Source organism: Citrus sinensis, chromosome 7 (assembly GCF_022201045.2).
Source record: "Citrus sinensis cultivar Valencia sweet orange chromosome 7, DVS_A1.0, whole genome shotgun sequence".
Classification (NCBI taxonomy): Eukaryota; Viridiplantae; Streptophyta; class Magnoliopsida; order Sapindales; family Rutaceae; genus Citrus; species Citrus sinensis.
This window is the reverse complement of record NC_068562.1, coordinates 8,556,671-8,696,174: the sequence shown is the minus strand read 5'-3', so window position 1 is coordinate 8,696,174 and position 139,504 is coordinate 8,556,671. Positions and strand designations below refer to the sequence as shown.

General features: G+C 36.6%; 16 protein-coding genes and 2 non-coding genes across 30 annotated transcripts in view; 8 read left to right on the top strand and 10 right to left on the bottom strand.

Annotated features, from left to right (window-relative positions):
• LOC112498341 (protein FAR1-RELATED SEQUENCE 5-like) overlaps positions 1-1,136 on the bottom strand; it is a 3,452-nt gene extending 2,316 nt beyond the window's left edge. The window contains exons 1-2 of one of the 2 annotated variants that reach the window (XM_052431216.1): positions 900-1,136; positions 1-384 (exon numbers count right to left, since the gene is read on the bottom strand). The exon at positions 1-384 is cut by the window's left edge and continues 1,755 nt beyond it. In XM_052431216.1, coding sequence (XP_052287176.1) covers positions 1-378 — 378 coding nt within the window. In that variant the 5' untranslated portion in view covers positions 379-384; positions 900-1,136. The remainder of the gene's footprint in view (positions 385-899) is intronic. The other variant, XM_052431217.1, reaches the window with a different exon arrangement.
• Positions 1,137-2,564: 1,428 nt separating this feature from the next.
• Positions 2,565-4,125, top strand: LOC102609900 (histidine-containing phosphotransfer protein 4). The gene is made up of 6 exons (XM_052431619.1): positions 2,565-2,685; positions 3,051-3,181; positions 3,364-3,432; positions 3,606-3,677; positions 3,769-3,841; positions 3,980-4,125. Exons 1-6 carry the CDS (start codon positions 2,623-2,625, stop codon positions 4,025-4,027), a joined length of 456 nt encoding a protein of 151 aa, XP_052287579.1. The 5' UTR covers positions 2,565-2,622; the 3' UTR covers positions 4,028-4,125.
• Positions 4,126-10,050: 5,925 nt separating this feature from the next.
• LOC102610204 (protein PAF1 homolog) lies at positions 10,051-15,535 on the top strand. Of its 2 annotated transcripts, none has more exons than XM_025101435.2 (12): positions 10,051-11,642; positions 11,995-12,063; positions 12,557-12,664; positions 12,759-12,939; positions 13,028-13,104; positions 13,210-13,329; positions 13,820-13,925; positions 14,392-14,478; positions 14,598-14,666; positions 14,752-14,823; positions 14,910-15,053; positions 15,197-15,535. In XM_025101435.2, exons 1-12 carry the CDS (start codon positions 10,786-10,788, stop codon positions 15,320-15,322), a joined length of 2,016 nt encoding a protein of 671 aa, XP_024957203.2. In that variant the 5' UTR covers positions 10,051-10,785; the 3' UTR covers positions 15,323-15,535. The 2 variants fall into 2 exon arrangements, with proteins under 2 accessions (XP_024957203.2, XP_024957201.2); XM_025101433.2 differs by having other exon boundaries at positions 10,057-11,642; positions 15,179-15,535.
• Positions 15,536-16,096: 561 nt separating this feature from the next.
• On the bottom strand, positions 16,097-27,944 carry LOC102610725 (MMS19 nucleotide excision repair protein homolog). 4 transcript variants are annotated; one of them, XM_025098217.2, is made up of 20 exons: positions 27,754-27,944; positions 26,947-27,021; positions 26,726-26,780; positions 26,369-26,466; positions 26,043-26,201; positions 25,875-25,934; positions 25,306-25,488; positions 24,533-24,586; positions 24,194-24,280; positions 23,353-24,070; positions 22,402-22,781; positions 22,040-22,113; positions 21,129-21,234; positions 20,163-21,049; positions 19,202-19,277; positions 18,997-19,120; positions 17,214-17,290; positions 16,673-16,753; positions 16,405-16,484; positions 16,097-16,315 (listed from the first exon to the last, which is right to left on the bottom strand). In XM_025098217.2, exons 1-20 carry the CDS (start codon positions 27,823-27,825, stop codon positions 16,282-16,284), a joined length of 3,480 nt encoding a protein of 1,159 aa, XP_024953985.2. In that variant the 5' UTR covers positions 27,826-27,944; the 3' UTR covers positions 16,097-16,281. The 4 variants fall into 4 exon arrangements, with proteins under 4 accessions (XP_024953985.2, XP_052287421.1, XP_006465694.2 ...); XM_052431461.1 differs by having other exon boundaries at positions 17,214-17,291; positions 19,010-19,120; XM_006465631.4 differs by having other exon boundaries at positions 26,947-27,009; positions 27,754-27,940.
• A 671-nt stretch (positions 27,945-28,615) lies between these two features.
• Positions 28,616-31,439, bottom strand: LOC102611238 (uncharacterized). Of its 2 annotated transcripts, none has more exons than XM_006465633.4 (4): positions 31,004-31,439; positions 30,187-30,297; positions 29,139-30,087; positions 28,616-29,043 (listed from the first exon to the last, which is right to left on the bottom strand). In XM_006465633.4, the coding sequence occupies exons 1-4, from the start codon at positions 31,217-31,219 to the stop codon at positions 28,787-28,789; spliced, it is 1,533 nt and encodes a 510-aa protein (XP_006465696.2). In that variant the 5' UTR covers positions 31,220-31,439; the 3' UTR covers positions 28,616-28,786. The 2 variants fall into 2 exon arrangements, with proteins under 2 accessions (XP_006465696.2, XP_015387040.2); XM_015531554.3 differs by having other exon boundaries at positions 30,187-30,318; positions 31,004-31,143.
• Positions 31,440-31,675: 236 nt separating this feature from the next.
• Positions 31,676-34,010, top strand: LOC102611518 (clavaminate synthase-like protein At3g21360). Its single transcript, XM_006465634.4, has 3 exons — positions 31,676-32,451; positions 33,017-33,270; positions 33,547-34,010. The coding sequence occupies exons 1-3, from the start codon at positions 32,098-32,100 to the stop codon at positions 33,908-33,910; spliced, it is 972 nt and encodes a 323-aa protein (XP_006465697.2). The 5' UTR covers positions 31,676-32,097; the 3' UTR covers positions 33,911-34,010.
• A 774-nt stretch (positions 34,011-34,784) lies between these two features.
• Positions 34,785-37,350, top strand: LOC102611809 (clavaminate synthase-like protein At3g21360). Its single transcript, XM_006465635.4, has 3 exons — positions 34,785-35,328; positions 35,841-36,094; positions 36,587-37,350. The coding sequence occupies exons 1-3, from the start codon at positions 34,822-34,824 to the stop codon at positions 36,948-36,950; spliced, it is 1,125 nt and encodes a 374-aa protein (XP_006465698.3). The 5' UTR covers positions 34,785-34,821; the 3' UTR covers positions 36,951-37,350.
• A 1,779-nt stretch (positions 37,351-39,129) lies between these two features.
• On the bottom strand, positions 39,130-44,978 carry LOC102612098 (lysM domain receptor-like kinase 3). The gene is made up of 11 exons (XM_006465636.4): positions 43,839-44,978; positions 43,098-43,175; positions 42,392-42,691; positions 41,631-41,776; positions 41,452-41,541; positions 41,233-41,338; positions 40,689-40,840; positions 40,498-40,595; positions 40,267-40,414; positions 40,049-40,156; positions 39,130-39,620 (listed from the first exon to the last, which is right to left on the bottom strand). The coding sequence occupies exons 1-11, from the start codon at positions 44,437-44,439 to the stop codon at positions 39,456-39,458; spliced, it is 1,992 nt and encodes a 663-aa protein (XP_006465699.2). The 5' UTR covers positions 44,440-44,978; the 3' UTR covers positions 39,130-39,455.
• A 21,000-nt stretch (positions 44,979-65,978) lies between these two features.
• LOC102612399 (auxin-responsive protein IAA26-like) lies at positions 65,979-69,330 on the top strand. The gene is made up of 6 exons (XM_006465637.4): positions 65,979-66,663; positions 66,757-67,284; positions 67,693-67,973; positions 68,451-68,598; positions 68,890-68,963; positions 69,038-69,330. Exons 2-6 carry the CDS (start codon positions 66,845-66,847, stop codon positions 69,070-69,072), a joined length of 978 nt encoding a protein of 325 aa, XP_006465700.2. The 5' UTR covers positions 65,979-66,663; positions 66,757-66,844; the 3' UTR covers positions 69,073-69,330.
• An 8,361-nt stretch (positions 69,331-77,691) lies between these two features.
• On the bottom strand, positions 77,692-83,066 carry LOC102612701 (hexokinase-1-like). Its single transcript, XM_006465638.4, has 9 exons — positions 81,897-83,066; positions 80,584-80,734; positions 80,311-80,493; positions 79,840-79,914; positions 79,523-79,678; positions 79,265-79,363; positions 79,039-79,169; positions 78,646-78,727; positions 77,692-78,320 (listed from the first exon to the last, which is right to left on the bottom strand). The coding sequence occupies exons 1-9, from the start codon at positions 82,166-82,168 to the stop codon at positions 77,979-77,981; spliced, it is 1,491 nt and encodes a 496-aa protein (XP_006465701.2). The 5' UTR covers positions 82,169-83,066; the 3' UTR covers positions 77,692-77,978.
• A 140-nt stretch (positions 83,067-83,206) lies between these two features.
• On the bottom strand, positions 83,207-88,988 carry LOC102613009 (nuclear poly(A) polymerase 4-like). Of its 3 annotated transcripts, none has more exons than XM_015531403.3 (12): positions 88,385-88,987; positions 88,222-88,299; positions 87,430-87,537; positions 87,170-87,232; positions 86,921-87,082; positions 86,016-86,129; positions 85,821-85,883; positions 85,412-85,741; positions 85,173-85,337; positions 84,275-85,060; positions 83,932-84,011; positions 83,207-83,829 (listed from the first exon to the last, which is right to left on the bottom strand). In XM_015531403.3, exons 1-12 carry the CDS (start codon positions 88,502-88,504, stop codon positions 83,802-83,804), a joined length of 2,097 nt encoding a protein of 698 aa, XP_015386889.2. In that variant the 5' UTR covers positions 88,505-88,987; the 3' UTR covers positions 83,207-83,801. The 3 variants fall into 3 exon arrangements, with proteins under 3 accessions (XP_015386889.2, XP_006465702.2, XP_024957706.2); XM_006465639.4 differs by having other exon boundaries at positions 83,207-83,826; XM_025101938.2 differs by having other exon boundaries at positions 83,207-84,011; positions 88,385-88,988.
• Positions 88,989-93,132: 4,144 nt separating this feature from the next.
• On the top strand, positions 93,133-96,579 carry LOC102613306 (protein IQ-domain 26-like). Of its 3 annotated transcripts, none has more exons than XM_052444142.1 (4): positions 93,133-93,268; positions 94,188-94,633; positions 95,524-95,730; positions 95,807-96,579. In XM_052444142.1, the coding sequence occupies exons 2-4, from the start codon at positions 94,208-94,210 to the stop codon at positions 96,419-96,421; spliced, it is 1,248 nt and encodes a 415-aa protein (XP_052300102.1). In that variant the 5' UTR covers positions 93,133-93,268; positions 94,188-94,207; the 3' UTR covers positions 96,422-96,579. The 3 variants fall into 3 exon arrangements, with proteins under 3 accessions (XP_052300102.1, XP_024950817.2, XP_024950824.2); XM_025095049.2 differs by having other exon boundaries at positions 93,133-93,550; XM_025095056.2 differs by lacking the exon at positions 93,133-93,268 and adding an exon at positions 93,684-93,935.
• A 2,398-nt stretch (positions 96,580-98,977) lies between these two features.
• TRNAI-AAU (transfer RNA isoleucine (anticodon AAU)) lies at positions 98,978-99,051 on the top strand. The gene has a single exon. It is a non-coding gene; the product is annotated as a tRNA-Ile (tRNA).
• A 121-nt stretch (positions 99,052-99,172) lies between these two features.
• On the top strand, positions 99,173-102,078 carry LOC102613592 (uncharacterized). 2 transcript variants are annotated; one of them, XM_052431641.1, is made up of 3 exons: positions 99,173-99,546; positions 99,738-101,458; positions 101,778-102,078. In XM_052431641.1, the coding sequence occupies exons 1-3, from the start codon at positions 99,462-99,464 to the stop codon at positions 101,865-101,867; spliced, it is 1,896 nt and encodes a 631-aa protein (XP_052287601.1). In that variant the 5' UTR covers positions 99,173-99,461; the 3' UTR covers positions 101,868-102,078. The 2 variants fall into 2 exon arrangements, with proteins under 2 accessions (XP_052287601.1, XP_006465704.2); XM_006465641.4 differs by having other exon boundaries at positions 99,176-99,546; positions 99,732-101,458.
• Positions 102,079-103,211: 1,133 nt separating this feature from the next.
• Positions 103,212-104,214, bottom strand: LOC102613888 (hypothetical protein). The gene is made up of 2 exons (XM_006465642.4): positions 103,707-104,214; positions 103,212-103,582 (listed from the first exon to the last, which is right to left on the bottom strand). The coding sequence occupies exons 1-2, from the start codon at positions 104,003-104,005 to the stop codon at positions 103,291-103,293; spliced, it is 591 nt and encodes a 196-aa protein (XP_006465705.1). The 5' UTR covers positions 104,006-104,214; the 3' UTR covers positions 103,212-103,290.
• Positions 104,215-108,127: 3,913 nt separating this feature from the next.
• Positions 108,128-108,274, bottom strand: LOC112496463 (small nucleolar RNA snoR135). Its single transcript, XR_003063023.2, has one exon. It is a non-coding gene; the product is annotated as a small nucleolar RNA snoR135 (small nucleolar RNA).
• Positions 108,275-109,033: 759 nt separating this feature from the next.
• On the bottom strand, positions 109,034-111,712 carry LOC102614190 (profilin-3). Its single transcript, XM_006465643.3, has 3 exons — positions 111,338-111,712; positions 110,320-110,457; positions 109,034-109,474 (listed from the first exon to the last, which is right to left on the bottom strand). The coding sequence occupies exons 1-3, from the start codon at positions 111,458-111,460 to the stop codon at positions 109,340-109,342; spliced, it is 396 nt and encodes a 131-aa protein (XP_006465706.1). The 5' UTR covers positions 111,461-111,712; the 3' UTR covers positions 109,034-109,339.
• Positions 111,713-111,980: 268 nt separating this feature from the next.
• LOC102614475 (uncharacterized) lies at positions 111,981-120,064 on the bottom strand. Of its 2 annotated transcripts, none has more exons than XM_006465644.4 (9): positions 119,647-120,064; positions 114,745-114,841; positions 114,412-114,532; positions 114,022-114,147; positions 113,860-113,910; positions 113,599-113,645; positions 113,270-113,386; positions 112,417-112,471; positions 111,981-112,325 (listed from the first exon to the last, which is right to left on the bottom strand). In XM_006465644.4, the coding sequence occupies exons 2-9, from the start codon at positions 114,835-114,837 to the stop codon at positions 112,309-112,311; spliced, it is 627 nt and encodes a 208-aa protein (XP_006465707.2). In that variant the 5' UTR covers positions 114,838-114,841; positions 119,647-120,064; the 3' UTR covers positions 111,981-112,308. The 2 variants fall into 2 exon arrangements, with proteins under 2 accessions (XP_006465707.2, XP_052300479.1); XM_052444519.1 differs by lacking the exon at positions 119,647-120,064 and adding an exon at positions 114,953-115,017.
• Positions 120,065-139,504: the final 19,440 nt, after the last annotated feature.

Genomic DNA, 139,504 nt, shown 5'->3' with positions numbered 1-139,504 from the left:
TACCCATTTTCCGGTAACCAAATCCAAACGTCCTCCAAGTTTAGCATTGCATCCAATTTTTTGGTTTGGTTGAAGCCGCAAAACATTAGTGTCTTTGGCTTTTGACTTGCCGTTTCGCCCACAAGTAAATGTCACATATCTCAAACTCCCATCATCCCCTTTTCTACAAGATCTCCGCATAACTGGAAACCCCTCTTGTAGGCCATAACCCTTATAATATTCAAACATTTCATCAGGACTATCAAAAAACATCCCAACTGTTGGCTCAACAATTATTTCCGGCACCAATTCCTCATTATTTCCTTCCAAATCAACCCCCTGTAAATCCTCCAATTCTTCAACTTCATCAACCTCCTCCACTTGCTCCAAATTATCCATTAACTGCTGCAAATTTAAACAATGCAGTATATTATTATTTATTTATTGCAAATTCATTAAACAATTCAAGATTGTTGTAAAAGCATCGCAATTGGAAACTGAAATTATCAAATAACGGCAAGCCGCAAACATTAGCTAATAGAAGTCCGTAGTCATGATTCAAATTTAAACAATTCAAGCCTGTTGTAAAAGCATGCAATTGGAAATTGAAATTGTCAAATAACGGCAAGCCGCGAACTAGCTAATACAAGTCCGTAGGCATCCCTTTTGGTTACACATACACGGTTCTTTTGAGCAAAATTCATTGACTAGAGGGCATGTTATCGACTGTTCTTTTGAGCAAAATTTCATGACTTACCATAAAAGAAATTCGAATAGAAATTTTGTATTCGTAATCGAAACTGAAATTATTATATTCAAATATCTTCGTAATCGAAAATGTTACAGAAAATCGAAAAGAAAATTTAATACAAACTTGACAACAAAAATGAGAGCTTCAACAGGTGCTGAAAAATCTGTACCTTAGCTTGTGCAAATGCCGAAACTTGCTGTTCGTCTTCGTTGCTGTTCGTTCCTCACTTAACAATGGTGACTGAAAAATCGAATATGAAGACCTGTTTTCGTTGATGAAACTTTGATCTGTTCGTTTGTTGCTGCAACTTTGATCTGTTCGTTCGTTGCTGAAACTTTGATTTCGTTGTTGAAACTTTGATCTGTTCGTTCCTCACTTCCTCTGCCCTCCTCTTCGTTTAGTTTGTTTTGTTTTTACAAGCCAAAACGACGACGCTTCATGCAACCAAAAAGAAAAAAAAATTTGACCAAAACGACGCCGTTTTACTAATTCGGGGTTTGACCCGGGGTTTGACCCGGGGAATATAGCATTTTCCATGATCTTTTGGGTTAATCAATTCCTTTGTCTCACCGATGCCCATTAAACAATACGTGTTTGTCATGGCTTATGCTATTTTAATGGAACTTTACTTGTAAAAAATTATTAGTACTCCGAATCAGTATCTCAAGGAATTGTCATGTCATGCCAGCTGTCTGCGCTCAATTCATAAATTACACAAGACACTTTCTTTTTAGCTAACTTAAATTATAAATTTGTCTCTCTTAAATTAATTAAATATATGAAGTTTAGATTCAAAATATGTTTAAAAAAATTTATGCTCAATAATTTTAATTTTGAAAATCACACAAATATGTACACAATGACACACACATACTCACAGATACATAGTATGAGTTTTGCCAAGTCACATTATTCATAGCTTGTATCAATTCAAAATCAATTTTTTTGTATGACTTAATTATTACCTGTCGAACAATTAAGGGATCATAAAAGACTACTTTTAAGATAACTGTAAGTTACATTATCAATTGCCAAATAATAGTTTCTAAAATTTTATTACTTTATATATTTTCTTCCCTATTTATACTTTATGCCAGTTATAAATTTTATCCCCAACCTTTTGATCTTTTAGCTATATTACTGAATACTAAATATCCTCTATAATGAACGTTTGTTGTTTCTATGGTTTTTATCTTAAACGAGTTGTTAACGGTGCAAAATGATCACATCTAATTAATATCAGTAATAGTTTATAATCTGATTAAAGTGTCATTTCCAGTGAGGAGATAACTAGAAACAATTCCCAATGGGGGAGAAAAAAATGACGAAATTTTGGGGAAAAAATCATAGTAAGATTCACATATATGCTAATGAACCTTTTGATAATTTTAAATACTTATTAATTACTAATTAATTAACCTATCAGGTGATTGAGTACATAAAACGCTTACTAGGAATCTGCATTTTTCATCATTTTAGTTGAAGACATGATATAAATTCAGAAACAAATCTGCTTTTCTTTCTAACCCAAATACCGAATTAGAATCAGAATGCCAACCTAAGAAGCTACTCAAAATGGAAAAAAAAAAAGAAAAAAAACGAAAAAAAAAAAGCAGCTTTATAATAAGATATTGAAATCTCCCTTCTATCCTCCACAAAGTTGTCCTCATGTATTTGCATTTTAATCTTTCATCTACCTTTTGTCAATAAATATATATATTTAGATACTTCTTCATTAATAATATTATTTATATGTTCTTTCACTTCAGTTTCGGCTTTATAAATCCCTAATTGCTGCTGCATAATTTCACTCATCACATTAAATACATTTTCCTCTTGCAATTTGCAATTCCTTATTGCTTGCTCTCTGCAACATTTTAATTTTCTTTAAAATGGAGAGAAATCAGCAGCTTCGTAGACAACTTGCATCCATGAGGCAGTCCCTCTTTGATCAGGTTTTGTTTTTATTTTTTCTTCTTAACATCTTTTGTAAAACTTTCATCAATCATCACACATTCAACTCCAAAAAAAACTCAATTTTTAATTTTCTCCCTCCATGGAGTTGCATTTTTTGAATAAATTAATGTGTTCGTACAACTTAAACTTATTAACATACTGAAGATAAACATGGAATGGATAAATATATCGACATGTGTATGCACATGTCGTCAAGACATTAATACAAGTAATTGGTCACTTTAAAATTTTTTATTTTTATACTTTTACTTCATTTTGTGCATGTGTGTGTGTGTGTGTGTGTGTGTGTGTGTAGAAGATTTGAGATGGAAAATAAATTGGTTAAATTGGTGGGACATTTCAGGGACATCTTGATGAACAATTCATCCTGTTGGAGGAGCTCCAAGATGATGCTAACCCTAATTTTGTTGAAGAAGTTGTCACATTACACTACCGCGACTCAGCTAGACTAATCACTACTATAGAGCGTGCACTGTGAGTTGCTTCTTTTTTTTTCCATTTTTAAAGAAAATTTTATAAATTGCTATATATATATATTCATTTTTTTTGTAATCATAATAATTGAGGTAATCTCGATTGTCATAATGATTAAAATGCTTATTAATTCTAAGGAACATTAATCTTCTTATTATCACGTGCATGCATGGCTCTTGCAGGGAGAAGAGCCCTCTGGATTTCAATAAGTTGGATGGCTATATGCATCAATTCAAAGGAAGCAGCACAAGGTAATGATGATATTAATGATCACGTGCGACATCTTTTTATTTTTCATTTTTACCTACAAAAGTACTTAAATTTAAAGTTGTTATCATGTATATTCTATGTTGGCTTTCAACACAAGTATCTTTTTTTCTTTTTTTAAAACTTTTTAAATCTAATTATTTCATATTGGTTGCAGCATTGGAGCCAAAAAAGTGAAAGCTGAGAGCACACAGTTTAGAGAATATTGCGAGGCAGGAAATGGAGAAGGGTAAACTTCATTTGTTGAAATTAATGCACTCATTTCAAGTCAAGACTCTTAGTAAAAACAATAACAATTTAATTTGCATGAACCCAAGCAGATGCATGAAAACTTTCCAGCTACTGAAGAGAGATTATGCAACACTGAGAAGGAAGCTTGAAGCTTATTTTCAGGTGGGCAGGATCTCTCTATTGCTTTCTCATTTCAAATTAATATTAATTTATATATTACGCTATACAAATATATATATATATAAACCAGAAACGGTTTATTGACGTTGTGCTTTCTTTCGTTAATATCAACTGCATCAGCTGGCAAGGCAAGCTGGACCCAATGAGATTGCTTGTCGCCCCAAGTAATCAATCAATAAGAAATCAATATACATATATATGGTATTGGCAGAGGACAGTGATGGGCGCTGCAATGTGATCCATTGTGATCGATGAATCCTTGTACTGTGTTTGTGTGTGTGTGATTTTATCTTTCTCCTCTTTTGTTTGTTACTGATGTATTAGCGATTCCCTTTCATTTCTTAATGAGAATGTTTCGCAGGTTTTGCTGTGCATGGGTTGATTTGTTATTTATATATATATAATTAATTACAAATATTTACGTAAATGATTTTATCCAACAAGCGATGCCAGGGGCTTGATTAGCCCTCTTTATTTGTAAATGTCATGTCCCTTATTCTGCAAACAAATTATTGGATTTACACAAAAATATAGGCATTGTAAGGTTACGAAATTAAAGGAAAAACCCTTTTGAGATAACTGGTGTATATATATATATATACATACATACTTATAACATATATACATACATAGTAGTTTTCTGATCCATGATCTTAAAGTGCGGGAAAAGTCCGGAAAAGATTTAAACCGCGGGATTTCAAAGACTCGCAACTTAAAATGCTTAAACTGCACGGTTTATGCATTTTTCAGGACGTTCTCGTATTTTAAAATTCCGTATTAGAACATTTCTATATACATACATATGTACATACATACATACATACATACGTATGTATGTATATTATAAATATGTATCTTAGGTTATGTTCAGTAACAATATCCAAGTTTTGTATGACAAAGACAATCCACCTTTCAATTTATCCACAATTAACAATAAATTCAAAATAAACAACCAAGATAATAACCTTTCCTAGCTACTTAGCCTATCCCCCAAAAAAAGGAGCTAATTTTGGTACTAAAGTAAATATGTTTCAGTCGAAAAAACCATAATTTTGTTCTAAAAAGAGGAGGAAAAAAACCAGTCACTTATGAAACAAATCCAAAATTAAATTAAATTTAATGACGGACTGAGCTTTTGTTATTGGACCTCCAATAAAGAGCCATTTGGTCTGGTCACTTGAATGGCTTGGACCTTGGGCTTTCTTTTAAGTTATGGATCCTTTAGTTTAGGGCCATACATCTGTTGACATCCAGGAAATCCCATTTTTCAGGAGTAAGCTATATCTCCAAACTGGTAACAATTGTACCCTAATTATTATTTTAAGAATTGTGGTAATAGGTGAATTTTATATAATTATATTTGTGAACCGATGTATATATGTTTTTTCGTGTAAATGTATACTTTCTTTTGAGTATGCTGTTAAGAGGTTCAATGAATTTTCAATAGTTTGAAAAGAGATATTATGAACTCTCAAATACTCAAAAATTACTGACAGATAGATATCACGTGTAATGTTTACCTTTTATATAGTTTGAACTTTTTAAATATTAAATTTATATATTAATCAATGGCTTAAGTAATTTTCTTGAGTAACAGTGGTGTCGGATCTTAATTTTAAATGCGAAGATCAATGAAGTTAACATTGACTCATTTCAGTTCTTATGATTAGGGATGGCTAGAGTTATAAGAGTAAAATAATTTCTCTCGACTTTATCTTTTTATTTTTTCAATGTGTTTACCGACAATGGTATGAGAAATCTTTGATTTGTATAAGTATATTTTCTTATTTGAGAAAAAGATATGATATATAAACACTAAGATTAAGGAAGCTTAAAACCCTAACTCATTTCAATTTTTTTAAGACTGAGGGAGGTGAGACATAATAATCTTTATAACAATTATTCAATATATACTATTTGAACCTTATTTAGTTAGGGCTAAATTGTGAAGAAAAGGGGGTTTAATCCTTATTTATTTACCTTTTATATTTACTCTTTTTACACTAGTATAACTGTATAAACCTATAAACACCTAATTGTTAGGGAAAAAAAAAGCCTTATGTGTAGTGAAATATAGAAAGTACTATACAAATTTATTGAGTGTTGCCTCTAGTATTGTAGTGTAATGCTACACTTCTCAATTAATTCCAAGTGTTATTATGGCATGCTTATTGAATGGTAGAATAAAGTAATAAGTAATTTTATGAATTATGAAATTTATCTTCTATTAAATGAGTGCCACATTGCATATGGAATAATACTTGGGAATTCTGGTATTATTGTTTTATTGATCTTTATTTTTTTATTATCATATTTTTACTCAAAAATTTGATGTAAATTCTTGATAATTTCCTCTATTTAATAAAAACAAAGCACTTGGGGCCTATTTGGGATTGTTTTTTAGAAGTTCATAAGTGATTTTGGAAAGTTAAAAACTAATTTTAGTGTTTAGCAAAAGTTTTTAAAAAATCACCCTATCCTATAGTAAATTCTGAAAAAAGAAAAAGAAATAATAGCTTTCAAAAATCTAATTTTGAGAATCAGTTTTATATTTAATACAATTCCATACAAATTATTGATAGTCCAGACCTAACAATCAAGTAGATATTTTTCACTTTAGACATACGGCCCGTCACAGTTTTTGTTATTGGATTTTGCAACCCAAAACATGTCTATTTAGTTAGGAGAGTCTATGATTTATAAACTAGTTTAGAAATTCACTAGCTAGTAATGTGAGATATTATATATTTACCCCGTGAGGATCTCGTGTCCTCTGAGGGTCATTGGAAAGAGAACGAAACGAAATCACGTCATAATATGTCCATTCACACATTGGGTTACCGGTTGTCTTTATTACTAATTGTAATAGTCTGGACTCAACAACCAAATAGATATTATCTGCTTTAGGCACATAGTCCGTCCCGATTTTGCAAGCCACTGTGCATCTACTTAGTTAGTAGAGCCCATAAATTATAAATTAACTCAGGAAATCACTCGTTAACGATGTAGAATATTTCATATTCCTCTCTTTGAGGACCTTGCATCCCTGTGAGATTCATTAGAAACATAATGGAACAAAATCACATCATAACATATCCATCCACACATCGGGTCGGAGTCATCTCTAATATTAATTGTAATAGTCTAGACCCAACAATCAAGTAGATATTATTAGTTTTGGGGACATAACCCATCATAATTTTTGTTATTGATCTTTGTAATCTAAAATGCGTCTACTTCACTAATAAACTAATCTAAGAACTCACTCACTAGCATTGTGGAATATTACATATATCCTCACATATATTATAAAAATCTAAAATATCATTATTTAATTATGAAATAGAATTATTAAATTTAGAGAGATTATTATTATTACAGTTATATTAAGGTAAAAAAATAAAAAAAATAAAATTAACAAAATAAAAAAGTTTTTTTTAGTTAACAATCAGTAAAAAAGGATTATATATATGCATTTATAAATATGCAAAATAAATTTAATATTTTAGTCAACATATGTTCATTTCAATATTTGTACTCTTATAGTAATTTAACAGTAAGATTTACTAAATATATATGATTGATTTTAAAACTCACAACATTTTTAAAAAGAAATTTTACCAAACGTTTAACTGATTCTTTTCACAACTAATTATTTTTACAGTACAACTAACAATAATTATCTTAAGAGTTACAACATTATCAAACTAGCCCTTAAATTTAATACTTATTAGATCATTAAAAATTCACCTCTAAGTTTAGTATTAAAATCCAAATTTTGAATGACAAACACAATCCATCTTTCATTTTATCCACAATTAGCAATAAATTCAATATAACAACTAAGGTACACAATAACCTTTCCCACTTAGCCCTATCCCAAAAAAGCCTTCTAATTTTGGCACCGAAATTAAATATGTTTTAGTTGAAATTTGCTTGATAATTCATAATTATGTTCCAATATAAGAGGGGAATCAAATCCAAAATTAAATAAGAGAAACATTTAATTGATTCTCACAATGATCTAAAGATTTACAAAAAACATATGACTGTTTTTAAAACTCATAATATTTTTAAAAATAAATTTTATCAAATATTTAATTGATTCTCTTTACAGCTGAATATTTATACAGCACAACCAATAACAATTATTTTAAAACTTACAACATTATTAAACTAGCCCTTAATTTTAATACTTATTAGATCATTAAAATTTCACCTCTAAGTTTAGTATTAAAACCCAAGTTTTGTATGACAAACACAATCCCCCTTTCATTTTATCCACAATTAGCAAAAAATTCAATATAAACAACCAAGATACACAATAACCTTTCCCACTTACTCCTATTCCAGCCTTCTAATTTTGGCACTAAGATAAAATACGATAAATCAAAATTATGTTCCAACGTAGAAGGGGAATCAAATCCAAAATTAAATAAGAGAAACAGTCCATTTGGTGGGCTAAATTTTCATTATTGGGCCTCAAATAGAGGGTCAATTTGTCGGATCTTTAGACATGAATTCAAGTCATTTAGGATGTATATACTTTCTCCAAGCTTAGACAGTTGTACTCTAATTACACTATTATTATTATTATTATTATTTTAAGAATAGTGGTAATAGTTGGATTTTTATCTAAGTATATTTGTGAACTAATGTATGTATGTATGTATTATTTTATTATGTAATTAATAGGTTTAATGAATATTTAGGAGTCTAAAAAGAGATAGTGTGAACTGTTAAATATTTACAAATTAATGACTGATAGATATCACGTATAATGTTTACCTTCTATCTATTTTGAACTTTTTAAAGAAGCAAATTTATATCTCAATCAACGGCTCAGATGATTTTATCGAGTCACAATGGCCGTTAGATCGTAATATTTATACGCTAAGATCAAGGAAGCTAACCCTAAATCATTTCAGTTCTTAATATATTAGGGGCGGCGAGAGTTACAACAGTAGAATAATTTCTCTCAACTTTCCCTTCATTTCGGTGTGTTTATCGACAACAATATGAAAAATCACCGATCTGTGTAAGTCTATTTTCTTCCTTAAGAAAAAATACGATGTATTGACACTATTTTTTTTTTTTTTCAGTTCAAGTATTTTCATACTGAGTAAGATAATTATTATTTCTCTTCTTATTAATGTTTATATAAATCATTCTACATGTATGTTAAATATAAGGGTGGTAATATGGGTCATTACACATATATGACATGATTTTTTCGTATTCAAACTAACATGAATTGACATGATTAATAATTATGTCCTATCGTGTCAATCTATTTATAGATCGTGTTGTATTATTTTAACTGATTAAAAAAATTTGTTGTGATGTAATATTATAGAAATATTTTAGATAATTTTAAATTTAGATCTTTCTTAAATAAATAAATAAATAATATAAAGTAGAGATAATAATAATATCTTTTTTTTTCATTGATCTTCAGCCCCATATAACATTTTTTGATTTATCAACAGAAATAATGGTAAAACAAAAATTGTTATGGTTTGTGTGTATGGATATTGGATTGGGCTTTATTAAATGGATCGAGAATATGACCTTTTATTTATTTATTTATTTTTGTGTTGACTATTTTTCTGTTAAAATTGTTATAATTTTTTTAAGTATTATAAAGTCTTTAAGTAATTTAATATGTGACAAAAAGTAGGCTGATATATGGATCCAATTATGGTGCAACTGTGATATGGTACTACAGTTGCACCATAGTTTTATTCTTGATATATTTTGTGAAAATTAAAAAATATATAAATTTGTAGGGATGTTGTGTCAAAAAATTACAATCTATCAACAATATATTAAGAATCCTTGCATTTGAGTTCTAATTTAAATTCAATGTCATCTATCACCCATCTATTAAATGGTAAATTTAATAACTTATAAAATTACTTAATTATTTAATTATCATTCAATAAATAAATGTTAAATAAATTAATATTTAAATTAAAATTTAAATATTGTGATAACTAACATTGCTCTTCTATTAATCCTTATGTTCAATTTTTTTATGACATTTGAATCAAAATTGGACCTAAATTCTTAATAAGTTTCTCCCATTTATTTAATGCAAATTATGGAATCCTAATAATTCTTGTCATTAAAAACCCACCTCAAAAATTAGTAACAAAATCCGACTCTCGTATTTTTCCATAATTGGCGACAAAATATATATAAAACAACCCAGATAATAAATGTCAAAATACATTTCCCAATTAGCCCCCTCTGAAACCCGAATAACCGCCTAATTTCGGCCCTAAAAAATATGTTTCGGCCGAAATTTCCCGAAAAACCACTGTTATGTTCAAAAAAGAGAAAAATCCAGTGACCTGTAAAACAAATCCAAAATTGAACACACCACATTCAAAGTTGTCTGTTCCTACTCTTTAAGTAACTGAAACTCTCTCAATTTGTGCAAATTATTTGTCTCTATCTGTTCTTTTTTCATTATAAAATCTTTATCAAGCTTTAGAGAATCCAACGTTTTTGACTGATCAAATTTCATTTTTTTCTCTGGTTTGTTCTTATTTTGGGTCTGGTTTGATTTTCAAGGATTTAGAACTAGAATTAGAAGTAGAATTGTAATTTGAATGCTAGATTCATTTCGAGAAGTGGGGTTTCGATGAATTTCACTCAAGAATTCATCCCAGAATTCAAAATCTGATTTTGCCTCTAGCTTAGGCCAGTGGAATTTTCAAACCTCGGAGGGATTTTCATTCCCATTCTCTTTTTCTAGGGTTTTGTTTCGGTACTGTAATCCGAGAATCATAATTTAGAATCTAGCTTCTGAATTCTCTTCCGCTTGCAGCGTAGCGCTTTGTTTAAAAACTCTTGATTCCTTTTGAATCAAGGCTAGATTTTTTGCTTCTTTCTGAATCAAAGATTCAATTTTGATCAATATGGCCTCTTACAGGCCATTCCCACAACCACCGCAATCGTCATTCCCGCCACCACCTCCTCCAAACCAAAACCCTTCACAGCCACCGCCGCCACCTCAACAGCAACAACAACAACAAAGGCCAAACCCTTACTCTCAAAACTGGGGTGGTTATAGTAATACTGGTGGTGGTGCTCAGCAACATTATCACCAACCATACTCATATGCACAACCGCCACCACCCCCGCCACCGGAATCTTCATACCCACCTCCGCCTCCCCCTCCCCCTCCACCACCACCAACCCAACAACAGACACAACCTTCAATGTATTATTCAAGTAATCAGTATAATCAAAATTCAATGTATCCACCAATGCAGCCACCACTTCCACCTCCACCACCTTCGTCTCCGCCACCCAGCTCGTCAATCCCACCCCCGCCACCTCCTGGTTCTCCCCCGCCTCCTCCGCCGAAGGACGTTGAGGGGAGAGATACTGGAACGAGTGATCGCGATAAGAGGGCATCTAAGGAGGTTTCTAGGCATGATCCTGGTCATTCGAAGCAACACAGGCCACCAGTTCCACCACCTGGGGTGAAGAAGGTGAATGGGGGTTCAGGGAGGGTGGAGACAGAGGAGGAGAGGCGGATAAGGAAGAAGAGGGAGTATGAGAAGCATAGGCAGGAGGAAAAGCATAGGCTACAAATGAAGGAGTCTCAGAATGTGGTTATGCAGAAGAGTCAGATGGTGGCTTCTGGGAAAGGAGGGCATGGGTCAATGGTAGGGTCAAGGATGGGGGATAGAAGAGCTGCACCGCTTTTGAGTGGTGAGAGGACTGAGAATAGGTTGAAGAAGCCAACCACGTTCTTGTGCAAGTTGAAGTGAGTATGGTTTCTGAAGTGAAAAGATCAAAGATATTAAATCATTCAGAACCGTAGTGTAGCGGAAAGGATATGTGAAATACATACTTAAAAGAGAATCATCTCTATGAATTATGCCTAGCCTTGACATTGGTGTGATGTTTGCTTTCCTGTGGAATATTGTGCTTATATTTTGTTTCATAAAGGCATTTTAATATGACTTGTCAATGCTCTGATTTCAGCGATGTGAAACATTGGAAAAAAGATGATTTTTGGGTCTGCTATGTTGTTCTTGCAATATTTTCTCTGTCAGGTGGTTACACTATTAATTTCTAATGGTGAGATGCTATCTTAACCTTTGATCTCTTTGTAGATTTCGAAATGAACTTCCTGAGCCAAGTGCACAGCCAAAGCTTATGGCGCTGAAGAAAGATAAAGATCGGTATGAGATGTTACTTATTTTTCTTTTGTTAATTAGCTTATTATGTTGATGCATTTCGTGTGTGTGTATTTATGTATAACATTTTGAGGATAAGAAAAGATCCAGCCAGAGGTATATTGCTGCAATTCCCTTGTATTCTGGTTGACGAGGCTACTGTGGTGCGGTCTTGGTGGACTTAATTAGGACAACAATAAAGCTCATGGAGCAAGATGAGATGATGTATAATAAAGCAAAAGAAAAGACATATAAATTGATAATGCAGGTCATACCCTAAATAGATTATGTGGAAGACAAGAAATATGCTCATTAATTTGAAGGCAAATGCATAGATCTTATAAGGTGCATGGAAGTGTAGAAACTAGCTTTGGTCTGCTTGAGGTAGCAAAGAGAAAAGGAAGAAGTTTTAGTTTGTTTCCTTCACGCATCCAGATCTTATGATTTGACCTATTTTGGTTAAAATTTACCATGGTAATCTTTCAATGCTTTATTGCAGTTTTACAAGATACACATTCTCATCGTTGGAGAAAAATTACAAGCCCCAACTACATGTTGAGCCAGATCTCGGGATACCACTTGACCTACTTGACCTTAGTGTATACAAGTATCACCTCTGAACTGTTTTACCTATTTTAAAGAATTTTAGCAACTCTTTTTCATGGCTTTGCTGATTTTCTTTTGTCTACTTGCATAATTAGCCCTCCCAGTGTTAGACCACCTCTTGATCCAGAGGATGAGGAATTGTTGCGAGATGATGAAGTAGTTACCCCAGTGAAAAAAGATGGTATAAAAAGAAAAGAACGACCTACGGATAAAGGTGTTTCTTGGCTAGTCAAAACGCAGTATATATCTCCTCTTAGCATGGAATCAGCAAGACAGGTATTAGATAAGTCCAATATTGCTTGTGATATTGTATTGCAAACATTGCTGATGGCTATGTCATGACAATGTGCATTCGTTTTTGCAGTCTTTGACTGAAAAACAAGCAAAAGAACTGCGAGAAATGAAGGGGGGCCGTAGCATATTGGAAAACCTTAATGATAGGTTTGTTATAGTGAACCTGTCCTTTTGAATGCAGAAGCAGACCAGAAAACACTTGTGACATCATTTTCCATTTCTTTTTATTGAAATCATCAATGATCTTTTCAGGGAGAGACAAATTAAGGAAATTGAGGCTTCCTTTGAGGCATGCAAGTTGCGTCCTATTCACGCAACCAATAAAAATTTACAGCCTGTTGAGATTTTGCCTCTGTTACCTGATTTTGAGCGGTATGACTCCTTTTGTCTTTTACTGTTTTACTGTGGAGCAATATATTTTGGTCTAATCTTGATGCAGCTTGGGTTTGCCTCATGTGAGAGTGTCTCTTCTGTATGGGAAAGAAGATATATTTTAGCCATATTAAAATTTAAAACCAGAAATAGAACCTTTTATTGCTGAATTGATGAGAACCTCATCCTTGTTTGCACCTCATATCATTGATACTGAAGCACCGCATTTCAAGTAGCAAGTAAATAAAACAAGAAGTTGAGTCTGTTGTGAATTTTTTTGTAGCTTGCCTAGCTCTGGAAATATGAATGAATTAGCTGTTCTAATAAAGTGAAGAAATCCTCTACTTTAAATATTGTTTATGGACTGACAAACTATTTGTAATGGAGGAGTTGGTTGATGACTGATTGGACATGACCTTGACAATTTAGTCTCCGATGATAGTGTGCATCCCTTCGTGTTCATGATCATCTTGAGCTTTGTTTTTGCCAGATATGATGATCAATTTGTTGCAGCGACATTTGATGGTGCTCCCACAGCGGATTCTGAAATCTACAGCAAGATGGACAAATCTGTTCGAGATGCCCACGAATCACGGGTCAGTTATTTATAAATAAGTTTTGTTGCATAGATGTAATGAAAGGAATAAGTGTTGGTAAAAAAATCAAATCAATCATTAGAAAAGCTTAAAGCGTGGATGTTTACTCATAAGAAGTTTTAGCGCATTGAGAAAATGAATGAGACATTCTGGAATGTTGCTGAAACTACGTTGTTATCTCACCTTGTTGTTTTATATAATGTAAGGTCAGTTAACACTACTCAATGGCTGGATATACTTTACTGCGTGGAATGCAATTTAATGGGAAATTTTAATTGCTCACCCCTGTGCAACACACATACAATTGAAAAGAATGCATGCCGCAACCATTAATTGGATGTTTAACAGCTAAATATGTTATTGATTTGTTGAAGTTGGGGAAAACATATGAATATTTGCCTTTTACTTCTGTTTCCTATAGTGGCCGATGAAGCATATATTGATGTTCTCATCTCTTATATCACAGGCTATTATGAAAAGTTATGTGGCAACAGGCTCAGATTCTGCTAACCCAGAGAAATTCTTGGCGTATATGGTCCCTTCTGTAAATGAGGTAGACACTCTTCGATTTCCCATATTGTATCTTTGAACTGTTATTGTGGTTTAAATTTATTTATGATGTCTATCTATGCCAATCGATGGTTTATTAATGGTTCTTGTATATGGTGGCAGCTATCAAAGGATATGTATGATGAGAATGAAGACGTCTCATTTTCTTGGGTTCGCGAGTACCACTGGGATGTATGTACAATTACTGTTTAAACATTATTTTGCAAACTATTGTTTTGATTCTTTAGTTAACACAAGCCTTTTGTCAATTCAACAGGTGCGGGGTGATGATGCAGATGACCCAACCACATACCTTGTTTCGTTTGATGATGATGAAGCTCGCTACGTGGTATGCACTTAAATTGGATTTCTATTTTCAATGTACATGTTTTCTATTGATTTCTCTGTTACTCACACGTTCTCATCATGATGCAGCCTCTGCCCACAAAGCTTAATTTGAGGAAGAAGAGGGCAATAGAGGGAAGATCTAATGACGAAGTCGAACATTTTCCCATTCCTTCAAGTATTGCTGTAAGGCGAAGAGCGAATGTAACTGCAATAGAATTGAAGGAGCAAGGGGTATGTTAAGAACTATTTTATACAAGTATTTTATAGTGTTTTTTTTATCTGAAGTTCGAATAATCAGAGCATTCATATATTTATTTGTTTGTTTGCATGCATCTTTTATGTGCTGATACCTTCAGGCTTATTCAAATTCAAAGGGTAACAGTTCGAGTTCAAAGATGGGAAGGGTAGATTCCCAAGAGGATCTTGAAAGATCACATAATGGTTCACGGCAACAAGACCCCTATCAATCAAGTGGAGCAGAAGATGACATGTATGATTGATTGCCGTGATCCATTGGATAGAGATAAAATGAGTTGGTTTTAGGTTTTTACTTTGATAGCATGAGAGGCGGAAAATGACATTAGAAACTGTAAAAATGTTGGATATAGTAGGCATCCCTTCAACATGCAGTTGTAATGTTGTCTTTGAAACAATCAGATTGTTCAGTTATTAATACATACACATATATAGTCTTTCAGTTGTCTTTTGATCAACATTTTCTATTTTTTTATTTTTGGGTAAACCTTTATATTTAATTTAGTTCGTTTCAATGGTTCTGCACCTTTTACAACATTGTGGATCTATATTCTAACATCTAACAGACAGCAACTTGCATCGCATTTAGGCAAATCTTGAAAGACCGAGGATGACGATCATGTGTAATTAAGATTTACCTTAACACTAAAAGATGTAGAATTACATTACGATGGAGTCGATATGAAAGTGTTTGACACTTAGTTACCATACTTGAAAGTTAAAGATGATTTGATTCTATGAAAAATTATTTTAAAATTATTATATAAAAGTGTTTGCCACTTCCATAATTTCAAAATTAAGATGATTTAATTTCATGAAATGCTTCTAACATATTTATTATTTTTTAAAAATTATTATTTAAAAATTATAGTGATTATATATTATTAATTTCTATTTTATAGTTGCAAAGTTCGTAATTACTTCACCTAAAAGCAGGGTTACTCCCACTCACAATCAGGAAGTGATTGGACCAATGTATATTTTTTGCAAATTTAAACGAGATCCGTCGTCACACCAAATGAATACAACTGGAAATTTTGCATTATCAAAATAGGTAATGAAACATGAGAAAACCTTGCGAACAGCTTGAATATTTACATTATGCCTATGATAATTTAGAAATAAGTTTACACCAAAAAAATCACTGTGAAACATGATTAAAACAATCTCCAGATTCACCCTTCATGGATAAACTTTGCGACCTTCAGAAATAAAGACTTCTTGATGCAGTTGATGCCCTGTTTGATGATCAACAAAAATACAGGCCATGAGTAAAATCACAAGTGAAGAGTAAAACAACAGCATTAGATGGATCTAAAACACGGACCATGCTTGCCGGCATCTAACAGCTTCCTGACGAACAGCTCTCTTTGGATCATCAAGAGCTCTCGATATGGCTTGCAGTACCTAACATATACAAGGGGGTGATGATGTCAACTGATAAGAACAATGAGTTCTATAGGACTAATGGATTGACTATAGATATCTATGAAATGAAAATTTCTAGTTTTACTGCAACTGATTGCAGAGTAAATGGATACAAATAACTATAATATTTTACAGCTGCACTGTTGATTATTGGGATCTTAACTAACCTCTCTTCTCATGGGATAGATCCGTGCATGAGGAAGTTTAGACATGGCCACAAGACACTGAATTGCTGTCTCTCGAACAAGCTGAAAATGTTAAAAAGCATTCAGTAACTTAATTATCCCTGCTAGTCAATATTATCCAATTCACTGCAGGACAAAACCGCTCAGTATTTCTGCAGTATGGCTAGTTGGCTACTTTGTAAGTTTCATCTAATAATTTCTTTGAATACTACATAGTAGTTGAGTGCAGGTTAACAATATTTATGCATTGCATACTTTGGCTTGATTCTAGATGATAAAATGTAAAGCCACTAAAATACTATCCAGCATGCTTTCTTAAGTTTCTCTACATATAGCCTCATTTTATGAAATGAACAGTAACCATGAAGGAAACTTCCATGAGAAGCTGTTATTACAATCAAGAGGATAAGGATGCCATTAACATGGGAAGAAAAATAATCAAACCACCAGAATGCCATCAGTAGCAATGAAATCAAGGAAACGAGTCAGCATAACTAAAGTTATTTTCAGATAAATATCTCACCATCATATGAGGGTAAGAAATAAGTTTGATAATATGATCAATGATAATATGAGCACACTCTATGACTGCTTCTTGTCCTGCAACAATAAGTACAAAATTTGAACATGAAACACTTAGGCGAAGAGCCATTTGAAAATTGAAAATGATAGAATAGTGCATGCATAACTTGTCTAGGAAAAAAATGATAATTTTCATTCTTCAAAAAGGTATCAGCAGGTCAGGATAGCAAATGATAAACAAACAATGTCTCTATGACAAAATCAAATGGCTAATGACCAGATCCCTTGAGAAGCTTTGATAAAATGTTGCTCTTGCTGAAATCTCCCTCTCCTTTTTATGATAATCCACACTCCTGCATCGACCTAGAGGGGTGGGCAAAAACCCGCGGCCCTGACAAAGCCGTACAGTTCAGTTCGGTTCTAAATCTTAAAAATAACCTAAACCCCATTTTATTGGAAAAACAGTAATTCGAGTTCGGTTTTAGGTTCACTCTGCCGAACCGAATAACCAAACCAAAAAATGGAATATTTCAGTAATTTTGTATACAATAGACTTGAACACACCTAATTACTAGTATATATACATATCATTTGTCACCACTAAAATCAAATCACTTCACCGGCTCACCCTAACCACAACGACCAACCCCCCACCGAAAGCAAGAACAGATGCTTCTGCTAATCTGTTCTGTTCATCGGCCACCATTGCTGCTAATATGCTCTGCTCACTGGCCAATGCTCAACAGGAAACAGCTTCTGCCTTCCAGCTGCCGTTCGTGGTCGACTGCATGTGTGCCGTTGCTGTTCCGTTATCAGCACCGTACACCACCGACTGTGCTTGATAGTTTGGATGTTGCAATTTTGTTTCTTCAGTACTTTCCATTGGCGATTTATATTGATGCTTAACTATTATATTAACTCTTGTTGTAGAGATTTACAGTTTTAAAGTGAGTTTAATAGCATGTTTTTAGTATATTAAGTTTCCTCCTATTGAGGTTTATTCAAAATAAATATGAAATTTTGGATGCCACAAATAGTTTCACATATGATATTTACTGAGAAATTTTGGCATTAAATAATTGATATTGATAGTTGGGTTTTTTGGGCATGTTGGCTGTGATTTCTCTATGGCAGTTTATGTATAGGCTTTAATTGATATTATGATTGTCGTATATGTATAGGAAGGAAGACAATGATAATGATGTACAAGAGGTCAATCATGAAGTACAAGAGGAAAAGATCAATGGGGGCAGAAAAAGAAAAATTCTTTTGAGATTGTTTTTTAGAAACATTTTACGAAGCATCCTGGAGAACAACTCAACTAGGTTTACAAATTGAAAAAAGCATAAATATGCCCAATAGGCCTAGAACTGAATAAACCAAACCAAACCGAACTGTTCAGTTTTAATTCAATTCTTTTAGCTTCGGTTCATATTTGGGTTTTTGAGAGAAATAACCAATTTCAAACAGTTCAGCTCAATTCGGAACTGAACTGAACCGTGTCCACCCCTACCCACCAGGACCATGGATCCGCCCCACCCCGGCCCTAAAATGGGTAGTCAGTTGGGAACATCCAACCCTCTGACCCGTGAAATCTATCTTAAGAAACTTAAAAATGACTAAACTCTAAACTGGTCTTCTTCATACAAGAAATATCTAACATTTGTAATGGCAAAATGATTGGCGTAGTCCAGCTGTGGACCAATTACTAGGTATTATAGAAAGTCACAACTCCAATATGCTCTAGAAAAGAGAAATTTTGAATTCGGAAAATGAAAACATACCGATAGTCTTAACATTTTTATCTGTCAGTATCCCAGATAACACAAGCAGGAGACTGTACACAATATCTTTATCTGAAACATCATTACTTAATATGGATAAACCATCCATCAGTATTGGGATTACCTGCAAGAATAAATATACTGCTTGAGTACAATTAAGAACAGCACAACAACATAAGAAAGTCTAGGATATATCGGCTCTCACCGTTTTGGCATCATTCAAGACAACAATTAGGGGAGTATCCGATATAATATGTGCACAAGCTCGGCACAGAATTGATCTGCAATCAAAAACCACCTTCGGTAATAGATTAAATAGTTGAAATATGCCTTTGAATCAAAACTTGGGCAATAAACGTTTGTTCAAGATGCAGAAACTCACATCAGTTCCAATTAATACTACAGGTTAATTAATTATGTCATGAGGGAATTATGATTATTATCATGATGTGATCTAATGCCTTTGCATCAGTAAGTCCAAGGGTAGTGACAGGATGGTCAGTGAGAGCTCTCTGCTTGTATAAGAGATATATATATATATATAAAGGGATAGGATAACATGATGTTTGAGAATATGGAGCTGAAAAATCATGAGATAAAGATGCAATATTTCATGGCATTATTCTTTTTGCTTTTGTTCATTTGAGTTTCGTTGATTCTTGATTTGACCCTGTATTTATCAATGTATTTTCCCTTCAATTCCCAAATTAGGTGTGCATATGTACTAGAGTCAGACCAAAGCTTGAACAGATAGGCCAACAGCAACAGGCAAAACAAACCCAGACCTATAAATAGCAACTAATTCCAATACGCTCTAGATATGTCCTAGATGAGCAGCATTTTAATAAATAAACATACAATGGTATGAAATAAAACAGGGATCTCATCAAAGCTTAATATAATAGATAAGATACAACATTACGAAAAACAAACTCAAACCTATGCTATATGCATTCTGTTCTACATTTGTTCCATAGGAGGTCTATCAGCATCAAATCAGATACAGGTTCAACAATATGAATTATCAGTCTGTCTTGGTACAAAACATTCAACAAGCAATGCAATAGTGCAAAATGAACAGTTAGACGCAGACATAGATCAATCATATAGCTATAAAAAAAACAGGGTATCTTCTATTAAGAGAAAGCAGTAACAAAGGTATGTACCGTGAGAATGATGAATTAGATTTTATAATCAAAGACTGCAGAATGGGCATAATGGTTGAATAGAAACGTTGCTTATAAAGCGGCCGTATTGTTGCATGTAATTTTCGACTTAAGCAATCTTCAGAATCACCCATAAGAATTTTAAACGCATCTGCTGCATATTTAACAACAGACTCAGAACTGTTTTCTGAGTAATCCTGTTCCAGTGAAAAGGAACCCAGTTTGCTGTTGGACAATAAGCATTCTATAAAAGTCATAGTTATGTCTTTAACTTTTTCATGACCCCGCATAAGCAAACCTTTCCCAATCCATGCCAAGCCAGCAATTGCATGGACTTGAAGTGATCTAATATTTGTAGCACCGCGACATATATCAGTAAGACCAATGGAACTGCCATTCTCCAATCCACCGTTGCTCCTTAAAGTAACACTATCATTGAAACTCCATAACTTTGAGTCAAAAATTATATCCATTGCTTCTTCCAAGGTACAATTACCGTGCACCTCTGTTCCATTGGATTTTAAACCCAATTTGTTAACCATAGAGCCCAATGCCTGAGCTGCTGGAACATTACCCTTGAGTAAGGTTGTCATAAATAGACGTATTACCAGTCTCACATTCGGAATGTGTGTTTGAGGACATGCTGCTATAATTACCGATGCAAATAGTGAACATATCCATGCCTCTCTGCTGGAAGAAATGGATGTCTCTTGTGTAAGCTGAAATTCATTTAGTTGGATAGGAATGTTGGATGCTGCATCTTCCAATGGAAAATAAGTTCCTAATGAAAGGACAGTAAAGGCTTTCTGAAATACTATGTTTTGGCTTTCCACAGAACAACTCCCAACAGCAAGCTTCATTGCCTTCATTGTTGCATCAAGAAGCCCCTGCAGTAACATGAAGATATTAGCACCACATAATTCCTGAAGGCAGACAGAGACTGAAAATAAATAGAACAAGTCTCACCTTTTCATGGACCTGAGAACTGAAAGTCACAGATTTTTCAATCAGGTTCCAAATATTTACAGCAAACCGCAGTAAGACTTCCTCAAAACCTCCAATTTCATGTATCCTGGGACCATTCAAACAACCGTTTTATATTATAGGAGGAAATAATGTCAAATAACAACATCAAAAGAGAAAAAAAAAAAGATTTAACCCACCTTATCAGCTTTAAAATTTCTCAAAAAGCATTCACGAGAACCATATCTTGTTTATGAAGGACTCGGTTTATCTATTAGCTTACCAACAATTAGCTAGTTTCTAAATTGACTGATAAGGCACAGATGCAGGAAATGGTCTTTGACGACCCTGTATTGTTAGAAAAACATTGTACCACACACTGAAAAAAAACCAAGATTGTTGTAGAACTCATTATCCTAAACCAAAAAACTATAAAAAGCAATCATTAACACTTTGAATGTCTTTTTCTATATATTTACAACCAAATTTTGTTCTTTTTATACCCTGCTCCCCTTACTAAGTATCAGTTTCCAGCTGGGTTACTAATGAGAAGAACATGCAATTAAAATGGCTGTCAATTGTTTTTAATAAGATGATAGGACTTAGGGTTAAATTAGGGTTGATTTTTATTGATTGAATCAAAAGAAAGAACAATCTTGACCTACAATTCTCCCAAAACTTCTAATTATTCCTAACTCTAGACAAACTCAAAACATAAACCTTAAATGACTCCTTAATCTATTATTTATACCTGAGCCCTAATTAACAAATAAATACAATTACTAAACTGCCCCTGCCCCCAAAAATTACTAAACTGTCCCTGCCCCTTTATATTTGCGCCTAACATAAGTTTTATTGGTCTAACATAAGACCAGTCAAATCAAATGAACTGAAAAGAAGGAAAGCTTATGTACCTTGGCAGCACCTTATTGGAGTAGCATTCCAAAAGCTGAACTACAACTTCTGCTGACTTAGGATTCCCATGGACCTATGGAAAAAGAATACAAAGAATTAATAATAATTATTTGCCATACAATATTAAAAGCAGCCCATGAAACATCCTCTGTGAGATTTTGGTGAAATCACAACCTTGACAAACTTCAAGGATACTGCTTGTCGCATTTGAAACATAGGCATATCCACTTATTAAAAGCAAAAAGCAGACACATGGCAGAAAGATGCAGAAAAAGCATCTTCTAGGAGTGAGAACATTTCATGACATTGTAAGAAAAGCTTTTCCAGTATAAAGAATAGAGAATTTAGTAGATGTACGTACCAAAACCTCATATAAATTGGCACAAACTGCCTCTTCTAGTCCTTGAACAATTTTCAGCAAATAATTTCGTCCAGTTGCACCTATTTCTGAGATTGCCTCCAGTTTGAGTGGAAATGGCATACTAAAATCATGGGACGATGCCAGTGAAACAATTTTTTCGATGACAACATCCATATAACTCAGTGCTTTCTCTGACTCGTTAAATCTATCAATGAACGAACCAATATGCACCAGTGCCTTCAGTGCCAGCTTCCACAACAAAGTATTTTCAAATTCCGAGATGATGATTGATGTGAAAGTCAACAAAATATTCTCAAATATGGAATTTGATATGATTAAGGAGCCTCCGCTGAATGTACCCAGAATCAGCAAACCCTTCACTGTATATTTGATTCGGGAAAAAGAAAATGTTAGAAAGACTTACTAATAACGTAAAAGGGCATTTAGTGACATCCAAAAAAATATAATAACTAGCCAGAAAACTTCATCAAATCTGCAATTGCAAAATGCAGCAATGTCCATGCAAGAATTTTCTCCTTCCACCAACAGAAGTTTCCTTGCTTTCCTTCACCTAATTGCTATAGAAATATAACCGGAGGTTAAATTTCTGAAAACAAGTACGGATGGACACCCCACACAGATACACATCAATCCCAAGAGGCAGGGATGACCTTTTTAAATCATGGAGCACACGATTTTGAGGACCAGAAACATAAAAAATCTAGGTCCACTTCTGACCAACAGGGGTATCCAAATTCATGCAACGTACACCTCAGATCCTCCCGAATCATCATGGAGAGATTTATTAAGTGAGTGACAAAAGAGTAAACAGTATGCAACTGAAATAAGATGCTTATATTCACACATACAGGTAAAGAAGTGGTTGCCCGACCAAGCAGCAATAATATACGAGTTAAAAAAAGAAAGAAATAAGAATGAACATGTTTTTACCTCCAAAATATACATTTGTCTCATAAGAATCTTCATTGGCACTTGTTTCCAAGGTAGATCTCAAGGCCTTGGCTAGTGAAGCAGAATAGCTCTGGAGCAAGCAGTACCATCTCTCATTTGCAGGAGCAGCCACTGATTTGAATTCCTCAGAACTTGCCATTAACTCTCGGCATGCTGTCATAAGCTCGATGCAGAGATAAAGAGCCCCATGATTAAGCTTTCCCCTAAGTACATTACCATCATTTGGAAAGCAATCCTGAGTTGAATTTCCAACTGAAAGCCCCAAAGGATGCATCAAGCAGGGGAAGAAACTTTCCATAACACTATTGCAAGCGGCTGGGGAAGCCTTTGCAGATACAGATAGGATAGAGCCGACCGCATGTAATTTCTGCTTGCTTTGCAGGGAAATTTCTTTGTAAGTCTTAAAACTAGAGATGGACTTGAATATCAAGTTTATGTCTTCATCGCCAATAATCCAACTTAAAAACAGACCACTATTTTGCTTGAAAACCGTATCCAGAAGATTTAAAGATTCTGTTAAAATAACATTGTCCCGAAAGCCAACACCATCCAGTGATTCTGAAGCAAAGGACAAAGTAGGTTCATGTGAACTATATATTGCATCTTTTATAGAAGACCACATTGCTTTGGCATGTTTTTCAATCCTGTCTGCTCCATATTTCACTGTGCAATGGCTAAGGTATTTCAAGGAATCAACCTGCAAGCATATAAAGACAGTAACTCAGATTCAACATGCCGAAGACACATTGATAAGGCAAATAAGCAAATATTGACGAATTAAAATCAGTCACAACTTTATAAAATTAATATTAATACCAACCTTAGCTGATTGGAGCGAAGAAGAAAGTTTTTCAAGGAGCAATGGGATGGCAAAGGGCTCAAAAAGAGAAGTGGAAGAAAATGCTGCCTGCATAATGTGAGAGAGAGAGAGATTTGGAAACTGTCAAATTAAGCATTTTCAACTGTGGTCATAGTCATAAATTTTAAGTTTCCAGCATCAGACGTGCCGACTACAAAAATCACCCAAAGTTCCATATTGTAGTCAAAATTTATAGCAAGGTTGTAAGAACAGACCATTTTGGCACAAATAAGAGTAAACAAATAATTACCGACAGAACCTCCCAAAAAGCTGAATAATCTACAGCAAAACATCACATACCATTAATGCCCTTGAAAGATCATCCCTTTTCACATCAAAGTCCTCAGCTTTAGACTGTAATAAACAAAAAAATCACACAGGCCAGATCAACAAAGTGAAAATAATGTGAAACAGTAACCCTCAGAAGAAAAAAAGAGATCAAATAAATGCACCCCAAATCAATAACATAAGGCCATATTTACAGTTAATATTGCTTATGCAAGTTAGTATATGACATAGAAGGAAAAAGTAACCACGTAGAACTAATTATATATAAGTTATTGTCATGAACTTATGCTTGCACCAATATGACCCTGAATAAATTGATCAAGAAAATTTGTACGAATTTAATTCAACAGTCAGGGGACAAAAAGAAAAAGTGAATAGATATAGAAAGATACATAGAACCGCACATCTCTCCATAGTAGCTGAACTTGCATATCAAGTGCATGATTGCAGATAACATAAAGAGCAACATTTGCATCAAAGCAGATTTTGAAAAATAGCATACATCCTAAAATTTAAAAGGTAAGTTGAAATCGTAAAAGATGCATGAAATATCAAGTTCAAAACACAAATAATCTCAGAAGCATGTGCAAACAAAGGGAAGGCTTGGGAACAAAATGGTATATAAAGTGAACATTCTCCCACATAAAAACTAAGTGTGGTTAACCCAATAAAACTCTCTCCTTGTGGTATTTAAACTGTTTGAAATAGCATATGCCAATTCCAAAATCAAACACAATTCTATCAAAAGATAAAATAGAATATGGCTGATATAAAATTACGCTTACGTGTGTGAAATGAATAGGGAAGTAACAGCCCAAAATTTCAAAAAGGTCACCGGCAAAATTAGCAAGTAGATCATCTGAAAATAGCTCTGCCGCAACCTCGACAATATGAAATGTTAGCATTAAGCAGTGAGGATCCTTCTCCCCGTCAACAGCTTCACAGATTGCATAAAGAAGATCTTCCCCCTAGACCACATACAGGCAATCTGATGTTACTTAAAACAGAAGAGTATGAAATAAGCTAAGAAATTCAGCAGACAAATGAGACAAACTGAAACGAAGAGAAATATGTTTCTGGGAGGAAGTGAATGTCTCCAGCAGGGGCGTCTGCAAGCACAAACATGAATATGTTGTACGTGTGCATGCTCATGTGAGTGAGAGAGAGAACATTATAACCATAGATCAAAGAGTTTCCACTGTTTCTAATTGTCATTCAGAACTTGGAAAATTGCAATTAAACAACAGAAGATGCCACCACTGGAGGTTTCAGATTTCTTTTATGTTATGGTATTCAAAAGATGTTATTCACTCATAAGGTATAAACTGAAGAAGGGTGAGACCACAAAAAATACCAGTGAAACAACAGCATCAGGGTAACGTTGCAATAGGCACTCCAAAAGTTCGAAGCAAAGCTGCGAAAGAGTCATCAAAATGTGAAGCAACATCAAAAAATTCAACAAGAACTTTTTTAATAGGTTTCTTCAGTAATATATAGGGGAATGCAGGGCCAATTGTCTTACCTTCCTGTCATGCTGCGCCAATGACTGCACCTGGAGGTTTTGTATGTAAGACTGGGCAACTGCTTTTGCATCATTTGTAGTGATCACACCACCGCTACTTTTCCTCCTTAGTAGTGCCAAGCAACCAACAAGTGCACCGCGTAAAGCTTTCCAATCTGCCTGACAAAAGTATAATATCATTTATTCAATTTTGAAACTAAAATCCAAACAACCATTGTATAAACAGAAAATATAGAAGGGTTCATTTTAGTTAAAATGACAGCTTGTAAATAAATGCAATTAAATCTTGGGTAGATAATGCTGCAGAAGAAAAATGCCAGACTGACCAGTCTATCTGTGAAGAATGCTAGCATGCTGTGGATGGTAGCATCATCTAAAGGCTTTGATGCAAGATGTGTAAGCAGTTCTCCAAGGAGAAGAATACCTGAAGAAAGAGAAAGTGTTCAAATATTTTCCAGCATCAACTTCAGATTCATTTAAAACAGATAATAAAATTTAAATGACCATCTAGAATAGTAAAACTTTGTAGTGCTGATTAGATGATTAAATTTAAATGACCATCCAGTTATTTCTACAGAAATTATCTAAAAGGAACAGAAAAATTGTATGCTAATCATCCAAGCCAACACCGATTAATTACTATCTATAAACCTCAATATCCACACAACATACTGAAAGATTACCTCTTGCGCGAATCACATCATCTGTAGTAGTCAAATACATACCCATCTCTCTAACCTGCATACATAATTCATATTACAAAACAGAAAACTACAGAGAAAAGACCAGAAGGGACGAAACCCCACTTTCACACTTCAATACAAAATAAAGATAATTATAAATAAGAAGAAACAATGGAACTAAGCATAACAGATATGATTGTTTGTGATAACGTGAAACATACCAGTGTTTCTATAGTTAACACATTTTTCTTCAATAAAGAAGCAATCACATCCAAGCTTGCAGCCTGCAGTTGACTCTGATTGATAAGTAATATATTACACATGAATTCACGTGAATTAACAATAAATACATAATTTCAGGTTTAATATCTGGTCCTTTACATGCATGTGCAAAATGATAACTCTAATTACACAATTTCAGTGCATCTGAGAGTGCTAGTCTAGAAAGCACTTTCAGGTGTGACTTTTTGCAGAAGCACTCGAAAGCATTTTCTGAACAAGCACCTTTCAGGTACTATCCAAATGCTCTTCAAGTGCCTCTCACCCAAATTGTTTTCTCAAGGCACCTATCAAACTGCTTCTCATAAGAATCAACCTAAGCGCTTTTCTCTATCTGAACCAAAGACAATAAACAGTGCCAGAGGAACTTTTGGCAATTTGAAAGCACTTCCGACGGTGCCATCCCCATTGCAACAAGTTAAAAATTTGAAAAAAAAAAAAAGATCAAGGACTCGATCAATCAATTAATAATTCACTTAATAAACAATTTAGTAATGCCGGTTCATGTTCGGCTCTTCCGTACAAATTTTTAAAACATCTCTCAGAACAGAAACAGAAACTTAACCCCCAAAACAGAGCCGGGTGTGCTGGAAATTAACAAAAATTTACAAAATTTTGGTCCAAGTTCTGATTTTTTAATGCCGCAATACCTTCTCAACGAAACTAATGCAAAATCAAGTTGCAAGAATTGAAAAGTAAATGAAAATAATAAAAGCAGAGTAATTGATTAAGAAGTAACGAACTAGAACCTGGTGAGTCGGGGAGCTAGACAAGTTAACGAACGACTCAATGTGCTGAATCAGCTGACTCGCTTCTGCCATTGCCTTGGGAACAGAGAAAGAGGGAGGGTTTTGGGGAGTTTTAAGGGAGAGACCGAGGAGGAGTGAGCGTAAAATGATTTTGGGAAGGAAGTTATATAAATTGTGAATTGACCCCAAGCATATTTGTTATTTCTCATACGCTACATAATTCTTGTCATTGGTTCTTCTTGCACCTTGATTACTGATTAATGATTTTGGGTTTTGGTTTCTAGTGGTGGTTGAAATATTGGAATTGCGATATTTAATCTATCAAAAATAAAATAAAAATATAAAAAGAGGTGAGACATCTAAGATTCAAACTGAGTGTGTGTTAGACTTAATCTTAAAAAATGTTGAGAAGAAAGTTATAATTTCTCATAGTTTTCTTTATTTCTGTGCTTAGTTTCTCATATTTTTCTTTGATTTTTGTGTTTCAAATTTTCTGCGGTTTGGTTATGAATTTTGGTTTCCAATACCTGGTTAAAACTTAAAACAAAATGATAAACATTCATTTAGAAAATTAAATTAATTTAATGCTTCAGTAATCCCGTGAAAAAGATTAAAAAGAAAATATTAGAGTAAAAAAAAAAGTACCCAAGTATTTCGTCGAACACAATTGATTTGTTCATTAAAGAGAGTTTTGCAAAGAGTTTGACCAATGTTTATTTAGAAAGTTTATCAACCATTCTGAATCAAAGATCATAACTACCACAACAGCATCAACAGCAAAAGATCTCTTTCAGAATTTTAATTCATAATAAAAACAGATTAGTGAAGAAATAAAAAGGAAGAAAAGGGCAGAGGCAAAAGCAGCAAGCTAGATTATTAAGATTGGACATTTCAATTTAAAGCTCCACGATGTGTATGTTTTAGTGGGTTACTATTGCAATGTGGTAGAATGACAAGAGACATTTTCCGAGACTACTTCAAAATCATACAACAAAAACCCGCATTTACAGAACATCGAAGAGAGAAACATTTGTCATCTCAAACCATCAAGCACCGAATTTTCTTCATCACAAGAAGCCTCTTCTAGCATGTCGAGAAATCCTTTACGAGTGGTCCTTTCAACTGCAGAGGCATTATAATGAACCCCAAAAGTAGATGCTGCCTCAAACCTTGTCCACAATTCCTTCTTTAGAGTGTTCTCACCAGGACGTTTGCCCGTCCTGAATGTGCTCTCGGGTTCCTTCCACAGCGGAGTACTTTCTATAAGTGCTGAATTGCCTCCAAAAGGTTCTGTGCAGAAAGAGAAATGTTTGAATAAATTCATGTTTCGTATGACACCTGAGTATAATGAAACTAGATCTAAAAGAATAAAACAGAAACAATACCTGGGAGGTGAGATTTATTTGTCTGGTGACAGCCACTTTGAACATCATTTTCAGTTTCTTTTGATGGTGATGGGTTCAGTTGCAATTTTGCTCCAGAATCAACTGGCAAGGTATCATCAGCAGCAGCTTTTTCAGTTGATATCTCATCAGTTGGCTCCAACAAAACACAACTTTTTGGAGGTGAGAATTTCCAAAGTGGGGATGCTTCCAAGTCTTTCCAAACAATTCCAGATTTACAAGCTTGTCGTATCCCTAAAAGCTCTGGATACTTAAAAGCCAGACCATCAGAATCCTCACTACTGGAGGAGTCAGAAGATTGTGAACCTTTTTGAAGTCCAACAGGAAAGGGGGTGCACCTACGGTCTCTGGCATTGGGTTTACAACAGGACTCAGAAATGGGCTCAAGCATTACACAAGATTTAGGAGGGGACATTTTTAAACATGGAGTCATAACAAACATCGACTGGTCTCTTTTTGAAAACATTGATAAAGAATCAAAACTAGATTCTATTACGTTTCCCCTCATAGCAACTGTAGAATCAGCAGGTTTGCTTGGAGTTGGCTTTATCTCCACACCTTCAAGCAAATCATCATTTGCATCTCCAGGAATAGTTAACGGAGGAGGTATCTCAACAGTACTTTTGGAAGTTATCCTTTCAAAGCGTGATTTCGATGGGTCCTGGCATTTAGATGACAGTGTTTTTGACATAGGAAGAGGTGTGAGCAAAAACAGTTGTCTACCTCTCTCAATAGTGCAATTGGCACGCCAGGACACAAGGGGAGAAGGAGAGATTAATGTGTCCTCATTGTTTACTTCTTCTGGACTCCCAAATTCACAAACATTCTCGTCAATAGTTGTAGAAACAGTTTTACTGATCAAAGACTCTCCCAACTGCTTCTCAGACTCAATAGGACTGCAGAGCACCTTCTGAAATCTGGGGACCCATGGCTGTGATTGTAGAACATGATATTACAGGTCATTCTGCTATAAGATCTATGGAACCAAAAAACATATAGGCCGAAGAAACAGGAAAATTAGAAAATTAACCTTCAAAGTAGAAAGCATTTCTGATAAGACACTTGTGAAAGCTTCAACTTCTTTTCTCCCCTGCTTGCTCATTGTTTTCACTTTAAGCGCTTGCACAACAAGCTCATCAATCTGCAACTCAATGCATCAATTCTGCACAATCAGCCACAGCTAACAGTAAACCATGTTTATAATATAGATCATGAGAGTGAAAATGAAATTATTGTGATAAAACGAGGTCTATCTAAACCATGTCCAACGTCAAACACAACAATCTATGGTGTCTGAGCACACCCGTGCTTGGAAGCAAATTCTTAATTGCTCCAGTCAAAATCATAACAACCAGATTGAGTGTGAGATAAATGCATCGATAAAAGCCAACAAGATCTTACTAGTTACCGCCTTTGTTATAGAACAAACACATAAGGAGAGATAGGAATTTGAAATTTTTTTTCTTAATGGGGAGGAAGAAAAAGAATGCTTCTCTGCCAATGATCCCCCTTAGATCTTTTAACCATTCACCATTTCAGTTTATGCACATATGAGCTCATCTAATGAAATCACATGAGAATTAAGACCAACACATGACAATTAAGAACAACTTAAAAAATTCTAGAACCTAACACAGTCACCGCAGGATTAAGCTCAAATTTGCAGCCTAATGAACTTCAATTCCACTTCCAAATACCTAAAACAAAATAACATGCTATCAGGCATGGCAAATAAAAGTTAAAGGGAATTTCATTCCTAGCAACCAAACGCGGCCTTAGCGTAAATAGACATAATAAACACAAGCAACGGCAAAAAAATTTGTAGAATATGATTAATATAAATATACCTGTTGAAGAAGGGACGACAGATCGGACTGAACGAGCAAGAGCCGGTCTAGGGTACTGTCATCATCCAGTGCCTCGTCTTCGATTTGTCTATCGCTGCGCGATTTCTTCTTCAAATTCGCCGATTTCGAAAGCCTTCCCCCTCCATTATTGTTGTTCGGGAGATCCCGAAGCGGTTTCCTTACTGATTTTGGTTTCACTTCAGTTCTCGGCGGCATCGCGCTCCCCGATCTGGGAACCGGAAATTCGAAATGCGTGTGCTTTGATTTGAATTTTCCCAAGTTTTTGAGGCGGGACTTCTTCTTTTCTTTTTTCAAGTATTTTTTTAAAGAAAGAGACTGGGCCAGTGGGCTAGAGGCCCGGCCCACTGTTACTTTTTAAATAACAAATAAAAAGGAAAAATGCTATGCTCGTTAAAAAGAAACAAAAAAAAAAAAAACTTGAGAAAGTTTGAAACGAAAATCAACATTCACGGGCACGGGCATGTGCTTGGTGGATAAAATGGAGAGCACGATTAGCCGTTCCTTCACACAAATCATGCCCCCTCGATATTAAATATGGGAAGCAGCGAGAAACCGGGAAGTTTTTTCAAAGTTGGTCCACCTTGATCAGAAGTGAGCGTTTAGAGAGACTTAAATTAAGTCCATTTAAAGATTTGATCGAAGTGGATTTTCCTTCTTTTCTCTCTATCTCCGAACTCTCGCACTAAAAAAGCAAATGTTGAGAGTTCAATCTCTTTCCTCTCTCTTTCATTTTCTTTCTTTCTTTCTTTCTTTCTTCCGGTTCGTTCCATTTATTAAGCCTTTCAATTAAATGAATTATAATCAAGGCTCAGTTATATAACACACGTTTTTTCAAGTGAACCCAAAAAATTGACTTTAGTGTCTGAGGATTAACACCATAAAAATCTCCAACATCCCCCCTAATCCTTATCTGTGAACCCAGATATTTTCTGGGAAAGTGACCGTGGTTGTTTGTGTTTGCTCGAGAAAAAAGCTGCTGGTCGAAAATCGTCTCCCCCCATTATTACAAATTTAGGTGTTGGCGTCAGCATCTGGTCGCTCCTCAAACACGACTGGATTTCAGCAGCAACAGCATGGCCGATCATTTCGCTGAAATAAAACTTGCAGAACAAAAAAGCTACAACTCCATTCCCTTCCCTTGGGTTCTGACACCAAACTCTACAACAAATCTGTCTTTTCTGACGGAAACAATCAGAACCCAGAAGCCATTTCTCGAATCTTTATTGCTCAAAGCAGGGGCCGTGCTTCTCAGAGGGTTCGATGTCAAGACAGCCAATGACTTCAACGACGTCGTTGAGGCTTTTGGCTACGAGGAGTTGCCCTACGTCGGCGGTGCTGCTCCCAGAAGCCACGTTGTTGGTCGAGTTTTTACTGCCAATGAATCTTCACTTGATCGTAACATTCCTTTTCACCAGGAAATGGCTTTGGTAATGTTTTTGGTTTCTGGCTTTGAGCAGTTACAAATTTGACCCAAAAACTAAACCTGCTTTTATTGTTGCCTCTATTAGTAATCATTTACAACAAAATAACCTCTATCTCTTTCACAAATTTAACCTTTGATGTATCCTTTATTATAATTTTACCCCAATTAGTGAATTAGATTTTCGAAAACAAAATGCCCTCACAGTGAAGAAACAAGCAAATGGACATATGTTTGGCAATTGGCAGCGATGCTGGTGTCGTTGAAAGCACATTTAAATTGTCAAAATTTGTGTTTTTACTTATTTTATATCAGTATTTGAAGGAAACAAAAGGATGTGCTTTTTCTAGAAGTCATTTTTGGGTTAGAAAATCAAATTGATCTTGTAATGTAAGTATGCAACAAGAAGCTTTATTTCGAATTCCTTTGCACAGGCTTGAGCGTTACATGCTGGTTAGTAGATTCCACATGCGAGCTAAGTCACCAACTATGTTATTTGATACAGAATTTACTGTTGGTACTTTGCTTTGTCTTTGTATTGGACTCACAATTACTGTGCTTTTTCTGCTCAGCTTCCTCAGTTCCCGTCAAAGTTGTTCTTCTTCTGTGAAGTAGAGCCAGTAAGTGGAGGAGACACTCCTCTAGTCCTTAGCCACATTGTCTACGAGAGGATGAAAGAGAGTTACCCTGAATTTGTTCAACAACTAGAGCAGGATGGATTGATTTATACCAGAATATATCAAGAAAAGGATGATCTTTCATCTCCGACCGGCCGCGGCTGGAAATCCATTTTCTTGACTGAAGACAAGAGCCTCGCCGAGGAAAGGTTTGTGTTAACTTGATCATGTTATTAGTACTTGAGAACTTCAGATTATTGAAATTCATATCAATTGGTATATGCGTGCCCTTTATCTTTAGATCAATAATACATGAGCAACAAGTTTCTATTGCATCAAAGCCTAAAAGCCAATTGGGCTAAGGTGCTAGCTTTTAATCCACGTTATTTGACAGTTACAATGTTCACGTCAATACTCTTTTGAGCATTATAAACTTCTATTCAATTAGCGATGATATAATATGGTTCTATCAAATCTTTCAACAGGGCTGCTAATTTGGGCTTGAAATTGGAGTGGATGGAAGACGGTGGAGTGAAGACAGTGTTGGGTCCAATCCCAGCTGTTACGTATGATAAAATCAGGCAACGGAAGATTTGGTTCAATAGCATAGTAATGGCTTATACATGCTGGAAAGACACACAAAATGATCCTGTTAAGGCAGTCACTTTTGGGAATGGTAGTCCATATCCAGAGGATATCGTCTACAACTTAATGAAAATCCTTGAAGAGGAATGTGTTGCCATCCCTTGGCAGAATGGCGACGTTCTGCTGATAGATAACTTGGCTGTGCTTCATGCCCGTAGATCATCCAGTCGTCCTCGCCATATATTGGCTTCTCTTTGCAAGTAGAAAATAAACTCTATTCTTGTGATTTTTATTTTTTTTTTTTGATACACTATTCTTGTGAATTTAATTTCATGCTACTGGTATGCCTGCATTCTTGATTTCACGTTGGACTCCACCTTCCATGATTTGGGTTGATGCGTTTGTGTTCGTCTCATGTTTTATTCACGTCATTTTGAATTTGAGGTAAATATAATGGTACGGGTTCAGGTATCCGAATCGAATGGACTGATCTGAAACGCTTTTGGGTCTCACATTCTAGAGTTAGACTATTGGCACCCCTCTAATCTCCTCATAAGACCTAATTTTTAGTTATATTCATTTTATTTCTGAAAATGTCCCTTTTTTAAGATATACTTTTCTAAGGTCTCAATTTTTATTTGATTTGTTCTATTGTTAAAACTCAAAGTATTATTGTGCTATTTTTTTCATTATTTTTTATTTTATTATTATCCTACACAAATTAAAAAGTTATATGGTTGATAAGTTTTTTATTGTTAATCATTGGCTGAAATAATATCAATTTGAAATTATAATTTCAATGTAATTTTAAGTATAAAAATATTTAATTAATAAGGAATCAAAATAGAATAATAGATTATTCTAAATTTATATAATTTATTTTAGTTAGATAGGAAGTAACATATAAATTTTTTTTTTAAGGATTGATTATGAATTAAGTAATTTGTTGGAAAAAAATTTATATGTGTTTAATTTTCAATTGTCCTTAACTGTAAGTCTATTGTAGGGGGGTTTTGTAAGAAAAATGCAGGGGTGCCAATAGCTCGACTCCACATTCTAATATCTATAGTCCTGGGCCCAATTAGGGTCCAGTTCAGAATCTCGTATCAAAATGAATCTAGACGCGGATACCGTCCAGATGAAATCCCACAGATACCCTTAAAATAAAAATCTCTATGTTACTAAATACGTCACAAAAACTCTACAAAACAGCACGACATCAACAAGAAACGGCAGCGTCAGCACCAACTCTTGTCTCTTTGATCACCTTGAAACTCCGCAGCACTGCAAACAAAAAAACCATCGGCATGGCAGATCATTTCATAGAAATCAAAATCCCACAACAAAGAAACTACAACAACATCAACAATTCCTGTCCTTTCCCTTCAGTTCTCTCTCCAAACCCAGCAACAACGGCAACAGTTTCTCGTTTGGCTGAAAAAGTCAGAACCCAGAAGCCGTTTCTCGACTCTTTGTTGCTGAAAGCAGGATCAGTTCTTTTCAGGGGATTTGATGATGTGAAGACAGCCAAAGAATTCAACGACGTCGTTGAGGCTTTTGGTTACGAGGAGCTGCCTTATGTGGGCGGTGCGGCTCCCAGAACCAACATTGTTGGTAGGGTTTTTACGGCCAATGAGTCCCCGCCTGATCAGAAGATTCCTTTTCACCATGAAATGGCTCAGGTCTGCGGGTTTATTTATTTGTTTATTTTGGTGGTAAACTCTGTCTTTTGAGCATTTATTTGACTTTGAGTGTGATTTAATTTGATCAGAGCGGAGTTGTATGTTTGGAGTACTGTTGAATTGATCCGTTAAAAGCACTTTTGAATTGTCAAAAGTTTTCTTCTTTTAAATTTTTTTTGGAAGGGACAAAATTCGCTTAGCAAAGCAATTGATGAATGATTAGCGTTTCTCTTTTTAGAACTCAGAAAGTGCTTTTGTAAGATGCTGTTTATTTAACACAGTAGCTAGAGTGCAATCTACCCACTTGACAGCAAGAGCACCTCAATTCTGAACATAAATATTCTGAGTTGCCTAAAGCTGTTTAAGCTTGACTTTCATTTAATCTATTTAGCTTCACATGTTTGTTAGTAGTTTGATCAACTAAAGTGTTATCTGATGCAAAGTTCATAGCCTTATCTATTGCTTTTAGTTGGTTTCATCTATGTTTTGGACTCACAGTGCTTATTCGACAGGTTCCTGAGTTCCCATCAAAATTATTCTTCTTTTGTGAAGTGGAGCCAGGAAGTGGGGGAGAAACTCCAATTGTCCTAAGTCACATTGTCTATGAGAGAATGAAGCATAAATACCCTGACTTCGTTGAACAATTAGAACAGCATGGGTTGATTTATACACGTGTGTTAGGAGAAAAGGATGATCCTTCATCTCCAATTGGCCGTGGCTGGAAATCCACTTTCTTGACTGAAGACAAGAGTATTGCTGAAGAAAGGTTTGTGATTTGATCACTAACTAATAGTTGAAATGATTAAGATTCATATAATTTGGTATGCGTAATGTTGTTTGCTTTTTGCATCAATAAATGCATCAGAAACTTCCAGCATTTAGATGATATATTCACACTTCAAATGATGGACAATTAGAGCATTTCTATGCCTAAGAACAGAGACTGAGGGCTCATTTGAAATTAATTAACGTAGCTTTTTCTTTTCTCATGGCTGGTGTAAAATGAAATCACTAGCCGTTGAGTATAAAAAGGCAGACAATTCTTTTTTTATCAAACACTTTAGCTGCTAAACTGTCAAATTAAGTAGAAGCATTGAAAATATAAACTGTAAAATGATGCAAGTAACAGTATTTAGGCCAATATGCTAGTGCTGGAAGATTCGACTGTTAGAATGTTCTTGATTATACTCTGTTTAGCTTAGATTCTTTTCTTAACCTCGAGATAATATTGATGTAGCTCTATTGAATCTTTCAACAGGGCAGCTAGGCTGGGAATGAAGTTGGAATGGATGGAGGATGGTGGAGTGAAGACGATAATGGGGCCAATTCCAGCTATAAAGTATGACGAATCTAGGCAACGAAAAATTTGGTTCAACAGCATGGTAGCTGCTTATACAGGATGGAAAGATGATCGAAATGATCCTGTCAAGGCAGTCACTTTTGGGAATGGTAAGCCGTTGCCAGCTGATATTGTGCATGACTGTCTGAATATTCTTGAAGAGGAAAGTGTTGCGATCCCTTGGCAGAAAGGTGATGTTTTGCTGATAGATAACTGGGCCGTGCTACATGCCCGAAGATCGTTTAATCCTCCTCGCCGTATATTAGCTTCACTTTGCAAGTAAGAAAATGCGCTTCCCTTGTGCGTGATTTCTCATGATCATATGGCTGCTGCTTGTACACTGTGGCTGTCATCTGATATGTGCAAATTATGCATGCATGCAATATGTTCGTGGGTGGCCAAAGCGGCGTTGATGATGAAGCAGAGAAAGTCACATTTGTTGAGATGGTCAACTCAGTAGACTTAGTCAACCTAATTAGGTAGTTGGATAAATAAGCTGCTTAACTTAAGCATAAGTGGTAGCATGGTAGCATGTTTGTTTCCTATTATTTTGGCTTGCTGTTGCAGTTGTTTTGCTACATTATTTGTCACATTTGTAAGGCTATAAATAGCTAAAAGCATCTGAATAATGGAGGACAGATTTTCAGCAACAAAGAACTCTTCCTTTCTCTCTTTTTCCTTAACTTCTTCGACTTCTTCTTCTTCTTCTTTTCTAAGTTCATTCTTATCATCATCTTGTCTGTCAACGTGGACATTTTAGGCTGACTTGGTGGTGAAGAAATATAGAACATGTGAACGTACAAATAAACGTAGAGCATGTTTTCGAGATGATGTTTTGATTCTGATCAGTAAGCCATTGAATTCACATATTTATCAATTGTTGTTGCTGTCTGGTTTCTTATTGGTGCGCAATTGCAAACGGTTTCAAGCCCATTCCAGAATGAAGCCTTTAGTAGTTGCCATTAATTGTAAAATCATACAATTGATACTAGGCTTGAAACTCTTAAAAAGTTTTCATGCACCGTCATTTTAAGTAATCTTCATTTCATGCCTCCGTTAAACGCTTCTTCATCTAATGCGCTGCCCAGAGCCTCCCAACACTTGGCTGCAATGCTGCCCTGATTGGTTTGGTTGGACACTTTTCAAGCATAAATTGCATTTATTCGAGGGATTACATATCGAATAAATAAATTGGATATCCAATGCCAATACAACGATGACAAACGCTTGATTTAAAGCATGAAAGAGTAAGAGACCTTTGTAACTCTCTTGTGTTCATGACATCTAGTTCATTGTTGATTTTTGCTTTTTGGTGTATTTTATGCTTTCTTGTATTTCTCTTGAACTTAGAAATTTTAGTTTATATCTCCCTTCATATTTCTTTACTATTTGATGATCTATATTACAAAAAAGAGTCCAGCTTAACTGTCTCTTTTGAAGGAAATATGTGTGTGTATGTATATGAAAGAAAGTTTTTTGGGCTTGTATTAGTGACTTATATTTAGAGATGATTGTTTTTTAACTTAATGACTTAAAGTAACTTAATTAATTAAGTTAAATAAAGGTGTTTGTTTTTATAATGACAATTTTTACTTAATAAAATAAGTTAATTTTTCTAACCTTTTATTGAATAGAGAAATTTGAGTCAGCCAATTAATTTATAATGTCAAAAATATCTCTATTTTGTAATTTATTTTTCATACATATCCCAAAGCCTACCCATACACGTTTATCTACTAATAATCTCATTTTTATTTTTTTTCAACCGCTATGGAATCCCTCCTCACTTTTCTTCTCTTATCAAGTTCTGGAATCTCCCATTATCGGTAATCAAAGAATGTATTATTCTTAAACTTTTTATGTAATTAAATAATTTATTTTTATTAACAAAGAAATTATATATTATAATTTCAAAATCATTATGTACTTACTTGAATATGATTTTGCTTATATATGATAAAATATTATGGTAATTATGTTCTTTGAGATATATATTATTTATTTAACATTCAAATTTGATAAAGATATTATGGTAATTATGTTCTTTGAAATATATATTATTTATTTAACATTCAAATTTAATAAAGATAAAAATGTAAAAATACATATATTTAGTCGTTAAAGTTAGAAAAAAAATAATTTGACACTTATTTTCAAAGATTCAGATTAAAAAAAATATATATTATTCAGATTCAGATATTCAAGTTTATCTATACTTCAAATCAATTTAGTTCTATTCAAATTTTTTATAAAAAAAAAAATGCTACCTTAATCGAGTGGTGAGATGTGTAAGTTCCAACTCGAGTCTATTAAGGGAACTCACTTAAGTGAATTCTCACATATTTTCTAAAATACAATTTGGGTGAAAGTACACATTTTCCCATTTATCTCCAGCTGGTATGATCTCTTAAAAAAATAAAATAAACACTGACTTTTGAACAGAATAAATTAAAAAAGAAAGAGAAAGAAGAACCATTACCCAAGCCAAGAATTAAACTTGGGGCTTGCGTGCATTACAAAAGCAATTGAACCTTTCCTCAGGTACATTATCCCATTTTATATTGGATCAAAATTTTCTCACAAATGAAATTTTGAAATGATGAAGAAACTAAATCGACACAATACAAAGGGGGAAAAAAATGGACGAATAACCTATAAACACTACTATAAGCACTTTAGAGAAAAATAGTGCTAATATACACACATAACTAAGGAAGATGAATAGGAAAAAGTGGGGTAGAGAAGAAGTAAGGACGTCAAAAGTGGGAAAGAGAACCCATTGCTGCTGTTATCTTCCTTGGACAAGGCCACTAAATACTTGGCTATTCCCGGCAAGAGTTGCCTCCCACTCTACAGATGACAAAAGGATCTGTGACAGGGAAATAACCACTTGCTTCATGTCGGGCCGCAGGATGGGATCCTCATCTACACATTGCTTTGCGAGCATGGCCATCTAGACAAATAAATATTCCAGCAAGAAGAAGTAATGAGGTGAGTTTCTATTTTGTATTGGCGCAATAGAAGTGTCTATTTCTTGACTTCTAAGAGAAAGCTGAGTTCTTTAAAGCCACTAACTTCGATATGCAAAGCTGGGTTCCCTACAAAACCTTAGGGGGAGCATAGACAAAAATGGACTGTTTCTCTGTTACAATTGCTTTTTCAGATCATAACACTCAGTCATATTATTCTTTATAGGTTATGTCACTTCTTTCTCTACATTATGTCTTTGATCGTTATAGTACAAGGGCATTTTTTACTATACGGATGAAAGTATTGTTGAAGAGTGATGGAATTTGTCTACACTGCACCAGGCAATGTGTATTAGCTGAGGTTTTCCCAGAAAAAATATACCAAGAGAGATCAGGAGAAGGTTAAATTTACCTTGAATAAGCAATCATGGGGATATAAATCCATCATATTAGGATCAATATAATCTTTCAAGCTTGACATGCTCATTGAGTCGGGTGAGTTCCTAAGCGCTGCCAACATCTGTAATGTAACAAAGACAACAGATGTAACAAAGACAAAGGGAATTAGTGAGAAAATAACATATCTATCTATTGCATCATTTCTTAGAATTATGCAGTAGCAGAACATACAAAAGATGCCAGTGAACGTCTTTCTTGATTTTTTGACACCATCCCTTCAGTTCTTATGATAGCCTCCTTCCCTGATATGATCTCAAAAAGAACAACACCAAATGCATACACATCACTTTTGGCAGTAGCCAGGCCATCAGTCAAGTATCTGCAGACACAAGTAACAAAACAGATTAAAAGCTGAAAATTTTGTCAAGGATGCACAGTACCAACAAAAATATCATTACATACTCTGGTGCCAAATAACCAAAGGTACCAACAACTTTGGTTGCTGTAGCTTCTCCATCACTTGTTTTTCCAACAAGTTTTGCCAACCCAAAATCTGAAATCTACAAAGAGGGAATAGTAATAGCATCAGTGAGAATATTTATATACTAACAATTCATAAATGAAAAATATAACAAGATTTAAAATGCAAAAACCTTTGCTCGAAAAGCACTGTCAAGTAAAATGTTGCTTGACTTGATATCACGATGGACATAGTGAGTTTTAGTATGTTCATGGATATATTCCAGACCTCTGGCAGCATCAAGTGCAATCTGCACCCTCATGATCCAAGATAATGAGGTTTGACCTTCAAGCAAGTTAAACATTTCCCACTGTAAGTACATGAAACATATTGTGGCAGCAAAGAAGACATGTTGGTAACTAATATTCTTATTGAGAAAACTGTTAAGTAGATGTTGGTAACTAATATTCAACAGAGTGTCTTTAATCCAACTGAGATTCTTGACCACGGGCATTAAACCTCAGGACAAGAACAATAGCATCTCCAGTATTTGAAAAGTTATGACATCTACCTAAGCTAGAGTAAATAAGATTTTAGCTTATCATAATTGGTATATCGGTATTTTGAAAACTCAATATGATAGTCAGGTAAAATCACCACCCCCCCCCCCCCCCCCCCAAAAAAAAAAAACAGAGAGAGAGTAATATGTCATAAAGAAAGCTTTAGCAAAATCTTACCCCTGTTCTGAGGATCATGTAAATGGCTTTTAAGCGAACCCTTTTGGGCATATTCATATATAAGGAAGAGCTCATCCTCTGTAGCAGCATAGCCAATCAATTCTACCTTGACAAGGTTTAAAACCAAGATAGGAGTCAAAGATATGAACAGCTGAAAGCAACATGCATGCTTCACAACTTATAATAATTGGTAATCATTCAAACTGCTAAGAGTATTACCAGGTTAGAATGATGAACTTTGCACAGGATTTTCATCTCTGCCATGAATTCTTTAGTTTTTGTAGCAGTCATCCTTTTGATAGCAACTTCCTAAATGGATGCAAATCCATTAACTTATGTCGACATGATGAATAAGAAAGGTAATTCGAAAATTATGTACACTACTGCAAAGTGCAAACCTGGTTTCGAATGTTGCCATAATACACAGAACCATATGTTCCATGGCCAAGAAGACTTGAATCAGAGAATCCTTCAGTTGCAAAAAGAATTTCATCATATGTGAAAACTACTGGCTTCTCCATGTCAAATACATCAGTCCCAAGAGCTGAAAAGAGAAAACAATATTATCAACTGAAGCACACCAAGCTCAAAATTTTAAAAGTAAAAGATCATTTAGTTGGAGAAGGGACACAAAACACTAAATCTGCAATTGAGAACAGTTGCAACACCCTAAACTTATATTCACTTTAACCACACAATATTATTATTTGGCATCCATTGAAGTTTGTCTTTGTAGATGAACTTACACATAAACAAATAAGTCAGCTGAATTCATTATATGATACTTGGAAATGTATATACGTCTAGAAGAAGTAAGGTGATACTTTGACTGATAGGCAACCAATCCAGAAAGATTCTACCAGCCATTCATACCCAAGAAAAAGGCATTTACCTATTTAAATCCTATACAATTCCCTCTGATAATGTCATTTATATTACATCAAGAATAGAAGCTTCCTCTCAGCTTTCTCTCAGCATCTACAATTTCAGGATACCGATGAAAAAGAATCACGTAACATGCAATTATTTACATGTTATGACTCAAAGAAACTTAGGAGCCTTTAGGCAACAATTCTAGATGATTATATCTTTAAAAATAAAAAAATAATTCGAAAATCTAGGAAAACTGCATTGATCAATAGTTTGAACATTACATTACCCTTGGGAATGGTGATGGGAGGGTTGCTAACTTCACCAGTGGTCTGTATATAATCACCAGACTTGCAGCAAATGTGCCTACCAGAACCACAACAAAAACTTGGCTTCTGAAGGATATGAAACTTATGAGAACTCCTGCCACCAGGATCCTTAGCACTGTTTCCTCGGGCCTCTTTAAAGCAGCTTGATGACCTCAACCAAATACAAACAGCTATGCTCAATATTATAAGACCAAGCCCAACCACTAAACCTCCTATGATCCATCCATATGACATTCGAGCCTTGCGATCCACTTGATTTCCTGAAAATAAAAATGTAGTTGGTCATTATGATCATGCTAGTTGGGGAAATTTAGAAAAATCAAGGAAGAAAAAGCAGGTATGATGAGATCTCTGTTTTTGTGTCTATTCAACTTGAGTGCAAGGGATTTTCGAAGGCTCAAAGATAAGCAATGCAAACTTGACTACATATATCTCAGTAACATTTTAGATTAATGATGTTTTATATACCATTAGACCACACTGTTATTGGTCCAAATAAGTTCTATCTACTTGACATTTAACTTCCATCAAGTCCAGTCAATAACAGCACCATTACTTATCCCAAAAGGGGGAAAAAAAGCACCATTAAACTTGAAAAAAAAAAAAATAACACAATGAATTTGACGAAACAGTTAAATATTTAATGAAAATTTGTGCTATCCATACCTGCAAAATCCTCAACAGAAGGCGCAGGAGCAGGAGGAGGAAGAGTGTCATTCTCCACAGGATAAGGCTCACCAGGAACTATAATAAAGCATATATTGTTAACTTGATAAATAAAAAAGAAACTGCTAGAAAAGAGGAAAATCCTTAAAAAATAAGTTTGGGAAAATGATAAATCGAACTAGTACAGCCGACAACAAGAACAATATAAACAAGAATTGAAGAAAAAAATCAACCTAATCCGAAGAGGAAATCAGTAAAAGAACACCACGAAACCAATTATGCTATTTTTCTATTTCTTTTCTTTCCCCATTGCAGCCTATGCAGAGACCGAGATGTGCCAGCTGTTAATGCTTAATCTCCATTTTCTTAGCATAAATTACAACTGATAATTTTTCCATTTTTTTCTCAAGAAAGTTCAGTCATTTATATTACAATGGAATGCTTACAAAAGCTAGCGAGCTCAAGTTAACAGAACTTATTCCAAGAGCTTTTGTTTCATCTTCGATGCCTGAATTTCCTATTGTTGCCTATAGGATTCTCCAAAGTTGTGGCAAATCGACAATGTGTAACAATGTATTATGCATAGCAAACATACATAATTCCCATCAATAACAACACAAAATATGCCAATCCTCCACATTTGGATACAAAATTCAAACCAATCTCTAAATACAAAATTACTGAACTACCTCAAGCAACCCAAAAGATAAATAGAAAAGGAAGGATAAGATTACTACCAACCTGAATTCAGTGGAATGTAGAACAGATCACCGGCAGTGACATTATTAGGATTCACAATTCCATTCACTTGCTCAATACTATCCATACTAACACCAAACCTGCTAGCCAAGGATTGCACCGTATCCCCGTCTTTCATCACATAACTCATCAAGTAATTCCACAGTCCACTCGAACAACCACAAAACAGCCCCAATGACACAACTGCCCCAGCTCTCGCCATTCTTGTACTATTATCCAAGATAGCAAGCCCATCATAAGCATTCACAACCACATCATACACATACCCACCACTAGATTTCACTGTAAATGTGGTGTTACTCACATAATTCCTAGTTGTTGACAGACAAGAACAGTTTTTCTTAATAAAGATGTAATTTTTCTCATTCCCTTCCACAGTCACATCTTTTGGTAACACATCAAACATGCTTTGGATCACCGACAGTGTCTGGTTTGGTTGCATTTCATAAGCCAAAAACGTTGTGCATAGCCTGGTTGTGTCCGTACAGTTCATGGGCTGTCTGTATGAATTTAAAGATTCAATTCTTGAAACAAAAACAAGAACACATAGCCAAATCAACAAATGTAACCTTCCAAAATCCATTCTTTGATTTTCAGCTATCAGTACTTAGCTGAGACACTAAAGTATAGCTCAACAAGAATGGAGAAAATGATCTTAGAAACTTTAAAAAAAAAAAAAGATAAATTTTTATTCTCAATAATAGATTTGGAATTGATATAAAACCAAAAAAGTAAGATGGGTATCCTGAAAAAAAAATGAGAGAAATGGGATTTTTTTGGTTTTCTTGGAGGAAGTTAAAATGATTAAGGAGGTTTGAAGGACAATAGAAAAAAGGAATGAAGGGGGGAGTGTGAAGAAAGAAACAGCATGTTTTTTGCCAAATTTATGTTTTGTTTTGTTTGGTTTGGTTTGGTTTGGTTTTTGCAGAGTAAGCTGGTAACTGCTTACAGCCTTGCGCTGTGAAAAGAGAAAGCGACTTTCGGACAAGCAGTCTGCAAAAAGAGAGATGAGGATTAGATGAGTTACAATTACAAACAGAGAAGTTACAGAACCACCCACCTGCAGATTTTTGGGTACATTTTTTTATTGTACCAAACTGGCCCTTTTTTATTTAAAAATGGTGGAAAATTCACAAATCTCAAAAAATTTATTATTGTTGATGTTGTTTTTTTTTCTTTAGAGGTTTTATTTTGGACTTCTATTCTATGAACATTATTAGAATTTACTGCAGCCAGCATTGATTTTTGTTTTTATATTTTTTTGGTAAAGGAGATGAAAAAATAAATTTGATACTTTATGACTACCATCTAACTAGTTAATACGTTTTTTTCCCTTTTATTATGGAACTTGGATCTCACTTTTAATAAAAATTACTTATAATGAATACATTATAATCTGAAACAATACATAATGATTACATACATTATAATTTGGAACAATACATAACAATTAGACACTAATAATATATTAACAGTTTATTATTGAAACACTTTTTCTTTTAACGAAAAACTTTTGTTTAGGAAATCTCTTTAATGAGTATAGTACGTAAGTCAAGTCAATAATGAATAAATCATACATATACTAAATAAATAGCTCATAAGATTAACTTTAATATCATGATGAATACATCACAAAAAAGATAAGATAAAATTACAAAGAAATGGGATAAGATTTCTTATACGCATATATAAAAGAGATTAAAGAGAAAAAAAGTACAATGAAGTTGTTTAAAAAATTCTAAAAAAATAGAGTATTCACAATTTTTTTCTTGTTGAATAATAAGTAAAAAAATGCGATATCTTAACGTAATAAAAAGATTAATTTTAATATTAGGATTTATCTCACACCATGTGACCCATCTAAAAAATTAGTATTATATTTATATAGGCACGTTTTATATTCTCTAAAATAAGAATAACAGTAAACTTTTTGGGCAAAAAAAAAAAAAGAGAATGGGACTATGGGAGGAAATTATTTTTGTTTCTTAGAAAAGGAAAAAGAAAAAAAAAGGAAATGAATTTCCAAAAAGAGTAAGGGTAAAATTGGAAAATGAATTCACGAGATAATAGTAATGAAGGCTAGATACGGGGAAAAGAATGGCACAAGTTGCGAAGAGCTGGAAATTGATATTGACACTTCTGGTGGGTCCCAACGTGTCCAGCAATATCTCCAATTAGAGTCAACCTACCATGCAGCGCTGTATCTCATACAGCACATGCATGCAACCGGTACAACCGGTTTTTAACCGGATAATATAATGAAAATTATATTTTTATTTGTTTTTAATGTGAAAAAATTATGAAAAAATTTGGAAAAAAAAGAGTAAAATTTTAATTAAATAAGGAAAAAGATTGTAATAATTTAAAATTTAAAAATAGTACAAAAAATATAAACATATCACAAAATGGTTACATTCCTACTTATTTTGTCACATTCCAATATTTATAATGCATATTTCAAGTTTACTTTTCAAATTCCTATTTCTAGTAATGATTTATCTAAATTTTTGTAAGTTGTTTCAACTCATTTTCCCACTAGCTTTTGGTTCTATATTTCCACTCTTTTCATCAACTTCCATATTTTTTGATAGATATTTCAAGTTTATTTTCATATCTCTACAATTTGTTAAACTTTATCTAGTTTTTGGTAAATTATTTCGATTTATTTTTCCACCACTTTTTTGTTCTATATTCCTACTCGTTTTATTAAATTCCAACATTTTGTTTAGAAATTTCAAGTTCAATTTTTAGATCTCTATTTTCTGTTAAAATTTATCAAATTCTTGTTAAGTTATTTCAACTTTTGGGTTAACTTCTTCTACTCTTGTTTCCACTACTTTTTGGTTCTTTATTCCAATTCTTTTAATTGATTTCTAATATTTTGGTTAAATATTTCAAGTTCATTTTATAGATCTCAACTTATTGTTAAACTTTATCATATTCTTGTTAAGTTCTTCGAACTTTTAGGTTATGCTCCCCAACTCTTGTTTCCACCATTTTTTTTGTTTTATATTTCTACTCTTTTCATTGAATTTAAGTATTTTTCGTGAATGTTTCAAGTTTATTTTTTGATCCCTAATTATTGTTGGATTTATCATATTCTTGGTAACTCTTTCCGAATTTTAGGTTAACCTCTTCAACTCTTTTTTCCACCACTTTTTGGTTTTATATTCCTACTCTTTTTATTGAATTCCAACATTTTATTTGGAAATTTCAAGTTAAATTTCTAAATTCCCACTTTCAATTAAAATTTATCAAATTCTTAGTAAGTTGTTTCAATTTATTTTTCCACCGGTTATTCGTTCTATATTTCCACTCTTCTTATTGAATTCCAAATTTTTAGGTTGATTTTTCAAGTTTATTTTTTATATCTCTATATCCTGTTAGACTTTATCTAGTTATCGTTAAGTTGTTCCAACTTATTTTTCCAGCACTTTGTGGTTCAATATTTCTGCTCTTTTTATTGAATTTCAAATTTTGGGTAAATATGTCAAATTTACTTTTTAGATCCCTACTTTGCGTTAGAATTTATCAAATCTTTGTTAAGTTATTTCAACTTTTGGGTAACTTCTTCCACTCTTGTTCCCACTACTTTTTGTATTTGTATTCCAATTCTTTTAATTAATTTCTAATATTTTGGTTAAATATTTCAAGTTCATTTTATAGATCTCAACTTATTGTTAAACTTTATCATATTTTTCTTAAGTTCTTCGAACTTTTAAGTTATGCTCCTCAACTCTTGTTTTCACCATTTTTTTTGTTCTATATTTCTACTCTTTTCATTTAATTTAAGTATTTTTCGTGAATGTTTCAAGTTTATTTTTTGATCCCTAATTATTGTTGGATTTATCATATTCTTGGTAACTCTTTCCAAATTTTAGGTTAACCTCTTCAACTCTTTTTTCCACCACTTTTTGGTTTTATATTCCTACTCTTTTTATTGAATTCCCACTTTTTGTTTGGAAATTTCAAGTTTAATTTTTAGATCCCCACTTTCCATTAAAATTTATCAAATTCTTGGTAAGTTGTTTCAATTCATTTTTCCACCAGTTATTTGTTCTATATTTCCACTCTTCTTATTAAATTTCAAATTTTTAGGTTAACATTTCAAGTTTATTTTTTATATCTCTATATCCTGTTAGACTTTATCTAGTTATCGCTAAGTTATTCCAACTTATCTTTTCACAACTTTTTTGTTCAATATTTCTACTCTTTTCATTGAATTTCAAATTTTGGGTAAATATGTCAAATTTACTTTTCAGATCCCTATTTCGTGTTTGAATTTATCAAATTCATGATAAGTTATTTCAACTTTTAGGTTAACTTCTTCTACTCTTGTTCCCACAACTTTTTGGTTCTGTATTCCAACTCTTTTTATTGATTTCTAACATTTTACTTAGATATTTCAAGTTTATTTTCTAGTTCTCGACTTATTATTAAACTTTATCATATTTTTGTTAAGTTCTTCAAACTTTTAAGTTATGCTCCTCAACTCTTGTTAAACTCTAATAATGGTTTTATGTTCCTATTATTTTTATTATATTCCAACACTACCAGTACATGTTTCAGGTTCTTTTTTTTTACTAATAATAAATTACTTGTTGAAAATAACAATAATATCAATAAGGCAAATTATGGTTGACCCCTTACTATTTTAACAAATATCAATTTACCACATAATACTAAGAATTTTTTTATTGCAACCCTTCATCATTTTCAACATTTTGAGTCCATAATCTAAGTCCTTTTTTTTTTCATCTTCATTACTTCATGCAATCTTTTGAGTTTGATTGTATGTATACTTGAGCTTTTAACTTTTATACATATCTATTCTCATTGTAATCATTTTAATTAATAGCGTTTAATTATATTAAAAATAAATCTATGCATTTATTTTCATCTTTCTCTTTACTTTTCAAATTAATTGCTTTAGTTTTTCATAACGTCAACGGTAAATAAATAAATAACAAGTAAGAAGGATTGCAATTGCTATGCTTCTAAAGCTATGATGATATAAGTTAAGTTACAAAAATACTTTAATTTACAAGATTAAAGTTTAGTTAATCTATTTTAGTTGAGCATCTCTATTTTTTTTTCTGTGTGCTTGTTGGATATTACTACAGTTATTATTATTAATATCATATCCTGTGGGATTTATAATTAAATATAATAAGAATGTACATATGTCCTACGCTATTTTTGCACTCGATGGATATCATTAACATTTTGATTATGCAATTGATTTTTGCAAGTTACAAAAGAGTGATGATGTATGACAAAACTTCCACGGATAAATTTGTTGTGACCATTCAAAATCTAAAAATTCATTTTTGTAATTTGTAAATAATATTTTCATTGAGGCGGTAGTTTTACTTGCCAAAATTTTTCTATGTATAAATTTTACATAAAAAAGATATATTTTAAACTTTTGTGCTAATATAAAATTAATTTTCTACAAATATATTGATAATTTAATATAGATGAGATATATTACTTTGTAAGTATATTAATAATCACGTTGTGGGTACTAATTAATGCAGTTGTAAATCATTTGAATTAAAAACAAAATAGTTGATGTTTGAATCCATGGGAGTAAATTTAGTTGTTATTAAGCTAAATTAGCCACTTAGGCTTTAGCCCAGTGGTGAACCATTGACCTTATGGTGCGTTTACGTCATAGAATGAGAATGTGGTAGAATAGGAATGGGCTGGGAATGAGAATGAGTTGGAATGAGAATGCGATTTTAATGTTTACTCGGCAAAAATAAATGGGAATGAGAATGTGCTGAAATGTCATTGATGTATTTACTTGACAAAATAAATGGGAATGAGGAATGTGAATGAAAATCAATTTACCAAAATACTTATAGTATTAATAATTAATAAAAATAATTAATTTATCATTATTAACAATATTATCATTATTGTTGTTTTTATTATTACTATTATTATTAACATTTATTATTATTAAATTTTATTGACTTTATTATTTTAGTTATTATTAATTATTGTTATTATTATTTTTATTAATATTATCATTATTAACATTTATTATTATTATTATTAAATTTTATTAACTTTATTATTTTAATTATTATTAATTATTGTTAATATTATTTTTATTAATATTATTATTAACATTTATTATTATTTTTAATTAATATCATTTTTATATCTAGATAATGAAAATTAGATTATTATTACTATTAAATTTTATTAACTTTATTATTTTAGTTATTATTAATTATTTTTATTATTATTTTTATTATTAATAATAAAAATAATGATAAATTAATTATTTTTATTATTTATTATTTTTATAATTATTTTTATTGTTAATAATGATATTATTAATAATAAAAATAAAAATAATTAATAATAACTAAAATAATAAAGTTAATAAAATTTGATAATAATAATAATTATCATTAATGACATTTAAAATAATAATAAATTTTTGATAAATTAAAATAATAAAATTAATTGTGATTTGAATGAGGGTAATTTAGAAAATATGAAAAAATTAGAGGAATACAAAAGTAAACATATATTTCATTCACATTCCCAACCCCCGGGAATGAGATTCCCATTCCTTATTCCCAAATTGTGTGGGACCCACACATTTTATTCTCATTCCCAAATTACATTTTGCCAAGTAAATATATGTTTCATTTTTATTCCTTCATTCTCATTCCTCATTCCATGAAGTAAACACACCATTAAAGTAAAACATGACTATGAGGGCAATAATTCGAGTCCTCATAGACTCAAACTCCCTTAATTAAACATAATTATATGGAGATTATTTGTAAAATTTTTCTCCCTTACGAAATACAAGTGGAGTGGAGACACTCCTCCTCCGTGAGGGTTATTTGTCTGGGCACTTACTTCATAGAATTTAAAATGTAATAATATAAGTCTCAGTTTGTATATCTAATTGTAAATATCAGTGTAATAATCTGCTGTTATAACAGTTGTAAATATCTGTGTAATACAGTAACATGATGCTTAATCAGTTAAAAAAAACTAAATTGAAAAAATTATATTCAAATTCAATTTCTTTTACCACTAGAATAAAAGTATATAAATTAAATTTAGCGAGAATTACAGTGAAAACATATTTCATGTGGCAAAGATTATAACAAGCTTAAGACGTATAAATAAAAATGAATTTAAAAGACTATATTTCTCCCCAATGGCATAAAATGTTTTAAAAGTAAATTTAGTAAAACATACTGCTTACTATGAAAATGAATTTATATTTTTCATATTTTTAAATAATTTAATTTTTTTTGGTTGTGATATAAATTAACTTAATTTCAAAAAAATATAGATATAAATTTAAGATTGAACATATTTTATAATACTTGCACATCATTTAGTAGACAAATCATGTACCCATATAGTGAGTGCAATGTTACTCAAATAATTTAATTTAATTTAGAAATATAACTGTCATGCTTAAATTATATAACTATAAGTATAACATAATACAACATTATTCAATATTAGTTGCATTCAAATTGTAATTATCCATGTTATGTACCATTATGAATTTGATTAATGTTTAACAAAAAAATTATTATAGCAAAAAGGATTAAATAAAATAATTAATCTCACTTAAGATAGTATGAATTAATTTGCACAAGAGATTGATTATGAGTTTTATTTAAAAATATCAAATATTAGATGCTTTATATTTTTGTAATATATGAATATTTGTTTTAGAGGGTATACATAAAACATACTAATATTGGCCACTAATAATAACAACAACAACATTTGAGGGGTAATTACGATGTTTGGAATGATAATTATTTGATAGTTGGATAAATATTGTCCTCATTTTAGTAGGTAGGGATTTAAGTCCTTGAATGTGAATCGTGAGATCCTGGAATTGATTTCTTCTAAATATCTGGAAATAAATCGATTTCGTTATATGTTTAGATACTCGGATTCTAATGTAATTAAAAGTTGATAAAATTATTTTGATAGTTTTGTAAGCAAAATATCATTATATTTATTACATAATATTAAAAATAGTGCAATTAATAAATTAAATTTTTTAATTAATATATAATTATTTCCATTTATTATATTTAAATAGTATTCTCATTAGTACATAAGTTACATTTTTTAAGGCAAAATATCATTAAATTTATAATGTAATATTAAGAAAAATAATATAATTATTTTTATTTAAATATATTAGTCCAATTAATTTTATTTAATTATGTTTCTTTTAGGATATAAGTTAAATATATTAACTATATTTTCCATGAATCAAAAGAAAAAGGAAGTATTTTTTTGGTGTAAAGTTGAGGGGGTCTTTGATAATTTACTAGTTTTGAATTGATTATCTTAATATTTCCTAAAATGAGGGAGTTCTATGATAGTTTCTTTTAACATTTGCCGCTTTAAGCGATTAAAAGGAGCGAATCGGTGGCCGGTTACATCCGCATTATTAAAAAAATAATAAAGGCAGCTGCATGACATGCAGCACTGCATTACAGCCCGACCCCTCCAATTAATCGCCGTGTAAATTTCATAGCTTGCATGTCAAACGGTAGCTTGACTCAATTCTCGTCTGACTTTTTGTCTTTTCAAATTAACAACCCCTTTGTTACCGACACTGAGAAAGCGATCTGCTACTTCTGCATCCACGAGATTGGAAACTGCCAAGTTGAATCGGAGCCGTTTGATTTTAGATTGTTTCAATGCATGATTCATCTGATGATTAAGGCCATGAGATTGACGGTTCCCGTGTGTGTAAATAACTAGGGTGGCAACTTGTGTCTTAATTTATTAACACAAACAAACGCAATATGATATTAACTAGAGAAAACATTTCGTTGAGCTGGAGCCATTCGATTGGAGATCATGGCGAATACAGTGGTGCAAGAAGCAGGGAATAGCAGCCCGAAAGCTTGCGTGGGGGGTAATAAGTCGGATCGGGGACGGGCGATTTGACCGGGTAGGGCCACACGTGGACAGGAGACAACTGTAAGAAAATAATAGCCTAATTGAAACGGAGGACAAAAGCCGAAAGATACCAAACAAGCCCCCACATCGAGACCGATATCATTAAAACTTCGTCTTAAAACATTGTACAACCTACAAAACTATTCCCCATAGATTTTTTTTTTTTAAAAAAAAAGTATACAAAATTATTCCCTAAAAAATTAATCTAGTAATCATTTTTCTCATTTAATTTTTATAATAACGAAAACTTGATAATTTAGACTTATCATTTTTTTTCAGTATTACACTTTAATGTATGAAAAAAAAATTATAGTCTACCCATACTCCAATGGTACATTTACTTCTTGGCTTGGAAAATTAGAATCCGAAATTAAATCATAGACAACATTTACTTTACAAATAAGGGTGAGAATTAAAATTGGAATCAGAAAGATAGGACCCATCTCAACTTGAGAATGGAGAATGGGAGACTAATTTCTATGGAGTGGGAATCAGTCTCACGTTATCGGGAGTACCAATTTTACCACCATAATAATTTATATATTTCAAAAATACCCTCCTTAAAATTAAAAAAATATTAAGAGAACCAACAAGCAAAGCCTCATCATCTCCATCGAACCCTCACAAACAGGCCACTGCAGCCAAAACATTTATGGCCTTCATCGTAGCATTGGGATTAGGCACATCGTCAATAGTCACCGCATCATAACACTGGAATCACATCATCGCTAGTCATCATCTAATTCTAGCTCATTTCGATTTTCTTTTAGTAAATGCATTGTTAATTATATTTTGAAATTTTTATATGGGCATGTCAACAGCCTAGTATTGTGATTGCATCATAAATTTTTGAGTTTACAACAAGCTGAGTCTATATTATTATATGTGGCTTCCTAAACTAAAATGTATGTGAAAATAATAGTCAAAATGATCTGATTTTCTGTCTAAAATAACATGAAATTTCGAGGGGAAGAAAAAGTATTGGGTTGAACAAAAAATTCTTATCCCTTTTTTCTTTTTTATAAAGAACGTGAATTTAAAAAAGTTCTAAATGGATCTCGGAGTTGAGATTATTATTATTTTTTTTTTTTTGAGAAGGAGTTGACATTATTTTAAACTAGATATTGTAGTTTATTTTTGACTAACCGATTTTGGGTGATGTCAACATCGTATTAATTTATTAAACATATCTGTAATTGGACACAACATGGTTGACAAACTTGGTTTCCTTATTTTCACAACCCGAAGTTAATTTATAGCCTTTGAAAACCACTTTTTCGGGATCCTTAAAAAAGAAAAAAAAAAAAAAAAGATGATAGATGATGAAGTGACAGTAAACAAAAAGTTCAAAGAAACAATCATTGTGTTGAATTTTAAATCTCAAGCATTGTTCATCACGAAAGAAAAAATAAATAAAATTAAAAATAAAATCTTAATCAATGAATTTCTGGTTAAATGATAAAATGTCTCACTCCTCCAATGCCCTGAAATATAATTGCCCCTAATTGTGCTGAATTGTTGATTGTTGCATAAACAATCCTTTTAAAACAAAAAAGAGGAAGAAGAAGAAGGAAGAAAATGGAAGATTTTTTATTATATCTTCACCTGCTAACTTGCAATAAATTATTATTATTTTTTATTATTTTTCGAAAGAGGTATTATGGGGCCTATATATGCAAGCAATGGCACAATAAGAATGAGACGTGTAGGCACGAATTAATTAGTTGGTTGAATATCTTTTGGTCCATATGATTTATTTTTATTATTTTATATTTTCATTCAACTAATGAATTAATGACACATCAATTTGTACAAGATAAATTTATACAAGAGTTTGTACATGTATTGTCGCTCTTAAATTAATTGGGGTTGCCTGCCAAAATGGGAACCTAATCAAAGACTCATTTTCGAAACTAAGAAACAAAAAAGCATTAGGAGGAAAGTGGACCCAATTGTCCACATCATCTGCATGTGGGCTTGTGGCTGGAAAAATTATCGACCGTGCATGTGACATTAGATAATGTTAAAACTTTCCCACACAGCTCTAATTATCTAATGCCACTGTTTATGTTTAGTAAACCTTAGTTGTCATATGATAAGAAACCTTTATAATTAATTAATTAATTAAACAAATCAGTATTTGGTCAAATGTCACTTTAATATACGTAACACAACGCACGCACGTTACTAGAATTCACGACATTGAGGATTTTCAAGATAGAATTGATCGTATATGATGTATTGTTATCACTTTGAAATTATTATTTTTTTCCCCCGTGTCATTAACCTAATTGTTACTTAAAATTCTTTAACGATGTTGTTCAATTTATTTAAGTTTTGTTTGATATAGCCCTTCACATATAGCTTTGGCTATTAAAGATTTTAGAAATAGAGTTTTTACCCTAAAAAAGAACTAGTTATTTAGTTGTCGATGAGAGTTTTTATTAAAAAGTTACAAAACTATTTTAATATGTAGGTTTTTATAAAGTTACGTTGCGAAATGAATGGAATAAATAAATAATATTTCAGACATTTTAACATTTAAAAAAAATCAATTTTTACTTGCAAAATTTCAAAATTTAATTTTTTGTTCAAAATTTAAAAAAAAAAAGTTAAAGAACAAAAAATTTATATAATTACTATTAAAAAAATCATATCAAATAAACATTTAGTGTCTTTTTGTACAAGTAATGTGAAGCAAATTAATCATATCGTGTGGATCTATAGTAACAAAATATGCAATGAAGTGCACTTTCGTGGGGTCACAAATACATCAATTTTAGGCCCCCACAAACTTTGGATCTTGTTCTAGCTAGTGCTTTACAATCGGATTAAGGCTGTTCAATTATCAACCGTAATAAATTCAGTGTTTAGTTTATTTGTTTTCTTTAGATAAGAAAATTGACCTTTTTATTTTTAATGATGGCACATGCTTAAGACTTCATTGTTGTCAGAAGATCCCCAAAAGCATATGCACTCTTTTATGAGAAAATTACCAGCTGTTTGTATACATGAAAAGTCCTTATGAACTTGGGAGTGATCTATAAAGAATTATTTTTGTAAATGTTTTACATTATTTCTTAAATTATTTTTTTTTTGACACTTTTGACGTGTAAAATCTTTGTAATCACGTATTAAGCTGTCATTATCCTGCACTGCAAAATTGATTAAGATTGGCATTAATTTCTTAAGATTTTGTGAGCGAACTTAACGTGCATGGCACGGGATACCAATATTGTTAATTTAATGCAGAAACAAGAAGCAACCCATGTGAAATTAGGTTATTGATTTGACGTATACATGTTTAGTTTAGTTCATTACACGACACAGCTAGAGCTAAGTGGAAGATCCTGCAGCAAAAAGGAAAAGCCAAAAAACACACTTCCGTAGCTGTAAGTTTTGTAATTACTCATTTTAGATTGGGTGGCATTATTTTTAATAATAAAATCTTTCTGAAAGAAAATTGTATATATATATGTAAAGATGACAAGTCGTGAGTGAAAGCAATAATGGCTGAAAGTGACCCGGCCCAAAAATTTTGCCATCGCTGGCTGGGTTTAGTTGAGTAAATGCAGAGCGAGAGAGTGTTTTCATTAACCTGCATTTTTCTGAGGCATCTGAACTTGATAATGTACTTTGGTCTTGGAATTTTCTGAATCAAGAAGGCACGAGTTTTTGAGTTCAGTTCATGGGACCCTTAAAACATTTCTTCTTCTGCAGATGTTAGTGGGATTGAGATTGACAGACCTCTTGAGTTATTTGTAGGGATAGATTTTCAAGTTGGTTTCGATAGACCTCTGAGTTAAACTACAAATTTAAGAACTTAAATTTCCAATAAACTTGACATTGTGGATTGCAACCCATCTACAGTTGTGCATAATTTTAGCATGGCATTGCCTAAGTAAAGCCCTATTATTACATGCTTCTTTATGAACTACCCGGTCATTGATAGGAACAAAGGTGGTTAATGGGCCGAGAAGAACAAAAAATCTTGACTGATGATGGGCTTTCTTTTTAGCATAATCTAGGTCCATGCTTAAACTATTAGGCCTCTTCGTTTTGAACCCAAAACAGCAAGTTTTGCCAGGGTTCAGTGCTTCAAAACTCTGCTATGAATTATTACTAACATTTTATCTATATGATTGAGGTCAATGGTGTAATGTTCTTTCTCTTTTTATTCTTATTTTGTACTAACAACGCCATCTTTTTTATGTATGATCAAAATCATCAAGAACCCCTTTTGATAAACAGGCTTAGCTTTACTTTTTGCAAAGAGGGCCCTCAATCAAACAACTTTTATTTTTATTATCATTATTTTTTTTCAAGTCTTTAAAAGAAGAAAATGTCCTATTGTGTATAGTGGGAATGTAGGGAACTCACTGACCTTTGCACTTTAGAATTTGGGTTGTTGAGGCTTCAACTTGAGATAATGTTATTTTATTTTTCTTGGACTTGATCCTTTCTTCTTTTTTTTTTTAAGATCTTCATAAATTGTGCCATAATAGCTTTCTCTCACGTCCAATTTAAAAATTCCACGTTTTATTAGTTAACAATTTCTGGGGGACCCTTTAAATCATCCATCCCTTTCTTTTGTGTATTTAAATCTAGCAATTGATTGCCAAAAATTTCTCAAGTAAATGTCAATGTTATACCAACTTTTAGTAATTTAATTAATAACCAAAATATATAAGATTTCATCGTTGGCGTTTTCTGGAATTAGTTTATTTAAAAACCATTTTTGTAGATTAAAAAAACTAAAATTGAATTCCAAAGTTCAAAATGTTTAATATAGGGGAAACTTGTGGTGCAACTGTGAGTCTGTGATACCGTGCCACAGTTGCATCTGCACCTAGCCGTTGGATGCCAGTGGACCCCACCAATTCAATTGCATCTAACGACTAGATGCAACTGTGGTACGGTACCACAGTTGTACCATAGCCTGATCCTACTATGTATCGAAAGAGTGAAAAATGAATAATTCTACACGTTTTAAAAATCATTTTAACAAAATAAATGTATAAAAAAACAGTGGCAATTTTGAACAATGAATTTTTTGTTTTTCAAATCTCGTTTTCGAGCCATTGGGCTCGTAGTCCAATTAAAACACATGCTCTCAAAAAAACATGTGCGCTCAAAGTGTCATCAACTTTAATGGTATAATTCGAGTCACAATTTTTGTTTTGGGGGGCTTCTAATTTTGTGGATTGTGTTATAATAGACGTGATCTAAGAATAGTCTTAGTAGATTTTTTACTGTGGTATATATGAGAGTGTTAAAAAAAAATTATTTTAACAAATAATAAATACAATTTAATTCATACAACAAACTAACAAAGAGTCAATAAATTTGATAATTTTTACCCAATAATTCATATATATTCCTTGTTTAGTGCAGAAAAGAAAAAGGTGAGAGGGTGAAATAGAGCATTTTTCTGTTGTATGGAAAAGAACAAAACTGCTTTTTGGATTTTATTTTTAAATTGGCCTAATTAATTATTTGTCATGTATAAGAAAAAAAAATCCCCTGTGATAGACTAGACACTAGGTGAATGAACAATAATTTTAGTGACGGCACATAAAGGGTTCACACTAGCCATTCCTGGCATAATGGCTTTTTCTTCATTTCATATAAAGGGCAAATGGGATAGATACGACTTGATAAGAAAGCACTTTTTTTTTTCTTTTTTTTTTTCATTCAAATTTTAATGTTCCTCATTTTTTGGCAAAATGCTACTATGATCAAGAAAGCACTTTCTATTTTTACCTAGTCATAATATGTGGAGAAGAGAGAGCACACTTTTCTCTCACGTGCCCCAAAAAAAAAAAAAAAAAATTGTAGATCATAGATATATTTATTCGCATTGATAGACTCGATAGTTTGTGTTCTTTTCATGAAGAAGATTTTGCCTCTTTTTTTTTGGTAATTTATTGAATAAAATGAATTAGCTTTCTTTTTTTAAAAAAGGGTACTTTAATTTAATTCAATTGATCAATATCATCTAACCGGACCAACGTTAATTTGTTTGAATTCATGATTATTACACGAAACGAATAAATTCCTTCAAGTGGATCAATTTAGATTTAGTAATTCGCATGTGAAAATTAGGAGAAACTTTCTCACTTAATAAATTCAGAATGAATCTTGATTTATTAATATTAATTTTTAAATTATATTTAATAGACTATTAGACTATATTATCATTGTCTGAATTTAGACTCATGTAAACTCTTAATTGAACATGTTAGAAATAATATAGTTTAATAGAATATATTATCATTGTCTGAATTTAGACTCATGTAAACTCTTAATAAAAAAAAAAAAGAGTATATATACAGAGTATTTTGGATTTCAATTTAGTTCTTTCGAAGTTAAAAAAAGAAAAGAAAAGAAAAATAAAAAATAAAACTAGTCAGATTTGACATCACTACTCATTTGAAAAAACTAACTTAATCTGGTTATATTTTAGATTTGTTTAAAACTTCGAGATTTTTATCCAAGTGTCAACCAATAATCACACACCATTTGCTTGCTCATAACTCGTTCAATGGTCATATTTTTTCGACTTCAACTTTGCTTTGTTGCGCATGCGTTTCGGGAGCTAAATTAAGACATTTGTAAAGGGTCTTCATTTGCTTTTAATGTAATCTTGACTTAATCAACTAATCAAGCAATCATGTAAACCCATAAGCAAGTCATCATCAAATTCAAAGCAAGTAGACTCCTAAAACCCTATAAATATTATAATTTTAAAGAGGATGAATGATTGACTAAAATAATAACATTTAGGCTATATAAAAATATATAATTTTTTTTTTTCCTTTCTGTTCGTGCGGTAGAAGAACCTTCTTTATGCCCTGTATCACGGACACAAATTATTCGAGCCACATCTCAACCAATAACTATCAAACTAAAGAGAACTTTTCATTGAAATGGTTGTTATCAATATCCTGCCCCTTAGCAAGAAACCCTAATGCTTCTAATTATCACAATCACAACCCAATACCCTCTTGCTTCGAAAGAACATTGCTTTCTCTTCGTAACCTCACTCTTGTTTTCATTTTTTTTTTCTTTCCCTAATTAATTTGTAGTAAACTTAGAAACCCTTTAGCACTTCACCCTTCAAAAGACTATCGTAAACATTATATATTTACATATCATACGTAAATTAGAATATTAAAATGCTTATCTCATAATTTTCCTCGCTTCTCACGTCTTTTTATTAGTCACTCGATCAATATGGTGTGCCAGTGATTTCAACATTTGATATTAGAGCAATTATGAAGTTAATACAATCAAATTAGAAGAATGAAAAATCCCTGTAATGGGTCCTCTCCTCGCTGCTTATCATCATACATGATCTTTATGCTTGGTGCAATGACGGCGCATGCATGGCACAGTGATGAATATATGAAAGTGAAAGGGAAGAAGCAAGTAAAAAAAGGACGTAACAACAAAAAACTATCAAAAAGAAAAGTGATGGAGCAATTGATTGAAATGAAGAAAAATTACGAGTTAATGGACGAAGCCGCGGAAGGGGGGGAATGTATCATCAAAGTGAATGAAGTGATTGCGATCATGATGAAGATCATCATCATCATTATTATTATTATTATTTTCTCTGGATGATGATATAAAGTAGTTGGTGGGGTCTGCCCATAAAAGGATATGGATCAATGTTATATGGCTCTTGTTTACGGTTGGTCTTGTTGCAACTTTGATGTTTCGAAACGAGCCTGAAAAATTAAAAATAAATAAAATAAAATAAAAGAAAAAGATTAAAAAACAAAAAAGGATTTGTAAGTTGTAACAAATGCGGGCAATCAGACTCTTTGTAGAACGCACGCTCTGCCCTTTTCTTGCTAATTTCACAAATGCCCAACGCATGAGTAAGAACGAAATGAGACAAGTGTTCGACGTGGAGAAATGAAAATATAGATGCTGATGCGCATTCAAAATTACTATTGCTAGATATCAAAAAGCTTTATTCAAAATTAGTAATTATTTTTAGGTGCGAACGTTCTCATTTTTTTATTCAGATGCGCTACTAAACTATACAATTTAATATAATTCTATTAAATAATATGGTTTAATAGTGAAATGAAAATTCACTCTAGGAAACTATATGATTTAATAGAGTGTTCGTATAAAAAAAAAATGAGAGTGTCCGCATTAAAGAAGACAACCCGCAAACAAATTAGCACTCATCCAAACAGAACCTCAGCACGCTGCGTGATCATGCTTTTGATCCTCATTCCACCAAGTCAACACAGTCAATGGCCGTGTAAACATCATAAATCGGACGGTGGAGATCATCTCATCAGGCCGACAACCCCGCGAAAAGACTGGGGCACCTTTAAGTGCGCCATGTGTCTGTCTTCCAATAAACTTATCCCTTCATCTAAGGAACAGTCCCCCTGGCCCTGACCCCTCTCGCAAAACAAATAATGCTCCCACTGTTTGACGTGACTAATACTTCACGAGGCGTTTTACTTTTCCCCCACTTTAATTGTGCTGTTGCATTGATCACCACTGTTGGTTTTGGAATTAAAATGGGCCGGGGGAATGGAAATCAACTTCAGGTGGCTGGATTAAAAGATTGGGATACAGATCAAGAGGATGTATACGTGCACTTTGTTGAGGGATGAGGAGATGGTGATGGCGATGGTGATGGGCGGAGTTGATAATTTAGGAACACTGAATACTGTTAAGTACGCGGTGTATTGGATTGAAACCTAACTAAAGGGCGGAAAAGATTCGAGATTCCACTTCCACGCGACCTAAGTAGCAATTGTCACTAGGCAAGGGGAGATGCTCCAAGGTTAAATCATAGGCTCCTCTTTTTACTATTGTGTAGGCAGTCCGTCGTCATCTTTTATTCTTCGTACTTCGCGACCGCAGTTGATTTGTCTCATAACCAGTTAAGTTTGGTCCGTATATTTGTTTTAAGGGTTGTGCGATTAAATGTGGCTGGTGTTAAACTGTTTATTGGTCGAGTTGCGGGCCCCACAACACAGCTGTATTCAATAAGAAATTGCCGCACGCACTTGCGTCTTATAAGCTGCACTGTTACACGCGCTCATTGAAATTTTGGATTTTAGTCATAAAACGGTGATCGGGTGTTGAGATTCTAAATAGGAGTTGTGCCATTAGTTAGAATCTTAACTGAGCGCGCCTGATCTCTTGTAGTAATTATGCTTAGAATTTTAATGGGTGAAACTTTATTTTTAAACTGTGGACTGACTTGATCGAATTATTTTTAAACAATTTTTTAAGCTGATTATTTAAATTTCAAGAAATATAAAATTAAAAAAATTAATTTAAACTTCATTTACTCCTTTAATTTTTTTAATTTATTTAAAATTGACTAGCCTAACTTGTCTTTGTATTTAAATTCAGGTGGACAGATAAATAAAGATAAATGAAAATCATTAAAAAAAACACACACACTAGCGTCATAAATGATAGAAATGTGTGCATTGCTGACATCATTAGAACACTCGCCGGACGCGCTAAATTCGCGAGTAGGGAGAGCTCCCCGAAAAATACATACGGAAGTAACGGAAGTCGTTGTATCGTATTTGTACGTAAAAATTACCGCCGACTCGCAAAGAAGATGGGGCGTTAAAGCTCGAACGTGTGGGTCGGTCGGAGGCTAAAAAGTGAAAATCGAAAACGAGCCAGTCGCATTCACGACCGCGAACTCATCGGTGGTCCCCACACCAACAGAGGAAAAGCCACTACTTCCGTCAATCGACACGTATCCAACTCAGTCATTTTATCAAAGGGCTACGTAGGTGAAAGCCGAGGCCTGAGAGCCTAAGGGCCTGAGGTTTCGTCTCTCAGTATCCAAAACCCAGGCACCAATTAGCCGACCAAGCCAGACCAAACCAGACCCTCGGGTCAGTTGTTTCGAGGTCTAAGCTAACCATGTGGCCTGGTTTAGGTTAACCCTTGTTTGTGGTCAAGGTTAAGGTTGTTTGTCTCCTCTCGTCATCATGATTGAAGTCACAAGGCGTAGCATATGTTATTCTTTTCGGACAAAGAATGATGGGTGGCTGTTTTTTGTTTACTAGGAAAATGTGTAATGCTCATTGCTTTTATTTTAATTATATCTTACTTTTTTTTTTTTTACATGCCAAGATTTTACCCCCTGGCATTTCTTTAATATATAATAACATGCTATAGCTGTATTTACACATTGATTAAACTTAAGAAATTAGAACACACAATATGGTATATGAATCGATTTTATATGAAGTAATATATATATAATTATACTAAAATAATAAATAATTACTATGTTTTAAGCCACATGACAACATAATAATTTTTCTTTTAAATAAAGATAAATTAATCTTACACTTATAAATATTTATACGAGAAGAAGAAGTCTCCATGAAAAATTAAACTATTTCTCTCCATTTTATCATTCAACCAATGACTTAATAAGTGACAATAATTGAATTAGGTTAAATATCTTCACTTAATACCCTTTTTTTTTTTAAAAAAAAAGCATCAATAGACAATATCAATTATTGAAAGCGTATAAATACGATAATTAAATATAAAAACGAGCTCATCATTTTTTTAAAAAAATTATTTTCTGTCTTGACCAATGACCAATAGCAATATTAATGTTAGGCAGTCACCGCGTGGTTATTTGTAGAAGACACATTTTTTTTTTCGCCGACCAAATCTTGATACTATAAATCTTTGAATCGTAACCCTATCATATTAAACAAAAATGCCATTGGTCCCTGTCTACGAGAACAAGAGACTGTTGCTTTCTGAAAATAACTCATTTGAATGGAATTTTTTTCCTTCTACATTCAAACTACACATACAGAAGCATCATTTTCAAATATATATTGTTACGAATATGACTGTCACATATGAGATAATGTATATAATATATATAATATGTGCCCACGGTATTTTGCTCGGAATTTTTACCAAATTTGATGCTCGCGATACAATTCATGTTGCGGAAATACTTTTATTGATCGACAACAATTCAACATCCATCTTATTTGAAAGTAACGCATTTCGATTTTTTTTTTAATTTATTAACATCCCCGCACGTGGGGTGAGAGAAATTTGTCAAAAATAGGTTTGACATTTTAATTTCAAAGTATTTAAATAAACTATAATTTTTAAAAAATTAAATTAAATTAGGTAAGTTGCTTGCCGGTCCAATTAAGTGTTACTTTCTTTCAATGTTCTTAATAATAAAACCTAACCAAATTAAAACTCGATTCAACTTGTTTAGATTAATAAAGTAAACCAAATTGACGTAAATATACCAATTAAGTCAGTTTATAAAAATCAAACGGATTAGTATTGAGTGATGCGTAATTTATTATTTAGTATTATGCAGACCGTTTAATTTTTATAAATATAATTAGAAAATTAAAATGGAGGGGAAAAAATAACAAAAAAAATACAAGAGAGTCATTAAAAAGATCACGCAAGGACAAAATGGTCATGAAAGTTCGGTTTGTTTGGTGAGCCGCTGAAAAGAATAATATTACACAACACGTATATCATCAATTCCCGTAAACATTTGGCGATTATCAGACGATTCCCTTTTTCCTGATTTATTAAACAAAGTTGACTAGCGTACGGACGGGACCATAGGTTTTACGATACCACACACCCGAAAGCAGCAAAGAAAGAATATAAGAGCCCTTCCTTTTAACCTTTAAGCTGCAGAGATCAGATCGGCGGAATCGTGTCAGATCCTGTCCACGTGACACATATCCCCAGATGATGAAACAATCAGACGGTCAGAAATCATCGCGGACGCTTGATATGATGGACAGGACCTCTTGAGATACTTGCTTTTGTGGCACGGGAGAGAGGGCCGGACAACGATATCATAGGATCTGCATGCTTTAACTGCACGAGCCCTGCAATTATGGATCCGATCCTGCAAATAATCTCTACATGTATTCAAAAAATACATACATACATTAAAAAAAAAAAAAAAAAAATTCCAAAGCCATTACCCATACGTCCATCACTTTCTTGACCAGAAAGAAAGCAACCCCATGTAATTTTTTAAATTTACTTTAAGCCTCCCTCAGGGCGTCAATTATGTCCTGCTTATCCAAATTAATTATAACATAATTAGCAGAAAAAGTCACGACTTAAGTTTCTTTGACGTGTAGGCAACACTCATTTGCGTAGATGTGTTAATACATAATACGAACAATTTGTCTACTAATGGTTCTCACTCAAGAAGGGCATTTTTGTCAATTAATATTGGGATGAAGTGGATTGACAAGATATGAGACACGATGTGTAAGAAAATTAAGCATGCAGCCCAACTAAAAGTTGGTGCTAAATTTAGGACTCTAATTTTAGGGAGAGGTAGTAGAATTATTTTAAAAAGAAATTTAAAAAAAAAAAATAGTTCCTCATGTGATTGGCCACGTTTCTTCCTACAGATCTTTAATCTTAAGTTTGACCATTTATGGAATTATAAAACAGCTTCTTAATGAATGTCAAAATAAATAGGATTTTTCTGGTTTCTTATCCCGGTATTTTGAAGAAATTTTCTTTGATGTTTGACTGAAATTTAGATGAACCCATCATCTTAAAGGTTTGTAACAAACCACACTTAAGAACGAACTAATTACTCTAATGTCATAATTAGATAGTAAAAAAATCTTCTATGTTACGAAGATATCGAGTTGATAATAAGATCTAATAATCTCTTGTTACAGTGACACTTTCACTCATTCATAATAATGTGAAAAATTATTAGCTGAAGATACAAATAAATTATTAGTTACATTCAATCAAATTACATTTCACCTACAATTATGACTAAATAATTGTATGATCAAATCACGAATCTCCATTGTAATTGATTCATACCTAATAAAAGTACTTATGTTTCACCTAAGACTCTGTTAGAGAAAATATCTTGGTTCTTATAGGCCAATAAAAGCTTAAAAGCACTCTTGTCACAAAAGTTTAACTAAATTACCTTTAATTAACAAGAACAAGCGACTATTTAATTATCATATAACCACCCTCACTCTAATCCATAATCTTTCTTAATTATCTTGTCACTTTCACTCCCTCGCTCTCTCTCTCTCTCTCTCTCTCTCTCTCTCTCTCTCGGACAAAACTCTAATAAAGGGGGGATGTTTGGGGCAGTGTGCTCATAAGTCTATCGAGCAAAGCTGGTCTTGTTTCACTGTCTTTCTTTGTATGCAAATCAAAGGAAAAGAGAAAAAGAAAAATGAGAGAGTCAGCAGGTCAGCAACAGGCAAACAACAACAGCACGCTTTGCTTCCTGAACTAAGCAACCTAACGTTGTTGTTATTCAGACACACCCCTTCTCTCCCTCCTCTTTGGTTGCGTGTGTGTTATGATCTTTTAATAGCTTCCTGTTCTTGTGTTTGTGCAAGAGAATCTCTATCTTTCTCTCTTTTTTCATTTTTTTTAATGTCTTTTCTCTGATATTCACCTATTCCTCTTGTATAACAGCAAGCCCCTAAAAGCAAAGAATCCCACTAGTCTTGCAGCAGCATAACAAGCTAGCTATACCCCTACTCTTATTATCATTGTACTAGCTTCTCTTTCTCTCTATATTATTTTTGGCTCTTCTTTTGTTGCTAACTCTTCTTTCTGGGTTCTATTTCGTTGAAGGTTTGAGTTTTCATCTGCGTTCTTGCTCGTATAGTGAAGATCTTTAGTGTTCTCTCACGTTTTCCAATCTGGATTCTTTGTTTTGAGTGTTAAAGGTCTTGTTTTTGATGATACCAGGATGTGGGTTGTCTTGTTTTTGAGCTCAGGTTAAGCATTTGCTAAGGTAAATGCATGTTTTAGAAAGTTGAGTTGACGAGTTCTTTTTATCTTTGAATGTTCAAGTGGCTAACTTTTTGTCGCTTCTTGTGTCTTTCAGGTTTCTTGATAAACGTTTCTGTCTTGAAAGTGGAATAAAAATTTTTGATCTTTAATCAGTTATTGGAGTTACTTCTGTATCTGTTTCTATGGAGGGTTGTTCAAAAACTGGTGAGCAGGCTTGTCCCCAACTGCTGGATTTGATGGCTAAAGAAAGAAGAAAGTGGCTTGTGATGAGAGATGGAGAAGCGTCATCCTCAGAGGAGAAGAAGCTTGAGCTGAGGCTTGGACCACCAGGTGGTGAAGATAAGCGTTGGTCTCTCAAAGATTCCACCAACAGAGAAAGAGATGATCATCATCATCAGTATCTTCTTTCTCTTGGATACTTCTCTTCCACTAACAATAGCAACAACAATGGCTTTTCATTTCTTCATCATCATTCCTCACGAAGCTTGCCTGTTATGGCAAAGGAATCCTCACAGCCCTGTTGCACTAAAGTTGCAGACTTGCAGTCTGCTGCCGAAAAGAAAGCATTTCCATCTTCAGCTCCTGCAAAAAATACAGCTGTTCCCAACAGCTCTCAGAAAAGGTACCTCAGCTTTTCACCTCTCTCTTTCTCTCTCTCTCTCTTTATTAGACAGGATATTCAGTCTTCAGAGTCACATTGTTATGTGTTTGTTTGTGTGTGGTCCTTGGATTTTTTGTTTTGTTCCTCTATTTTTTTTCTTTATTATGTCTTTTCAGTCTATAAAACTTTTTTTAAAATCCATGTTTTCGAAATTTCACCAATCACCTATATTCTCAGCTTCCTTGTTTAAGGCAATTACTTACTGTTTCGCTTATCTCCTGCCCCCTTTTTTTCAGTGAATTCTTGACCTCTGTTATTATAGTCTAAATGTTATCTCCTATGCTATTTGCCATTTATTAGAGTTATTTATCTTTTGGGGGTTAATTTTTGGTGTCTAATTCTTTTTTATGGCTCAATAATTAAAAACAGGACTGCTCCTGCTCCAGTGGTGGGCTGGCCTCCAATTCGTTCATTTAGGAAGAATCTTGCTGGCGCAAGTGCTTCTAAATTACCAGCTTCTGAGTCTCCTAACGATGTCCCAAGCAAGACTGTTGATGAAAAACCGGCTCATGAGCCTGGCAGGAAAAACCCTTTTGTGAAGATTAACATGGATGGTGTCCCTATTGGAAGGAAAGTTGACCTCAATGCTTATGATAGCTATGAAAAACTCTCAGCTGCTGTTGATGAACTCTTCAGAGGCCTCCTTGCAGGTTTTTTTTTTTTAACTTCAATTAACTAATTATACCCTCGTGGTCAAATTTAATTTTACTGCTTATAATTGAGAGGATATTGAACAATAATTGGTCTTCTAGTTTTGGCAGTAAAGTGCACATGCTGTAGATTGCTTTGATTTGATAGTTGTTATCATTGTTACAAGTTTATTTACAATTCTTTCATATATTGTAGATAAGTCATTAGCACACAACCTGAATTCGAGACTTGCCTATGATTAACAACCCACTAATAATAGTGTGTGGATTTTGTAATGTGTCTAGACGTCATATGGTCAATCGAATATCTAAATTAAGGGCAATCCTTATTCAAATTGCGAATATAATTAAGAACAGAGCTCTGGGCTATTAAGATTTGTCTTTTAGCTTAGTTTAAAGTTTTTAAATTGTTAAACATACATGTTAATGACTTTTGTACAGAGATGTGATTATCTTATTTCATTTGTCGTTTTTCAGCTCAAAGAGATTCCTCTGCTGGTGGATTAGTGAACAAGCAAGAGGAAGAGAAAGCAATTACTGGTGTTTTGGATGGAAGTGGGGAATATACCCTTGTTTATGAGGATAACGAAGGTGACAGGATGCTGGTTGGGGATGTCCCGTGGCAGTAAGCATCTCTATCACCATGGATCTGATGCATTTTCAAAATTATTCTAGTTTATATTATATTCCCACTCAGTGATTTTAGCCTATAACATAACAGTATTTTGTTGTTTAATTTGTTCTGAAAAACAGCATTAGGTTCCAAATCTAATAATACTGATTCCCTCTTATTACTCTCATATTCTGTTTCTCATGTATGCATTCCCGAAAACCTATGCTATAACTCAAGCGCTTTGTGCAACTTTGCTGGTGTTGTCACTCGTGATTGACTGCTTATATAATATGGAATTTGCAGCATGTTTGTATCAACAGTGACGAGGCTGCGCGTGTTGAAGAGCTCTGAAGTTTCTGCCTTAAGCCGTGAGAAGTGTACGTACAGATTTGAAGCTTTTATTAATTAGTAAACAGGTTTTCCGATATCTGATAACATTGCTATTTTGCAGTTGGAAACAGCAGGCAGGACAAGATACTGGCTTGACTGACCCATGCATTGAGATGAAGAAAAATGATAGCTCTATAAGTTTGAAGGAAGAGTCTTGAATTGTGTTATCATTTTGAGATTTTGTTTCTCTGTTTTGTATGAACTTGTTTGCACTTACCGTAAATATAATATTATGTAGCCTTTGTGTAACTTTTAACCTGTTCCCTTGATTTTATGCTTTTGATGCTTCTTCATCAATGCAACTTTGGGACAAAGCTTTAATATCAAATATATATTGTGTCATTTCTTTTTCAATCTCTATTTTTGTATTGGCATTGTTAAGTTGTCTTTCTCAAGCTCTGCTCTGTATCTGCCGCACATCATAAATTACAAAAAATATGGAGAGTATGTTGATGGTACTTAAATATTTGTGACGATTGTTGCAACATACAACGGTACGGTTGGTTATAAAGCAGTACAACAAGTTGATGGTTGTGCAGTGGTGGGCGGCTCTCAGGCTCTGTGATTGTGGGCTTGTAGCTTCCTTTTCCCGGTAAAATGAACCGTTGATTTTGAGTGCCGGGTCATGTTTACAAAATGTTCAGAGCCCTTTTGAGCTGTGTAGTTTCCAGAGGATGATGGGTTGTAAAGCTCTTGCTCTGGTTCTTTTTTAGATTCCATGAAACTTGTTGCTGTTTGCTAAGTACAGTATTCAGAGGGTTCCTTTCGGCGTTGGGTGGAGAGAAAATAGAGAAAAAAAGTTATGCCCTTTTTGTTCAAAGGATCGGTTCATCCACCACAGCAGCAGTCTCCTGTTATTAATATCAATAAAGTAGGGGTGCGTTTGGAATTGAGATTGGACAGCTGTAGTTTTAAAAGTACAGTATTAAAATATTTGGTAAACACTAACTATTGTAGTTTAGAAGATATGTTAATATGATTTTTCAATTGTATCATAGAAAATCTTTTATATATTTAATAATTTTATTAAAATTATTATTTAAAATTTATATTTATTACATATTATTAATTTTTGTTTCATAATTACAGTTTATTTTTTCTACAGTAACTGTAACTTAAAAGTTATAGCACTTCAATTCCAAACACACCCTAGGATTCGACACTTCTTTCCTCCCAAAAAAATCTCACTGATTTTGTATGATATATGAGAATTAAAGGGGCTACGGTTAATGTTACGAGAATTTATAACGTTAAATTTGTAAATCTCCGTATTATAAGCTGAATTTTGTAGTGTGAACTTGTTTGGATTTTGGGGTGCATGATAGGAGTGAGAGAGTAGTGGAAATTTTGGATAAGAGTTGAAACACAGAGAAATGGGGAGAATTGAAGGGCTTTTATCATGGGGAGCTGCCTAACTTTGGGAAGAAAAATAAGACCAGTCTTCTTTTCATTAAGCAGTTGTGTTTTCAGCAGTTTTGGGAAAGACCATTCACATTAAAAACTAATTAGCTAGGAGGATGTTACTGGCTTCGAGAAAATTAAGCTTATTTGAGTTGTTTGACACCCCGTTTCGAGAAAATTAAGTTTATTTGAATTGTTTGACACTTCCTTCCCTTAAATGTAAGGTTGATTTTTTTATGGTAGACTTCAATAGTTGGCCAGCTCATGTGGACCTAAAGAATAGTGCATCATCCAACACTAACTACATCAGTGAATCAAATATGTCTAAGACTTCAAATCATCCTAAACACATCTCTCAGAGAAGTGATAATGCAGACGATTTTCCTAATTGAAACGCCACTTTGATGCTATCTCCTCATTCGACGTCCAAGCATCCATCTGAAGACACGTAACACGGTGATGCTACCCATCTTGGTTGTTCGCTGTGTATATTCTCATTATACTCTCAAAAAAGAGAAGTGCACTGGCTCGTCATTGTCTCACACCATGTAAATTGGAGGGGTCGGAGCCTTGATACAACAATCTGGTGGGTTTGCAGGGCCCCCGATGGGATCTTATTGTAACTACGTATGGCAACGGGGCGGTTATTATGCAGGAATGCCAATACTTGTACTCGTAACCGTTTGATAGTGGACATTCTCGTCACCAATCCTTACCTATTGTGGGTTTGAATGTGTACGTGTTGGGGATTTTCTGTTAAAAAATATAGATATCCATCCCCTTCCCCTATCCCCTTTTAATTTAATGATTATTAAATTCAATTTTAATTAATCTATTATTAAATAGAAATGCTAATTCTATTTAAATAAAAAAATATAAAAATTGCAAAAATAGTTGGAACAATAATGTGACGAGATGGCTAATACAGTTTGGAATACAAAATCCTATTAGATTGTACGTAGAATACTTCTCAAATACATGACTAAATCGGGGGGGGGGGGGGGAAACTATAGGTTCCCAACAATATATCAGCTTCAGAACAATGAATTGATTGGAGAAGTAGCACTGGAAAAATAAAAAACCACAAACAAAGAATAAGAAGGAAATTTTCAATATTTATATGGAGAAATACCTGATGAAATATTTGATGATTGATGCCTGCCGATTGATGAATAATGTTAAGAATTTCAATTGATTTTTTCCCTTAAACTATAAAAATATGGACATCCAAGATGGAGGTTATTTTATTGATTTTGGAAAGAAATTCAGTCATAGTAATCAGACCATCTTTAGCTATTTTTCGGGTCAATATTGTAATGATCAGAAACGGCATCTTGAATTAAATCTTCTAAAGATAGTCTTTAAAATATCGAATTTGGGTACTCCTTAGGGTTTCAAAAACATTCACAATTAAAGACATTTTGGAAGTGGGGTTTTACTTTTGCTGCAAATTTCAGTACTGCCATTTTGCTGCTTTTGATTTGGTTTTTTGTTTTGCACTTAATTAGAAGATTTGGTTTATTTATATGGGTTGGAGAGTATTTAGCGCAACAATTTTATCACCAATTCACTCTTTTTTTGGAAATGTACTTTGGGTATAGTTGAACTTTAAAAGGAGTTCAGTTGTTCCACTTATTGTTGCATTTAGGGACTCTACAAAAAACACTGCTATGCTTTTGTTAAAACATACCACGTCCCTAAGTCTCAATAAAAAATTTTTATCCACGGAATTGGTTCAGAATTGTTGATAGGGAACACACGCGCGCGCACACACACACACACACATTGCTACTATTATACATCTTTACGCGAATCTATCCATGCAATTAAAAGAAGATTTCAACGTTGAAGTAATCAAAAACTATTAGTATTCTCATTGATTCTGGATAACTTTGAATTAAATGATGTACATGCTTGAGTTTGTACTATGCATCGAGTCAGCTCAAAACCTAATTTCTAAATGAATTACAATTGTTATTGTGATCTAAATCCTAGGAGGGAGATTGTGATGGTTCATATTGCTAGCTTGAGACAAATTATAATTTTGATTTTTTTTTAAACTAAGAAGATGCGTGTTTAATGAAAAATACTCGCGTGGAGTTTAATAGCAAATCCGTCAAAGATTTGTTATTAAATGTGAACTGTATACCATCTAAAAGATACAATGTTTGAGATGATTAGCATTACTTTAACTCGATATATATAAGAAAAAGAATAAAAAATTAAATTATACACCAAAATACAAAGGTCTTGCAACACTTTTTTGGGATGAACAAGAACTTTATACACATCAAAATGGGAAAATGGTTTGAATGCTTCACCTTTGAAAATGGGCGTACCAATAAATTGCTTAGTACTCCATCAACTACTCAAACAAGCTACTTCTTATATTTCAAAGCAAACCAAACGACGCTTAAATAGATTACCTTGATATTTTGAAGGGTGTGATCACCGGATCAAATATGCGAGTTGCATTTACTTGATAATAAGATCAAACTAAATGCCATTAACGAATTTATTACAAATAATGCAAAATAACAGTTTTATCCAACACCATAAAATGCTCCAAAAACCACAACTATATATATAAAAAATATCATCTTTCACTAAAAAAAAATTACAAACATAAATATGCATATAAATATACCCAAATAGGTCTCAAGCATCCTACAATGATTACAAATATTCTTTCATATAAATGATTTCCTTATGAAGACACCAAAATCTCAAAACAATATTAATTAGAATTTAATTAATGATAAAACTGAGACAAGCTTCTAATTAATGCAAAAACACAAAGTAGCTTAGCTCAACATACCCCTTTATCTTTTTGATCGGCTGCCTGGCAAAATCCTGTATGCCGTATATATATATATATAAAGTACACAAATACGTCAACGAATGGGTAGCCAAGCACGGCGGTGGCGCCTCCGGACTCGGTAGAGTTTTGGGATGAAAGAGGCAGCGTGAACGACCATTGAGTTAGAGCAAATTTGCATATATGTATATATGTCTTTGTATCATATCACTTTGTGAGAGTATGTTACTGTGCGCGATGCTTGTTGCTCGTATATCATGAAGCCATTATAAGGCATTTTGTAAGTGGGTTTGGTTTTGTAAGTGGGGTTTTGCTTCTACAACAATTTCACTTCTGCCATTTTAAATTTAATTATATTCGGTTTACGGTTTTTGCGAGATATTCTAAAATACATCCCAAGTGCTATACCTCAATTAATGTATATAAATCATGTATGCATTTATTTTAGAAAAATCACCGTATAGTTAATAGTTATATTTTAACTTAATTACATATAACATGCATACATTAATTAAGAGTAATACCTCTAGATACCCTAAAATTTCTAAAGTTTTGCATAGATTAATTAATTAGACCAACAAAAACATCTTTTTTTTCTCCTCTAATTGTAGAATCATTTAAATTCTTTTTATGTAGCCATTTAAACTTAAATTAAAGAAAAACATTCCGCAATCAAGCCAGCTGACATTTTATGCTGCGTATCAGCAAAATTTCATTTGTGTCCCTTTAGCTTTATAATTATTCATATAATAATAACATTTTTATTTTATTTTCAAGTATGTCCTGAGTTCTTATTAAAAAAAAGTATGTCTTGAATTCAACTACTACTACTTCTTCTTCTTTTTCAATTATAATTTAGAGACTTATTTTATAAAATAATTAAATTATATATTTATTGAATAAATTGAAATCATTATGGGGCCAAGATGTTATTATTGCTTTAACTTATTATAAAAAATATTATGGTTTGATCTAATTAAATTAACAATATGTCAACATATAATAATATCACTAATTTTAGAAATACAAAATGACATAGTAACAATTAACAATATTTCATAGTTTGTTTCTTTCATAATCATGTATACTTGTTCTTTTTTTTTCATTAAATCAAATTATTCAAGTATTTCACTTTTTCTGTCACTAAAGTAAAAATGAATTTATAGATAATCTTTTTAATGTACAATTTTAATGATTTATATTATAAAATTTTTGTTGCATTGTTATAGTTCTATTATTAGATATATGTGTTAAGAGTTTTGATGCTGCGTTACTTTACACACACACGTGCGCGCGACATCCACTCAAATATTTACAATAAATTTATAAATTAGTCCAGGGTAATAAATAGTTATAAGTCTGTCCTTGGTCTGCGTGTTTGTTTTATCATTATGTTGGCAAAACGGTTACTTGCCAAGTCGTTTAGATCTTTATGTTGATATAAATCTTGTGTGATGTATTTGTAAATATTTTAGGTAAACCACCTAATACAGTTGGATTAAAAAGTTATAAAAAAAAAAAAAAAGGTTGAAGATCTTCTTTAGAGAATATAGTGTTTTTCTATGAAAGAATATAACCTTAATATCATTCTTCATCAAATGAAGAAGTAGAAGAAAAAAGAAAGGACGGGGACGAAAATGGATAATATATCTTAATTTTGAATTTCAGACGATGCTCGATATACACACACTCAAGCATAATCACGTTGTGGCGGAATATATACAATAATGATGATAACTACAATGTAATTTTTGGGTACAAAAGGGGTCTTTTTTAAAGCAGATTTTTGTATAATTTTTTTAAATACATGCGTCATATTCCCAACTACTGGCTGTGGTAGCGACGGGGGAACTTTTTTTCTCAAATTTTCAACTGAGATTTCATTGAACTTTGAAAGAGCACTCTCCATGGCCTCCCCCCCACTAGTGTATGCATATAATTCTAATAGGGAACCCTCCTTTGGTCAATGTAACAATGAATAATATGTCAAGGTCAAGCGTCTCCCCTTGTGCATATCTCTTTCTTTAAATTAAAGTGTAAGCGGTATTCTACTTGTGTCTTCATTCTTCAAATACAAAATCATTTCAAGTGTTTTGCTTCTCAATTGAACTGCAGATTTTCATTTTGCACTGACCAGTCTGCGCCAAATAGATTTATAATATATTTACTCTGTACATTGTCAAAGTTTAAAGCTGTTGTGATTACTGAAGTCGCACAAAAAAGAATTATTCCAAAATAAAGAAAGCAAATGCAAAAAAACATGGAAAGTGAAATTAATTTGAAATTTTTTTTTGCATTGTACTGATTTTCATCATAGGAATAAGTAATTAATTTGAGCTGGAAAGAGCAATTGTAAACCAAAGCATAGACTTAAATAACAATATTCTCTTGTTATATGAGCTTAGCAATAAAATCACCAAATTCCGCTATCCTTCTACATTGAAAACACAAGAAGATAACACTTTCCATTTATCTAGCGCAGCTGTTATCTTTTTCGATATCAAATCTCCAAGGCCATCAATCTTCTTCCTCAAACATAAACATTTATAATTAAGTCGAATTAAACTCTTCTTCTTTGGTAATCATCTCTGAAGGTTCTTAAGCCTTTGATTGTCCGAATTCCAACTATTAGAGAAGAAACAAATAGTGAATTGCACCTGTTTGCCTTGTAAGTTCTAAAGTTGACCCATTACTCTTGACGATTTTTACAAATTGGATTTGAACGTGTAATTACAAAAGGTATTCTGACGCTCGAGTTGGTATTTATGTTGGGAGAATATTTGGATTTAGATTTCTCTTGACTTTTTTGTGAATTACCCAAACGATCATTTCTCGATCCTTTTGGCTTTATTTATAGACCGATAAACGCAAAATTGAAGAGAGATTTCGTTCTGAATCTCAGTCTCCACTATCATTTCATTTGCTTGATTTTATAGTATTAGAATTGATAATTTTTTTTTTCTGTTTATTAATTCCCATCACGTGGTTTAGTTAGTAGTCACATATTGCTTACTGTTATTATTTCTATATTTGATTGTAAATTATCTCCTGATTTTAGTATATGTTACCATGTGGCTATTGATTTCGAGTCTATGATTAAAATAAGCTACATCCATATTAATCTCTAATCCGAGATCAATAAAAGCCACATCCATATTGATCTCTAATCCGGGATCAGTAAAAACCATTGATAACTTCTTGCTCGACAAGTGGTGTGGTGTAACTGATTCTATTTTCTGGCACTTATAATCTCAACTTCAATTTTCTTTGTGCAGCATTGAGCAGTTTCTCGTCCTCCTCCACTAACAACCTCATCCTTGTATAAGATCTGAAAATAGAACTTCTGGAAGGCACGTCCAATAGTCTATAGTCATCTTGTCTACATGAGGCGACATCCACAGCAAACCATCCACAACTTGTGCAGCCGCAAAGTTCTTGAATGGAATACTTATTGAAAAGTTCAAATGCTTCACGCCAGATAATGGGGGAGGTAAAATTTGCCTCAGTTCTTTCGGAACTATAACACACTGACCGGTGTCGCTTTGCAAATTCAACACTTTCGAGGATTGGAGGAACTTTGTAATAAAGCTCAGTGAACTTGGCATACGGCATACCATTGCGGGTTAAAATTACTGGTGTAGTAGAAATTTGGTGCCAAAGACACTCATGCGCTACACTAGTCATACTTTTACACCACCATATACATAGTTAGATCCTTACGACATGTCGGTCGCTGTTATACTTCTACGGGTAACGTCCCTATAATTGAAAGTTGTGCGACTAGCCACTTATACTTTTATGCCAACCGTAAGGTTTTAGATGAAGTCCATATTAAATAAAAATTAGATTAAAAAAGATGGGAAAATTTTTTTTTTCTTAGAAAATTAGAATATAATGTTTCTTCAGTGAAAAAATATATAATCTTAATCATCATTCTTAACTTCTAATTCTAATCAAAGAAAGAGCAAGTGAATGCACAATGTCTTTCAAATACAAACGATGCTCGATATACGTACATACAGTAATGTTGATGACTACTATGTAATTTTTGGGTACTTTTTCAGTTGATTACTTGTCATATTTCCAACTACTGACACTCGTGGTGACACGGAAACCATTTTTCTCAAAATTTCAACTGAAATTTCAGAGCACTCAAAAATCAATATGGCCAGCGGCCATTCCCCACTTGACCTTATTCTGTATATCATCAGATTACCAGTGTATATTTGTATAATTCATCTACTGGAGAGCTCTCCTGTGGTCAAACCAACAATCAGTAATATGTCAAGCATCAGTCCCTTCAGTGATATTTTGCTTATTATGCAGATCTCTTGTCATTTTCATTTTCCCACTAACCAAGTCCGCACCAAACAGTGTGATAATATATTTCTTCAATATTTGTCAAAGTTTAATGCTACAGTGACTATTGGATTTGCACAAAAGGGAATATTCCATAATATGGTAAACATAACAGATCGCATGTGGCAAAGCAAAACTTGAAATTTTTCCATTTTATTGATTCCATCATAAGAATTAAGTAATGAGAGCATGAAGACAAGTTGCAGGCCAATTAAAGAAAAAACATGGTTGTTTTCAGGTCCTGCATTTCAAAGGTTTAATCCACATGTTTTCTGCTGGCAATGATTCAACAATTCATGGCAACAATCTCTCCTGTACTATATAAAATTGAGAACCAAAGCACAAAAAATGAAAAATGTGCTCAATACGAGTAGAAGAGGTGGAAATTTCAACGAATTGGCTGAAATGTTGGCGATTTTTGGTACTACTCATCTTGAAGATACTTGGAGTGTGAGGCAGCAAGAAGGGCAGCTCCAATGCCCGAGCCATCATTGGAGTGCTCAATGACAATGTTTTTGAATAATTCCTCACCCAGCAATTCTTCCAGGGTATTCTCCAAACATTTGCTATATTCAGCATAGTGCTCATACAATCCACCATCCATGGCTATCACTGTCTTTTGTTTGTCCCCATCCTTTGCTGCGTCTCTTCCCATCTTCTTCAGTACACCCAAAATCCCGGCAGCTGCAAGACGGGCACCACGTGTGGCAACAATGTTGCAAAGCTCAACTATTGTTTTTCTCATTGATAGGGAGGTACTAGATATCTGCAAACATAATGAAACAGAAACATAAACATCAGTGTGCACATAGAGATACCAAAGCAGGATGTCCAAATGCAAACTTAGATCTTATCCACATCTTCCCAATATGAATAAGACCAATTTCTGATCACTTATAAAGGTCACATTGGAAATCTGTTTTAAACAAAAAGTCCGACAATAAAATTATAAAGCCTCAGGCCAGTGAAGCCTAGGAGTTTCCCACAGCTACTGAACTGTCTATATACATCAATCAAAGTAGACCCAAGAATAGAGAAGCTGGGATATCAAAACTGAGATATCTGCACCAGTATATAAGATCAGAAAGTACCTCCAAAATATCCTTTAACTTGGTCTCTACCACTTTGAGATCTGAGGACGTGTCGTGATGCATAGCTGACATGTCGGGTGTCCTGCAGATTAACCCACAGTGTAACCATCCCAGATTCTATTCTTTTATATCATTACATGAATGCAAGTTCAATCATAAGGTAATGAAAACTAAAGGAAACAAACAGTAGGTTCAAAGTTTGGGAGGACAGGAAGTAGGTCATAAACTGAGTGGTTACCGTGGAGCAATTACTGTAATCAGTAATAGATTGAAGAAGATCAGAAAGGTAATGTGAACCTTTGCAAACTGCCAGACTTATAGCCCAGGCAGTGTTACTAAAATTAATTCCTCAGACAAATCAATGGTAACACGAGTACAGCCTCAGGGAATTACCTCAATGCAAAAGGAACTTCGAGTTTAGGTGGAACAGTATCACCAAAAAATGCAGCTTCTTGAGCCATCCTTAATAAAACTCTGCGTACAATCTCCCCCAAGTACATACCAGAAATCATTTTCTCAAAAATCTGTGACAAACAACAAAGAATCTGAAATGATGCACCATGTTTTCTAGACAAACAAAAACAAAGATTTGTGGCATACAAATATTTACAGTAGTTACCTGTTCACCCGGGTTCAAACTCTCAGCATCCAATGCATTATCATACTCTGATAGTGAGAGATGTGATGACCTAAAGTCACCCCACTCCATGTTTATAACCTGCAATCAGACATTGAAAGCACCCTCAGATATTTAATTTCACCTTTTCATTTTCATTTTCATTTTGATATTTCGACCCTACAGAAATTTTTGTTCACTGCTTATTGCTAGATAACAGAAAGGAAAACATATTTTACTGTAGAAAAAGAAATTGCTAACCATCTCTCCAGACTTGGATGGCACACCATGCCATTTTGGTATTGCTTGTGCACGCTCCACATATGCAGCATTTGAACCAGTACCTAGGATCACGGCAGCAACAACATCCTTGTTGGTGTATCTACCCCCGGCTAATGTTCCGACCGTATCATTGACCTAGTATCCAGTTTGCGAATTGAACAAAAATTGGAAAAAAAGAATTGTAAACTGGGGAACAATACACTCTTATGTTACATCTGAACATCAGATACCGGCAATCCTTGTGAATTAGAACGAGGAATCTTCAAGGGAAATTTACAAGGAAATTAACTACTTACAAGAGCTGACACACTCATATCAAGCCCTTGTTTTGCCATAGCTCTTGACAATTCTTCCACCACATCTCGGCCAACCTATTAATCCAACAGCAAAGAGGAATAAGGAAAGAAAATGTGTGACTTATGCTGCTACCATTATCTGATCTGAGAAAGAGAGCATAATGAAAACCGGGGGGATGGAACGGATTTTCCTAACAATTACAACTGTCCTAAGATGATTTATAAGCAAAATTATATGAAGATCTGTCAACATCAATCGGATGCCAACAAGGACATGCGATAAAGATAAATGGATTGTGCAGGGTTGTATAAGGATGAGAACAAATTTAAAAAGAAGTGTTATTTCCCCAAAAAAAAAGTTCAAATGGATAAATATTTCACTCTTATAAGTGCAGATATTTACTTAAGGCTAAATCAAGAGAAAAAATCAATACAAAATATATCTATGGATCCTAGGAAATTAGGACTAACCAGTTCATCTATAGAGAAGCCTTTTGTCCACCTAACAAGGGTCCCGGTATTAATGGATGTTTGCATTACAGGAAAAGAGAAGGTAAACCCTAGCTCCCTCTGCCTACCAGGAGATAGTTTAAACTCTTCACTTTCTTGACTAACAAACTTTCCAAGTTCTGCTGCGATGTAGTCAAAAAGAGCCTGAAATCACATTCATTATTTAGAGTTGAAAAAACTTAATAAAGCAGCTTACATTATGCTGTAAATAAGGTTGAAGGACTCAACGCTTACATCTGAAGTTCCAGTCATCAAATGTGGAGGAATTGACACCTCTGCAAATTCTTGATTAATGAGACCAACACCCTTGCCTCCCAAGTGCACCCTCAGAACACGGAAATTGGTTCCGCCTAGGTCCAGTGCATAGTAAGTACCCTTCTCATCACTGCAACATGAAGAACAAAAGAGAAGGCTAACTCAACTAAATGTTTCTTATTGCGTATTTTGAATGTAAGAAAGATTAAATAAAAAAATAACGAAAGAAGCTTGCCAATCACTAGGTAGCAAGAAGTACTGGTTAAGAAGTTGCAGATTGAAGAAGTGAAAGTAAGAGTATTAAAGGATGGAATTTATTACTACTCCAAAGGAAAACCTCGATGCCTCAAATCACTTCAACTCGGCATGCAATGCAGAGAGAGAGATAGATGTAACTTGTTGGGCATGAATTACCAAATTTCTAAATCTTTCATCTGGAGGCACATGCAAATGAGATGAAGAGATGTTGTTTAGAAAGAATAATTTACATTATTTGCACGTATGCATGTTAGAGTAAGCAGTGATTTTACTCATCTATTCTGTTCACTACAGAAAGCTCCATTGAATGGGGCAATAGAGTGCCCAAATTCAAAGACCATACACAAACAGAATTGGAAGAAGGAAAAACAAAGGCTCTTCAGGAGATTTACATGTGCAATCCATTCATAACTAAGAAAAAATAAGAATTAATGAAACATGAAGGAAATGAACAAGATGTATCCCATGCATTTCATAAACGCCATAATGAATTCAAGAAGAATTCACAGGATTCAAGTACCAAAATCTCAAACACAATAACTGGAAAGGCCTTCATGAGCAGTTGGGAACAAAACCATCACCCTTTCAATAACCATCAATAATGTTTTAAAATTGTTTCCGGCCGTTAAGATAAATCACATCTATGAAATAATGTATCAATCTATAACCTTATAAACAATGTATCAACCAATGATGTTTAAAATACTTTCTGGCCATCAAGATACATCACATCTATGAAATAATGCGTCAATCCATAACTTTGACTGGAAAACAATGTATCAATAACATGCACACAGGACAAACAAACGTTCATCATATTCCAACATGTTTTAAACAATAAATCAAAATCATAAATGCAACGCACAAAATGTAAAGCCCCAATTTAACAAATGAAAGCAGATCAAATATACATTCATTTCACATATATGTATATCGAATCATCAAGATACACGCATATCATATGAAAAAATGAAAGACAAATGTATCAATATATTGCCACCAAAATATACATAAGAAAGAATGAACTAGAATACCCAGTAGGGAGATTGTCCACATAGCTGATGATCATTTTGAGCTTGCTGCCACCTTCTGATGCAAGCCCTGCATGCATCTCAACAGTCATAGCATCAGCCACTTGCTTCAGCTTTGCAGCAGGTGTCCGACACTTCTCCTCGAACTCCTTCATTATCCCATTTGCCTTACCGCACTTCCCGCCTCTCTTAACCCTCCGACAGACCACCACAGCCGCCGCCACCCCGGCTGCCAATGCCGCACAACACACAACCACCACCGTCACCCTTCCCATTGTTTTTCAGCACCAGAAGTGAATCCTTGTCAACCCCAGAAAGAGAAAACGCCCCAAAGGCCTATAAAGGTGAAGTCTTTTTTTTTTTTTTTTTTTGAATCTTGATCACAACTCGTGATGATGATACATTGTTGGAACGAGTAAAGATTTGATTTCTATTGATTTAAGAGTTATTAATGGTAACAGATTTTCAGATATGGGAAGTTCTTGATTTCGAGAAAGAGGACTAATTCAAGATTTGGAGAGTGATTCGGCATACATTTAAGGAACGAAAACAGCAATTCTCGGAATCATTACAAGTGCTTGGCTCTGTTCTGTTTGTGTTTTATATAAGCAGCTTCTATACTCAATGCTGTGTGTCAATGTTACTGAAGTGCACGACGCTTTTATACTACACGTGTCCTTAAAGTGCTTTCTGTTCTTTTCTACCGTTCTCCATCTTTAACGGAATAATCTTAATTTATCTACAATAATAATAATAATCAATCCAATCTAGATGATTTAAATTGGGTACAAAACAGTTTCTTGAATGTCAAGGAATAACAAATAGCTGTTTGATCCGCATAAAATTGAACAATCCTATTTTAATTAGACAGTGAAGATTAGATAAAATTGGGTAGGATAAGGAATAAAAAATATCGGACACCTAGGAATATTTCTTTTTATCTTTACTTTTTTTTTTTAAATCTTTATCTTTAAAAGATGCTGCTTGAATGGTCACATTCCAATTACTGTGCAGAACCGAATCATACAAAAGACATTACATTATCTCTTTTGAAGACAATGAGAAAGTTGTAATGAAATTAACCCCCATCAAACATACCCATCAAACATAAACCGGTTTGGGAAGTTTAAACTATTTGAGGGAGACGGTGAACTAACTTCACAAAACTTATTTCTTCGAAAACGGTTTGATTTTGGTCAGTTGTGCAATTACCACTTTCAGTTGATGGTTAGCGATTCTATCATAATTTGAAAACCAGCCCCAAGTCACACAAGAACAAAATAAGGCATAACAATCGAGAGGGAGGGAGAGAGTTCCAGTATAAATTTATTACATTACATCACAAAAGTATACACAAGCTGTGTAGATTTTACGCGCACACTAGCCCTCATACCAGAAACCTTCTAAAAGTATACACAAGTTGCACAATGATAAAAAGTCATAATACCCGAACCCCTAAACTTGCCACACAACACAGCCAACCTCCATCTATCAACAGACAGCAAAGCGTAATAGGATAAATTGATGGATCATCATAACCAGAAAAAGAAAAAATATAAACCTATAGAACTATCACTGTCTGCCAAACTTTCAGATCTTGGAATCACAAGAGCTCACAGCTTCAGCACAAAAGATGGCAACTGTACAGAGAAGAACAAGGCCAAGCTACACTCCATAACTCCACTCAGAGACCATGACTATTATTAGGTTTCCGCTCATGAGGACATGCATGAGTGATGGGCATATGCCTGAAGAAAAAACAAAAGAAAATGAAAGCCAGCAATTAAAATAATACTTACCCGAACTGCTGGCTTTCTGTCTCTCCTCTGAGCCAACACGGCTGGCTTTTTCCATAATTTGATTTCCATTAAAACTTTTCTGTAATTGGATCCATTAATTTTTAAGCTCTCATGCCGTTGAAGTCAAACTCAACCTGCTATAAAAATGGCCAAACAACCAACAAAATGAGCAGTATAAAGTAAAATGTGCACAGAGAATAAAACATAAACACAATCTAAAAATAATGAAAAGCACATGCCTCATCACTGGTTTCTGCACAACAGTTTCTGAGTCAATTCCACTAGTGGACTGAAGTACGCTTCCAAGCCCGGCATTCGGCTTCACAATGAAAAGAAAGGAAGAAAATCATAGAGATTAGGTAGATTGGTCAGTGCCTGTTAAGCAAATGATACCCAAGACAAATAAACTTTCTTTCCAAGTCCAATCTTTCTTTAGGCCTTTTCTTTGTAGTTGATAATACAATCTACATGTCAGACTAAGGTTAGATCTTGGCACATTAACATGCATGTTAATGGAAAAAACAAATGCCAATGAAATTAAAACCAAAAAATAGAGTCAGTCAAGGAACTTAAATTCAAAACCTCTAACTCTTCATGCACTCTGTCTTGAAATGCTCCATTGCCATCCAGATGCCTGTTCTCCAAAAGCGATTGTGAATCTGCATCACAACAATCACTTTGAGAAGACACCGGGTTGTTACTCCCTTCAACGCTACCATTGTTTCCCTCACTGCTACCTGCTACTGATTCATTGCCAACATCCTCGCAAGAACCAACCTCACTTGTAACAGATGTGATAACACTGGAATTTGACACATCCCCACCCTCAGCAATCTCCTGATTCAAAACCCTTTTATCCGGGATGACTGGTTCTACATTGGACCCAGTCCCAGATCTCACACTACTTGGAGCCAAATGTTCCGGAGAAAGAGAATCCTGTTTCTGAGGGCTAATAGATTGTCGTTTCTCTGGCCCATCTTGATCCACAGATTCAGGATCTTTTTTCCTCTTGAGACCAGAACCAGTCTGATATTCATTACCATTTTCACTAGACCGTTGCTGGGATGCAAGTCTTGGATGCCGAGTCCGTTTATAACCTTCTGGAAAAACATAAGGAGGTATCTGCTTTCTACGAATATGAGAAACACAGATTTCCATCCCTGGCTTCCAAAACATATACATATTTATTGAAAGCTTAAATTCTTCGACCGAACCACGTATATCAAACTGCTGACCTTCCTGAACTACCTCCCCCGGCTTCCTTTGTAAACCCATAAAAAAGGCGCAATGGGCACATGGCTTGGAGGTATCTACATACTCATGAGGATAGGGATGGCATTGCAACTTCCCGTACGTATCACGCTCAATCTGCAAATATTGGAAGATATGATTAAGTATAAAACACCGAAGGGCTCATTTCTCATATTTCAACATAAATCACAATCTTCCATAAAACAAATCTAATAACAAGAAATATTACCATTAGAGTGAGTTGCCTTAACCGAGATTCTACCCAACCCTTCCAAGCAAGCAAGTCATCAGCATTTGCTGCAACTATGTCAACCTGCAGATAGTTCCTGTAGCTTTCAAAAAACAAGTATGGCTCAAATAGAGCACTCCACTGAGCTTTATTCAGCTCCACTTCCTGGTTTTAAAATAAAGGACAGATTCAGTAACCAAAAACAGAGCATGAGAAATCAAAAATCTCAATTTTCTTACCTCACAAATTGTGTTACCATATTGGAACTGATCCACCATAACACGTAGGGTGCTTGTTGATACGTTATAGCTAGAATTCATGCATGGATAAGCTGGTGTGATAATTGGCATGTGATGAGTTTTATCACGACGATTTTTACGCGGATCCCAAACAGAAAACCCAAGTTCAGCCTCCTCAATTGTGCATAGCATAACTGGGTTAGGCCAGCGCCACATTGTGTAAACCCTAAAAAACCGGGAAACAAGCATACTGGGAACTGCATTTGGGTAAAGCTGGCAAACTCGAGCCACAAGAAGTGCCCAGTTCACGCCACCAAGAAATCCAGTTACCTAAACATTGTGGAGAAAATCTAATAAAACTGAGATGCCAAATATTTCACTCAAAAAAAGCATGACAATAATTACTCACATTAGAATAAACTCCGCGTCTTTTCGCCCAAAACTTTAAACATCTGAGCGTTGTGCAAAAATGCTACAGTACATAGAAACCATTAGACTAAGGAAGACTTGCAAGATATAAATAATAAAGCAAAGTGTTAAACAAGGTCCATGGAATCCAGTAAAGCAGTCAAAAATATGAATAACTCAATATGAAGAAAATCACCTCAACATTTGGAACAAGCTTCAGTATTTGATCTGCAACTCGGCAGCCATTAAGACTCCGACCAGCAGGTTCGTCAACGTCATACAATACAGACATATCAGAGATGTCCAAATCCTGTCAGAAGTGAGCAAAAACATAATGAAACCTTTGCCAACAGTTCCTAAAGGGAAAAACAGTAAGAGAGGTCAAGCTTCCTTTAGAATCCCATTCCATGAACTACATTACTTGCAGATGACAAAGCGCAGAGGACATTCCAGCTGAATTGAGAAAGCAATAAACATCATAATAAGTATATGTATATTTGGAACCTCTGTCTTCCACATCTCTTTCCTCCCTTATCATTTTACTAAGGAAAGAACACATTTTGAATTCAGTGATCTCTCCAAGCATGAAGAAATGGCTCATTGCAGCAATAGTCATCCACTAATACAAATAGCATCCATCACAAGAACAAAAGAAGCACACTGTTTTATCAGTGAATATAATTTCGTTCACACACAAAGACAATCATATCAAATGGAACCATAGCAATAAATTAATATCATAGGGAAAATTAAGGGGTAGCGAGTCAAACATTATTTCTATAACCTCTAACCAAAATGCACCAGATCATCATCCAGCATAAATTCATTACTGTTTACAAAGACCAAGGTTAAAAATGAGCAGAAAGTGTAAATTCGTATCCTTATCCAGCATAAACTCATTTCTCTTTTCAAAGATTGAGGTTAAGAATGAGTAGCAAGTGGTATACTTTTGTATAGCACTAAAAGCTCATCTTTTTTGATTGCTTAGCGGACAACTGGTGCACTCTCTATTTTGATTTTCACCATTAATACACTTTTGAGTTTCATATTAAAAAAATAAAAAATAAAAAAGAATGAGCAGACAGTGTAATTCATACTTACTTCTCGAACAACCAACCGAGATATACTTGCATACAGAAGATCAATTGATAGTCCATCAAACTTAAATTTCATCACAGGAACATGAGCATCCAGAACAGGCTGCAGTTCTGTAACTTCTTCCATTTCTGCCAGGATGTTATGCAAAATAAAAAAGAAGTCCTCCTGGTATAGAAGCATAAGCATTAGTACCTAATTGTGAACAGCTTGGTGAATCCTATTGACTAAGTATATCATAAATTCAATGTTTACCTCCCGACTAACATAGGACGGTCCAACACATAATGCATCTATGTCAGCACCAGGGCCATGTACCTATCAAAATCAAGAATAAGATGTATCTTCAAATAGTCAAAGATTAGCAAGGAATCAATAGGCCAAAATATGAAAAACTGGAAGTAAAACAAAACAAGTTAAAAAGTAACAAGCTAGCAAGCATAAGAAGGTGAAAAAGTGTTTCTCCCCAAAACAAGATGTTGCTGGACCATAGAGTAGCAACAAAGAAAACATACACCAAGCCGGTAAGATCCAAAAGTAAAGATTAGAGCATTAGCATCCTCCACCATTTGATCAGAGTATCCCCTCAACCGAGTCAGTTGCTTCACCCAATCTTTAGCAATCTGACAGCATGAAGAATAAGATATTCTCAGCACAAGGAAAGGAAATATAATACAGCTAACCCAGTAAGAAGACGAATAGATTAGAAACTTGCAATCGCATGCCAAAGTATGGTGTCAGAAAAATCAAAATGAAATGATCTGCAAAAAAGATTCAAAAAGAATTCAACTAGACATACTAAATTTTCACCTCATACATACCATCTACTGGCACTATTGGATAAAAACATAAAATCACTGTATGGAAACAAAATAAGAATCAGAGAACTCTGCCACCAAGCAGGGGAAAAAAAAAGTTCCCCAAATCTACATATCATGTCCTAAAAGGCCAAAAAGTTCCCAAAACATAATGAATTATCTGCACATAAAGGCTAAATGACAATCTAGATTTGAAATTAAATAACCCAGAGGAATGCTATACTTGCCTGTGACTAGCACTACGACTCTTAAACTAAAATAATGAAAGCCAATTATCATTGCCACCTTGAATCAATTCTTCTAATTTTCTAGTTCATCACTAAATTCTCTAACAAAATAAAATCTCTAAGATCACCAATGCAACTCAAACAAGCTCAATTCATAGCCAAATTACAAAATGAAGAATAAACCAACTGATCGCAAAAATATCACAACATGGCCATCCCCGGGTTTAAAATTACTAATAATTTTTTTTAAAAAACTTCTTGCCTGTCTAATTCGACCCAGAACCTGTTCTCTCTTCTCATCTTCTTCTTTGCTTTCATAAAGCCCAGCTTCAACCAAAAACTTCAACACCAAAGGAAACCGAAATTAGGGTTTCCGATAGAAAGAGGGAAAAAAAAAGTAATTATAACCAAAGATAAAACAAAACCTTTTCTAATTCACGGTTTCTTTGAATATCAGCCTCCGTGGGTCCCGCCATTGATATTGGCTTCGTCACTCCGTACTGCTTAGGCGGCGGAGGCGAACTCATTCTCTCCGAACTCGACATCAAAACAGTGAAATCCCCCGCGAAAGAGAACCCTAATTTGAATTTTTTTTCCGTTTGTTTTTCTTTTTTTTTTTTAACAAAAATAATAGATGAAATCGAACAACCCAATCACGCAAATCCCAGAATAAACGCAAGAAAATTCAAAAAATCCTACACGAGAATTTAAGTCAATGATTTCAGATCTAATTGCGATGGAACCCCAAAAAAAATAAAAATTTGAAAGAAAAAAGAAAATAAAGAAAAGAGAGAGCTTTAGAGAGAGAAAGAGAGTTTTAGAGAGAGAGAGAGAGACGGAGGGCTGCGGGTGTGGGAATTGGGATGATCTTTCTAATTTGGATATTTTAATCGGGGCAACGGTGCTTTTTTATAATATCTAATGCGTTTCTCTAATTTAATTTTTGTTTCTTTTGTTTTTTGCTTTTTTTTGTTTTTTCTCTTTTTGTTTGCGCAAATTGTTTTTCGCTTTTCTGTTTGGGATTTGGATTTGTTTCGGAGAGTGGAATATTATTTAGGGGGCCGTAGCCTGTAAGGAAATCGGCCGCATTATTGGATATTCTGCTGGCTCTCCGCGCCCGATTACACGTGGCACCTTAGGGAGGGGAGATGTCTTAGAAGCTTCATCGACGCCGTTTCGGGATGCAGTCAACGTTTGCGGAAGAAGACTCCCCTCCCCTCAACAACCTGATTCATATTCTTTAGACCCAATCTCATTATTTAATTGCTTCCAAATCCTCCCTGATAATTGATAAAACAAGATTCTCAGCTGCTTGATTTTACATAAAATAAATCATTAATTTTTTTAATAAAAATAGTCATACATTTTAGCTTTTTTTTAGATAGATTTTTCCAAAAACATATTAAATAAATAATGTTAGGCATCTTAAAATTTAAATTTAAATTTGAATCCTAACTAATACAACAATAATTAAATAATTTTGTAAATTATGAAATTCGTCATCCGTAAATAATAAAGATTTTTTTTAACATACACAAAAAATCTATAAATGACATCTTTTTTTATTTCTCGCTAATGACACAACAATACTTATAGCAAAAGCACTTGACAAATGGCAAATGGTAAGTGGCCAAATAATGTCGATACAACGAATTTTGAAATACACAAGTCACACGGCTCAAGACTAACATTATCAAGACTCTACCAATGGGCCTTTGGTCTAGTGGGAGAGCCCTTACACTTAGAATAATGAGTGCAAGGGTTCGAGCCTCCATAAAAGTATTTATGGGGCTTATTTACAATCCTTCCTTAATTATCACATAACTGAGTGGAGCCAGTCTATTCCTCATGAAATGTGAGTAGAGTTGACAGCCCTCGAATATTTGAGAGGGTTTGAAGAATTTGGGCAGCGCTTCAGAGGAGTACATGCCACGATGAAGGTCCTAATTGTAGAATCTGTGTGTAAATATTAATTGTAATACCTAGAGTCCTGTATAAACAGTATTCAAAAAAAAAAAAACATTATCAAGACTCTCACTCATAACCGTCATAACCGTCATCAACGAGTGCGAACTACAGGAAACTAAAAAAAAATATCCTACGTCAATAATTAAGCTCAAACGAATTGCTTTATAAAATCAATTATGATTACGAAGTAACATTAATTCAATTTCTACAGCTTTAAAATTCTATACAAAAGCTTATTAAAATCGTAGCATGTATTCATTTGTTCATATAGTTGACGAGTTAATTGTACAAGTTGTTTGAAAACATGACAAGTTAAACTTCGGCAGGTTCTGTCAACTAGAGGCCCAAGCAATGAAGTCTTAACAGGCCATTAAGACCCAAAAGGAAGCCCACTTTCAGCAGATTTTATGTCGCAACATTGATAATTGGTAGGCAATTTATTTAAAAGTTATGAGTTATCATATCATGATGAGATAACACAATCAGATTGTGTGAAATGTGTTCTGAATTTCTAATTGTCAAAGTGTCACCATATCTAGATGGTGTCTTTTGTTTATATTTTTTTGTGGCGGAAAGATTTTGACCCTCATGACCCATCTTTGCAAACCCCTGCTCAAGTGTGAGTCCCTAGTAGCTTCGAATACAATGGTTGAATTCTAAAAGCATGATCATTAAATTACAATTTTACTGCAGTCGTATCTATTGTGAAGGTAATACCATCACAGATCCATTGGGAATTAGTCGTTCCTCTTTATATTTAGTGGGATGAACTACATGCTACTTTATTTAGAAATCTTAATGAAAACTTCCTAAAGTATTATCTTTCGGAATAAATTTGTAATCTTATTTCTTCCTCCTCTTTTTTCTTTTCATAAAATTTCTCTACATTCGCAAGGGAATAAAAAAAATACTATATCTAAAAAGTCATATGAAAGGAAATACATTGGTTACATGAATGTCTTGTACCGCCCCTAACGATTTTGCCAATAAGCATTTCTTTTTTCTTCTATCCTAATCTTTCTTAAATTGTTCACACTGTTAATTTTATTTGCCCAGAGATTTTGGGGGTGCATTTTGTTGAAAGAATGGAAAAGAAAGGGGAATAAAAAGAAAATGGAAAAGCCATTGAGGCCTTAGCTCTGGTGGTGGGCTATTCCTCTGTTTATAAAGCTGAGAGAGTCCTCAATATGTCCTCCCACAAATATGGATACGGGTATACATCTCCCCAAATATTAGTGGACATCGATTTCCCAACAAAGGGAAGAAATTGGTTCTAAAATTCGATTCCTATGTTTAATTCATACAATTTGGACTTTCTCTCGCCTTCATTTTTAAAACCATAAAACAAAAAGCATCGATAAATATTTTACATAGTAGTATTGTTTCACGAATCATTTTAAATAAAAACATTTTATTAGAATGCGTCTAACACAATATTAATGGAAGATTAGACGTACATCCATTGCACGGTGGCCACAGCCTCAAGGGTCTCTGACCAGACCGACTGGACCACCAGGACCGGACCAAGGGGCAAGGGCTAGGACCAGGGCTGGACCAAGTTTTGAAATGAAAGACGGACCCAATATTTATTTGGGTTTGACATTTCCACTACAGTGTTGGGCCCCATTTGACTGCACCACTGCACCGTGTGGTGGTGTCAAGTGTCAACGGAACAAAAGGAAGGGGGGATTCGGAATTTACTCATTTCCTGGAAAACGATCTTGGCAGTCCAAAACTATTGCCCAACTTTCAAGGTAGGACAGTGCATATTACATAGCACCACGATATGTAAAATACAATGAAGGCAAAGTGTGTTGCGAGTGTCTGTTAATTAAGTTGATAAAAAAATTTTAAGTGAAAAAACAAGAGACCTCAAGATTAAATCTCCCCACATAGGTGGAGACGTGAATTTTAAGCTAAGTTTAGAGAAAAAAATAATAAAATATTTTAAACTCTTCAATTAGAGTTGTATTGATTGGAAAACTTCATTTCAATCTAACCCATACAAAGAATTTGGGTTAAGAGATTTTGAACCTAATCTAACTCCACCGGATTTGGCCGGGTTCAGTTTAAGACTTTTAATTAGTTAAGATTGTGAATTTATGATCCGTTTTGAGATAAACACTTTGACAATTACAGTGATAATGCAAGTAAAATCAAGTAATTAACCAATATATTAATCACATATTCTCAAAATCACTGGTAAGATCTCCATTAGAAATTTTAAAACGAAATAAATAACATACAATACAACGCATAAATTAGAATATGTCGACAGGCAACAAGATCTTGATTCAAAATTTAAACCCAGCAGGTAATTTTAAAATCATTTTTAAGCACACCCCTGTCAATACCGATTACTATTTTTATTCTCCTAAACGTTAGCTAACCAAAATTTGGGCATCCCAAGAAAAACCCATTAAATAATAATAAATAATATTAGTAAATATGAAATCACAAAGTCCATCCTATCTGAGCACGTAGCTGGCCATCTCTCTCTCATATTAATTTTCGGCCTAACGGAACATTCATCCTCTTATTTTTGTAAAATCACAAACAAGAACAAAAGCCTTGTTTTCTTTGTTACACAGGTCCCCATTGTGGTGGTGTGTTGTTTTAATCCTCTATCAAGAATTCAATAATAAAATCAATGATCTAAACCTGATATAACCTGAAAATTTTAAGGAAAACAAAAGTCTGGAATCTAGATAAGTTTTTTGCTTTTTTTCTAAGTGTAATTGTTAACTTATTAATTATGTTAACGGATATTAAAATGATTCTATTTTTGTTCTTAAAAATTATTTTTTTCTTCAATTTAAATATTTGGTTTAGGATTGAAACCGACAATTCCTAATCCATTACTATTTCTTGTGGAAATATCTCATTTAAACATAAATTTATATGTATTAAAAATAAATCAAGTCATAATCAAATACCTTCTTATGTCCCCCGAAATCATTTAGTGCTGGGATCAGACTTTATAACTTTTTAAATTTATTTTTTCGCCAGGCTTGGGGTTGATTGTCCCCAATGTTACCGTCTCTTCACAACGCGGACCTTTATGAAAAGAATTATATATTATATCTCTCTGTGTAATTATGTGAAAACTATGGACCCCCCAAAAATCATTAATTGTCACTACTGTTTTCCGTTGCCAAAAGAAGATTCAAATTCTGCATAGTTTTATAAGTCAACATGCAAAATTCACGGCATCATCAAACTGAGAGAGATATTTGCTGCAGAAGTACTGCACTGAGCCAATGATCACAGAAGATCATCATCAGGGAAGAAAAAGATACGGAAACTGAAATATTTTCTCTAGCCCAACAAGGAAAGAGAAGGTTCAGCCTTTCTTTTCTCTATGGCTAATTAATACACAAAACTCAAAAACTGCTTATAAAAAAAGAACCCTTTAGTGGGCGCTCTCTTGCTTTCATGGCTTAAAAAATGTAGTGGGCTTGTGTCAAAAACTTCAATTACCAAAAGGGTTTTTGTTTTAATCGATTTGGCAACGTATTGCTCGACAAAGTTAGACAGAGGAAGACTATCTAGTTATTTATTTATTTCTAGAGAAAAGGGAGGGAATTGGGGTTTCCTCTTCTGTTTGGTTTGAATTTGAGAAGGTGAGTTGAATCCTCTTACTTTTGTTTCTCTTTACTGATGATGACTACTTTTCACATGAAGTAGCTTTTGTAATGTTTTGTCGTTAATCTTTGTTTTTGTGTAGTTAAGCGATTTTTGAACCTTATTTTATAGTAATCATTTTATGGCACTTCTGTATCTTTCTGTGACATCATTTTGTCTTGTAATGCAGTTCTTCATGAGGTTGTGTCAGAATATTTTTTTTTTCTTTTCAAAACGTCTCCATAAACTCAGTCTTTATCCAATTTTTTTAAAAAAATGCTTTAATGCATTTTCTATTATTATGTTTTGCTCTCATCACTTCTCTTCTTGCAATTTGTAAAGATTCTACAGATCCTTCAGCCTATAAACTGCACTTGTATTATTGTGTGTCTTTTGTATTCAGTTTTTGAACACATTTTTGTTTCTCGCTCTTATACCCTTTTCTCTTTTCAAAGTCTTTGTTTCGTTACCATTTCTCTATAAACTCCACTTGGCTCTTTGTTTCAAAGTCTTTGAACACTTTGTTTCTTTTGTGTTATTCCCTCTTGTTTTGTCACTTCAAATTCTGAATCAAAAGAGGGAATGAATGCTTGTGCTTCTTAACATTGCTTAAAAGTTATTTTGTTTCTCTTACAGCTCTGAGTGGCAAAACAAATATGGGGAAAGCTGCAAGGTGGCTAAAGAGCTTGTTGGGCATGAAAAAGGAGAAAGACAAAGACCATGTAGAGAACTCAAATTCAGATTCAATTTCAAGTTTCAGTGACACCAAGAAAGAGAAGAAAAGATTCAGCTTTGGCAAGCCAGGGCCAGGCAGAGACAGTACAAGCAGTGTGAATCCTCAGATTCCAGCGAGAGACATGGCTTGGCTCAGGTCATACATTGCTGACACTGACAAGGAGCAGAACAAGCATGCAATTGCTGTGGCTGCGGCCACGGCGGCTGCCGCCGATGCAGCTGTGGCTGCTGCTCAGGCAGCAGTGGCTGTTGTGAGGCTGACTAGTAATGGTAACAGGGCTGTTCTTGGTGGAGTGAGAGAGAAGTGGGCTGCTGTGAAAATTCAGAATGTCTTCAGGGGCTTTTTGGTAAGTAGGTTTTTGTTTTTTATTCATTTAATTGCCATTTTCTAGTAGTTGGTTTTCTAGTCAAAGTAGTTGGTTTTGCCATGTGGGTAATTTGAGATCTCCAATGCTGCAGTTTATTTAGGAATGTTGCATTTTCATCTTTTTTTTTCCCCTTATAGGTATGTTTGTGGTGCACTTTCAAATATTTTGGTTTTTTATTCGTGTTATTGAAGCACTTTGCTTACATCTTACTTTTGTGTCTGCCCTTAAAAGCTGGAAGCTAGATTTCAAATGGTAATGAAATTGTACATAGTTTTCTTTGGAGTCAATGAAAGGTGGATATGTTTTCTTAACATTCTCTGTAACTTAGAAATCTAATAGTGCTTGATTTTTGTTGCGGAAGTGCTTTTCTTAACTTTTACTACATTCTCTTTTACTTGGAAATGTAATAGTGCTTTATATATGTTGTGGTAGTGCTTTTCTTAGTTTTCACTTTTGTGTCTGCCACCAGAAGCTGGAAATGTATACAATAAACTGCTGCTTATCAGCATTTACACTTTGGGCTCAATGTAATGGGTTGTTTTCAACTTTCTTTTTTGACACAGCAAATTTTCTTCTTCTTGTTCTGTTTTGCTTTTTGGTCACCCATACTGCGGTACATAATTTTAGTTTTTGAAACTTGAAGATTTGTTTTTACTGAATTGGAGTATGATTGCTGTCTCTGTTGCCTGTAGGTGAATCAATTTGGTTATGATTGCCATTGCTTTTGCTTGCTCTAATGCTATATTTCTGAGTACATTTTTTTTTTTTTACTTTAGTGATGTTGCCTATGAATCTGCTAAATCCCTTGATCTGGTAGAAAATAGTTCTACCGTCCTATTTATTGAATCTCAATGTAATTAAATTTTCAGGCCCGGAAAGCCCTTCGAGCTTTGAAGGGATTGGTTAAGCTACAAGCTCTTGTTAGAGGATATCTTGTTCGAAAACGGGCGGCTGCAACACTTCACAGCATGCAAGCTCTTATAAGAGCCCAGACAGCCGTTCGAACTCAGCGTGCTCGCCGTTCGTTCAATAAAGAGAACAGGTTTCAACCAGAATTTCGGCACCGAAAATCCCTTGTAAGAAAAATCACTAGACTTTTCTATAACTAGATTCTGTTTAAAAATTCATTGGAAGTGGTTTTGTTACTTTCAGGAAAGATTTGATGAAACAAGAAGTGAAATTCACAGCAAGAGAATATCAACAAGTCTTGAGAGTCCAATTAGTGGATTTGATGAAAGTCCAAAAATTGTTGAAATCGACACATTCAAGCCAAGATCAAGATCTCGTAGATTCCATGCTGCATTATCCGAATGTGGTGATGACTTCTCTTACCAAGCAATGTCATCGCCGCTTCCAATTCCATGTCCAGTACCACCAAGAATCTCAGTAACCAACAGCCAAAACCTTCATGATTTTGTATGGTGCTTCACTGGTGATGAATACAAGTTCTCATCTGCTAAAAGCACTCCTCGGTTTGCAAATTCAATCCTGTCGAATGCGCCTCCGACGCCAGCCAAGAGTGTATGTTGCGACAGCTATTTCAGGCCTTATTCCAACCATCCTAGTTACATGTCAAACACACAATCTTTCAACGCCAAATTGAGGTCTTACAGTGCTCCGAAGCAAAGACCAGAGCAAGGACCGAAGAAAAGGCATTCGCTTAACGAAATAATGGCTTCAAGAAACAGCATAAGTAGTGTTAGAATGCAGAAATCTTGTTTTCAAGTTCAACAAGGATCGAATGAACTACCCACTAGGGGTTATTAACTAGTTATGTGATTGTGAAAAGTGCAAGACACAACTAGCTTTCAAGTTTAATTTTCCACTTTTGTGTTCACAAACAACAGGGTAGAATGTTTTGTGTAAATTCTTTCAATGTTTCTTATTGAATCTTGCCTTATCAATGAAATGACAGAGCCTTTTTATGTTTGTGCGTTTCCCTTTGATGTTGAATCTTCTAATTTCTCTGCCGTATCTTTCTAATGCAACAAGCACAGGGATCATCGCATATGTACTTTTTGTCTCACAATGTGAAAATGTTCGAGGAATTGCTATCTTATGGTGTTATGTTACAACTGTGACATTTATATTTTAATGAAACTCTAAAAATCGTACAATCTAGTGCAATATTATCCATCTACTGATTTACCCAAAAAAAAAAAAAAAAGAGGAAAAAAAATTCATGGTTTCAAAATGTATTATTAAGGTGTACGTCTATAATCGGGCAATTAATTTTAGTTTTTTTAGCCTCAAAAGCACATTAGAGGCTAGATTGAGCTTTATCCAACATTGGAGGGAAAGCCTTGACTGCAAACTTGATTTTGAATCTTGAATCTCTTTTAACAAATATAAAATGTGAATATCTTATTCCTAGTCCCTAATGATTATGGTTTGATTCATGGATTCATGGATTCATTTAGGGGGAGAAACCCATCTTGATAATGATGAACTTGCGTCATCCTATTATTGCTTCACATGCTTTTTTCTGGTAAAAAGCATAATAATCAAGGCGCATTTTGGGTAGCGAGACAAGTCTTGAATGGAATATGGCATATGCAATACATCATCATCCATTTGACAATGTTTCCATTGGACAACGTTTCGTGCAGTGTGATGATAAGATCCCTTGGCTTTGTACCGACAATGGATTTATGATTCCAGTTTTGCCCAATCCTTTTGGTTCAAATTGCACATAAGTATGTATCCTATTGTAAAGACATGTTTTATCTCCGGTAATTATGGCAAAGAAATTGCCAAATTAATAAGCAGTATTATGCGGCTCAAATGATTCATTTTATCACATACAATTCAATATTAAACTAAACTTAAATTATTAAATTTATTTCTCGTATAAGAAGTAAAATATTTTTTTGAAAGAGAAGTTTATTACTCGTTTCATAATTAAAAAATTTACATATTAAAGCAATTTTACAATTTTTAATTAAAACTGTAATTGACAACAAATCAAGTAAATTTTCTTTAGTAAAAACTCTACTCGTAAAAGTTCTATTTAAATAAATTTTATTTGAAAAGTAATACTAAACGGAGCTTAAAAAATTAACGAATTACGAAGTATATAAAATAATTAAAGAAAAATCTTTCAACCAAACTTCAGAGCACAATTTTGCAAAAGTAAGCTAGCTAAACTGGGAATTAACTTCAAATTCTAAACGAGAGTTAAAAAAAAAACCTAAATTTTAATTTAAGTAGCCTAAGAAAACTAGTTAAATCTTATTATGTGAGTGAAGTTTGAACCAACTAAACAAAGTATAATATGTAATTTTTGGTCCCACAAACATCATTGAAATTCAATATTTTGTTCATTGTCTCCCATTTGTAAAAACCCATTTCAGTAATTAAATTAAAAACCTATTTTTCCATACCCATTTATTAGATAATTAGTTTCTCCATACACGACAGCAAGAGAAAATATGAAACCGTGGATGGCAACGCACATGATAAGCACAAATGATAAGGCGCACCCCACAAGGCCACAACTGTTTGTGACTTTGAATACAAGAAAGAGACATCGATAATCACTAAGCAATATTAATAAAAGTGATTATTTACAAGAAAGCACTTTTAACGAGAGCATGTAGGCTTAATGTTTATATAATTGTTTGGTTGAATGGCTATGCTTTCGTCATCAAATACAATAGAAAATTAATTGGGGAATATAAACAAACAATTATAACACATTGGGGTTGATTAATTAACCACTAATCTAGGATTAGTTGCAAGTGCATTGTAACTTGGGAAGCTTTGAATTGTTATTTTTTATTTTTATTTGTGGTATAAGGGTTTCTTTGATTGGTTCTAGATATAACTTGGGAGTAATTGTTGAGTCAAAATCTACATTAATTACTACGCAAAAATCTACTCTCCTAGTTGCTTCTTTTCTATTCGGTTGGAAGTTTCAAAATTCTACTTTCCTAGCTTCTCTTTTACTATCTTGGGATGTGGCTTTCAATGTCTTTGGAACTCTAAGGAAAAACACAAATGCAGATAGGAGAAATTATGCTTTGTTTGCTTAGTTAATTACTTTTGACGTGCTGCTAAGAATATTATGGCCTGATTATATAATTGGTGAACTTGTTTGTTTCACTATCCATCTGCAAATCTAGGTTTGATTGGGATGCAAAAACTTAAGGTTCAATAAATCTAGTTTTGCTTGATGCAAACATGAGTTTGTATGTATGCCTCCTGAGTATGTTTGAACTCATCCCCATCTAAATCTTTCCTAATAATACTAACCAAACAAAACTCCTAAGATGTTCTATTCACACATTTTAAAAAGAAATTCTTTTCTTCACTTTTCAAAACGGCCTATTAGCTCAGTTGGTTAGAGCGTCGTGCTAATAACGCGAAGGTCGCAGGTTCGAGACCTGCATGGGCCATTGGCGTTGTCTTAGGGTTAATTTTTGTTAGCCTCCCGGTATATCGATTGACAAACTTCATCCAAACCCCCGAATAATCTGTAAAACTCTACGCTGCACCCCATTCCCTGAATAACGTCCGTTAAAATGGACGGTCAGCTTGTTTCCTCGTATTTTTTCTTCCAATGCGACCGTTGTACCAACGGTCGGGAAACACATATTCAAATTTCAAACGGCAGTTAATTGAGATCAAACCCACTTGCCAACGGTCATGTGGTCATAGCTACAGATTCTTCACACAAGCCTCCTTCCGAAATTGACGCTTTAGATTTTCTCTCTTCTCTTCTAATTCCGCTTCGTAGAAATCTCTCACCAAACTGACTTGCTGCTTCAGCTTTTCATCATTTCCAGGACAAGAGAAAGTTAAAGAAATGGACGCTTCTGATCGCACTAGAATCTCATCATCAACGCCCATCAAACGTTCTTCAACTCCAAAATCCTTATCATCTGCTACCGGTAAGTCTCTCGTTTTCCTTCTTCAATTTTGCTTACCTCTAAAAGTGTACTTACAGTTCTGTTAGGAACCTTCATCTAAATTTTCCTTTCCGTTGTTTTCTAAGCAACTAACCAAAGTTTTGGATTAGTTAATTGTACAACTCTTTTATGTAGTTAAGAGTTTGTAAATATTTGTTTCTTTATAGGTACAGATGAGAATGACCTAAGCTATCAACAAATGGGTATAAGTTTGCAAAATTCAAAGAAACCAATGACAAAGCATTTCATGTCACCAACAATATCAGCATCTTCAAAAGCCATTGCTCCAAGAAAGAAAGTTTTAGCTGAAAGGAATGAAAACGCTGATAATTCTGTTTTATCTGTTAATGTTGACTCATCTTTGAGCCCTTATGACCCTTTACCCAATTATCCTTCACCGAGGCCTAAGTTTCTAAGGTACAAGCCTAATAGGCGTAGAGAGATTTTTTTAAGATGTGAAAACGAGGCCAATGGAAGTATCTCCTTGTCTTGTAAGAAAGACGAGAAGGCTGATTTCGTTTGTGTTTCTCAAGAAGGTGAAGAACGTGATGAGGGAGAAGGGGAAGTTGAGGAGGAGAAGGAGGAGGAGGAGGAGAAAGAAGGGTTTTTGAGAAGGGTTTTGAAGTTAATGCTTGTATTGGCTCTTTTGGTCAGCTCTACTATGTATATTTCTTTCATGAACTCTCCTAAAGCTTCACCAACTTTACAAGCTATGGAGGATTTTAAAGATGGGTATCTTAAGATTTATGATCATGCATATGGAGCAATGAGGAGACTTGGGGGCGAAGATCACTTATTGAAGATAGTAGGCCTTAAGGAAATTTTGAAGAAATTTGAGATTGGTAATGAGTTCTTGGATATCCATATGGGCTTAATGACGGTGAATCAGACAGTTATACTTGGTGAATGCATTGAGGAAGAGCTGGCTAAAGATTTTCACTTTGGGTTAGTAGAAGAAACTAGTGATAATTTAGGTGAAGTGGTAGAGCTTGAGGCCGGAGAAAGAGAACATGTTTCTGATCATGGAAAAACTAAAACAGAAGAAATTTCGGATAAAATGTTTGAGAATTTTGAGTTGAAAGGGACAGAAAGTATAGACAAGGCTGAATCTTTACTTGATAATCAGATGCCAACAGTGTCTAATGCTTTTGATCCAGAAAATGAGCAAGTAATTGAACCAGTACCAGAAGTTAACAGTGTGGAAGCTGGGGCCGGAGAAATGGTTGAAATTGGAATGACCAATATTGAAAATGACGAGGCCGGTGAAGTTAGCATGACAGAGAGGGTGGACAATGAAATTAGTAGCTTTGAGATTCTCAATTTTGAAGCCGACGGTGAGTTGAAAGAGGGGCTTGCTGAGCCCATTGAAACTGATACAATGTTTGAGACTGTAATTGGGTTAACCATGGTTTTCGCAATTATTGCACCTTTGGCGTTAGCTTTTCACCGCAAGGGGAAGTGGAATGCTACAAAGGATGCTTCTCCTATCATAAAGCCCTGCATTACTCAATCTGGGGTAGCCGAGAGATGTGGTTATGTTCTCCCAAATGAGAGGGAGGAGCAAATCAAGCGTGTTGATCCATTCGTCAGTCCTCCTGTTTCTTCGATTAATTCCACAATGGAGGATTCTGAAGACATTATTCAAAGCCGCGCACCAGCTGTTGAGTTGCTTGGTGAATTTGTGGTGGGAGAAATTAGTAGCTCTTTCAGAAACCGTGCCATGAAAGAGATGGAAGAAAGCGAAGTCAGCAACTATTCTGTCTCCTTGGACAAGGGATTTGGCAGCAGCTCAGTTCTTTACCATGCCCCATTGGATTTCTCAGAGCTCTCATTCACAAATATTTCCCTGTCTCATGAGGACTTTACTCCTCAGAAGAAGACGATGAAAAAAGAGGTCAGCGTCTATTACATTACATGCCACACTTCAATTTTAACTTGTTATTCTCATTCTCTTAGGTTGCCGATTCAGCAGTTCTGCTTTACATAGATGCATAGTCTGAATTAGAATCAGTTATGGATTGCTTGTCGTTAAGTCTTTAAGTGGATGAATATGCATGTATTCTCAAATTTAAGTGGCCAATTTCTTCTGTAGTTTTCTATTGATACTTCTGAGTTCATCCATTGATGTGTCAATCACATGAAAGTAAATAAACATAAAGGATTAATTAAGAATTCGAAACATCACAAGCATTGATGCTTTTTTGTTGAAACAGGATGGTAGATATGGAGAGGCCAACAACGTTTCTACAACTCCAGTGAGGCGATCAAGCAGGATCCGAAATCGCGCAGTCACTTCCCCTTGAACAATGATGGTCGGACTTCTGAATTGAGCACAGCTTACGAAACAACATTGTATATCCACTCCTAAGTGTTGAGGAATTTGGGCTGTCTCAGCCTCTGCTTGTGTAGATTTTCAATTAGATCTAATTATGTTAGAACTGATATGACTAGAATCCATTGATTTTAATCTGTATTTGACACCTAACTGATCCATTAAATCATTCGTTTTCTTTTTCTTGTGCTTAAAAGGATTTAGCTTTTCAATTATATATGTGTTGAATCCTTTTCATTTAATATAATAAACCAACACAATAATTGACTATCATCGGTTGATTGATAGATATCATTTAACTGATTAAAATAATATTGTGATAAAAGGATATTGGGTATCAGCGAACCAATGACATGGTGTGATCTCAATGAACCAATGACAGGTGTTGGGTATGAAGTGGAATCCATGTTCAAGAAAGAGTTGGATATATTATTTTATGAGATTAAATCCTAAATGGATGCAGCTAAAAGATAATGTTATGTAAAGACATAAAAAATTGCTTAAAATATTGAGACAAAGTGGGGGGAAGAAAAAGGCCTCAGTTTCACGTGTTGTTGAAAAGATAGAACCCAGTTTCAGGTGCAATCCGAAGCAAGAACATGGTTTTGGGGAATGCTTTTCTGAGATTTGCTCCATACATCTGTAATAACCAAAAGTTGTCAGCTTTTCTTCAGGTGCTTATTCCTAAATCTTGAAGCACTTTTTGGATGGCTTACTGTTTGTCTATTATTTCAAGATCTTTCCTTCCGTGAAGTGTTAACATTCACTTGAGCTTCAGAGTTTGAAAGAAGAGAAACAGAAATGAAATTACTACTATTGTGAACTTTGAACCATTCCACTACATTAAAACACATCATGGAGAGCATCAAACCATGTCAACAAATTCTGTAACATGCGCACATGATGAGTGTATTATTTTCTTTTCCTTTTAATTGGAAATCAAAAGAGTGGATAAATGATAACAATCAATATTCCAGCTTTTAGATTGCTGGGATATGTTCAAGATTTTAATTCCATTAAAAGTAGTTTATTTTCTTTTCCTTTTAATTGGAAGTCAAAAGAGTGGATAAATGATAACAATCAATATTCCAGCTTTTAGATTGCTAGGATATGTTCAAGATTTTAACTCCATTAAAAGTTGTTTATTTTCTTTTCCTTTTAATTGGAAGTCAAAAGAGTGGATAAATGATAACAATCAATATTCCAGCTTTTAGATTGCTGGGATATGTTCAAGATTTTAACTCCATTAAAAGTAGTTTATCCTCTCACCTTCCACTTGCATAATGGGATTTATAGCTAGTATAAGCTCTGTATGTCTCACCAACTTGTTAATAAAATTTCTCACTCATCATAACCACATCAAATATTGTTCTCAATGTACAAGTTTTTACAGATCAAAAGTGCTTTTGCGCAGGAATTGGAGGAAGCCTACTATTATGATTACTACCTACAAAACTTCCTCTTTTGCCTGCTGATGAACAAGACAAAGAAGAAAAGGAACCTCTTGAAGATGAGTTTTTCTTTGAAATGGTGGCTTTGATATCCAAGCCACCCCCATAACTTCTACATGACTTCATTTTCTTTCTGTATGGAGTTTCCTTCTTGGCCAAGTCTTCTATGCTCATTGCCCTTGACAAAGATGTAAACGACTGAGACTTGCCTTGATAATATTTAGAAAGTCCCCTCCTGCATATACATACGGAAAGCACTTCTTAGCAAGAAGGAATCAAGAAAGCATTAATACTTATACTCAGTATTAGACAAGAGAGCATTTCTTGAAAGAGCTGATTGTTTTAGATTAGTTACTTACTTGATGGGTAGTTGTGCCATGAGCTCAGATAATTCAAACAAGGGTCCATTATTAGAATTTGAAGAAGCAGAAGAAGAATTTGTTGAAGATGCATCATCAACCAAGTCTGATGAAGATGTAGATGAACCATTGGTAGCACTTGAATCTTCAAGAGATGATGACGATGAGGTAGCTTGATCATGACCTTCCATTATCGTCCAACTGCTGTGTTTTTCAAGCTGTTTTGCATGCTTATATCTACCATGTTGCCCCATCAACAGTTGTTTCTGATGACCAGCTTGAGTTTCCATTAAAAGCATAAGGAAGAAAATTAAAGAATCTGCTGCAGCTTATCAACACGTACGGTATCAGGCAATATTAAGGACTTTTGATGCTGGGGCTGCCTATTTATAATTTTATATATACAGAATAGGATATGTATAAAGACCAGCTACAAGGATTAGGTTGGTCGGCTTCAAATAAGTGATAAATGGTTGCTTGACACCTTGACACACATGAAATTTCCTTGATTTAAAGGCAAAGTGATGGCAAACAGCAAGTCACATGGAATGTCCATGATGCAAGGCAACAGTATAATCACATTAAATAATGAAAAAAAATTAATAATGGGTAGATATATCTTAACCAACTAAGATCCTTTTTTCTTTTTTTTCAAACTTTGACGTTGACAAATATATAAACGTAATTGGCAGTTAATTGAGAAAAGAAAAACAATGAAAAATAAATTTTAATTATGTATGAGTGGTAATTTACATATGGTACGGAATTTAAAAAAAAAACAACTTCTTAGTTTTTAAAAAACAAGATCGTAGTTTAAAAGAGAATACAACACATAACGATGCTAACGACAATTTTAAATAATTAAAATGTTCTTTTTAATATTTGGGTAAAATAGATTAAAAAAAAGTATTTAATGAGAGTTGAAGCATTTGATGAGCATTCTGATTTCTTGCAATGAAGAATTTTTTCCTTTCTTTTTCTCCCGTAAGTGTTTTAGAATAAATAAAATACGTTTACTAATTGATACAGCTTTCATAAAAGAATAATGATATAGTCATAAATTTTTATATAAATTTATTTTGTATAAATTAATGTGACATGATAAAATTAGTTAAATTAATTATTTCTTGACTCACATGATTTATTTATATTATTTTATATTTTCATTCAACTAATAAATTAATACCATATTAATTTATATAAAAATTTATGACTGTATCATCACTCGTCGTAAAAAACACGTTCATACTTATCCTAATTTTTTATTTGTGCAAAACGTGTGAATCTAGGCTTGGGTTGTACACAAAGTTCATGCATTTCTAGGTTGTCTTAAACATGTTTATCGTGACTCATCTTTTCCATTTTTCAATCATGGCCTTATCCTTAGATTCGATATTATCTCCCTTGTGGGGGTTGAGTTCCTTGACACTGCTTTTTCTTCCTTTGGTAATACGAAGAGATAAGCTTTTTATTTTATTTTAATTTTTCCCCGCAGCCATCCATATTGTCGCCATCTATTATTACCAACGCCAAGTTCTCAAGGTTCCTTTTGTCAAATGAGTTATTCTAGATTTAGCACAATTTAGGGTATATTCGGATTCATTATTTTCCTTCTAATTATGCTTAAAATTCCAAAACATATTTATCATTCGCCACCGACTTAGAACAATCAAACTATTATTAATACTATTACTATAATTATCGAGAAACTATGGAGCATATCAATCGAAGGTTTTTTAATTCGAGGATGATGAATATTTTTATGGGTGTATAAAGAAAATATAAATTTAATGGAATAGTTACAATAAAGGATTATTCTGAGATGAGCTAACAACATAAAAATTATTTTTTTAAATTATTGAACGAATGAGTAGAGGAAAAAAGTGTTCTTTAGAGTGAAAATAACATCACCCTAATCTTAATCATTCTTAATTCGAGTGATAAATTTAAATTTTCTATCAATCTTTGGATTACATGCAAAATTTCAAAATATAATTACTCTTGTTTATTATTATTATTATTAACGTCGTATATCTCTCCAATTATTTAACATCAATCATGAATTGTTGAGATAAAATTGAAAGGACTAGAAGATCTCAAATTATCTATGTCAGAAAAAGTAGGGAAAGGTTTGGTTGTGTGTGAAATAAAATCAACATTGCGATGAAGAAAATTTTAAAGAAAAAAAAAAAAAAACAAAATCAATACACGTCAAACTCAGTGAATTTTTTTCTCCATTATCAAGTTTCCTGTTAGGGAACACAATGGTCAAGACCCCTTCATCAGGCCTAAAACCAACCATCCACCTAAACACCAACTAAATCCCTATCTTTCTTTATAAATATGAAAGAAATTGAATCCAATGTTTCATTATTGTACACAGAACAGAAGGATAAGAGAGAAGAAGTTGACTTGGATTCAGATAACCTATGCCCAAAAAACAAAAACAAAAAAAAAAAAAAATGGTTTGGTACAAGCCAAGAAAATATGGAATTTGATTGACACAATGTCCTCCACCACACAAGTTAAGATAGAGCTTACTCACCCATCTACTCTTCTTATCCATACCCACATATTAAAACCTTTTAATTCCAACAATCATAAATGCAATATATAATTATAATATTCAATGAAAAATAAAAGACTTGGTACAATGTTGAATGTAAGATTAGGTCAGGTCAATTGTATGTCTCATGGAATGTGTCACGGTTTGCCACAACATGTAAATGGGGTATATTGATGATAGCCAAGGTATTATGTAACAGCATTAAAAAATTTAAGGAAAAGAAAAAATTTTTTTTTTCTGGGTCGCTTTAAAAGAGCAGGGTCTAAGATAACTCAAGAGAATATTATTATTTTAAGGTCGATTTTTCATGAACAGACTTTCAAAAGGTTTACCAAATAAAATTGTTTTATGTGAACTGGTAGTTAAATAAAGAAGTTATAAATAGTCCAATAGTTCATCAAGTGTCTGAGAAATAGAATCCCCATCTCTGATTGATGGGCCCCTCAGTCATCTAATGATCTCAGTTTTAGGCTAGCCCAAACTGGGCCAATTATCGGCATGGTTACAGGCCCAAGAGCCCAAGACCAAACCCAACTTAGCCCAAAATGGATAATTAAAGCATTTATGTTATCAGTCGAAGGGTAGGGCTATTTAAACCCACCAATTTACTTAATAAACTTATTTACTAAATAAATTTATTTTTAAATTTTTAAATTTTAAATTTTACTCAGTAAACCCACCAAAATACCTAATATATCCTTTCTAAACACAGTTTTTATAATAATAGTGATTTACTCATTAAACCCATAATATTCATTTATAAACCCATTAGATAGGAAATTGAATATTAATTAGAAATTTAATAATCAATTTTGAGTGAATGACCCTCGTTCAAGGACAAATGAATCAAAACATTTTAAATGGAGAAAATAGTTGTCATCATGAGATTATTTTTTTGAATTATATTTTATTGGTGAGAAAAATCTTATATGATGAAATAACATGGTGACCCGCCTAGATAATATGAAGAATATTATATATATTTCTAACAAATACTATGAAATTATTTAGTTTAAAAATTATAGCCAATCCCTCTCTTAAAATGCAAGCATTTAAGTGCACAAAAAAAATTTATGCAATGAGATGAAAAGACAAAGAACAACCAATTTTGTTCATGATTCAAACAAACGAAAAATTTGTCAACATTGTCTATCAATTTCAAATGAAAAAGGGGAAAAAACAAAAATCAAATATAAAAAAAAAATTCATACATATTCATGATTGTCAATATTATTTTGTTCATTCGTAAAATCAATATCCATTAAATCAATAACAACTAATTTTGTTACTCTAAATTAAATCACATGTGCCTATTTAACAAAATATATAATTTGAGAGAAGAATCACACCTCTTAATTAATTAGAGATTAATAAAAATTTAATTAGAGTTCTATAAAACTACATTGAATATAAATATGAATTTAAAGAGTAAAAATTTAATTTTTTTAAAATTATATTATAATGTCCATAACTATAATTTAATTTAAGAATATTTTAATGATAAAAAATTATTTTTAAAAATAAATTTATTAAATAAATTAGTGGGTTCAAATAGCACTAGCCTTAACCTAATCACAAGTTAAAAATTAAAAAAAAAAGTACAGTTCGTGCCATTTTGTTCTACTAATAGGTGTTTGTTTGTTCGTCCATCACACCAGGCACAGAATTTCTATTTTACCCCTTAATTTCAAGAACACCAGCCAAACCATACCCGCAAGGGTCTGAGTAAAAGTAATTTACAAATTATGTGAATTTGCCAAAAATTACGGACACGAATGCTAGTATTAAAAAATACAGTCAATTTCCAGACCGATATGGGTCAAAAAAAAAATCAACAATTAGATTTCGTAAAATGAGGTGTGGGGAGGATGATTGTTGAGAAAATCAACGGTAGAGATTGAAGCACAACTGCCCATCCGCCCAAAATATGATATAGCAGGGAACTCTTTCGGATCCAATGCGCATTTATCGCGCAACGCCGATACACACAAATCCCTGCTTTGCCTTTAAACTAAATAATGCCCAGAAATTACAGACACTGAAAGTGATTTATATATTAGAGAGGGCTACAACTACAGAATTCACGGCTGCTGACTTACGTACAAGACCTCTCTATTTATAGGAGAATGGGGGAAGATTTAGGGTTTCTTTTTCCCAAAATTACGTAAACGCCCTTAACAAAATTGGGCTCCGGTATGGATTGACCCGGCCTTTTAATGGCTAAACCATTTGTTTGCGTTCGGTGACTTTAATTTTACGTTCTGAGTCGGTGATAAACTTCCCCATACGCGCTGTCTGTACGAATAATTATTGTGTTTGCTTTTTTCTTTTTATTAATGATTTTCTAAGAATGGTAATAATTTTTTTTTTAATGAGAATTATTGTTCATGATATTTATAAATATTGAGACCCGTTTATATCAATTCTGATATAACACCGCTCAGATTTTTAACCTCGAATAATTTTAATATAGCACCGCTCAGATTTTTAACCCTCTCAAATATTTGAGGACGTCAACTTTCATCATAAGAGAAAAATTACTTTCACTCAAGCTCTGAGTAAAGGAATTTAAATTAAACCCCTGCAATACGTCTACAGAGACTTGAACTGCTTCCCTCACATTTGTGAGGGAGTGGCTCTAGCCACTTGGGCTAAGCCCAAGTGGTTAGAATGGTCATAATCTTAAAAGGCCTTTTGCGTATTTTATTTGTCCTTTTGAATGAATTAACTAATTAAGAGATGAAATCTTGCTCGTAGTCACTCAAAAAATAATTGTCACCATATCATATTATCAGAGTATCAACAGTATCCAAAGATTCAAATTCTTCAAAACTGCAATACACATAAATTAAGGAAACATGAAGGAATTGGGGATGAAAAAAAAAGATAAAAAAGGAACCCTAAAGAACCAAAAGAGGCGGGAAAAAAAAAATCACTCTTGTCCTCACACAGTTATTTTTGCAGCAAACAAATTTATACTGCCAGTTCAAGACCAAATATGGAAGAAGAGGCAAAGCCCGAAAACCAGAAAGCAATATATCGAAACCATTTGAAGTTGACATGGAATCTACAGGCCCTGATCAATGAGATAATCCCCCAACCTCTCAACGATCATGTTGCACTGTCCTGGAGTCAATGGTTCATCGTATATACCAAAAATCAGGGCTTGGCCCGTTTTCTTGACGGTGACACCACCAGAACCCTGTAAAATAAATGACAGACTATTGATGAATAAAATCAATACAATCTTCATTTTTCTAAAGCTCAATGGACACACATCTTTATTTTTATTTTTTAAAATGAATAACCCCGACTGCAAGGAGCATTCTAATTGATAATTGAGCTTCCAGAAGATAACATTGCAACTTTTTCCATATTGATTGACAGAACTTCCTTCACGAGAAGTCCAGTTTGAATGAGTCTTAGGATTCAATTTTCACCAACAGATGGGCCATACCACATAAAGCAGCTGACCGACACAGAATGGGAGTCCATATTTCATCATCCAAAGGCAAAAGAAAAGGAAATTAGAGCACTATTAGGTGCCGTGTCTAAGTGTACCCACCAACAGATATGATTTTTCATATTACAAAAAAGATTATAAAAGGTAAAAGGAGAAGCAATCTGGCATCCATTTGCTTGTGTTCCACAGCGATAAGTAACTATCACCAATAAAGAATGTGCAAAATCAGACCTAACTCAATTAAGCAGTCCTTGAGGTGGACCCATCAATCAGACCCATGAAGCTGTATTATTCTTCTTTTGAGAAGATGCCTCATTCAAAAGTCTGTATCCATAAATATACAGTCTTACAGATGAGCAGTTGAAGTCCTTGACAGCACGAAAGATAGAGATTCCTTGGATAACAACTTTACATTCAAAAGTTCAAACAACTTTGGGGGACATTGATCATGATAATGATGCTCACACCAAACCTCATTAGGAAAGTCTTATCATAAGCATGAAAAGAACTTGCAAATTTTAACTGCTATCGCATAATGTAATAGAATCAATGCAAAAAGTAATATTATGAGAGAAATAAATCACCTTTTTTCCACGAATCACAGCTCCAGGCTCACCCTGGATTACCATGTACTTGGTGCCTCCAAGGTGCAAACCAGTTGGGGCAAGAGAACCGGGCTCTTCAAAATCTTTCATGATTGCAGCAATCTCTTCAGGCTTGAACTGCAGTAAAAGCAAATAACAAACATTTAAAAATAAACACAAAATCTCACCACCTAATCTACAGCAACAGAAAGGAATGAAAAATTATATCTTAAACCAAAGGTGAAGTCCAGCAAAGAAAATTAGGGTCCATTCAGTATCATTTTTCAAAACTGTTTTAAACATCCATTGCGTAAATGCAAATAAGAAATTAAAAATTTGTATTTTGATGATTTGAGAAAGTTCCCTGGATAGCATTTTTCCAACAAAAATTTTCTGAGAACAAAAACAATAAAATTGCATATAGAAAACACAAAAATAAAAAATCTCCAAAATCATTTATTTTATCTTTGGAATTGAGGAGATATGGCTTTTAAGCCACAGCTGTGGTGGAATTGGAATCATTAGAGACTGAGTGCTCATAAACACTTTAGCTGTTGTGTTTGCAAAATTAATCAGAAACTCAACATTAACAAACATGCCCTTGACAGTCTTAACATTAGCAACACATTTTTTTTTATCTATTTTTTATTTGAAAATTCTATAATTTTCTCAAGATTAATAGTGAATTACGAAATGGTCATTGTAAAGCCACAAGCAAATACAACCTATATCATCATATACAAGTTTTGATTTTTATACTTACAGTTTCATAATTTATTCTGGTTTTCAGTAAAATTCTTAATTTTTACAATCTAAAAACGTAAATCTAACATTTCATTTTTACTTTTGATTCAAATCATGGCAACAAACTAATCTGAATGCTAATAATTATCAATTAAGCCAAAAAAAAAAATTGGAACAATCAGATCCGTGCAATTAGAAAATGGAACGTAACAATAAATTAACAGCAGATCGGTAAATAAAATCGAAGAGATAAACAAGAGAGATTTGGTATAACCTGAGGGAAATTGGAGCTCTGGGCCCAAACGCTGCCGTCGTGACCGACGATCGCAGCTGAGGTGAGATGATGGCCGTCGATATCGCACATCAGGTGATCATCAACGTACGTTTGCCACGACATTTTCAACAATCTAAATTCTCACGGCAAATTCAATTGTTTGTTTAATTCCTATGTTAATTCCTTCCTCTCGTTATCGTTGTTTGCTCGACGTTGGTTTGAAGAAGAGTGCTATATATAGAAATTTCGATCACGGCTTGTTCTGCGGGGCCCGGTGAAGATTATTAGTGATGATGGAGGCGTGGATGTGTGATGTTAATCTCAGCCGTACGTTGTAACATGATTGAATAAGTGACGTTCACGTTCGGCCTTCGTTTAAGGGAAAGGAAACAGAACACGTGGTGTGGGAATTTTGCTTCAATTTAGTCATATTGAGAAATTATTCCCCACTTTGATCCTAACATGCCAAATGAATCGGGTCACCCCAGGCAGTAATTGACTTGATCAGATTTTCATTCAAGCCCGCCCAACTCAAGAGTTGATAATTTGGGCTGAGCCCATATTACCAACAAGCTCGACGGGTAACAATAATATTATGTTCTTTGACATTAACAAATGAAAGAGAAAAAAAAAAAAAATCGCCTAAGCAAATATCAAATGCATTAACAAAGACGAAATACAAACTGATTAACTTCCACAGCCAGAGAAGACACAAACTGTTAACATGTAAAGCCAAATTGCCAACATTACAATTTGCTTGATGGTAACTATTATAGAATGACTGGTACATGATCTTTTTAGTCGAAGCATAAAATTTTGACAAACATTGCTTGTGGTTAAAATTTACAAAGCAGCCGTTAGCCAAATCAACTCGTTACTCCAAATTGGAAAACGAGAGAATATTTCAATCTGCAGAAGTAGAACTTGTTCCAAGCAACAAGAGCAAGACATAGTGTAACTGTTTGCCGCAACTAGTATGTAGCTTCATCTGCAAACATCCAGAAAACTCATTACTATTCAGGGATGCAAGAAAGTAGATGAATGCAACATCAAAATGGCATTGCAAAGAAAGTGCATACCATCATTGCCGTCATCCATGTTAAAATCGTCTTCGTCATCATCAAAATCAATGTTCTGCAATAATGTATAAAGCATCAGTAACTATTTCTTTATATCAATCTTTTCCTGTTTTATTTAATAGTTGTTTTATAAGAAAAACTTCACACACGCATTCAGAAAGTCATGTATGGTCAAAGGGCAGATACACGGGCCTACAGAAAGCACCTTGTTCAAGCATAATTCAAAAAAAGGAATACTGGCCGCCATAAATGACAGCCATTAGCAGATTTATCATCAAAATAAAATCAAATAAATGACAAACAAGCAAGAAGAGTGAAAATAAGTTGCTTTTATCACAAAACAAGCTTCAATAGACTTGAAATGTATCTGTTTTTGTACATATTTATTCTATGCTCTCTGATAAGAAATCCCAGAGCCAGTTGGGACAGATGCCTGGCACATGATATCTTGACCAACAAGTGAGATGCTCTCCATAGAATAACCATCCAACAATGTACCATTCTTCTCAAAGGCAAAAAAGACGTAAAATTATTTGTCAAAGACACTAAGACCCTTTCTGGCCAAAAATGCACCTCAACAATACAGCAAATGCAAACTTCATTCTTCACGCTGTTACTATTAAATAAAGGAGAGAAAGGGAAGGAAAGGAAACGAAAGGAGAAAGGAGAAAGGAGAAAGATGCATCCGGAAAATCAGCAGGCTTGTCTACAACCTGATTTGCCCCCATCACGTGGCTTTCTCGTCCAAATTTAACATAGTGGTATTTGGACACATTTATGGCAGTAACAATATAGAATGACACTAAGGTGAGAATCCCTATAAATAAATAACAGTATGGCATTTGAGTGAAACCTGATTGTAATCTCCATCATCACTAAATTCTTCTTCAGCTTCTCCAGCTGCCTCACCATCATCTTCATCTTCATCTTCGCCTTCTTTCTTTTCCTTTTCATCTTTATCCTCTTGGCCCTTTAGATAAAGAAAGAATCACCAATATGGTGTTAGAATAAAGACCAAATAGCCTATCACAGAAAAACTGAGGATACCAAACAAGGAAATATAAATTTTTCCAGAAGGTGTTTTTCTGAAAAGTGTTGCAGCAGAAACATAAGACCTCATCACATCAGCAAAATAGTTACCACATTAAACAAGCAGAAAAGTTATCAATGCTATAAATTTACCTGAAACTTCTGTTCAAGCTTTTCAAAGAGATCCAACTTCCTCATCCCTATCATTTAAACAATCGAATTGGTTAACTGAACCTTTGAAAGCAAAATATTGTAAGAGAGAGTTGATAACAAACAAAGCATAAATAGTTTTAATTCAGAGGTTCATTTAGGATATATTTGGGATTGAGGTGCTAAGGCTTTTAACCAGCCGCTGTTGTAGATATCAACTATAGTTGAGAAAGAAAAGTGATTAAAGCTTGTATTTAAGAAAACCTGCATCTGCATTCCATCGCACTCTTTTTGGATTTCGCTGTTCCCTTGAATCTGAAAGTTTATTTCACCATCAGATGAGTCTGAAGCCTTAATTATGACATGTATTCTCACAAACACATAAACACCACTACCAAATTTCAATGAGTTGTCTAGTTTGTTTACCTTTAACCAGTTCTGCAGGAAAGTTGCTAGAATGGAGTTGTAGAAATTGATTAATAGATCCACGATTTGATGAAACTTTCGGCTTATTCCAGTCAGAATATCTTTCAATGTCCACGCTTTGGCTATCTGACACCAAATTCATGAAGAAGCCAAAACTGCCACAGCTGAAATAACTATTGAATACAACAAACAAGATATCCTAAAAACAACCGCTGATTCACATTCTGGCATATTAATATCATTGCAAGTTAAAATGAGCCTAATTCATGAACCATGCTTTAAATATTGAATTTCCACCTATCCTTCTCTTTCTGCCTCTTGCTAGTTTCCACTAACAACCTAATACATAATACATAAAACATTAAAGTAGTTGAAGCAGTTGATGCTCACTCTTTTCAACATTCTCTTCGAGAAAGTATGGAGAGGACTTCCAATAATTTAGTAACCTTGAATTCCAGAGAATTAAGTTCCTTTCAATCGGCACATTTTTGTGGTCAGGCAATTCAATCTCCTACATTAAAAAAATAAAAGCTTTCAGATAAGTTTTTTTTCAAATGAAAGTAAAAGAGCCTAGTTTTAGCTTTAGCATTTAAACACTAAGAAACTGATGCATTCAATTATTTTTCCCTAAATAAACAAATTTTGGCCTCATTTAAAAAGTCTAAAACTCTAAACAGCTAAGGATGCTAAAGGAACAAGAAATAAAGAAAATTTATTACTTACAGGGAAAAGTTCAAAAGGTTCTTGTTTGGCGAAGCCAAAGCCACCGCCGCCTCCATAGCCACCTCGTCCACGTCCACGCCCTCTATACGCCATTTATCTACAAAAACATAAACAATAAAAGACAAATAAAATTACGGAAGAAGCAATAAATTAAATGATTAACAATTTTTTTTTTAAATGAATATGAAGAAGGGTTTAGAGGTTTAACTGGGCAGAACAGAAAGAGGAAAGAACGAGAACGATTCAGTGCTCAGCAGTTGTAGTGAACTAGTGATGGATGTAATCATGTTAAGGTTGATGTAGTAATAACATTTGGGTCCCTAAGGGCTTGTAAAACTACAACAATAGATACAGTGTTCCAATCGTTTTCCAGGGGTCCCTGGCGGAGTGACAGGTCATCTAAAGTCTAAACATGAAATCGATGACATGTCATCTTCTTCAAAATATTAACACGACATATGGGAGAGAAATTTTGAAAAACAAACCGTCTTTTAAATCTAGGGTTGGCAAAATGCGGGCTTGGGTTAGGCTTTTTAAGTCCAGATCCAAGCCCATGGAAACAAATCCTAGCCCTCTAAAAGTGCATCCGGGCCTGGGCTTCCATTATTTTTTTTCTAAATAAATTTTTAATAAAGCTAAATTAAAAGAATTTAATTTCAAGATAAGCAACTTGTTTTTGAAATGGCTTAAAATTATTAAAACGGTGAATAAAACACTCGGCCAAAGTCAAAAGAATGGAATAAGGGCATATGCATTAGGAAGAAAATTAATCAAAAACATTTGGAAATAAATAATGAACCGAAGCACCAATTGCACCATCATGAATGATTTCATATCTATAAGGGGTGTTCAGAATCCGATCCGATCCGTTCAATCCGTCTGATCCGTAAAAATCCGATCCGTATAAATCCGATCCGTGGATTGGTGGATTGGATTGGATTGAAATTTTAAAAATCCACAGTCGGTGGATTGGATATGGATTTACTTCTGTGAATCCGCAAAAATCCGTGAATTCGCAAAAAAATATATTTATTTATTTATTTTAAAAAATATTATAAATATAATATTACATAATTATATAAACACTATAATTTAATTTAGTCATTATTTAATAAAATTATAAAACAAAAAATATTAAATTAATAATTAAAAAAATTAAAGTAAAGTAAAGTTATTAAGTAAAGTAACATAACAATCATTATCTAATAAAAAAAATAAAAAATATGAAATCGGTCAAAAATTATTGAAATAAAGTCAAAAGTTAAAGCTTTTGTCAAAAAAAAAAAAAATAACAATGACATAAAGTAGATAACGCCAAAAGCAACTAGCATTAGCAATTTAGCATAACCCAAAATCGCAAATCAGTGGTCACTCTGCAAACGAAAAAAAAACCCTAAGCTGCTTCCTGCTTCCTTGCCATCACAGTCACATGCACAATATCGACGAGTATTATTAAATCTTATCACGGTGTGTCTATCTCATTCTTCAGGTACAGTACTCGTAAATATTCTCCTAATTTATTATTTTGATTTTATCTTCGATAACATTTATTCTGATTTTTTTTAATTATTATTATGTATCTTCTTTTTTATCAATGGTGACTTGAGATAATGATTTTGATATTCTTTTATTAATAATAAGGTTGTTGGGGATTGAGGAAGAGAATTATTTGTTGATTATATGTCCTAATTCGGTTGCTTTTGCTTTTTATTCTGTGGTAAAATTGAATCTGTTAATTTCTTGTTTGATGGGCTATTTTTTTTAAAAATGAAGATTAAAGAATTGTTGTTGGGGGTGTTTGAATCATGTTGCTTCTGTGGATCTAACAATCATATTACTTTTTCTGGATGTAACACGCGAATTTCATGATTTTTCTTTTTGGTGGTGTAGATGACTTCTCAATTTGATAAAGGAAAACGCGTAGCTGTAGATTCAACCCCCCCCCAAGTTCTAAATCATCCAGTAATGCTGAAGGTACGCCCAATAAATCCACTACTTCAGAAGCTTGGGAGCATTTTATCCAATTAAGTTCTGATCCACTGCATCCTAGATCCAAATGTCGATATTGTGGAAAAGAATATAAATGTGGTTTTCATAAAGGAACATCTAATTTATTGGGTCATATAAGAGAGAGATGTCTAAAATATCCCGGTCGAGCTCGAGTGGACAAAAAAAAAAAAACTTTGTCTTACCAACCAGTGAAAATTGGAGAGCCATGTAGCCTTGTATCAACGACATATAATGTTGAGGCTTGTAGGGAAGCAATTGCTAAGTTTGTTATAAAAGATGAGATGTCATTTAGAGTTGTAGAGGGTGAAGGGTTTAGGGAAATGTTGGGAGTTTTTGAAAATAGATTTAAAGTACCATCTCGCACTACTATTGCTCGTGATATTTTGCAACTTTACAAAAAAACAAAGAAAGATTTGACTGATTTTTTTGTTAGTAGTCATCAAAGAGTTTGCCTCACTACAGACACATGGACTTCAGCTCAAAATCTTTGTTATATGTGTCTTACAGCTCACTTTATTGATGATAATTGGACATTGCACAAAAAAATATTGAATTTTTGTCAAGTTACTGACCATAAAGGTGAAACAATTGATAGGCAAATTGAAACATGCCTATTAGATTGGGGTATTGAGAGAGTTTTTACAGTAACGGTTGATAATGCTTCTTCTAATGATGGTGTTGTCTTTTATTTGTCAAAAGTTGTGAACAATTGGAATAGTGCAATTTTAGGGGGTCAAAATATGCATTTGAGGTGTAGTGCACATATATTAAATCTCATTGTTGCAGAAGGGTTAAAAGAGTATCATCAGTCGATTTCTAAAATTCGCAATGTTGTAAGATTTATTAGATCTTCGCCTTCTAGGACACAAAAGTTTAAGGCATATGCAGAGCGAGAGAAAATTTCTTCAAATAAGTTGTTGTGTTTAGATGTCGTAACTAGATGGAATTCCACTTTTTTCATGTTAGAGGCTGCTGAAAAGTATGAAAAAGTATTTGATCGGTTAGAGCTTCATGATGCACAATACATACGTGAGTTTTGTTTGAGCGAGCCAAAAACGTGTCCTTCGTCAATTGATTGGGAATATGCTCGTTATTTCATTAAATTCTTGAAGGTTTTTCATGATGCCACTTTGACATTTTCGGGTTCTTTATATGTGACCTCCAATAATTTTTTGCGCCAATTATGTTTGATTCATACACAATTGCAAGCTTGGAGGGATAGTAAGGATTTATTTTTGAAGATAATGGCTGAAAATATGAAAAAGAAGTATGATAAGTATTGGGGAAATTATGAAACAATCAACCCTTACTTGTTTGTTTCTATTTTGCTTGAGCCTCGACATAAAGAACGGTTTTTGAGATATTGTTTTGTAGTGTTGTTTGGTGAATTTAAAGCTAATGAGTTGGTTGTTAACGTGCGGAATAATTTACATAGTTTATATGAGGAATACAAATTGCTTTATGGTGATGATGTGGAAGTAATGGATGCTGTCAATGATGAAAAAGATTTAGAGGTTGATACTGAGGTTGATGCTAGGCAAATGTTTGATTTGGGTTATATGAGGATTTTAAAAGACAACATTTTTGTAGAGTGCAAAACAGAAGTGGATCTTTACTTGTTAGAATCATGTGAGAACCCAGAAAATGAGAGTTTTAATGTTTTAGATTGGTGGAAGATTAATTCTTCCAAATATCCAATTTTGTCTTATGTTGCTCGAGATATTTTGGCCATGCCTGTTTCTACTGTGGCATCTGAGTCAGCATTTAGCACTGGTGGGCGTGTTCTTGATCCACATCGGTGCTCACTATCTACAAGGACGGTGGAGGCATTAATTTGCACACAAAATTGGCTACGTTCAACTCCGATAAATTTTGATGAAGCAATAGATGAGATTGAACATATTGAGACAGGTAAAATGTAACAATTTACCTTTAATTTTATTTTTTGATTATTATTTGACTTTATGTTGTTATTCTATTTTAAAAATTGACATTTTTCTTATCTTATACATATAGAGATTTTGGGAGCTGACAAGAACATATTTGATGAAGCTTGATGGCATTTGATGTGATATAAGGGTAAATATTTATTAATTTATTTAATAATTTTTTATTTGTTATTTATATCAATTATGTTTATTTTGTTTAGGCTAAAATACGAAACACAAATTGGAGGTGGAAGTTTTTCCTTTTGGTGTGTTTTATTTTGAGTCTTTCAATGTATTATTGTGGCTTTATTTGAGCAATTAATTTTGATATTATATTAATATATTATTGTAATTTTATTTGAACAATTAATTTTGGTATGTTATGTTTTAAAACTTTAAACGTATTATTATAGTTTTATTTAAACAATTAATCACAATGTGTTATATTTTGAAATTTTGAATGTATTATTAAAACAAACAATTAATTTGTTTAAATTTTATTTAATTTTAAATTTAATTGGTAGTAAAATTATTTTATATTAGATTTTTTTTAATTTCATTAGTTTATAGATTGAAGAGAACTAAAATTTTTAATTCGCAAATCAATTCGTAAAATGATGGATTTGGATATGGATTGAGTCAAATCCGCATCCGATTCGCAGATGTATGGATTGGATATGGATTGAATTTTATCAATCCTTGGATTGGATTGGATTGAAAAATTATAATCCGCAAAATCATGGATCGGATATGGATTGATGTCCAATCCGTAAAATCCGATCTGCGAACACCCTTATCTATAACAAAGAAGTTTTTCGAATGCCGTTGATAGTAGAGGGTTTGAACTTTAAAATCCTAATATCATATAAAGATAATAATTAATCATAGAATAAAAATCTTAAAATTTTAAAATTTCTCAGAATTTCAGAATAACCTCAACAATTAAAAAAAAATCATAGATTACTTAAGGTGGAGTTGGTGATGGTTTGATGCTGGTTTGGGTCAATGGGTTCAAGTGGCTCAGCTGGGTTCGATGCTGCTGTGTCGCGTGAGTTCGAGTGGCTGCTGCTGGCTTCGCTGCTGCCGCATCACACGAGTTCCAGTGGCTGGTGCGCTGGCAGTCGCTGCTACATCGCGTGGGTGCAGGTGCAGGTTGCTGGTGCTGCGTTTGCTTCGCTGCTGCTGCTTTTTGCGTTCCACGGCTGCAGCATGTTGTTTCGTGTAGCTCTGGTTTAGCTCGCTGGTGGTGTAGATGAATGGGTTCAATTTTCAATTGGCGATAAATGGGTTCAATTGGTTTAGCTCGCTGGTCGTGCAGATGAATGGGTTCATCTTTCAATTTCAAGCGGTGATGGCTGCTTGGGTTCCACCATTGGGTGTCGGCTGGTAGGGATGGCAAAACATCGGCTCGGGCTCGGGCTTGGCCAAACCCGACCCGACCCGATCAATAAAGAACTAAAGTTTGACCCTAAAAAAGTCCTATCTATTTATAGTTAAGGTCGGGTCGGGCCCAACCCGAATCGGGCCAACATCGAGTCGGGCCAACATCGAGTCAGGCTTAACTAAACCATTTTCCAAATGCTGAAATGCAGCTGCAACTTGCATTTCTAGATTGCTTAAGCTTGCATTTCCATAACCCAACATAAAAAAAAAAGTCTTATACAATAATACAAATAAAAACTCATAATTCAATTCCACAACCAAACTTTTTTTTTTTAAAAAAAGAACTACTCCAACACTTGCGGGCCACTTTCATCTTCATCCACAAATTCCTCTCCATTAAAAATTTCACTTTTGAGAATTTTACCTATAAAAAAAAAAGAAAATGAGAAAATAATTCAATTTTATAAAATTATTACTAAACCAATTATTTTGTACATTATTTATATTCATACCTTTGGAGTTTGCCCATAGCCAATGTTGAGTGCACATAAGCGCTTCCAATGTCATATGATGAAGTCTACTCCGATGTGGAGTCAAGACTCTACCTCCAGTGCTATATGCCGATTCAGAGGCAACGGTTGTCATGGGAATGGCTAAGATATCCTTGGCCATTTGAGCCAAAATAGGGTATTTGCCTTGGTTCACTTTCCAAGGCAAGAGGAATGTCATCATTTGTATCCTCTTTGCCAACATGAGAATTCTCAAGTGAATTTGACATAATGACCTAAATTAAATGTGTAACAAGTTGCAATTAAAATATAATATTTATGGTAACTACATAATCATTGTGAATATAACAAGTTTTATTGGCCATTGTGTGTGTGTGTGTGTTTGAATGTCTAGATAAATAAATTAAATTGAGCTGTATATGAAATTTATTATATTTATAACAATTGACTAGTTCACATGATGCAGTAAGAAAATTTTTGCAAACTAGTTAAAATTTTGGCTGAAGACGTCTTTGAATCTTCAAGAAACAAAGGGGTAAGGGCATGTAAAAGTACCATGACTTTGAAGTAAAAATGTAGCAACAAGCCCCAAGTAAAAGAAAAGAAAATTCGTGAGTACAAAGAAATCAATCCCTAAGCTGGTATAGCATCCATTGGACTACTCTTTTTAATCGTTAATTAATATATAGTTACTGATCTATAACAAATTCTTCCCATCACCACAAAAATAAAATAAAAATTCAATCTAGCGAAATGCATCTAATGACAAAAATTCATGTAATTACAACTTAAAAAGCAGTGAATTGGATTATAATTACAATTTATAATTACAACTTAAAAAGTTCAACAGGACCGATCGAGGCTGCAGGCTGCTGGTTTTATGGGTAATTACAGAACAAATTTGTCGGAAATAATTACAGAACAAATTGCCAATTCATGAATTCAACTCACTCACCTAGCGGCGTCACGGATGGTCACAATGGCGGGTCACGATGGAGAGAAACGCGACAGTGAGACGCGACAGTGAGACGCGACGGCGAGACGCAACGGCGAGACAACACAACGGCGAGACGCGGCTGATTGGCTGGCGTGCGTCGACAGTCACAATGCTGTTGGCTGATTCGGCGGCGGGCTGGGTGGCTGGCTTAGTGGCTTAGGGTTTTTGAGAATTTGAGAGCTGTGTCGTGCGTGTGTTGTGTGATTGTGTCTTGTGTGATGCAGCTGTTTGTGATGTGAGCATGCAGCGTGTGTGATGTGTGTATTTTTTTTTTTTTTTGTAAATAGGGTCGGGTCGGGTCGGGTTGGTTTTAAGCCCGACCCTGACCCTAAATTTGTTCGGGCCTTAAAATTGTGGCCCGAACCTGACCCGAAACCCAAAAATTCAGGCCAAAGCCCTAATAATTAGGGTCGGGTTAATCGGGCTAAATTTAGGGCCGGGCTAAATTGCCAAGCCTATCGGTTGGTGCTTTTAAATTTTAGGGATTGTTGTATGACTTCTGAAAGACTGAAATTTGACATTTTCTTTTCTTTTGTTTTTTTATTTTTTAATTTGATATTAATTAATTAATTATTTTTTACCCACCCTTTATATATATTTTTGATATGATTTACCCACCCTATTTAAACAGCAAGACATTTGGCATTTGGAGTCGCAGACGACAAACCGTGTATGGGTTTATAGGACATCTGACCAGCGTACAATGTTAACACTGGTAAATTCAGTACCCATGACAATGGATTACTCAGTTCTGTTACATCGCATGCTTGATGTCTAAGAGTAAAGACCTTGCCTGGACGATGGAGTTATTTGTAATCGTCCATTGCCATTAATTTTTGACAATTTTCCAACCTTAAAATCATGCAGATGTATGTTCTTATACACTCAATTAGGTGCGGGCAAAATTGCTTTAAGATAAATGCAATCGACTTTCGGATTAATCGGGTTTGGAAAAAACATCATCGGAACTCGACACGAACTTATAATTCGCGGATAAAAAATTTAATAGTAATATACCATGAAAAAATAATCGCGTTTAGATGAATGCGGTGGTCAGTGGAGCAAGCGACAGTAGCTGTCGAGCTGCAGCAGATTGCGTCGGCATGTCGCGGACTCCTGATGGCTTGGCTTAACGCGGTTGTGCTGTCTGTGATTTCTGGCTAATGTGTGTGTTGCAGTGCCGTCTGCGTTTGGCGTCCCACCATCTGCGATCTCTGTGTGCGTTTGCCTGTTTGGTGAGTGCTGCGCATGAGTGAGTCACGATGGACTAGGTTTAGATTGGGTGTGTGTGTGTGGTGTGAGTGTTGTGCTGTGTCGTGTGAGTGTGACTCCTTTGATCGTTGGATTTAATTTTTTTTTATGTCAGCCAAACCCGATAGGATTTAACTTGATCCGATTATAATTTGTCCAGGATGCATAAAATATCATCCGATTGAATTGAATAAGTAATTCAATCCGATCCAAACCTGAGTTTATTTACATCGGATCGAATTAAGTTGGGTCAAATTATTTGCCAGACCAAGGAAACTTACAAAAAAGGATATAAATATAATTACTTAGAGAGTGTCAAGGTAGTTTTGTGGGGGTTCTGAGCTAAGACAGACCTATACACAGAAAATAGTAATTAGAGGTGACAATTGATGGTGGCCGACAACGACACTCCAACGGTCACAATAGGTGAAGGTTGGAGAAGTTGATGGGTTTAAAAAACAAAATTAAATTGTGAAAATAAGAGAAGAACAAACATATATCAAACCATTTTATCAATGGAAAATAAAAGTGAATAAAAATAGAAAAAAAGTAAGATATTTTGTTTGTGATGATGGATATTTTATTGGGTATAAAGAAGAAATAAGGTAATTAAAGAAATAAGGATAATATAGGAATTTGAAAGAGTGTTCCAAGTAAAAACTAATATTTTAAAATTATTAATTGAGTGCATAGAGTAAATAAGTATTCATAGAAGATTTTAAAAAGTAAATGCCCCTTGCAAAGTCTCGCCCCATTCCGAGTCCGGCGGACGAACTTCGCCCGCGTCCCCCACCAAGGCTATAGCCCACTCGTTTTTTGGCCATTTTCCGCTGGGGGCTTTTGGTACCTCGACCTTCGAGCGCTTATTTTTGGGCGCGGCTGTGCCCGAGATTCCCCGCGGCCACACCGAGGCCCCTCGCAATGTCTCGTCCCATTCCGAGTCGGGCGGACGAACTTCGCCCGCGCCCCCCACCTAGGCAATAACCCACCCTTTTTTTGGCCATTTTCCGCCGGGAGCTTTTGGCAGCCCGACCTTCGGGCACTTATTGTTGTACGCGGCTGTGCCCGAGACTCCCCGCAAACTTCGGGCACTTATTGTTTCCGGCGGACAAACTTCGCCCGCGCCCCCCACCAAGGGTACAGCCCACCCGTTTTTTGGCCATTTTCCGCTAGGGGCTTTTGGCACCCCGGCCGTCGGTCACTTATTTTTGGGCGTGGCTGTGTCCGGGACTCCCCGCGGGCATACCGTGGCCCCTCGCAATGGCTCGCCCCATTTCGAGTCCGGCGGAAGAACTTCGCCTGCGCCCCCCACCAAGGCTATAGCCCACCCGTTTTTTGGCCATTTTCCACTGGGGACTTTTGGCGCCCCGACCTTTGGTCGCTTATTTTTGGGCGCGGCTGTGCCCGGGATTCCCGTGGGCACACCGAGGCCCCTCGTAATGTCTCGTCCCATTCTGATTCGGGCGGACGAACTTCGCCCGCGCCCCCCACCTAGGCAATAGCCCACCTTTTTTTTTTGGCCATTTTCCGCTGGGGGCTTTTGGCACCCCGACCTTCCGGCGTTTATTGTTGTACGCGGCTGTGCCTGAGACTCCCCGTGGGCACACTGAAGCACCTCGCAAAGTCTCACCCCATTCCGAGTGCGGCGGACGAACTTCGCCCCGCCCTCCACCAAGGCTATAGCCCACCCGTTTTTTGGCCATTTTCCGCTAGGGGCTTTTGGCACCCCGACCTTCGAGCTCTTATTTTTGGACGCGGCTGTGCTCGCGGCCTAATTTTGGCACACGGAGGCCCCTCGCAAAGTCTCGCCCCATTCCGAGTTCGGCGGATGAACTTCACGAGCCCTACCCCCCAAGGACATAGCCCACCCGTTTTTGTGGCCTTTTTCCACTGGGGGATTTTGGCGCCCCAACCTTCGGGTGCTTATTTTTGGACGCTGCTGTGCCCGCGGCCTATTTTTGGCACACGGAGGCCCCTTGCAAAGTCTCGCCCCATTCCGAGTCCGGCGGACGAACTTCGCCAGCCCCACCCCCCAAGGCCATAGCCCACCCGTTTTTGTGGCCTTTTTCTGCTGGGGGTTTTGGCGGCCCGACCTACGGGCACTTATTTTTTAGCGCGGCTTTGCCCGTGGCCTATTTTTGGCACACGGAGGCCCCTCACAAAGTCTCGTCCCATTCCGAGTCCGGCGATCGAACTTCGCGAGCCTCACCCCCCAAGGCCATACCCCACCCGTTTTTGTGGCCTTTTTCCGCTTGGGGGTTTTGGCGCCCCAACCTTCGGGCCCTTATTTTTGGGCATGCCTTTGCCTGTGGACTATTTTTGGTACACGGAGGCCCCTCGTAAAGTCTCGCCCCATTCTGAGTCTGGCGGACGAACTTCGCGAGCCCTACCCCCCAAGGCCATAGCCCACCCTTTTTTGTGGCCTTTTTCCACTGGGGGGTTTTGACGCCCCGACCTTCGGACGCTTATTTTGGGCGTGGCTGTGACCACGGCCTATTTTTGGCACACGGAGGTCCCTCGCAAAGTCTCGCCCCAATCCGAGTCCGGCAGACGAACTTCGCGAGCCCAACCCCCCAAGGCCATAGCCCGCCCGTTTTTGTGGCCTTTTTCCACTGGGGGGTTTTGGCGCCACGACCTTCGGGTGCTTATTTTTGGGTACTGCTGTGTCCGTGGCCTATTTTTGGCACACAGAGGCCCCTCGCAAAGTCTCGCCCCATTCTGAGTCCGGCGGACGAATTTTGCGAGCCCCACCCCCAAGGCCATAGCCCACCCATTTTTGTGGCCTTTTTCTGCTGGGGGGTTTTGGCGCCGCGACCTTCGGGCGCTTATTTTTGGGTGCGGCTGTGCCCGCGGCCTATTTTTTGCACACGGAGGCCCCTCGCAAAGTCTCGCCCCATTCCGAGTCCGGCGGACGAACTTGGCCAGCCCCACCCCCCAAGGCTATAGCCCACCCGTTTTTGTGGCCTTTTTCCGCTGGGGGGTTTTGGCGCACCGACCTTCGGGTGCTTATTTTTGGGAGCTGCTGTGCCCGCGGCCTATTTTTGGCACACGGAGGCCCCTCGCAAAGTCACGCCTCATTCTGAGTCCGGCGGACGAACTTCGCGAGCCCCACCCCCCAAGGCCATAGCCCCCCCGTTTTTGTGGCCTTTTTCCGCTGGGGGGTTTTGGCGTTCCGACCTATGGGCGCTTATTTTTTGGGCGCGGCTGTGTCCGCGGTCTATTTTTGGTACACGGAGGCCCCTCGCAAAGTCTCGCCCCATTCAGAGTCCGGCGGACGAACTTCGCGAGCCCCGACCTTCGGGTGCTTGTTTTTGGGCCCGGCTGTGCCAGCGACATATTGTTTCCACATGGAGGCCCCTCGCAAAGTCTTGCCCCATTTCGAGTCCGGCGGACGAAATTCGCGAGCCCCACCCCCCAAGGCCATAGCCCACCCGATTTTGTGGCCCTTTTCCGCTGGGGGGTTTTGGCGCCCCGACCTTCGGGCGCTTATTTTTGGGCGCCTGTGCCTTTGGCCTATTTTTGGCACATGGAGGCCCCTCGCAAAGTTTCGCCCCATTCCGAGTCCGGCGGACGAACTTCGCGAGCCCCACCCCCCAAGGCCATAGCCCACCAGTTTTTGTGGCCTTTTTCCACTGGGGGGTTTTGGCAAGGTCGCGGCTTTACCCACGGCCTATTTTTGGCGCACGGTGGCCCTCGCAAAGTCTCGCCCCATTCCGAGTCTAGCTGATGAACTTTGCGAGCCCCACCCCCAAAGGCAATAGCCCACCCGTTTTTGTGGCCATTTTCCGCTGGGGGGTTTTGGTGCCCCGACCTACGGGCGCTTATTTTTGAGCGCGGCATTGCCCGTGGCCTAGTTTTGGCACATAGAGGCCCCTCGCAAAGCCTCGCCCCATTCCGAGTCCGGCGGACGAACTTCGCGAGCCCCACCCCCGAAGGCCATACCCCACCCGTTTTTGTTGCCTTTTTCCGCTGGGGGGTTTTGGCGTCCCGACCTATGGGCGCTTATTTTTGGGCGCGGCTGTGCTTGCGGCCTATTTTTGGCACACAGAGGCCCCTCGCAAAGTCTCACCTCATTCCGAGTCCGACGGACGAACTTCGTGAGCCCCACCCCCCAAGGACATAGCCCACCCGTTTTTGTGGCCTTTTTCCGCTGGGGGTTTTGGCACCCCGACCTTCGGGTGCTTATTTTTGGGTGCTGCTGTGCCCGCGGCCTATTTTTGGCACCCGGAGGCCCCTCGCACAGTCTCGCCCCATTCTGAGTCCGGCAGACGATCTTTGCAAGCCCCACCCCCCAAGGCCATACCCCACCCGTTTTTGTGGTCTTTTTCCGCTGGGGGGTTTTGGTGGCCCGACCTATGGGCGCTTATGTTTTAGCGCGGCTTTGCCGGTGGTCTATTTTTGGCACATGGAGGTCCCTCACAAAGTATCGCCCCATTCCGAGTCCGGCGAACGAACTTCGCGAGCCTCACCCCACAAGGCCATACCCCACCCGTTTTTGTGGCCTTTTTCCGCTGGGGGGTTTTGGCGCCCCAACCTTCGGGCGCTTATTTTTGGGCGTGCCTTTGCCCACGGACTATTTTTGGTACACGGAGGCCCCTCGCAAAGTCTCGCCCCATTCTGAGTCTGGTGGACGAACTTCGCGAGTCCCACCCCCCAAGGCCATAGCCCACCCGTTATTGTGGCCTTTTTCCGCTGGGGGGTTTTGACGCCCCGACCTTCGGGCGCTTATTTTGGGCGTGGCTGTGACCGCGGCCTATTTTTGGCACACAGAGGTCCCTCGCAAAGTCTCGTCCCATTCCGAGTCCGGCGGACGAACTTCGCGAGTCCCACCCCCCAAGGACATAGCCCACCCGTTTTTGTCGCATTTTTCTGCCGTGGGGTTTTGGCGCCCTGACCTTCGGGCTCTTATTTTTGGGCGTGGATGTGCCCACGGCCTATTTTTGGTACACGGAGGCCCCCCGCAAAGTCTCACCCCATTACGAGTCCGGCGGACGAACTTTGCGAGCGCCACCCCCCAAGGCCATAGCCCACCAGTTTTTGTGGCCTTTTTCCGCTGGGGGGTTTGGGCGCCCCGACCTACAGGCGCTTTTTTTTTGGGCGCGGCTGTGCCTTCGGCCTATTTTTGGCACACGGAGGCCCCTCGCAAAGTCTCACCCCATTCCGAGTCCGGCGGACGAACTTCGTGAGCCCCACCCCCCAAGGCCATTGGCCACCCGTTTTTTGGCAATTTTTCCGCTGGGGGGTTTTAGCACCCCGACCTTCGGGCACTTATTTTGGGTCGTAGTTTTTCCCGTGACCTCCCGCGGGCATACGGATGCCCCTCGCAAAGTGTCGCCCAATTCCGAGTGCGGCGGACGAACTTCGCCAGCGCCCCATACCAAGGCTATAGGCCACCCGTTTTTTTGCCATTTTTCCGCTAGGGGGTTTTTGCACCCCGACCTTCAGGCGCTTATTTTTTAGTGCGGCTGTGCCCGCAACCTCCCACTAGCACACAGAGGCCTCTCGCAAAGTCTCACTGCATTCCAAGTCCGGCGGACGAACTTCGCCCGCACCCCTCACCAAGGCTATAGCCCACCCGTTTTTTGGCCATTTTTCCGAAGGGGATTTTGGTATCCCAACCTTCCGGCGCTTATTTTTGGGCACGGCGGTGCTCGCAACCTCCCGCAGGCACACGGAGGCCCCTCGCAAAGTCTCACCCCATTCCGAGTGCGGCGGACGAACTTCGCCCACGCCCCCCACCAAGGCTATAGGCCACCCGTTTTTTGGCAATTTTTCCGTTGGGGGGTTTTGGCAACCCGACCTTCGGGCTCTTATTTTGGGTCGTGGTTTTGCCCGTCACCTCCCACAGGCACACAGAAGCCCCTCGCAAAGTCTCGCCCAATTCCGAGTCCGGCGGACGAACTTCGCCAGCGCCCCATACCAAGGCTATAGGCCACCCGTTTTTTGGCCAATTTTCCACTGGGGAGTTTTGGCACCCCGACCTTCGGGCGCTTATTTTTTAGCATGGCTGTACCCAAAACCACCCACTGGCTCATGGATGCCTCTCGCAAAGTCTCGCCCCATTCCGAGTCCGGCGGACAAACTTCACCCGTGCCCCCCACCAAGGCTATAGGCCACCCGTTTTTTGGACATTTTTCCACTGGGAGGGTTTGGCACCCTGACCTTTGGGCACTTATTTTTGGGCGCGGTTGTGCCCATGATCTCCCACGGGCAGACGGAGTCCCCTCACAAAGTCTCGCCCCATTTTGAGTCCGGCGGACAAACTTCGCCCGCGCCCCCCACCAAGGCTATAGGCCACCTGTTTTTTTGGCCATTTTTCCGCTGGGGGGTTTTGTCACCCCGGCCTTTGGGCGCTTATTTTTGGGCGCGGCTGTGCCCGTGGGCATACAGAGGCCCCTCGCAAAGTCTCGCTCCATTCCGAGTCCGGCGAATGAACTTCGCCCGCGCCCCCCACCAAGGCTATAGCCCACCCGTTTCTTGGCCATTTTCCCGCTGGGGGGTTTTAGCACCCCGACTTTCGGGAGCTTATTTTGGGGCGCGGCTATGCCTGCGACCTTCCACGGGCACACAGAGGCCCCTTGCAAAGTCTCGCCCCATTCTGTGTCCGGCGGATGAACTTCGCTCGCACCCCCCACCAAGGCTATAGCCCACCCATTTTTTGGTCATTTTTCCGCTGGGGGGTTTTGGCACCCCGTCCTTCGGGCGCGGCTGTGCCTGTGACCTCCTGCGGGCATACGGAGGCCCCTCGTAAATCTCGCCCTATTTCGAGTCCGGCAGACGAACTTCGCTCGCTCCCCCCACCAAGGCTATAGCCCACCCGTTTTTTGGTCATTTTTCCGCTGGGGGGATTTGGCACCCCGACCTTCGTGCGCTTATTTTTGGGCGCGGCTGTTCCCATGATCTCCTGGGGGCATACGGAGGCCCCTCGAAAAGTCTCGCCCCATTCAGAGTCCGGCGGACGAACTTCGCCCGCGTCCGTCACCAAGGCTATAGGCCACCCGTTTTTTGGCAATTTTTCCGCTGGGGGGTTTTAGCACCCCGACCTTTGAGCGCTTATTTTGGGGTGTGGTTTTGCCCACGACCTCCAGCGGGCAAACGGAGGCCCCTCGCAAAGTCTTGCCCCATTCCGAGTCCGGCGGACGAACTTCGCCCACGCTCCCCCACCAAGGCTATAGGCCACCCGTTTTTTGGCCTTTTTTCCGCTGGGGGGTTTTGGCATCCCGACCTTCAGGCACTTATTTTTGGGCGCGGCTGTCCCCAAGACCTCCCGCGGGCACACTGAGACGCCTCGCAAAGTCTCGGCCCATTCAGAGTCCGGCGGATGAACCTTGCCCACACTCGCCACCAAGGCTATGGGCCACCCGTTTTTTGGCAATTTTTCCGCCGGGGAGTTTTGGTACCCCGACTTTCGGATGCTTATTTTTGGGTACGGTTGTGCCCGTGACCTCCCGCGGGCAAACGGAGGCCGTCGCAAAGTCCCGCCCCATTCTGAGTCCCGCGGATGAACCTCACCCCCGCCCCCCACCAAGGCTATAGGCCACCCGTTTTTTTGGCCATTTTTCCGCCGGGGATTTTGGCACCCCGACCTTCCGGCCCTTATTTTTGGGCGCGGTGGTGCTCGCAACCTCCCACGGGGACACGGGGGCCCCTCGCAAAGTCTCGCCCCATTTCGAGTCCGGCGGATGAACTTCGCCCGCACCCACCACCAAGGCTATAGGCCACCTGTTTTTTGGCAATTTTTCCACTGGGGGGTTTTGGCACCCCGACCTTCGGGCGCTTATTTTAGGGTGTGGTTTTGCTCGCGACCTCCCGCGGGCACACGGAGGCCCCTTGCAAAGTCTCGCCCCATTCCGAGTCCGGCGGACGAACATCACCCGCGCCCCCCACCAAGGCTTTAGGCCACCCGGTTTTTGGCCATTTTTCCACTGGGGGGTTTTGGCCCCCCGACCTTCGGGCACTTATTTTTGGGCGCGTCTGTGCCTGCGGCCTCCCGCGAGCACATGGAGGCCCCTCGCAAAGTCTCGTCCCATTCTGAGTCCGGTAGACGAACTTCGCCCACGCCCTTTGGGGGATTATTTTTGGGCGCGGCTGTGTCCGTGACCTCCCGCTGGCACACTGAGGGCCCTCGCAAAGTCTCGCCCGATTTTGAGTCCGGCGGACGAACTTCGCCCTTGCCCCCCACCAAGTCTATAGCCCACCCGTTTTTTGGCCACTTTTCCACTGGGGTGTTTTCGAACCCCGACCTTTGGGCACTTATTTTTGGATGCGGCTGTGCCCGCGACCTCCCGCGGACACATGGAGGCCCCTCGCAAAGTCTAGGCCCATTCCGAGTCCAGCGGATGAACTTCGCCCGCGCCCCCCACCAAGGCTATAGCCCACCCGTTTTTTTGGCCATTTTTCCGCTGTGGGGGTTTGGGCACCCCAACCTTCGGGCTCTTATTTTTTGGCACTGCTACGCCCGTGACCTCCCCCGGGCACACGGAGGCCCCTCACAAAGGCTTGCCCCATTCCGAGTCCGGCGGACGAACTTCGCTCGCGCCCCCCACCAAGGCTATAGTCCACCCGTTTTTTGGTCATTTTTCCGCTGAGGAGTTTTGGCACCCCAACCTTCGGGCGCTTATTTTTGTGCGTGGCTATGCCCGCGACCTCCCGTGGGCATACAGAGGCCCCTTACAAAGTCTCGCCCCATTCTGAGTCCAGCGAATGAACTTCGCCTGCACCCCCCACCAAGGCTATAGCCCACCCGTTTTTTGGCCATTTTCTCGCTGGGGGGTTTTAGCACCCCGACCTTCGGGCGCTTATTTTGGGATGCGGTTGTGCTCGTGACCTCCCGCGGGCACATGGAGGCCCCTCGCAAAGTCTCGCCCCATTCCGAGTCCGGCGGACGAACTTCACCCGCGCCCCCCACCAAGGCTATAGCCCACCCGTTTTTTGGCCATTTTTCCACTGGGGGGTTTTGGTACCTCGACCATCAGGCATTAATTTTTTGGGTGTGGCTGTGCCTACGACCACCCGCGGGTACACGGAGGCCCCTCGCAAAGTCTCACCCCATTCCGAGTCCGACGGACGAACTTCCCCCGGTCCCCCCACCAAGGCTATAGCCCACCCGTTTTTTGGCTATTTTTCCGCTGGGGGGTTTTGGTACCCCATGACCTCCCGCAGGCACAAGGAGGTCCCTCACAAAGTCTCACCCAATTCCGAGTCCGGCGGACGAACTTCGCCCGCGCCCCCCACCAAGGTTGTAGCCCACCCATTCTTTTGGCCTTTTTTCCACCGGGGGCTTTTTGCGGCCCGACCTTCGGGTGGTTATTTTTGGGCGCGGCTGTGCCCGGGACACCCCGCGGGCACATCGAGGCCCCTCACAAACCCTCGCCCCATTCCGAGTCCAGCGGATGAACTTCGACCGCGCCCCCACCAAGGCTTTAGACCACCCGTTCTTTTGGCCTTTTTTCCACTAGGGGCTTTTTGCTCTCCGACCTTCGGGCGGTTATTTTTGGGTACGGCTGTGACCAGGGCACCCCGCATGCACACTGAGGCCCCTCGTAAAGCCTCAAACATTTCCGAGTCCGGCAGACGAACTTCGACCAAAAATAACCCACACCAAGGCTATAGCCAACCCGTTGTTCTGGCCTTTTTCCGCTGGGGGCTTTTGGCGCCCCAACCTTTGGGTAGTTATTTTTGGGCGCGGCTGTGCCTAGGACACCCCGCGGGCACACCGAGGCCCCTCGCAAAGCCTCGCCCCATTCCGAGTCCGGTGGAAGAGCTTCGACCAAAAATAGCCCCCCACCAAGGCTATAGCCCACCTGTCTTTTCGGCCTTTTTCCGCTGCGGGCTCTTGGCGCCCCGACCTACGGGCGGTTATTATTGGGCGCGGCTGTGCCCGAGACACCCCGCGGGCACACAGAGGCCCCTCGCAAACCCTCGTCCCATTCCGAGTCCGGCGGACGAACTTCGACCGCGCCCCCCACCAAGGTTATAGCCCAACCATTTTTTTGTCTTTTTCCGCTGGCGGCTTTTGGCGCCCCAACCATCGGGCGGTTAATGTTTGGTGTGGCTGTGCCCGAAAAACCCTGCGGGCACTCCAAGGCCCCTCGCAAAGCCACGCCCCATTCCGAGTACGGCGGACGAACTTCGCCCTTGCCCCGCACCAAGGCTATAGCCCACCCGTTTTTTTCACCTTTTTTCACTGGGGGCTTTTGGCGCCCCGACCTTTGGGCAGTTATTTTTGGACGCGGCTGTGCTCAGGACACCCCGCGAACACACCGAGGCCCCTCAGAAAACCTCGCCCCATTCCGAGTCCGGCGTACGAACTTCGACCAAAAATATCCCCCGCCAAGGCTATAGCCCACCCATTTTTTTGGCCTTTTCCCGCTAGGGGCTTTTGACGCCCCGACCTTCGGTTTGTTATTTGTGCACGCGGCTGTGCTTGGGACACCCCACGGGCACACTGCGGCCCCTCGTAAAGCCTCGCCCCATTCCAAGTCCGGCGGACGAACTTCGACCGCGCCCCCCACCAAGGCTTTTGGCGCCCCAACCATCGGGTGGTTATTTTTTGGCGTGGCTTTGCCCGGAAAACCCCACAGGCACTACAAAGCCCCTCGCAAAGCCACACCCCATTCTGAGTACGGCGGACGAACTTCGCCCTCGCCCCGCACCAAGGCTATAGCCCACCCATTTTTTTTGCCTTTTTTCGCTGGGGGCTTTTGGCGCCCCGACCTTCGGGCGGTTATTTTTGGACGCGGCTGTGCTCAAGACACCCCGCGAGCACACCGAGGCCCCTCAGAAAACCTCACCCCATTCCGAGTCCGGCGTACGAACTTCGACCAAAAATATCCCCTGCCAAGGCTATAGACCACCCATTTTTTTGGCCTTTTCCCGCTAGGGGCTTTTGACGCCCCGACCTTCGGTTGGTTATTTGTGCGCGCGGCTGTGCCTGGGACACCCCACGGGCACACTGCGGCCCCTCGTAAAGCCTCGCCCCATTCCAAGTCCGGCGGACGAACTTCGACCGCCCCCCCCCACCAAGGCTTTTGGCGCCCCAACCATCGGGCGGTTATTTTTTGGCGTGGCTGTGCCCGAAAAACCCCGAGGGCACTCCAAGGCCCCTCGCAAAGCCACGCCCCATTCCGAGTACGGCGGACGAACTTCGCCCTCGCCCCCCACCAAGTCTATAGCCCACCCGTTTTTTTGGCCTTTCTCCGCTATGGGCTTATGGTGTCCTGACCTTCGGGCAGTTATTTTTGGGCGCGGCTGTATCTGAGACACCCTGCGGGCACACCAAGGCCCATTGCAAAGCCTCGCCCCATTCCGAGTCCGGCGGACGAACTTCGACCAAAAACAGCCCCACACCAAGGCTATAGCGCACCCGTATTTTTGGCCTTTTTCTGCTGTGGGCTTTTGGCGTCCTGACCTTCGGGCGGTTATTTTTGTGCACAGCTGTGCCTGGGACACCCCACGGGCACACCGAGGCCCCCCCGCAAAGCCTTGCCTCATTTCGAGTCCGGCGGACGAACTTCGACCAAATATTGCCCCCCACCAAGGCTATAGCCCACCCGTTTTTTTGCCTTTTTTCCCCTAGGGGCTTTTGTCGCCCTGACCTTGGGGCGGTTATTTTTGGGTGCGGCTGTGCCCAGGACACCCCGTGGGCACACTGAGGCCCCTCGCAAAGCCTCGACCCATTCCGAGCCCGGCGGACGAACTTCGACCGAAAATTGCCCCCCACCAAGGCTATAGTCCACCCGTTTTTTTAGCCTTTTTACGCTTGGGGCTTTTTGCGCCCCAACCTTCGGGCGGTTATTTTTAGGTGCAGCTGTACCCGGGACAACCCGCCGGCACACCAAGTCCTCTCGTAAAGGCTTGCCCCATTCCGAGTCCGGCGGACGAACTTCGACCAATAATAGCCCCCCACCAAGGCTATAGACTACCCATTTTTTTGTCCTTTTTCCGCTGGGAGCTTTTGGTGCCCCGGCCTTCGGCCATTTTTTTTGGGCGGGACACCCTGCGGACAGACCGAGGCCCCTCGCAAAGCTTCACCCCATTCCGAGGCCGGCGGACGAACTTGGCCCGCGCCACCCACCAATGCTATAGCGCACCCGTTTTTTTGGCCTTTTTCCGCTGGGGGCTTTTTGCGCTCTGACCTTCGGGCGGTTATTTTTGGGTGTGGTTGTGCCTGGGACACCCTGCGGGCACACCGAGGCCCCTCGCAAAGGCTTGCCCCATTCCGAGTCCAGCGGACAAACTTCGCCCGCGCCCCCCACCAAGGCTATAGCCCACCCGTTTTTTTGCCATTTTCCGCTGGGGGGTTTTGGCACCCCGACCTTCGGGCACTTATTTTTTGGCCCGGCTGTGCCCATGATTCTCTGTGGGCACTCGCCCTATTCCGAGTCGGCCAGACGAACTTCGCCCGCGCCCCCCACCAAGGCTGCAGTCTACCCGTTTTTTTGCCATTTTCCGCTGGGGGGTTTTGGCACCCCAACCTTTGGGAGCTTATTTTTGGGCGCGGCTGTGCCCGTGACTACCCGTGGGTACACCAAGGCCCCTCACAAAGTCTCGCCTCATTTCGAGTCTGGCGGACGAACTTCGCCCGCACCCCCCACCAAGGCTATAGCCCACCCGTTTTTTTGCCATTTTCCGCTGGGGGTTTTGGCACCCCGACCTTTGGGCGCTTATTTTTTGTCGCGTGGTTCCGCGACGCCCCGCGGTCACACTGAAGCCCCTTGTAAAGTCTCGCCTCATTCCGAGTCCGGCGAACGAACTCCGCCCGCGCCCCCCAACAAGGCTACAGCCCACCCGTTTTTTTGGCTTTTTTCCACCATGGGCTTTTTTCGCTCTGACCTTCGGGCGGTTATTTTTGGGCACGGCTGTGCCCGGGATGCCCCGCGGGCACACCGAGGCCCCTTGCAAAGCCTCGCCCCTTTCCGAGTCCGGCGGACAAACTTTGCCCGGGCCCCCCACCAAGTCTATAGCCTACCCGTTTTTTTGGCCTTTTTCCGCAGGGGGCTTTTGGCGCGCAGACCTTCGGCCCATTATTTTTGGGCGCGGCTGTGCCCGGGACACCCCGCGGGCTCACCGAGGCCCCTCGCAAAGCCTCCCCCCATTCTGAGTCTGGCGGACGTACTTCGACCAAAAATAGCCCCCCACCAAGGCCATAGCCCACCCATTTTTTTGGCCTTTTTCCTCTGGGGGCTTTTGGCGCCCCGACCTTCGGGCTGTTATTTTTTGGTGCGGCTGTGCCTGGGACAACCCACGGGCACACCGAGGCCCCTCGCAAAGCCTCGCCGTATTCCGAGTCGGGCCAACAAACTTCGACCAAAAATAGGCCCCCACCAAGGTTGTAGGCCACCCGTTTTTTTGGCCTTTTTCTGTTGGGGGGTTTTGGCAGCCCGACCTTCGATCGCTTATTTTTGGGCGCGGCTGTGTTCGTAACTCTCCGCGGGCGCACCGAGGCCCCTCGTAAAGTCTCGTCCCATTTCGAGTCCGGCGGACGAACTTCGCCCGCTCCCCCACCAAGGCTATAGCCCACCCGTTTTTTGGCCTTTTTTCCGCTGGGGGGTTTTGGCACCCCGCCCTTTGGGTGCTTATTTTTTGGCGAGGCTGTGCCCGGGACTCCCCGTAGGCCCACCAAGGGACCTCGCAAAGCCTCGCCCCATTCCGAGTCCGGCGGACGAACTTCACCCGCTCCCCCCATCAAGGCTATAGCCCACCCGTTTTTTTGCCATTTTCCGCTGGGGGGTTTCGGTACCCCGACCTTCGGGGCGCTTATTTTTGTGTTCGGCTGTGCCCGCGACTCCCTGCGGGCACACCGCGGCCCCTCAAAAAGTCTCTCCCCATTCCGAGTCCGGCGGACAAACTTCGCCCGCGCCCCACACCAAGGCTATAGCCCACCCGTTTTTTGGCCATTTTCCGCTGGGGGGTTTTGGCACCCCGACCTTCGGTCCCTTATTTTTGGATGTGACTGTGCTCGGGATTCCCCGCGGGCATACCAAGGCCCCTCGCAAAGTTTCGCCCCATTCCGAGTCCCGCGGATGAACTTCTCCTGCGCCCCCCACCATGGCTACAGCCCACCCATTGTTTGGCCATTTTCAGCTGGGGTCTTTTGGCACTCCGACCGTCGGGCACTTATTTTTTGGTGCGGCTGTGCCCGAGACTCCCCGCTGGCATACCAAGCCCCTCATAAAGTCTCACCCCATTCCGATTCCCGCGGATGAACTTCGCCCGCGCCCCCCACCAAGGCTACAGTCTAATCGTTTTTTTGTCATTTTCCGCCGGGGGGTTTTGGCACCCCGACCTTCGGGCGATTATTTTTGGGCGCGGCTGTGCCCGGGACTCCCCGCGAGAACACCGAGGGCCCTCAGAAAGGCTCACCCCATTCCGAGTTCGGCGGACGAACTTCGCCTGCGCCCCCCACCAAGGCTATAGCCCACCCGTTTTTTGGCCTTTTCTTTGCTGGAGGGTTTTGGCACCCCTACCTTCGGGCACTGATTTTTGGGTGCGGCTGTGCCTGGGACTCCCTACGGGCACACCGAGGGCCCTCGCAAAGCCTCACCCCATTCCGAGTCCGGCGGACAAACTTCGCCCGCATCCCCCACCAAGGCTATAGCCCACCCGTTTTTTGGCCATTTTCCGCTAGGGGCTTTTGGCACCCCGACCGTTGGTCGCTTATTTTTGGGCGCGGCTGTGCCCGGGACTCCCTGTGGGGACACCGAGGCCCCTCACAAAGTCTCACCCCATTCCGAGTCCTGCGAACGAACTTCGCCCGCGCCCCCCCCCCCAAGGCTATAGCCCACCCATTTTTTGGCCTTTTTTCCGCTAGGGGGTTTTGGCACCCCGACCTTCGGGTGCTTATTTTTGGGCGCGGCTGTGCCCGGGACTCCCCGCGGGCACACCGAGGGCCCTCGCAAAGCCTCGCCCCATTCCGAGTCCGGCGGACGAACTTCGCCCAAAAATAAGCGACCCCCACCAAGGCTATAGCCCACCCGTTTTTTGGCCATAGCCGGATAATAATTTTTACTCGAACCGAAATCAGACCAAAAAGAATAATAATTGGAAAGGTGCCTCGAGATCTATACAAATTATTAACGCATATTAAAATATGTAATCATAGTGAGGATGATTACATACTGTGATAATTAATACTTCAACGTGAATAACATGTGCCAATGTGCATATTAGGAATCAGTTAATTAGAGGTTCTATAAATGTCTCTATATAAGTGCAAAATATAAGCCACTCATCCTTAACCCAACCAAAGGCTGAGTGGTCAGTGCTGTGAAGGCAGCAATTCTAACCCCTACAAAAGCATTGTGGGTCTAATTATTTTCTCAATTATATTATATAATTGAGTGGAGGCAATATTCTTCCTAACGAAATGTAAATGAATTTGAGTAGTGCTTCACAAGATTTATAAATTAGTCCCTACTTGTAAATATTAGTAGCAGTTTAATTCATCATGAGTTATAATCTAATTGTAACATCAGTGTAAAAAAAAAGTGTAAAATAGAAAAAAAGTTAGAAAAATAAATTTAAGTTTTGTCCACTCTTACCTGAAAAAAAAAAATTGTATTTGCTACAGCTAAATAGGCAATTTGGTTGAATTACAGGACGAATCAGTCTTTATAAAGGAATCATGTTGGCGGTATATTTCAAAGTATCAAACAAACATAACAAACATGAAAGTCTTTTCATTCTTGGTATCTCTAACTACAATTTTAGGAATATCCCAGGTCTCTGCATGCGGGCCTGCATATCCGCAATCTCATTTGACTGCTGCTTGGCGCCAGCGATGAGCTTGTTCCTGACTTCTCATGCCTGAGTTGGTTATTTGGTGTAGAAACAAATAACATTAGAGATTGGATATCTGTTCCAAAATTCTGTAAAGGTTACGTGGGGGATTACGTATTAGATCGCCATTTGGTCAAGACTCAAAAGCACTTACCGAGGAGGTTTTTCACCATGCTTAAAGCTGGCTGGAGATGGCAAGGACAAATGGATCTTTGACATAGATGAGACCTCGCTTTCTTTCCAATGCATCCTTTTATGCTCAGAATGGATTCAGGTATATATGCAATCATATGAATATAATATTGAAATAATATGGCAAGTAACATTATTAATTCATCAAAATCACAACTGATCAATTGAATGTGACTGCGGCCTTTGAATGGCAACTCAAAGGCGAAGCGCCAGCATTGCCAGAGAGTCTTAAGCTGTACAACAGATTATCGTCTATCGGGATGAAAATTGTTTTCTTGACGGGAAGAGATGAATTTTTGACAAATATCGCAGCAAGGAATCTGAAGAACGTGGGAGATCACTCTTGCGAGAAACTCATCCTTAGGTAATTTATTAAGCAAGCAACTAATAAACCTAATCAGAAATTAGTTTATTTAATTATTTGGTTTGACAAATTAACTATTTGGATTTGAACATCTTAATCTTTTGATCGCCCCCAAAGGATAACCCAGTTGGTTAGCCTCTTCCTATGAAAATAAGAGGGGAAGGATTCAAGTCTATAGGAATGTGTTTAATTTGAGGGCCTAGAAGGTGTTGGATTGGGGTGCAAGGTAAGAGTAAAAAAAAGAAAATGAGTACAAAACTTCTGCAAGAGCAAAGCTTGTAAAGAGTGGATATAGAATTGTTGGAAACATGCGTGATCAATTGAGTGATGAACTTGGGGATAATCC

Coding starts and splice junctions, on each gene's coding strand:
- LOC102612399 (XM_006465637.4), top strand. CDS start 66,845: ATGGAGGGTTGTTCAAAAACTGGTGAGCAGGCTTGTCCCCAACTGCTG. Junction 67,974..68,450: donor CTTCAGAGGCCTCCTTGCAG/GTTTTTTTTTTT, acceptor GTCGTTTTTCAG/CTCAAAGAGATTCCTCTGCT. Junction 68,964..69,037: donor TGCCTTAAGCCGTGAGAAGT/GTACGTACAGAT, acceptor GCTATTTTGCAG/TTGGAAACAGCAGGCAGGAC.
- LOC102612701 (XM_006465638.4), bottom strand. CDS start 82,168: ATGGGAAGGGTGACGGTGGTGGTTGTGTGTTGTGCGGCATTGGCAGCC. Junction 80,494..80,583: donor TGATGACTGGAACTTCAGAT/GTAAGCGTTGAG, acceptor ATGTGATTTCAG/GCTCTTTTTGACTACATCGC. Junction 78,728..79,038: donor GAAGTTCCTTTTGCATTGAG/GTAATTCCCTGA, acceptor GTTAATCTGCAG/GACACCCGACATGTCAGCTA.
- LOC102614475 (XM_006465644.4), bottom strand. CDS start 114,837: ATGGCGTATAGAGGGCGTGGACGTGGACGAGGTGGCTATGGAGGCGGC. Junction 114,533..114,744: donor AACCTTTTGAACTTTTCCCT/GTAAGTAATAAA, acceptor TTTTTAATGTAG/GAGATTGAATTGCCTGACCA. Junction 112,472..113,269: donor ATGATGGAGATTACAATCAG/GTTTCACTCAAA, acceptor ACATTATTGCAG/AACATTGATTTTGATGATGA.
- LOC102614190 (XM_006465643.3), bottom strand. CDS start 111,460: ATGTCGTGGCAAACGTACGTTGATGATCACCTGATGTGCGATATCGAC. Junction 110,458..111,337: donor AGAGCTCCAATTTCCCTCAG/GTTATACCAAAT, acceptor CTTTTACTGCAG/TTCAAGCCTGAAGAGATTGC. Junction 109,475..110,319: donor CTGTGATTCGTGGAAAAAAG/GTGATTTATTTC, acceptor TTTATTTTACAG/GGTTCTGGTGGTGTCACCGT.
- LOC102611238 (XM_006465633.4), bottom strand. CDS start 31,219: ATGCCGCCGAGAACTGAAGTGAAACCAAAATCAGTAAGGAAACCGCTT. Junction 30,298..31,003: donor TGTCGTCCCTTCTTCAACAG/GTATATTTATAT, acceptor ATTGAGTTGCAG/ATTGATGAGCTTGTTGTGCA. Junction 30,088..30,186: donor AAATGCTTTCTACTTTGAAG/GTTAATTTTCTA, acceptor CTACAATCACAG/CCATGGGTCCCCAGATTTCA.
- LOC102610204 (XM_025101433.2), top strand. CDS start 10,786: ATGGCCTCTTACAGGCCATTCCCACAACCACCGCAATCGTCATTCCCG. Junction 13,926..14,391: donor GAGATGCCCACGAATCACGG/GTCAGTTATTTA, acceptor CTTATATCACAG/GCTATTATGAAAAGTTATGT. Junction 15,054..15,178: donor TAGAATTGAAGGAGCAAGGG/GTATGTTAAGAA, acceptor TGATACCTTCAG/GCTTATTCAAATTCAAAGGG.
- LOC102613888 (XM_006465642.4), bottom strand. CDS start 104,005: ATGCTTTTAATGGAAACTCAAGCTGGTCATCAGAAACAACTGTTGATG. Junction 103,583..103,706: donor ATGGCACAACTACCCATCAA/GTAAGTAACTAA, acceptor ATGTATATGCAG/GAGGGGACTTTCTAAATATT.
- LOC102612098 (XM_006465636.4), bottom strand. CDS start 44,439: ATGGATTTTGGAAGGTTACATTTGTTGATTTGGCTATGTGTTCTTGTT. Junction 40,596..40,688: donor ACAGTGCTTTTCGAGCAAAG/GTTTTTGCATTT, acceptor CCCTCTTTGTAG/ATTTCAGATTTTGGGTTGGC. Junction 39,621..40,048: donor CCCATGATTGCTTATTCAAG/GTAAATTTAACC, acceptor TTATTTGTCTAG/ATGGCCATGCTCGCAAAGCA.
- LOC102613009 (XM_025101938.2), bottom strand. CDS start 88,504: ATGTCGAGTTCGGAGAGAATGAGTTCGCCTCCGCCGCCTAAGCAGTAC. Junction 85,742..85,820: donor GACGCGGAGTTTATTCTAAT/GTGAGTAATTAT, acceptor CACAATGTTTAG/GTAACTGGATTTCTTGGTGG. Junction 84,012..84,274: donor GAGTGCATGAAGAGTTAGAG/GTTTTGAATTTA, acceptor TTCATTGTGAAG/CCGAATGCCGGGCTTGGAAG.
- LOC102610725 (XM_025098217.2), bottom strand. CDS start 27,825: ATGGCAGAAGCGAGTCAGCTGATTCAGCACATTGAGTCGTTCGTTAAC. Junction 26,202..26,368: donor CATTCTTCACAGATAGACTG/GTCAGTCTGGCA, acceptor TACTTTTGTCAG/GCAGATTGGAAAGCTTTACG. Junction 21,235..22,039: donor TCCAATAAGGTGCTGCCAAG/GTACATAAGCTT, acceptor GAATGGTCCCAG/GATACATGAAATTGGAGGTT.
- LOC102613592 (XM_006465641.4), top strand. CDS start 99,462: ATGGACGCTTCTGATCGCACTAGAATCTCATCATCAACGCCCATCAAA. Junction 99,547..99,731: donor ATCCTTATCATCTGCTACCG/GTAAGTCTCTCG, acceptor GTTTCTTTATAG/GTACAGATGAGAATGACCTA. Junction 101,459..101,777: donor AGAAGACGATGAAAAAAGAG/GTCAGCGTCTAT, acceptor TTGTTGAAACAG/GATGGTAGATATGGAGAGGC.
- LOC102609900 (XM_052431619.1), top strand. CDS start 2,623: ATGGAGAGAAATCAGCAGCTTCGTAGACAACTTGCATCCATGAGGCAG. Junction 2,686..3,050: donor GGCAGTCCCTCTTTGATCAG/GTTTTGTTTTTA, acceptor GGGACATTTCAG/GGACATCTTGATGAACAATT. Junction 3,433..3,605: donor TTCAAAGGAAGCAGCACAAG/GTAATGATGATA, acceptor TATTGGTTGCAG/CATTGGAGCCAAAAAAGTGA.
- LOC102613306 (XM_025095056.2), top strand. CDS start 93,836: ATGCATTTTCTATTATTATGTTTTGCTCTCATCACTTCTCTTCTTGCA. Junction 93,936..94,187: donor TAAACTGCACTTGTATTATT/GTGTGTCTTTTG, acceptor TTTCTCTTACAG/CTCTGAGTGGCAAAACAAAT. Junction 95,731..95,806: donor TTCGGCACCGAAAATCCCTT/GTAAGAAAAATC, acceptor TGTTACTTTCAG/GAAAGATTTGATGAAACAAG.
- LOC102611809 (XM_006465635.4), top strand. CDS start 34,822: ATGTTACTAAATACGTCACAAAAACTCTACAAAACAGCACGACATCAA. Junction 35,329..35,840: donor TTCACCATGAAATGGCTCAG/GTCTGCGGGTTT, acceptor CTTATTCGACAG/GTTCCTGAGTTCCCATCAAA. Junction 36,095..36,586: donor AAGAGTATTGCTGAAGAAAG/GTTTGTGATTTG, acceptor ATCTTTCAACAG/GGCAGCTAGGCTGGGAATGA.
- LOC102611518 (XM_006465634.4), top strand. CDS start 32,098: ATGGCCGATCATTTCGCTGAAATAAAACTTGCAGAACAAAAAAGCTAC. Junction 32,452..33,016: donor TTCACCAGGAAATGGCTTTG/GTAATGTTTTTG, acceptor TTTTCTGCTCAG/CTTCCTCAGTTCCCGTCAAA. Junction 33,271..33,546: donor AAGAGCCTCGCCGAGGAAAG/GTTTGTGTTAAC, acceptor ATCTTTCAACAG/GGCTGCTAATTTGGGCTTGA.